At 40.7% G+C, this 108,365-nt stretch overlaps 1 protein-coding gene across 2 annotated transcripts; it reads left to right on the forward strand.

The window, feature by feature from the left end:
- The first annotated feature begins 1,839 nt into the window (after positions 1 to 1,839).
- On the forward strand, positions 1,840 to 97,858 carry LOC139284149 (ADP-ribosylation factor-like protein 15). 2 transcript variants are annotated; one of them, XM_070904334.1, is made up of 5 exons: positions 1,840 to 2,106; positions 37,746 to 37,890; positions 39,343 to 39,402; positions 50,446 to 50,654; positions 97,031 to 97,858. In XM_070904334.1, exons 1-5 carry the CDS (start codon positions 2,095 to 2,097, stop codon positions 97,181 to 97,183), a joined length of 579 nt encoding a protein of 192 aa, XP_070760435.1. In that variant the 5' UTR covers positions 1,840 to 2,094; the 3' UTR covers positions 97,184 to 97,858. The 2 variants fall into 2 exon arrangements, with proteins under 2 accessions (XP_070760435.1, XP_070760434.1); XM_070904333.1 differs by lacking the exon at positions 1,840 to 2,106 and adding an exon at positions 8,260 to 8,313.
- Positions 97,859 to 108,365: the final 10,507 nt, after the last annotated feature.

Genomic DNA, 108,365 nt, shown 5'->3' on the forward strand with positions numbered 1-108,365 from the left:
AGTGTGGTCTCTAGGGAACAGGAATTACTTCAGTATGCAGCTTGCATCACATTAGCAGACTTGTGATTTATGCTGTTCCTCTAATCAGGATCACATAATTGCTTTGCCTGGGCTCTGTGTTTGCTTCTCACTAGATAATTCTTGCTCATTTTTGTCCTGTTAATTTGGACCTATCTGGTATGATGACTTTCCACGTCCAAAGAAGGTTTTCTGTGCAGACTGTTAATGGGAGTAGTGTAAATCAGATTAGCATTGTCCGGAAGGGTGCTATAATTAATACTGTTGTACCTCTTCAATTTAAGTTAAATTTCTGTGGCGCTTTTGAGAGAAAAACAGTACAATACTTACTGTAAGTATACAGTATGCAAGGCAAAGCAGCTTAATTGATATAGCACATTTCAAACACAGGCAATTCAAAGGGCTTTACATAGGCAAAGAAAAGAATTTGAGATCAGTAACCAAATCTAGGATGACACAAGGTGCTGTTGAGCCTTGATACACATTACCACATAACAAGATTTTGTATTCATCTGACAAAAGGCACCTCCTTTACATAATCTACCTTTCTCTGGCTGTAACATCTTTGAATCTGCCTACGTGCTTGAGAAGTACCAGTCTTTGACTTTGAACTGCGTCTGTACTTACTGTGTCATCACCCTTTCATTCATTATGTATTGTGTAATGTATTATGTCAGAGGCTGTTACATTTTGTGCTGCTACAAGCTTCACCACACTGTGGAAAGCTGCAACTGCATGACTGTGTAGGCACAAAGTCAGATTCTTTAATTTGCTGTGGTTTTACTTTATCAAAATGTAAAATAGAAGCAATTGTGATTCAATACAGAGCCATCTAGTGGTGCAATACATTTTTGGTCAAGATATCCCAATGTTGGAAATGTGTACAATTCAAGGCCCACCCTTTTAATCTGGCTAAAGTAGCCTTGCTTTTATTGAATATTACTGAAAGCTTTATATTTTTCTACTGTTTTATTGCATTTTAATGTTTGTGCTTGCCTTTTAATTTTTTTTGTCTAAATATTTTATACAATTTGATGGTAAGCACTTTTAATTTCATTGTATGTGTGAAAGGTGCTTTACAAATAAAGTTTATCATTATTATGCCATGTTTATATCTTTTTTTTGCCATTGTGTATATTTTGGATTTTGTGAATTTTGGATATGTGTTTATAGTTTTTTTTTATATACTATATACTATACTATACTATACTTTTATTGATATTTTATATTTGCTCTCTTTACTACTTTGTACTACTGCTGCACAACAATTTCCCTTCTTATCATATTATACATATTTATGGTGCTCAAGTTGTATATATATATATATATAAACTGCCAGTTGCTACAGCTGTGCCATTGCAATGTCTGCAATGTTTTACGTTTTAACCCTTTAGATCTGTAGGCCTACATTGGTGTTACATCATTGATAAGCGGACGTGACAAAGTCTTCTGCTCTACTGGGCGATGTGAGAGAGATTATGTGTTATTACTATAAATCATAATCATATTGAACACATCCAACCCACAAATTATAAATATATATATATGAATAAAATGCGTGTCCGCTGTTCGGGAATACCACCTTAAAATGCAGAAAAGTTGATTTCAACAAAGACCTTTTCAGTAACGATTCTTCCTCAGAATGAAAATAGCCACCATGTGTTTGGTCATGTGACCACGTTACGTCCGCAAAGCGACGTGCGTGACGTAGCGTTGTAGGCTTCGCTAGTTTCCTCAACCAAACACTCAACTGATAATTGTGTGATAAAAACTGGAAGTCAGCCGGTGGACGAGGGGCTTTTTATCCAGAAAAAGCACACGAACCCAGCGGCCCTCGTCGTTACAAACAAACTCAGTCGTTTCTGTGCTCAATTTGGTCTCATTAGTGAAGAAGACGGCGAAAAAAATCCTGCTTTTAAACCCACCAAAGGTTGGTTTTTATTTTGCTGTGGCTGTCGAGAGGCGGGGAATACAAAGCGACGTGTGGCCAAATTCATTACATTTTGGACTCATTGAAGCAAAAACGGGATTACTACAAAGCCAGTTCGTGCTGCTGTGACTGGTCAGCGATAGTACATGGATTATCTGGTAAGTGAATGAGTCGAAATGCTGTGGTCTAGCGTACACCAGTCAACGACTTGTTCTAACGTCTGGTTTCTTGCCAGTTGGGCTCCTCATCAGATGGTGATGTCACTCAGGTGGGTGACTATCAACAATTAGGTGTAGTATTGGTTGTTGTTTTATGCTAAGGTGTCATTTCCAGCCTGTAGCTTTTTGTCTATCAGTGTTGTGTGAACAAGGTCTAACTGGTTGACCCAGACCCCGATCTGTTTACATGTGAAACACGATAACTAGTCGACGAGCTACACCCTGGTACTGGTACTATGGTATGAGGATGTTATTTTCTACAGAACTCACTGTTGCTGCTGAGGATAAAGCTCCTCTGTGTGTTGGATGTGGCTACTTGGAGTCAAGATGTCATTGGAAGTGAGACACCAAATCTTCACTGGTTTGAGATATTAGTCCCCTGCATATTTGTAATACCTGTGACTAAAAGAATTATTACGGTCCAGACCACTGTGCCAACTTTAGCCCGGGAAATTATGGTATTTGGGCCTTTGCCCACATTGTAGGGATGGGATGGGTGCTGCTGAAAAAGTGTAACAATAGAGAGGAAGCTGTAACTGAAAGCTTTCCCTGGGAATTCATAAAGCCAGTGGAAAACGAGTACACAGACATTGTGCTGTCATCTCACATGGGGGGACAGAGTGACTGTGTGAAATGCAGAGGAACTTGCCCACCCAGTGTTATCAGCTTGTTAATAACAGGCCTCCCAAGATGTGGGACCTTAAAGGAACTTTGAACTACTGCTTTGTTGAGGCATTTCTTGAGTCAAGATTACAAAGTCCCATGCGGCAACTGGCACCAGTACAGTTGTGCTATAGTTAATGCAAACTGATGAATGTCTAGCTTGGAGTAACCAATCTTGTGGGGAACAAAAGGGGAACAAAGTGGCGCATTCATAGTTTACATGAGTTGTTCAGTAATCTCAGTAACACGTTAATGGAAAGTTGTTCGTACCAAAGGTAAACACAAGAAGCATTGTTGTCATTGAGAGCACACTCGTGACATGAAATGATAGAAGCTGATTTCACCCTCAGCCTTCTTATTTTTCTCTTGGCAAAGCGCAATAAGCTACAACTGCTAACATTACCTATATATTTTGGTCAGTTTTGACCATGTTTAATCTTTGCATACACACTGAGAGGAAAAAAACAACATTTTACAGCTTACTTGCTTGAGGATTTCAGATTTTCTGTGACAAACAGTTTTCTGTGGAAAGTGCAGCTGTAACTCTGTGGACTCTTGGAGCCGAGTGCTCGGCTGTCCTCGAAGGTCAGGCACTCAATAGGAGCAGGGCCTCCTTTCCTGCTGTGAAACACTGGAGACCTGGCACAAAACCCAGGCCAAAACTGTGTCTCTCTCTTTCCTATAAATCAATAGGACCTTGTCACTAAACCTTTGATAGATTATGCTAGTTTTATGTCCTGTTTATGCTTTTAGGTAAGGTTTTAGATCAGGTTAGGCCTACAAGGGTATTTTGGATGAGCAGGAGTGGAAGCACATAATTATTGCACCTTGCTTGGTATAACTGCCGTTTATATTATGACTGTAGCAGAGATCTGGCCTATGGTGGATTCTGTTTCAACTGGGAGCTGGAGTATGTTGAAGGACTGTACTACTCCTGCACGGTCAGCACAGTGTTAAAAAAGACCGCATAAAACGGCAGCACCGACAGAGGAATTTGGTGCTAGCTGTTGCCATGATACAACCATACCAAATTACAAGGGCACCGTGTGGCCAACACTTGGACCCTAACTTGCTGCAGACTTCACCAGACAGGACACATGTTGTGAGTGACATCAAAGACACATTGTATGTGAGAAAACCAAACTACGGCCATATCGGTCATTTCTAAAACCCATACAAGATCATGCAGTATTATTCTCCTGAGGTTCTACTTTTTCTTTGTCTGTTATTGCTTAACATGCTGTTATGCTTGCATGGTCATATTTATACTGTACTACTGCTTCTCCACTGCATTATTTGTGCTCAGTAGTGGCTGTAGGCAAATTCACAGCCTGCAGGCTATTTCTCCAATCTTACACATTTGCCTTTGTTGAAGAGATGACCAGCTATTTATCTCTGCTATAAATGACCCTCGGGTGGACTGACAATCAGGTAATTTTAGTAGCTCTGCCCTAAAGGAAGGCAGATCTGTAAAAACAAATTCTGTAAAGAAAAAAGAAAAAAGCATTACGCATTTTGTCTGTTGTAGAACAACCTGTCTGGTGTTTGTGGAATTTAAATTATGCCAAAGATTCAGTGACAACAACCGCCAGGCATTGACCTCAAACCATATGGTAATGATGGGTGTGACAGATAACTAAATAGAGCCTCCTCTGCTAATAGGCTGGCCCACAACTCTACTCATCCGGCTCATGTTCAGACAGATTAAACAGGAGGGAAAACGAGCAAAAGGGTATTTTATTTTTTTATTTTAGCATGAAGTGTTTTAAGATGGGGTGTTTATCATTGTCTCTTGATTTCAATTCAACAGTTGCATGAAGTATTTTGTTTTGATTGCCTTGGATTCATTTTTGTTTCACTAAGAAGTGTTGGGGATCTGTGTTTTGATATCTGCATCATACTTAAATTAAACACTAACCCATTTGGTAATTCATCCTCTGTTATCATCACATGCAAGTGAATGAATAACATTTGGTTTAACTGTAACAAGTGACAGGGGAAATGCAGGCTAATAGCTAAAGCTTTTTCTTTTCTAGATGAGATATAACTTTATGCTAAGACTGCACCTTGTAATTGAATTTTAATTGCAGTTCCCTTTGGAAAAAGCAGACTTGCTGTGCACATGACTAGCTGGCTTACTTACATTTTTTTGTAGAGATGGAGAACACTATGTGTACTCTTTTCATATTTCTGAAAAGAAAAAAACATTTTAGACAGCAGGTATACCACAGGCATCAACTGAGAAAGTAGTTATTCAGCTGTCATTACTATAAATAGTTTTGCCAGGTCAAAAAGACTGGCCATGCACCTGTTTTCAGTTAGTTTCAAATTATTACCCAAGCTACCTGCCACCTGTTTGCTTTGTCCCTCATTTCCTTTTTGTGTAGTTGTTGTTGTTGTTTTTGTTCTCATATGGTCTCTATTGGAAAATGTTGAGAACATTAAAATTACAATATGTACTCGTCATCATTAAAAAAAAACCCAAAACAATTCAGTATAAATTGGTATGAAGCACCCAGCCAGGTTGTAAAGCCTTAATCTACAGTTTGTTAAGAAGACACATTCCCAAGATAGGAGTTTCACATTAGTGCCATCATTATGTTGGAAGCATTTTAGTACTTGATGGCACTAGCTTGCAAGAGTTCGGAGGAATTTTTGTGTTGGTCCACAGATTTCTTAGGGAAATTAACAGCATTTTGGAATAAAACATTAAAATGAGTTCATTTTAAAGATTTTTTTTGGCATTTTTGCCTTTATTTGATAGCAGACAGTACATGTACAGCGGACAGGAAATGAAGGGAAAGAGAGGGGCGAGAGATGCAACAAAGGACCAGACCTGGACCTGGGGTTATGTGGTATGGGCCTTTACCATTTGGCATCAGGATGCCCCACTGTTTATCCGGTCAGCAATAAGATCACACCTCATGAAAATAAATGCATGTTTTTTTGGCTGACCAGCTGTATTTCAGAGCAGATCTCCTGTCCAAGGGCACACAGCAGGCTGTAGCAGATTGACGTCTCACCATTGAACACAGAGGAAAGAGAGCTGATGGGAAGTTCTTGGCAGCATATGGATGCAGCTTGTTGGCCAATGGGATACAAGGCTGGTGTTACTTTTCCTCTCAGTTTTGTCCCCTATATGACTGTGTTCTACACCTCGCTGGTGCTGTCTCCGCCAAGCTCCTTTCAGAGGCAAACAAAAATTGACCTATTGCAGATAAGAGCACCAACAGTCTCACGAAATATTTCAGCAATATGTGTGCTTTTTATAATTGGTTGGATATTAGGCTAATCATTTACTTAATCCATCGGTGACAGCAGATTTACTGTTAGGATGGATGTGAGTTGATATTTACCTTAAGTTTGGTCAAGTTGGCCACAGTTCCTTAAACCTGCAGTTTTATTTAAAGTGCATGGCCTCCAGCTGTAATGTGAAATACCTTCTAGCACACAGCATTCCTGAACCCCTGTCCCTGATTTTAGCCTGCCAGCAGCATGTCAGCCAGGTTTTTGCGTCTACTGTCTAGGTCATTGCAGTGATTCCTGTGTGTCCATGGAGAGTGCTAGTGAGTCAGCAGCTTGGGCTGGAGCATGGGGTTCCATAATGCTATGATCACGATCAAGCACAGGCACTTCAAGTTCCTTTTGTATTGGCATCCACATACATTGATTGACCATTGCTCCAAAAAGGCATTAGTGAAATGTTTTCATATGTTTTATTGCATTTCATTTCCTTTACTTTCTCTCAGGCCATAGCATAGAGAGCGCTCTTTGCTTTGTCCTCACTAGAAAAACAAATATGAAGGACATGGATAGGTGGATGGATTCGTTGTCAGTAGTTAATTATTCTGCTCTTATTTTATTTGAAGAGTTGTGGGATGGGTCCATAAAATCCATAAACAAATGCAGCCTGATAATCAGAGCTTTATCAGTGAGTCAAGGCGGTCATAGGAAAGCATATCTTGCTGACCTACAATCAGACTGCCTATTATATGCTGCCTTGTTACATGAGGAGTTGTGTTACAAAACTACACTGTGTATGACATGCACTGTGTTAGGAGAGATTTGGAAAGGCTTTTTTATTTTTTGGGCGAGAGAGATGTGACAAAGGTTCTGGGCTGGATTTTAACTCAGGAAGTCTTAAGTAGGCTATGTGAGACTGGTCCTAAGCCAAGGAAACACAAAGTTGCCCCAGTGCCTTGGTTTTAAAATAAATACAAACAAGAACATATTTTGATCTGAGTGTGACGACTGGGACTGTAGGTTGTAGTTTTTGGCTTCTTTATGATCTGAACAGTTGACTTAAAAGCACTCATGATGAACTGCATCGTGGAATGAAAATCCAGTTTATAAAATCCAGTGTTTAAAACTATTGGTATTTTACTGTAATGATTTATTGATTTATGGATGTGGTATTATCAAATCATAACCTGTTTTTCACCTACCTATAGACCCAGAACAAATTCGGTTAGTGCCAATGTTTTCTCTCAGCTGTTGAGTCGGGAGTTGTAAAAAGCTAATTAGAGCTGTGTTTTACTGCAGTGAGAACAGTGACAGTGGTCCTATTGTCATTCATTATTTTCAAACTTTGAATTACAGCAATTAGGTGGAATCCAAACATAAAGGCACAGTTAAAATGCAGTTCTCTTGCATGCAGGAGTATGTTTGCATTCTTCAAAAATGTAATCAGTTTGACATCAAGGCTACCTGTCGCCGGTGTAACAAATTGTCATGTAGTCTTATTGCATTATAGTTGAGCACTCTATATTATAACTGCAGTATTTCAGCAGGTGGTGGCAGCAACTATTACTAGACAGCTGAGCTGACCAAAACAAGCCATTTGAACATGACTCACAGTTCTCCTTGAGCAGACCGACTTCCGACAAAGCGTCCCACAGCAGTTATTGAAATCCCCATGACCGCTGCAAGCTCAAGTGGTCGATCCCTTCATTCTCCTCCATGCACAGAAAGCAATGGTTTTCATACTTCATAAAGCTGTGCGTACAGTATGGGAGTAGTGTGTGGGTGGGTAATGGTGACTAATCCAATTTGTATCCCTAGTTGTCACTGAGCCCTTAATCTCTGTGGAGAGAGAGAGAGATCCTCACAAACTAATCTCAAGCTTGTGTCTGTCCACTGATCCTTGTGGCAATGGTTTTTTATCTTTCTATTAATGAATCCAGGAAGTAAACACAAGACAGCCTTCAATCCCGCTCATCTACACCCTTACAAAACCCCTCTGTAAAGCTCAGATTTAAAAACAAGTGGCTTGTGGATATGGGCTGCTGACAGTGGGACGGAGAAAGGCTGGACTCGTGTTGTTGACCTGACACTGTTGTGCTCAGCTACTCCTGATCCTCCTCGATCCATTCACGTACTCCAGAGGCTTGGCTTGTTTGTTGCCGGGGGTTACGCTTGTTGCTGAGCACAATGTCGGAGCACATGCAGCTCTCCCTTGCCTTGTGCAGGATTGGGCTTTACACGGTAAGAAAACGGATACACGCTCACATCTGTTTGTTGCGGAGCGGCAGGGATGTGCTGTGTTGTGTGTGTGTGTGCTGGATTGAATACTGTTAGTTTCGCTGTGGTTTAATCTTGTGTTTTGAAGCAGATACTGACCAAGTAACAGTGGCTGCTGCTTCACTGTTGCTTGGTCACTGAAGGGAGAGTACGCTCCGTTTCATTTGAGTGGGTGTTCACATAATATTAAGGTGGAACAGGTGGACGTCAGTACTGTGAGATGTAAATGAAACCTACAGAGAACAGGCTGTCTTTGAGTAAAGGCAGTTTCTGTGAGAATAGAAACAAAGATAGATTATTATGGTCCCTTTTTTCCTGCAGCTCCTAGCAACTGGCTTGGTCAATGGTTGTAATTCAGGCAGTCTTAAATAGAGTGCAGTTATGAATGGATCCATTAGTATTATGCAAGTTATTTTTGTTTTGCTATTGCGGTGACAGCTGCGAGTTGTTAAAAATTAACGTTCGGTAACACTGCAGTATTTATCTGCAATAATTACCTTAAACAAATAAACACTCAGATCAGTGTGCACATAAAGTACTGTAATCATTTTGTTTTAGAAGAAATTTCACTTGAAGTCACATTGTTACCTTTTTATGATTTTTTGTTACATGTAGTTGTATAAATAGTTGTATTTTAACCACGGCTGGTGACTCATGTTTTATATTGTCAGGTCCCCTGTTATTCCCTGACCAGCTGGTGAAGCTTTCTCAATGAACAATAACAGAGAGGCTTATTTTGAAATAGGAGTGTTTAACCGTAACAACTACAGTACATGACGAGCACAGCCAATAGGAGTACTGTTGATGATTTATATGGAATATGTTAAAAAAGCACAAGATAGTTTAAGTCATTGTAGAAAGACATTTCTCAAGATATTGAATATTTTGAAGGCTGAGAATAATAACAACTATTGCTGGTAAAAAATAATTATAATCTCCAGTGGCAGTTTACTGTGAACCTGATGTACTAATAGGGCACATAATTAATTACCCATAACGTCCACTGGACATGGTTGCTTTGCTTTCCAGCTGTGGACTGTCTCACTCGAGGCTCAAATGAGGTTTTCTTCTGCGCCCAGCTATCATTACCTGCCAGCTCATCAGTCAGTAGGCTTCATCATTTCTAAACTTTTATTGTAGTTCAAGTTGACCAGGTCTAAGTAAGGCAAACAAGCAAGAACAAAACAATGGGGCACAGCATTGAGTGCCATATCATGCTGTGGTGTGTAGCAGAATAAAGATAACCCCCAAAGATGTCCCCCATAAAATAACAACATAAAATCTTGATGAAATTAAAAATGATCATCTTTAAACTCATTTGGAACTTTGAAATCAGAGCATTCTATGAATGTGAAAAGAAGCTCAAATCCCCCTCTGACATTTTTGGTTAGTTTTCAGTCTCTCACTAAGATATACTGTGGGATTACTGAGTGCTTAAAATGGGGATCAATGTAAGTATAAGGCTACAATGGAGAAGTTCAAAGGAGTGATTGTTTTTATTGGCTTGCGGGCATTGAGATTCAACCCCCTGCTGAGTCAACACAGTATATTGCACAGTGGTGTGCAAAAATCAAACCCCAACATGTGTGATGCTGTGGGAGATGAATGATGTGATCCATTCCCAGTGCTGTTGCATGTCTGCAATACAAATGTTTTGAGTTTTTTTGGGATAAAAAACAAACGTCAGAGTCCAAAACCTTCAGCACGTAGTATCAGACATAATCGATCTTGACTGTGGTGGTGTTGCTGAAAGAGCGATGCCACTGGGAAAATCAAGAAAAGCTTTTCTTGTTTCTTTACACTGGCCTAATAATTTACTTACTACATCAGTCATTTCACACCAGATTTGTATGCGTTGCCATTTAGGCTTAACGTCTTTAGCTCTGAACCGGCTCTGTATGAAGAACAAACCATTCTTGTTATGACTGGATATAATCTCTCTGTTTTTGGACGCAGGCTCTCCCATGTTCCCGCTGATTGTTCTCTGTAAAGTCACCCACTCACACTGTGCACACTAGAAATAGCAGAAATGACAGCACATTTCACTTTTGCCAATATTATACATTATGTTTACATCAGTCAGTTTAATCACAATGTTAGTAAGGCCCATCAAACTGTAGCAGAGGACTGGGCAGCATTGTCGGTACCAACTTGCTCCATAGTATTGTCAATGCTTGTCCCATCCAGTACCAATACTTTTAGCCTAAACGTTTCTATACCCAAAAAGGCGTGTACAACCTGTAGATGTAAACTTAAGTTTGTATTGTTACTTGGTTTTGCCAGAACTCTTTATCTGTCATTTGGTAGGACCTCAAAATGCTGCCAAATTGCAGCAGTAGCATTCTTTGTGGCAACCAACTTGTTTTTACTTGCCTAAAGAGGAGCAGTCATGTGATGGTAATTTTATGCTGTTGTCATTTTTCCAATATTCCAGTGTACCTGCGTACAGCGTCCCCTGTGCTACTGTTGGTCGTTGTTGACCCAGCTGGGTTTCCCACAGGGTTTTATAGTGGATGTTCCCCCATCTCACCTGAAATAAAGAGCTCTCCCTCTAAAGTCAGAAGAGATTACATTTATATGAAGTATAATATTAGGCTTATTTAACTTTAAGGAAAACGAGGAGTGACCCTACATCACACAGTAAAGGCCACGTATCTGAGTGAAGCAATTGTTTAAATCTAACCATACTGATAATTAAATATTGAGATGCGTCAGGATCTCTCTAATTTGGCAGGTGATTGATCATCATTGATCAGATCATATATTTGCTTCACAGTAATTAATCAGAGAAGCACGTCATAAAGTTGGGGAAAAAAATTATGCTGTAGCGATTAACTCAGTTATCGTCTCCTTTTCAGTAACACACATCTAAGTCATGTCCACTGCACACACTGTCCATCACAGTGAATGAAACAACATAAATACGGTGACTGCTCTCTCTAGTCCCACATTCATTAATGAAACAAGGTCGTCCATCCCACTGAAGCTCGTATCACAAAGTGGATGAAACAATGCAATGTACTGTGGGGATTTTAATAGCGCATGATTGGACCTGATCAGGTACAATGCACCCCCTTAGTGTTGCGTCAAAGCTATCAATGTGTGAAATCTGACGCTGAACTATAAATCACTCGCGTCAAGTATAAATGCAGCTAAACGGCCCAATCAGCCCCCAACCCTGCCCAGAGTTGGTGCTGGCACTGTAGGTTTCATCTGTATGGCACATTTAAGTTTAAACGAATGTTCCCTTGCAGATCTCCTTTATGTATTCATTTCTAACACAAAATGCTGCATAAATCAGACCATGTCATTTGTTCATTGCAAGACTGCGGTTAGATTTTGGTTAAGTTCTTGGTAACAGCAGGTGCCATGGGACATTAGTATAAGTGACCATGTAGCGTGGGTACCATAGCTACTGCTCTTTGGACTCTGTCTTTGCAGGATGCCCTTACCCATTAAGGGTCTAAGTGATCGTATTGGGCACTTCGTGGTCACCTCATTATGTTATTAATGGGGTGGAAAATGGCTGCTCCACTGATTTGCTGGCTCCGACCCCCAGGCCCAGGCCACATCACTCAGACCAAGAGTCTCAAGGCTGGTTCATGCTTAATTTGGAAAGAAACCTGACGGAGTGTGCGTGGTGAAAATGACTTGGCTGAAGTTAAAATGCACATTGGAGCCCTACACAAAGTTGCGCACTACCTAAAGCCTGAATGCAACTCATGTTATGGACAAGGTTATGGGTTTCTAGGTTATAAAAATGGAAAAATTAAGAACGGTGTATCTTTTTAAAGTTTTGTGTATTGTGCAGCTGCCACCACCGTGGTAACAGCTGCATCCTGTTTACTTTATGAAGAGTATTGTACCTAATATATTGCATAGTATTTTTGTTTCAGTTTTATATGGTGATGTAGTAAAATGTTTTAATGCATGCAATTAAATTAACAAAATAGTCAAGTAATTGTATCAGGAAAAAAAGGTTGAGTTTAAACATCATTACAAGAAAACACATGCTGTACATCATACTGCTAAGCACTTATAAATAGAGTATGCTGTGCACCTATCTTTCTTTTAGAAATAGCGCAGATTACCAGCGTCTCTGTATCATTTTACTTGATCCATTTATCAGTCTCTTGCTGAAGGCTGTATTTGACACCTGAGTAGGCAGAGCGTTGTGAGGATGTTTTGTTCCTTCGTGTCTCCTGGGTTTCTGTGCTGTGTCACTGCATAAGGCTTACCCTTTTCCTGTTACAGCAGGCCTGATAAATGTTTGTCTCCACTCATCAGCTGTGAGCAGCCACCTCCTCTTGTTAACTTTTCAAATTGGTTGAGCGTTGTGATTGTAGTCATTCCCAGTCTCTTCTTTGTTTTTTCCTTTTCTAAGTTGGCCTTTAGGGTTAAGTCGAGACCGCTGTGGTGTATAGAAATCCTTTACTGTTTTCAGGCAGGCAGTCAGTCATCATTCATGGTTCTGATCAATATTGTTTTTATGGAGCTGCAGCATAGTAGCTGATGGCATTGCTTGTATTTGGTTCCCTCCGGTATAAAACGGATATCTGTGTGATTCATGCAGAAACAACAGGGTTGAATTGTTAATAAATGTTTCCGTTAGATAGCCCAGCTAACAGCTGTTACAGTTATCTTATCTTCAGCACGTTCGCTATCGCACTAATCTGTTTGACGTGGAGCCTGACTTAGGATTTTCATCTCTGTTCAGAGTTAAAACAGTTCAGCACAGCTTGCAATTTAATAACAGGATAGCTCTTGTACCACTGCTGTTATGCCTGCTTGGTTTAGAATAGATAACTGCTAGACATTGCCAAATGGCTTCAAAGTTCAAAAAGACCCCTTGGTGAGTGTACAGAGTGGGAAAACACAAATGATTGACCATGGTGCTCTTTGAGCTGTGATGGTAAATTTCTGGTGTGAACAATTTAATTTGTATTGCAAAATGCATGCAAAATTCCAAAACAAAGGCACACTTCACTTTCTATTTAAATGTTTGTATAAAAACAGTTGCCAGTTTAGTGCACTGCGGTGTGCTACCTCATTTCAAATAGGTGTGTAGCACCTAGGCTAGTTATGTAATAACGGTTTTGAATTGTAGTAACTTGTCGAAATGTAATGTATAGAATGCATTATACATTTATATATTGACAGGTGTTGTCACATTTTCAACCTATTTACATAGAAGGACATTATTGTTATAGTTTGATAAGTTACTCCACTGTCTGACAGCCATATATTGATTAGGGAGATAACACCTCACCTGGAAGGAACTCTGTTGATCCCAAGACATCCAAAGCGTCAATGACCTAGACACTATGTTGAGTGATTAACCTGAGCTGTGCCCACTCTGTAAAGAGAAGAAAGTGAAAAGACAAATGTATCATTTGTGGGAACAATAAGAGCATCACAAAAAATGATCAAAATCTTGCTTTATATATAATAATCTGCTGTGGTGCACTGCTTTCTGAGTACATTTGTAGTTTTTTAGTTGGTTACACAAATTTATCTTTAAATTGTAGCGGTTCTAAATACACAACTTGTTTTTTTAAATGTTGAGGAAAAAGTTGTGAAAAAGAAACCTTCAGATCACATTTAAGAAGAAATCCCAGTAGCAGTTTTTAGAGGAAATCCCAACACTTACCTTTGAAACTGTGTTATTATTGTTAGACAAAAAAGTAATTCTCTTTCCAGGAAGAGGTATTTTTATCTCTCTTATCTTGAGATACCTCAGGCATCGGGTGAAATCCACTCATCTTGTTAAGACTCTGTCTTTGATCATCAGATAACATGTACCTAGAACTCTAAATGTTCCATGTGATTATTTTGTTAGAATTGTGTTAACTGTATAGGTTGGTCACCAAGTACAATGTACAGTACAGCAACAGTTCTCCTAAAAGTATTTCCATGGAATAGGTTTTTTTCTATTTCTATTTCTTTGAAATAGTTAGTGAATCACAAAGCTTCTTTCAGCTTAGATAGACCTTCAGAATTCAATGCAGTAATGTGTTTGGATGATTTTTAAGCCGTTGGGACTCATAAACCTTAAAGAGTTATTGTTTTTGCGATGCCTATTATGCCATATAACAGTTTCTGCACAGTAAATAAACCCCTCCTCTCACAGCGTGTGAGCAGCATACATTTCCAACCTGCTTCCGTCTTTTTGAAAGGCAGGATGGGAGCAGCCATTGCCCCATCCCGGGCCACGAATATCCCACACTTCAAAATAGCCACAGGACCTGGTGGAATTATGATTGAGAGATCACCAAGGGTCACCCACCCACTATCGAGTACTGTTTCCTAAAACCCGGCAGCCAGTCCATACCGCTTTGTTTTGTTGCGTCAAGGACATTTTGGGAAGGAATTTACTTCTGGTTGTTTGGGAAACAACAAAGAATAACTTCCTGTTGGAGATGTATTGGCTGACAGAGCAGGGCAACGCCACGTTTGGCCTTTGTGTACCATGTATACCAGGAGCAGATTATTTTCAGGACCACATCATTTCTAGTAGCACGTGTTATGTAGTAGTCATGCCCATCAAGTTGTAGTATATTTTGTGGACTTAATGAATGATTGTTTTCCGAGGTGTAGTTCTGTTCAGTGAAGCTGCAGCCACCTCTTAGCAATCAGAATATGGGTTGGATTCTCTATAGGACACAACCAAAGCAGTGAGGCAGTAAGTAGCACAGCGGGTTCAGGGGAGTGAAAACTTAATACTATCAACCACAGGAAATGACACACAACACAGTTTGTGACTTTAGGGGGTGGTTCTTTTGGTTAGGGTGGCAAGATTATGGCAAAATCGGATTTGAAATTGGATTTTTTTTGCTGCCTCCAAGCTCTATGGTTGCCAAAATCGAATCTTGCTAAAACTCTGTCCAATACATGAACTACTTACAAATCCTATTTACTTTCTGATGTGTTTGTAACTCAACAGAGTCCTGGAGCTAGGAGCATGGCAATGTGGCTACCACAACACTGTGGTGATTTGAGAAGACAGTACCCTTTGGGATCAACAGAATATCTTGAATACCTAGAAATAATTGTTGTTTTTATGCCAGTGAGACAATTTGTTTTGATCTATTAAATTAGACAGAAAGATGGGGAAATGGTATTACCTTTGTGTCACTGCTCCAGAGAAGCAGATAAGCTGTAGCTTAAAGACCCCATTTTACAAAATTTAAAAATTCTCTGCTTCGAATAATAATAAAAAAAGTTAAATTACTTGATTAAAGGTTCTAAAAATACATCCACTATTCCACCCCCATTGAAAAATCTCAGTCTATAAATATGCAAATATTTTTCATTTCAAAAGTTTAACTGCTGGATACAAGACATTCAGACATCACTGAAAAGTTCATTCTCAGTGTATGTGCACTGGAGGTTTCCACATCACAGTTGTGGAAGTTACATATTGGACCATGATTGGCCTCCAAACTAGTTGTGATTTAGGATTTAGGGTTAGGTGGTTGTTTCTGTTTTCATATTGTGCAATGGTGATCTCAAGTGGTTACTTGAGATCGCAAATAGGCGATCTGATCAACAGGGGGTGGTGGGAGTAGGAGGGGAGGGGAGGGGAGGAGTTACGTCACAGCATGGCAGTGAAACACCAGCTTGGACAACTTACGGTGTTCAGACCAAACGCAGAGCTTTCTACTGTCCAACACTGCATAAACATTCTTCTGCACAATGGAGGTCAAACATCCAAGAGAATAAGCCAAACACATGTTTGAATGTTTGAGTGGAGGGAGGCTTTACATTTTGTTGCAACAAATGGGTTCAATTACAAACCAATACACCTTTATGACACATAATCATTTTTCTGTTTATACTTTACATAAATCTGATCTGCTGGCCTATATTTTAGGCCTCCCTTACAATGCCCTTGAATATGAAAACTCTCCCTGTAGGCTTTTGTTGTGAGACGCCTTAAAGCGTCTTTCTGTTATACAATAGTCTTTGTCCCCATGACATGACAAGGAGACCCATCACTGAGCTCAGGGCCCAAAGCACATATTGTAATATGCTTATCCACAAGACATTGTAATACATGAGTGGGCTGCAAATTCCTTCAGTAATCCAAGCCAAAGGGCCTCTTTCTTTTTACTATAAGTCTTTTTGGCTACCAGTCATTGTTAGTCCCCAAACCAAGTGAATTCAAATGTTTCTAGATGCAGACCGTGACTACATCTATAAAAGCAACAGGAATTAGAAAACTGTAGCAGGAACTGAAAGGAAGGAAAAGAATTGGGAGCTCAGACAAGGAGGTCACAACATTTGCTTTTCACTCTTCATATTTTAATGGCGAGTTGCTAAATATGTTACTAAACATAAACTAAATTATGTTGAGAGAAGAATCTGAGTGATGGCTCTAACCTTCACAACAATCATTGCACAACCTTCACATTATGTCTGGCATTTCTTAATTGCCTCTTTATTTTTTTCTTTTTGTAAATATCCTTATCACTTTAGAAGTCAACAGCAATTTCATATGAATGCATTCTGATTGTGAGACAGTATGTTGGTGATTGTTCTATTTACAAATCTGTGAGCTGAACTTTGTCAGTGGCAGTTTTTTGTTTGCAACAAATCACATTTCAAGTATTTTCTCTTATCCCTCTGAAAACAGCATGACCTGTTTTCCATCGCTTGGGTTCAGTTTCCAGTGACAATTAGTGCAGGATGAGTAGCCAAATTGTTAGCTGTAATTATTAGCATTTTACATGATATCAAGAGCAGTTGAGGGAAAATGTATGTAATTTAGATAACTTAATTTGCCATGTTTCCATTAACATTTTGTGAGCCTGGATTTAAAAGGTTCTGCCTGATGTTTTTTTCAAATCAAAGCTCAGTTATGTAACTCGTAATGATCTTAAAATATGACTTTATGTTTGTGTGGCATTGTTTTCTTGAGTAACTCTTTTGGGTTACAAAAGATAGTGAGTTTTCCAGCTGGTATGCTAAAACTTTTATGCTTTGTGTCTCAAAATCTGTACTCCATCATCAAAAAAAGCCAGTGTTTAGACACATTTTAATTAGTGCATAATGAAATACCAGTCACCATGGATGCATAAGACCAAGGTATGAGTCTATCACTTCAGTCTTTATCTTTCATTCATTGTGCCTATTCTTTCAGTTCTGTCTTACATATTCTGCCCATGATGCCTGTATGTAATGTTTGTCCTGAAAAAATAGTCTAGAAACAGAAAAATAAGAGGAAAAGGGATGTTAGTTCATAGTAGTTTTGTAACACTGGTTTCACACTGATTTGTAATCAGGCCAACCTTCAGTCCATTGAGTGTCCAATCAGATTAAACTCATGTCAACCACATGATTAAATTGTTCCATTTAGAAGGAAATTCAGCTCTTTCTTATAAATCAGTCAGGGGATGAAATATGTCATGTACAGTAAATGTTATTTCTGATTACTTTCTATTTTTGGAATATCTATAAACCTCTGTACATGTTCACCCACTTGAGTTAAGATGCCTTTGGGAGATGCTTCATGTATTCTATCATTTGGGCGTTAAGGGTGTACTAGTCTGTTGGTCTATGTGCAAAATCTTACCTGGCTACTGGAATGAAACCACAAATCCTTAAACAACAAAACCAAAACCAAATTGGTTAAAAAACAATGATCTCTATGGGCGTCTCTCGGAGTGGGAAACCCCAAAACACAATGAATACATGGAGTGCACATGTGATGCAGGTAGTTCAGGAAACTAGGACAGTTTTCAGAACACTTGAGGAGTTGCAGCAAGATGAAGCTCTTTGTTTGAAAAATGATATCTGCAAATGTTAACTTAGTTTGCTCAATAGCAGTCATTCCAATAGAGACTTCAGGTATAGACACAGAGCCAGTAACAGTTATCCACCTAATGTTTGACTGTCACCACCACAGTCAATGTACTCTCTGAGGGACTCCTAATTATGACAATGAAGCTGGTGCAGATCATGCTCCAGTTACTATTTCTGACAGCTCTATTTTGCAGATGCATATAATAGGCATCCCTCCTCAGTCACTGCTATATCACAAGAACAAAATCAGGTTGTATGAACTTTTAAAACTATGCTTTTTGTAGAAATGCAATTGTGAACCCCACAATTGTTGAGCAGGAGCTTCTGTGTTTGTTAAGTGTATGGCCTGTGAGATGAAAATATTACACAACACTTTGTGACCACACAAATGTTGTGCCCACTGTTCCTGCCCCCAGATGTAATCCTCTTTGATATGAGTGATGATAGAGAGACCCAATCCCATAAAAAGGGGTTTCCTCTTCCAATTTCTTCAATGAGTGCAGATATTTTTGGCCTCATGCGGAGGAAGTGTGACAAAAAGTGACGTGGGCAGCTGTGTTGTTTTATGTCTGTATGGACATGCCGAGATGCATACACCCACATTTAATCAACTGTAAGCTTCCTTCTTAATGTATATGTAATTCAAGGTTAAAAATACACCCTGCACTGATTGTTTTAAGTCTGCTCGGACAACCTGCTGGCTCAATCTTACATGGATGTTTATGGTCCTGGTGACTAGGGCTGATGCAGAAATTTGTCTGTAGCATTGAGTTTCAGAAACTGTCAACAACCGAAAGTTGGCTTTGAATGCCAAATCAGATTCATAGCGTTGTTTATGTGTGTTTTAATCAGACATTTACCCATTTAAATCTTATTTTTGTCAATTTTTAGGCAAAGGTCTTGTAGGGAAGCTTATGCTCATGTCAACATTTTTCAAAAGGTTTTGCTTCTTTTCTTCTTTTTGTTAATTGATAAAAAGTGATTTGTAGAAATACAAGTTTATATTCCTCAAAGCAAGGTATTAAAAAATATTGTTTTAACATTGTTACTGAAACTCATGTTTCATATCAGCACTAGTATAGAAAAATGTCAAATGATACCCAGCAATACCAGTGACATGTTGTTGCTGATGTAGGGTCAGTTCTCAGAGCACACAGGAATCTAAACTTCCCAAACTGGTTCCATCCAAGATCAGTACTGATTTGCTAAAATACTCTAGATATGCTTCGCACAGGTTTATGTAAGTGAGAAAGGAATTGTGCCTGGACATGCTTGGTATGGCTGAGTGAGCTGCTGATTGGAAGAAAGGGTAATGGCGCCCTCTGTTGTTACTGAACAGACACTGATGTGGTTGATAAAGACGACCAAGGGAAGTGCTGAACTTATTGATGTCATGTACGTCATGTATCAAGACTTAAACTTCAGCTCCAATTGCCAGTCCCTTTTAAACTCTGCACGTGTTAATGGTGTTTGGTTTATGCAGGGAAATACAGGGCACATGCAAATATTGGCAGCACCACAAGAAACAGGACTTAACCTTTGTAGTTACAAAAGTAGTTACACAGACAAGTCATATTTAATGCCTTTTATTTTTCAGTGTTAAGACATCTGACAGTCATCATGTTAACGTGTTAGTTTTCAAAGGATCACAAGGCAATTAAGGGGGAAAATGGTCTGTATCCGAATCACTGCAGTTATTTCATACTGCAAAGTGGTTCACAAAGTTAACACAGCGTTTTACAGTGTGATATTGAAACCAGGCATGAAACAAACTAACAGAGACTAATGGCAACAACAACATTAAAACATCAGAAAAGCTACTTAAAAACAAGTCTATAAAGTCTTTCTTGGAGTGATTAAAAGGGATGTTATGCTGCCTTCCACAGAGGAAGAGTGGTTGCAAGTCACCTCACTGGAATTCAATTTGTTCACTTGTTTAGATGCACATTGAAAGAGACTGTTGCTAAACACTGAATTGTACACTTTCAGAAAGGTACCACAAAACTTTATCAATTGTGAAGTAGAGCTTAAAAAGAGCTTAGAGCTAGTAAAACATTCAAGTTGATTAAGTCCTCAACTAATACACTCAGAGGCATAAGCTGATGTAAGAAGCACAAAACATGCACGTCAAACAGTCAAAAATTAAAATGACTGGCCTGATGAGTCATTTTTCACCTTTTTGCTTGGATCATGTTTGGAGAAAGCCAAAAGATGTCTTTATTCCATAACATCTGTAATTGTATTGGCAGCCATCTATTGAGTTGGCAACATTTGAGTCCATGATTGCTCCGTGTAATGGGACAAGAAATATGAGACAACTTTGAGGACTCTGCGCACTCATCTGTGCAAATACTTCTTCTCTCATGATATTCCTGTTTTCCAAAATGATAATTCCCCTTTAAATGTGACTAGACAAATTGAAGAGTGTTTTTATGGGACAAGGTTTGTCTCCCTTGTCTTCCAAAATTACTGGATCTACTGTTGACAAATGTCTTATGGGATGTAGTTTAGCACAGAGTGTACATTTGGTTTCCAAATCCCCCTCATCTGTCAAAGAGCTTGAGATTTTCTTTCTTGAAGAATAGTCTAATATCCCAACAGATGCAGTTTGGCACATGAATGACCACATTCCAACACAGATTGAAGCGTGGACTTAATTTTTTGGAAGATGTGTTGAAGTTTGTGCTACTGTTAATATTAAGTCAGTTGTTAACACTAGGGCTGCAACTAAGCATCGATTTAATCAGTGATTGATCTATCAATTATTTTTTGATTAATTGTTTAGTCAAAATATAATCACAAATGCCCATTACAATTTTTGAGAGCTAAAGAGATGCCTCCAAACTGCTTATGTTTTTTGGATCAACAGTTGAAAAACCCAAAGGTATGCAGTTTCTAATGATAGGAAAACTGAGAAAAACAGGAAATGCTTACCTTTGACAAGCTGGGAATGGCAAATGTGATACTACTTGATAAATGACAAATCATTTTCTGTCAATCAACCAATCTATTAATCAAATAATACGTTTCACCTCTAGTTTCCACTAGCTCTTGCTCTAGAGATGAAAACATTAGCAACAAAGGGCAACAGACTTGACAGTAGCATTCTTTCCTGATGAGCTCTAAGGCAATTTGAACGTACTTCTATTGCCTGTAATTTGCTGCAACCTGAAGGCATTTTAATCTGAAACCATTGCTTTTGAAGCTGAAAGCTTCTACAGTCTTGTACAAAAACAAGAACTGATACAGATAATGGAACTTGGTTTCATTTCTCTTGTGGATCAAGATTCAGTCCATAAAATTCACTCATTTGTCCTCTGGGTGGAGCCATATAGTCGCTGATCAGCTCAGCTGCAAATTTACTAGAGAGTTTTTTATAATAATTTCACCTGAAACCAAGAAGTTCATCTGTGTGTAGTCTGTCATACATGACATTAATACACCTCATTCTACCTTTTTAACTCACAGCACGCACAACCAGGAATTAAGCTTTGTGAGTACTGACTTATTAGATGGAAATAGGCTGTTGCAAGGCTTAATATGTACCATGCAAAGCAAATCATATGCTATTGTATTCAAGGGGTCAACTGAGGTTACTTACCCAGTAAGGGAAATTCCTTTAGTCTTTTGATAAATATTTTACATCACACGCTTAACTGTGGTTTGTTTTAAGAAGTATTAACAAGCATGGTCATAAGAGGATGTATGGAAAACCTCTGGGTAGTGAAGGGCAAACTGAAAGTGGTGAATTTTTTGTGGTATTTGAGGCAATATGTAATAGCATGCAAAAGCCACATCAAAGAAGTGCCCAATTTAAAGGGTTTTGTCTGATGAAAGATCACTGTCTTTTGTTCCAGCTTTATTGTGTTCAATCGTTTTCACTCTTTTAAAACTGAAGTGAAAAGGGCCATAAACTTATGAAATTTTTCAAAACCCTCTGCGTCATTGATGAGTAAGCACTGTAAGTATTTCTCCATCAACTCTATTAAAACCATTAACCTGCGGATATTTTACTGCGCCCTTTATTTTCCTTTTCTTTATACCTGTCATAAAATCCACTTCCTTTGCCAGATTAACTTTACATGGGGATTTCAGAAAGCAGCGTAATTCAAGAGAGAGATGACCAGACCTTGATAATAACCTTTTTATGTTTCCAAATAACATCACAAAGGCTCAACACCAGTTAAAGATTATTTAGGATCTGCAGTATAAAATCAAAAAATCAATTCAAATCAACAGTTTTCAAAATTAGAAACATCTTGAATCTCCCCCATCTTTTCATAGCAGGTCAACATCAGGTGCTTTCTCTCAGGTTAGTGTCTGTAGATCTCTGTAGCACTTTCTGACATGCAGATATTTTCCCAGTCCCCTATCATACACATTCATCCACACTTAGGTAGGCTGGATGCTCTCTCTCTGGGGAGGCAGGCCTCAGGAAGGGCTTAGGCTACCTCTGAATCAGGTTGCACTGTGAAATGTCATAGGTAGGCCTGTGATGGATCATGGCACAGTTGGCCTCTGTTTGTTCTTTCCTGTCTTTGACTAAGTAAACGTTTCCCTCTGTGCTCAGTCGTTTTATGAAAGCTCATTTGCGCAATACTGCCATACACACATCTATCCATCAGCCTTGGCTCTTACTCTCTGTATGTGTGTGTGTGCGTGCATGCATGTGCCTTTCTCCCATTTGTCTGGCGTCCATCTTTTCTTCCGGTAAAGTAGGATTTTATTAGTAATGTGTTGTCATTGTCTCATGTTTTTTCTGGATCACAGCAGTCTGTTGCACAGTCTCACATGGTGTTAATCTGCTCTGTCTTTTATGTAATCATTTATTTTGTCATTTACCAGGGGCAATTCTACAATGATTGTTTGCACAATTATGTTATAATGGGCAACAGTCCCGTTCATCCGACTGAGTCAACTGTGGTAGACCTTTCATATTGTTTATTTGCCACTCTGTCTACTGTTGGTTTATAGAGTTAGAATTTAGGTCAGTGTAGTCAGAAGATCAGCAAAGTAACCTACTCTGCAATGTGGTTTCACGACACTGATTATTTCAGTGAGACATTGAGAATGTTTGGCCATCCAGTAGGTGTCAGGATAATGCAGAGCAAACATGCATTGAAGATGGACTAAAGAGGTGATCACATACAGTAGTTCCTGAACGATATTGGTTTTAGCCATTCATCCTCCTAGCCGTTTCCCAAGCTTTTGATACCTTTACAGTTTACACTCCTAGTATATCTGAGTCTACAGCACAAATACAATCAGCTGTTGTGTGAGGTATTTAAAAAGTTAAAGGGTTATATTAGTATCATATATTGACTTGTATGCTTGTCCCTGTGAAGAAGGATACATTTTTTTGTCCCCTTTGAAGTAGCAAAAACATGTGGAGTCCATTGGCTTTAGTCAAACGCTCCCTGTGTGGGATTTAGTCGTGCAGTTTGTATAGTGGTAGCCTACACACACATGTTTCTCTAGTTCAGCCTGTAGCCTCTTCTATCCTCACCATCTTTCACACACATGGACACTGCAGTCAGAAAGTATTAGGACAGTGACACATGTTTTATGGTGTTGGCTCTGCATTCCAGCACATTGGATTTTATATGAAACATTGAGTATGAGGTTAAAGTGCTGACTTCCAGCTTTTAATTTGAGGGTGTTTATCATAATCATAGCCCTTTCATGGCAAGAAACCATACATAAAGTAAAAACCAATAGTCATATTTAATGCTTGATTACAGATCCGTTGTAGACACTTCCCTGGTGATGATGATGTGATGTTGTCTGATGTTAAAGAGTGTCCTGATGTATTATCCTAAATTTGGCAGAATATGTATGAAAAGGGCTACAAGTTTTACACTACTCACCCCGTTACACACCCTTAAAAAGTCAGCACCGCAGCCTCGTAGTCGCTGTTTCATTTTAAATCCAATGTGCTGGAGTACTCAGCCAAAACGACGACAAACATGTCACCGTCCTAATACTTTCTGACTGCACTGCATATGTGCGCGCGCACACACACACACACGCACACACACACACACACACACACACACACAGGTCAGTTGAGTGCAGTTGACCAGCTAACTGTCTCCTGGTCAAAGCTCAGTCCTCACCCTGCTAGTTGCATATGGATATGCACCATATAACACCTGTATATTAGACAAGCACATGTTTAGCATTTATTTTGGAATTGGCTTTGTAATCAGGTCACCGGATGATCTAAATGAAAACCAGCGACGCAGTCATCATCACTCAATTTGGCATTAGAGCATCTGCCATACCATGAATCAGGAATAGACTGCTGGGTTACGGGGTCGCTGCAAGATGTTCTTGCCTTTATCAAAAGAACATATGACACCTGTATCACATGGTGAGGGAATAGAGTCCTGCTCCCAGAGCTTAACTTGGGTGGGTTTGGACCAGTGGAGACCACAATCTGGTTCTGATTTACTATTACATAAGCGCTTTGAGACTGTTGTTTTTGAGACGTTTGCTTTGTAAGGAAAAAAGCTAAGGAAAATAAAATAACAAACAAGAGAGTGGTTCCAAAAGCAAATGTGGTGTGTAAACTGTTCCTGGGGTGGTGTTTGATTGGTTTTCACTCACAACATAGGCCATTTTATCTAGCCACCCCCTCAAACCCCCAACAACCCCATCTCTCCACAATTAGTGGGAGGTGAACGGGTTTAGATGGAGGGTTGAGGGGGAGCTGGTTAAAATTGGCGCCCATACCAGTCCCCCTACAATGGAGAGGACCCCCTCAAATGGTGGATAAACAATGTACCTGAACTAAATAGCAGGCAGTGATAGAGGCATTTGCCAGGGAGATGGACACAAACTAGCGACGATGGGGTGAGAAGAGGTAGGTGAAAGTGGATTTGAGGTTTTTGAGGCTGGCCCTACAAAGAATCCGCCAGTCATAACTGAGGGGCCCAAAGCGTGTGATTATTAATTACTGATGGCTTCCCAGCCTTTGAAAATCAGGGGGCCGCAGACATCAGATGTGTGGAAGAGGCAGAGGAGCGAAAGGCCTGTCATTACCATCACAGAAACAATGTTCGAATTTGGCTGTCATGCATTTTTGCCTAATTGACTGTTTTGATGCAGGTTTTTTTCTTCTTCTCCATTTTGTTTTTGAGGGGGCACTGATACCCCCCACTCCCCAGTCTTGATGAGGAGAACTTGGTGGGCTTTTAGTTTTCACCCAGCAAGAACCTTCCGGAGGTTCTTTGATGACAAGAAAAGCCACTGGAGACCTCAGGGGCCTCATTGGCCTCCATTTATGTATCGGCACTATAACACTCCATTTCTGATTCCTGACAAGAAATGAGTGAGGAGGAAAAGTAACGTATGAAAGGCATACAGTGTGTGTAAGTGAATGTATGTGCTATATGGACTGTGTGTATGTCTGCAGGGTGGTCATTTTTTGTGTTTGTGAGGCTGCAATGAAAGGGGGAGGCCAGGGACCCACAAACCACATGAGGGGTCTCCTAATTTGCATAATTAACTGTTGACACTAACTGTGCTTAATGAAGGCCTATTGAAGTCATTGACCCTTTTACACAGCCAGCCCCTGGGAATGAGACAGAGGCTCCTCCAGCAAAGGTTAAAACAATGTGTCTGGTTAACTTCCGACAAACGCGCCGAAACGCCCCAAAGTCTCAAAGATTCATGCTCAATAGAAGAGGTTATGGCACAGAATGACCTGCGATTTCCCAGACCTGAAATACCACCAGATGTTTTGGCTTTGGTGTCTCATCCCTCATAATTGATTTTTGTTCTACAGAATTTGCCCAATCACTCAATTTACTGTGTAATATGCAAGCAGAACAGAATAGAGTTGTGTAACAATATGTGTCATTTTTGATCAGTACTCTCTTCCAAACAATCTTGAACATATTGTTTTCAGTAATATGGTCATGGTGAGAAAAGATTCTTGGCAATAGTGATTTCTATTAGTATGTAATCTGTCTTTTGAAAAAGTGTTCCTACATACAGTAAGAGGGAAGGTTTCAGTTGCCTTAATTGTCTCCTTGTTTTCTTTGTGTAGATCTTGTTTCATTTTTAAAACTAAACGCATCCAGCAGGAGATAGCACAGTATTTAATCTATTATGTTTTAAAGCAAACCAGTAAAAGCAATGCCAATGACATATTCCAGACTATTGTTAATATTTGCCAGAAGAGCATTTATGAAGTACTTATGGGTCAAGTATCCTCCTCCATGGTATAATTGTAGGTCTATAGCAGTATGGAACTAAAAAACATAGACTCTGGGATTATGCTTGAATTTATATGATATAGATAGTGTTGTTTGTGGGGAGCATGTTGTATTTGGGTTGCATGTGTAAGTTTATTATTAGAGAAGGGTGGCACCAGCCACTTTTTGGCCATTAAAATGCCAGAAATGAAGTGAAAGCCAACAGTGTGTAAACTAGAGGTGTGTGGTTAGAGAGGGCTGTGGCCTGTGCTTCTGTTGTGGAAAACACACTTAAACACTGTCAGACCACTTAGTATATGGCTGCGACCCCTTTATAGAGCCTTGTAAATAGGCTCATTCAATGCTTAGTATTTCTGTTAAAAAAGTAGTAAAATCTGAACTACATTTACACTATAGTACATGAATTTCAAGGATGATTCAGTGATGTGTAGTTATACAGGTAATCATCACTGTAAGACAACAATATAATGGACATTTCTCTATAATGCTCAACTCAGTAGACAAGGGTTAAATTGATCTGTTTGTTTTCATTTAACCACAAATATTCAGTAATACAAGGTCCCACACGTGAGGCATACTTTTTCACTGTAATGTCTCAGACCTCACACACCTGTTCACACCAAAGCATACCTTGGACACAGACTTTCTGAAGTGATCTTACATAGTATGGTGTGAATGTGTTTGTGTTCCTGACTACATTCATGAACTAGTCAATGTTTTGGGAGGGTAGCTCAACAGACCTCCCAAACACAATCCAATTCAAATGAATTGTGCTGGCTGAAGTGTAAAGCTGTAAAAGCCATATGCAAAAGTGTGTTTTTGCTGTTTAGTATCTGTCACAGTTTCCCATAGACAAAAGGAAATCTGCTCACAAGTGGTCACTCTGATGCATTTGAGACGCATTCTAGTGCCAGGTGTGAAATGGAATCTGTCTCAACTGGACACAGACACAATCCATCTGGACACAAGACACTGAAGAGGTCTTCCTGACCTGGGAGGACATACTGTAGCAGTTGCACACATGTAGAGATTCACCTAACTGTATAACTATAGGTCTCTGAAGCACCTGTGAAATATTATGGAAAGGATATGCACAATAAAAGAAGAATAGCACACATTTTGTAAGAATTACTTGAAGGAAGATTTTAAGACACCGCATACTTTAGTTGTAATAAGGAGACAAAAGTCATCTGTTACAGGAAGTTGTCAAACGTCAATGCACAGTAATTGTCATGTCTCTAGAATGTCCAGCTGTCTTTGATGTGTTATGACTAATTTCTTCTTATGCTGCTGAAACCACTTGGTGCTCCCTTAATGTCTAACAATACTCAAGGGTCATGACCCTTCTCTTCCTGAAAATGTCCCTCTGTTCTCCTCTTGACGTCACTGTTTGTAGTTCCTATTAATGGCTTTTCCATTTTGTTGGTCTTAAAAGCCTCTAGAGGCCTATCTACCATCACTGTTCAGCTTTAGCAGAACAGAGGGATTTTCTCTCCATGTCTATAGTTTGTCTTCGGTCACCAAAAAAAAGCTTTTCTCTTCTCCTCCCTCTTAATCTGCACACTTTGACGTGTTCAACAAGGTCATTGGGGATGTTATGAATGATCATTGTGGCCCGGCCTTGTTTGTATGATGTGATATGAGGAATAGTTAACTCTGTTAAAGAATCAAAGATTCAAAGTTTTTCCATATCCTGTGAGAATCTATTTGCATTGAAAAGGCTTTTCCAGTTTGCCCCCCACCCCACTCATCAACCTAATTCTCGGCTACTGCACAATGTATAAAAACAGATGTATTGTTCAGTTGGTCCCCATCAGGTTTTTTTTTGTCTCAGAGGGGCCTAGAAATAGTTGATGGGGAGGGTTCTTTCACATTTAATGACAATGTCCTTAAGCTTGAAACTTTCCCACACTTGTTTCAGGGAGAATGGGGGCCCTAAGATTTGTTTTTATCAAAAATTGTGTTAGTCGTCGATAGATGCTGTATGAAAATGTGCCATAACTGATGTAAGTGGGACAAGTGCCCTCCCTATCCACCCACCCTTTTTATGTCTATGAGATGGGGCGCCCCCCACCCCCCTTGGTTCTTGCACACTGGTTTCAGGGCCTTCAAAAGGGGGCCCCTCAAGCTTTGATCCTCAACATGGGTGCGGAAAAACATCTTTTTGCCCTACACTGTGCCCAGGAAACCAAAGTTTTTGCCGCCGCCGTATGCTAATGTAGCCAAGCTAATCACCCTTCCCAGATACAAGATTTATATACCATAATGGCGCCCAGTGGTACCCCCTTAACCCCTCAGTTCTGTGGCCCCCTTATCTACCCTCCGGATGTCCCATGGAGCAAAGGTGTCTTCTGTCTGTGAGTGCAGCTGCCTTGCCACCACCTCAGTCTCTTGCTTTCTTTTACAAAAAGAGGGTAACATGAAAACAGTCCTATGGGTGGGCCCCTTAATGCTGTCCCTCTCATTCTCTCCCTAATGTACTTTTCCAGTAAATGTCATGAAACACACAGGAGCTCCAAGGTAGGCTCCAGACAGATAAATGTGTCGGGGGAGGGGGGATGGGCTGTGTCCCCTCAGTCCCCTCAGCCCCCTCAGTATGTCTGGTGGATTACATTTCTCCTATTAATATTTTACCCATCAAACCCATTTCATGTTCTACGCATCATATGAGTGAGCTCCCTCAGTTTGAAAACACAACCTTGTTTATCCTTAACATAAGTTAAATTTTAAATTTCAATGGTGTTGGGGGACACAGAGCTTATGAACTTCGGTGATGAGGGGACATGTGTACATTTGTGAGAAACAAAGTGTAAGTAGAAAGCTATAGGAAAACACTGTTCAACCCTATTCTGTGCTGTGGCCCACTCCTGGCCCCTCTGAATAGGACAAATGTGGAGCCCGTGCAGTGCTGGCTGAACCCGCTAGAGCTCTTGGATCTGTCCCAGGTTCTCCTCAGGTGAACTCTAGTCCTGCTTGTTGAGAAGGAGGACATGTTCTTTCCAATAAAAGGGCAGTAACTTAAAAGAAAATCTATTTTTGTTCAACTAAAAATGGTGGTGTATGTGCTAACTGTTTTTGAAACTTTATTTGGAGATAATGAATGTGAAAAATTGAATTAAAATGTAGCTCGGGTATATATATATATATATATATATATATACATATATATTTATACACACTCAAAGCTGTGCGCCTGCATTTTTAATACAAGATTCAGAGAGAGAGTTATGGGTGCTTTAAAATCTTCAGAAGAGCAGATTTCGTTGTTGATAAACTCTAATAAAGATTTTCATTGTCCAGGAATGTTGACCATAGCACTTAAATATATTATGGGTAACCTGTTCTAGGATTTGCCTGGTGCAATACAGGAATATACTGTCATTGCATTACAAAATTAAATTCAAGTTATTGTTCAGGCATATAAAGGTCAAAGCCTTTGCAATGGCTTTAGGAATGGTGCACTTTGTATACTTTCTTTCTGTATGTGTGTGCTCATGTGAACCATAGCAGCGGGCACTTACTGCCACATCCAGATGGTGCTGGAAACAAACAGGGCTACGCTGTAGGACCCCTCAATAGAACCGTCTAGACTGGTCCCTGACCAGACAGATACAGCCTCCCATCAAATTAGCGTTTGTCAGATTTATGGTAATGGTCCGCAACAGTCTTCCTGTCAGTGACATCAAGATTTACAGCACTGACACCCATCCCCACCCCCCTGACACACAAATACACACATACACATATACACCATCCTCATCCTGAGCACTCCCTTTATCCCACTCCTACAAATTCACCCTCCCTTGCTCCATCCCTGTCCATCCTTCATTTCTTAGCCCCTGCTCATTGCTACTGAACACTGAGCCCGCCACAGGCCGTGTCTATGCAACTGGGAGGAGAACATGTGGAAGTGGTTGTGTGTGTTTGGCAGGGAGGTTAGTAAGAAGGCTGAGGCCATGAAGTCCCCCAGTCTCCTTCTCTAAAAGCAAAAAAAGACCCACTCGGGGTGGCAAAACCACCCAAGCCCCCTCTGCCTCCCTAACAATGGGTTGTGTCAGGGTTTCCTGTTAATCCTCTGTGATGAAGCTGAGTGTTTTTGGGCTGACGGGTTGGGGAGGAGGGTGAGGTGGTGGTGCATAGAAGCTTGGGGGGGTGGGGGCGTGTTAGGTTGGTGTAGTTTGGCGCTGACACAGAGATACTGAGTGGACGAGAGTTTAGAGGGTGAGGAGCAGAGGAGAAGAAGAGATACATTATTAGTGGTGGTGGTGTAGTGCGAGTGGAGGACAGGCGGAGAGCCCCATGTATATGGATTAGCGTCGCCTCCCCTTTCATGTCGGCGTTTTTGGGTGGTAACCTGATCCCTCGGCCCTAGAACTAGTGAGCCCAGTGGGAAAGGCTCCCTGACAGATATCCCGTCCATTCTCAGCCCAAATGTTTTTCCAAGGCTGCTCCTCTGCCTTTGATCTGGCCTCCTCCTCAACCACGCAGGGTCACAAGCTACCATGTCAGGCCAGATAGGAGAAGGCCAACACTGGAGGTGCTTACTGAAAAGGGGAAGAGTAGGGGGGGGTCACTCCAGTCTGTTGTTCAAAAATCGTGACCCATAGTCTAGACCTGTCTTGGTTGTCTCTTTAAAAAGTGGACTTAACGCTCCAGACGGTCAGTTGGTCACATCACCTCATTCAGTCGGATGCACCTCTGTTCCTAAGTTGCAGGCAGTACTCGTTTGTTTTTGGAACACTGTGTTCACTGTGATGAAACTGATTCTCGTGGGAATGTTTTGGTGTTTTAGGCAGTCTAGGTGTCCTCTCTCCTTATCGGAAATGCAATATGTTACTGTTTTGAGTTATTTGGTTTATTTTATTTGGTTCTTTTATTTATTTATTTATTTATTTCTTACTAGAAGATTAGAAGATGCTAATTCAGTTATAGTAACTGAATTTACGCAATCCATTGCTTCTCCCTTTGCAGTGCAATAGATGCAGTGTGTTCCAGCAGAAAGCTGGGGGGCGCTCTAACTTCACTCTATGATTTTCTGTGTGTGTGTGTGTGTGTGTGTGTGTGTTCCAGCTTGTCTCCTTGTCCAGACACCTTAGCGTCAGGGCAATAGTGTTCGAGCTCTGAAACGAGGGCCAGACAGACAGAAGTGGGATGAATGAATTGGGTAGCGGGGGTGATAGGAGAGAGGGAGAGAGGGAGAGAGAGAGAGAGAGAGAGAGAGAGCGAGAGAGCGAGAGAGCGGATGTTGCTTCAGAATAAGGGGATGATGTGCCTGCAAAACAGTGACAAGCAAATCAGCTTTAAAACAGGGCCTCCTCGTACACACACACAGACACGCAGGCATAATGTCGACTTCAGTAAGACACGGTCTACTTCACTATACGGGATGTTGAGCTGGTGCAGACAGGGTCATTTTATTATTGCTGTATGTCTGTCATTTTAGTCCAGTAGGTCTCTGTGATATTGTATTATTACATATTCAACATTCACTGCATCAAAAACATTCCACACAACTGGATGTGCGTTGTTGAGGCATGGAATGGGAGTGACGCGTATCCCCCAAATGTCCCAGTGTACTCTTTCAATGTGTGTGTGTGTGCGTGTGTAGGTGTCTGTGTTTGTACAGGGATCTATTTCTGATGCGGGGGTAATGAATGGCACCTGTTTAGTGTCCTTAGTTGGCCATCATTTTTGAAGTGCAGTAAATCTTGTATTTCATCACCCGCGGCTACAGTTGAAAACGTGTCACAGTGCTCACTGCCAAATCCGCATTTTGTTTGCTTGATCTTGCAATTAGGGTTTTAAAAAACTCATGCCTGTAGTGACAAGCATCGTGCCTCCAGTTATCATCTTGCCTGCACCCTCAGGGAGGAAAATGTGGCAGCGGTGGTGGTTAGAGGGCTGGTGGAGGAGGTGCTATCAAAACATCAGGAAGACTTGAGCAACTAAACGTCTTATATGTGTTATGTAGCAGAATAAAGGATGGTGGGTGGTGAGGTGTGGCGGGGACCCGGGCCTGAAGCTGTCTGTGGTTGGCACGGTTACAACTAAGCATGGGAAGAGTCCAGTGAGCAGGCTTGTGTGTCTAGCATGTCTCTCTCACCCCTTAACGAGAATGGCATGCAGTGCGCCCCACACACCCCCTTCCCTCACTGTACTGAACCACACTGTGTCCCACCGTGCACCCCCCATCCAGCTTCAAAGCGGCAAATAACAACAACAACTGAAGGGGGGAGAAGATGAATGAGGATGAATGAATGTGCCCCTTCCATCCCCCCTTTGCCCGCACACCCCTTCCCCCTCTTCTGCTCCCCTCTACCCTTCCTTCCATCCCTGACAGACTGCCTTCCTGCATGCCCTTTTCCGCTCCCGCCCTCCGCTTACCCCTGGTTTTGCAGGCCTGTGTTATGACTGTGGCCGGTGTGTATTACACACATATCTGTTAGCGCTGCTCCTCCGTCGGGACGCCCATATAAAGGACTGTCATTTCCAAAGGTCAGGAGTGAGCCCTGCGCACAAGTGTTGTCCCGACACTTGGTCTGGAAAAATAAAAACTGCCTGCTTGCCCGTCCGTGTCTGTCTATCTACGATGGGCTATGACTCTCAGGGGCAAGTGTCTCGGATGTCCTTTCCCTTTTGTCTTCCTCCTCTCTTCTTTCCTTTGCGAGGCTCACCGTTGTTGGGAAATCAAGATACCCAACTTGTGTAAATTGGCAGCCAAAGAGGAAGTCATGGTTTGCTTTTTGGTGTGCCTAGCCATTGGAAATGCCTGGAGGTAAATGTGATACTGCAGTTTTTAACAGCCGTTATAACACTCATTAGCACCATCGCTGGGCAGAGTGCAAACAGTTCAAGCATATCAGTTGATGTGTAACCTACCTTTTAAGAGGAAGTGTGCCACGCCACAGGCGTCTTGAGCAAGGACACGACCCATTGCATTAGTTTTTATTGTAAGTGCACGTGGTTTGTGTGTCAGAGGCTTATGCTAAACAAAGTGTACTGATAAATGAGGCTGGCTGTGGGTAGCCAGCACATTTACATCTTGGCAACAGATTTCCTTTAGCTATAGTTTCCAGATTAACAACCCCTTTTTGTTTGTATGTGGGCAAGATGCAAACCCAGTTCAGGTGACTTAGTCATAAGGCACTTACTCCCTATAAACCAGAGTACTATACATTTATTTTTTCATGCAGTTTTGTAGGAATGTTTGGTGAACTCTCTATCATTAATGATCACTGATAAACCATGCTCTCAATATTTCAATTACTTTTTCCATCAAAGTACCTTTGCAGGTCAACATTTTTCCCATAATTTTTGACCTACCACACACACTGTATATTCCGTCTGCTTGCTCCAGCACTCAAAACTATTTCATATTGTTTTTTATGGCTACACCGTTGGATGGAAAATTCATATGTCTTGTTCATCATTGTTGATACAATTCACTATGATCCAGCCTCACATATTTGGTATTTTTGAAAACGAATTTGTAATAACTCACCTGCTTTATGGTCCATGTAGTTAAATGTTAGTCCCTTCTAACTGTATTTCTGCTAAATTCATCTATTAAAGCAGTTGGTTTCGATAAGTGTATAATAAGATTGGATAATGTTAGCCAAACATCTGGATAGACACACTACTTTGTAATGATCCTAATGATCCCAAAATACTGCTAACCTTTTCTGGGCAAGACATTGGATTAATTATGTGGTTATCCTGAGTATTCCAGCAACAGCATTAGTTGATGCTGCACACATGTTTAGATGTTTTAGCACTTTGCAGAGAAACAGTACTTGTTCTATTACTATTAGCATGTATCTGTTCCTAAGCAGAAAATAAAAACGCACGTACAAGCAGCATATCATTCTTACAGATTTGGCAGTGAATATCAAAATACCCAGCCAGAGTATTTGTAGGCCATATGCTTCATGTATCCTTTGATGACCCCAATGTTGAGTAGTTATTTCACAACTGAAGCAAGGAGAAAACCACTCCATAGAAACTGTAAGCTTGTTGGGGTACCTCAACTTGGAACATGCTGTCATGCCACTGCCCATTTTCCTGTCCTGTTGTGTCTCAGCGGTAGCCAGAGAGTACGAGAGTGAAACACGAACTAGTCTGCTGTGGTGGTAGCGGCTTCCCTCTAACCCACATTTATTACCTCTAAAAATACAAAGTGGTTTTCTAAAAAGAGCCTGGCTCCTGTTGTGTCCAACTACGTCAGGTGAATTTGCAACACGATGGGTTATGACTCATTGACAGTTTTCCTCTACATTTTTCAACTCCAACTGAACACATCAGTATGTAATGGTTGAACCCTGTGCCTTGATATTTTTCCATTTATGTACTATCCAAATAACCATGGATACGTCATGTGTTAACTGTTTGCAAATCAACAGATGGTCACCTGAGGTCAGCAGGCTCCGTGGTGGTGTTAGTTAGGCATGTGTTGTGACTAGTACTGGTAATTATTTTCCTTTAATGCCTTTTTAACTCTGAATGTGGGCTCTCCCATCATTTACTCGAGGGTAAATACTATTAAGTTCTGCGTCTGTAGTGTTATGGAGCTGCCCTGACCTATCCTTACACAACGACTGGTAGACCAGCAGCAGTGTCTTCAGCTTCTGTTCTTGTGTGCTTGAGCTCTGGTCCGCTGCCAGGAGCTCCCAGTTATGTCACCCATTAAATGTCTTGACATCTTTTTCAAATTGGAGGCCAGGGGGTAGTTTTTTTCAGTCTTTCTGTCATACATCTTTTAAGGACACATTCATCTGACAAAATGCAGCCTGGCTATGTCTTCAGTGATATTTATATTCGGCAGTGTTTCGCATTTACATAAAGCCTAGCTAATCAGCTTTCACAACAACAGTGAGGTAATGTCTCGGCGGGTCTTTCAGGGAAGTACAATTAAAACATGTCCAATCCTATAAGAGGCAGCCAATCAATAAAGTCTAGGAATGGCAGACTTTTTATGGAGAGTGTTTTGGCAAGGAGTTGCAAGGTTTTTCTTAAAGATTTTAAAGCACAGGTGGCCTCATAGTAGTTAAATAGTAGCCCTAATAAACAAGGAAGTAAAGCTGACAGGCCTCCGTAGGCACATGTTTTTCTGTGTGACAGTGCATGTGAGAATATTTTTATAGCTCAATCACTTCCACCTTGTGTGAACGTACTGTAAATCACTCAAACAACATTTAGGGAACTGTTGACTGTGTATGATGAATTCAATTTCCAGTTTTAATCTCAGCTGTTTGTCTGGATGCCTTGAAGATTTATGGAGGTAGTCATCATAGGGCAGTCTCATTTGAGCTCTCGGGCTCAGTGACACAGCACACTGACTCTCAGATCCCTGAATGTGTGGTTGACAGGGGAGGGGCACGTCTCGAGGTAAGCAAAGGCCTTTGGACATATTTATTTTTCTCCCGTGAGCCTTTTGACCAAGCTCTCCTCGTCAATCTTGTGCTGTCAAAGAGGGCCAGAGGTGGGAGCTCCCGTCTCTCTCTCTCTCACAGGGGCCACTGTGTACTTAGGGATCCCAGGGTCAGGCCCTGGATGCTCCTTTGATAACTGTTGTGAAATCTGCACTGTACGTGGAGGTGGTGGGAGTTGTCTTGTCTGTCTGCTCCCACATAGCCAGTGAGACAGCAACTTTCTCTGTTGCCGCCTTTGTCATCTACACTTTTAATCATTTTATAAGGGGGTTAATAAATAACAATGATTCAACTCATAGCAACTTCATAGCTACTCTAATTCCATCTCTCCTCATCTCAACCCTTTGCTTCCTCTGAAAGATTAAGCTCAGGGCATTGACAGCTGACGGGCAGATTTCAGCTTCTACAGAAATCTTTACATGCAGCTTCAGGGAAGGTAGGTGGGGGGTTTGTGGCAACGGCAGAAGAGAGCAAGAAAGAGAATAGAATGACCTCATCAAACCAAGTTTTTACATGTGTTCCCCCATCTGACGCGCGTGTGTTTCTGATCTTACCGTTTTTCTGGAAGAGGAGAATGTTTCCTGTTTGAGCAGACCAGCGGGTTCACCAAGGAGTCGGGGGGTCGGGTTGCTCAGTCGACGTCTGGTTCTGTTGAAGCAGATTCCCCACATCTCCATCAAACGGCAGCTCTGTTTTGGCACGGCTCTGAAAACTGACCCTGGTGGTCACTGATGTCTGGGGGTATGTGGAAGAATTGAGGCTGCAACACACTTTGCTGCTCTCTTGTTCCCCTCCAGTTTGAAAGAAGCAGTGGTATCTCATAGCAATCGCTGCCACTCTGAAGAAAAGTCATTTTGCAAGACAAGAAGTGAGCTGCAGTTGAATTCAAAATTTCAATAGGAATTCTTTTTGTCTTTCACTAAACCTGAATCTTGAACATTTGCCAGAGATTACTTGAACGTTGACAGAATATTTGTTTATCCTCTCGTTTGTTTATATCTGCTTCTCCACTAAGGTATACATTTTTAATGGCATGCCCAAGCACACCTGGAGAATGTGCGCACAGATGTGCAGCAGTTCATGTACACTTGTGCGTGTGTTTTCCTTCCTGTCAGAGTCTTTGATTGAACAGAGTTGCAGTCTGTTGAACAGGTCGTCCCCTGACAAGAGCAGTAAGCAATCTTGTGTTGATGTTCTTCGACCTGAAATGTGATATAGTAGATGGGAGAGAGAGTGTATGTGTGTCTGCCCTGCCTTGTCCAGACTGGTTCCTGTCTTGCTAATAAAAGAGATCTCTTTTTAGTTTTGGATACTGATCTCTCCACACAAGTTTAAAGATCTCATTCACGGTTCACACCGCATTTGCCCCTTAATGTCTCACAGCAGGCCCTCAGTCCCAGGCCGTGATTCATGGAGTGACAGGTCTGCCTCTGGCCGCCATAAGGGCCCAGTCAGACAGGGTCCACACACACAGACACTGCAGACAAAAACATGTTGCGCCAATGCTTACATGCATGCATCTTACACTCCTATTCCTTTTGACGTCTTTTTTTCTTTGTATTCATGATTTCATTTAATCATAAAACTGGAACATCTTGTGTTTTTTTGTCTTTGTCATTGCGCATTCCTTTTTTTTTTTTAATACTTTCTGGTGGAACATGGTTAAACATTTTGCTCCTCTTACATCAGCTGACAATCTGGAAGTTTTTCATGGACCAGACCCAGTTTTTGACATGTAGTAGTGTTTCCTGCTTCATCATATGAAGACAGCTGTAAAGCCCATGAGAGTCTCTTTGCAGAGTTAGAGAGGCACTCAGAGTTTGTTCCAAGAATATTCACTTGTTGTGTTTCCAAATGCACAATCTTAATCACTGCTCTGTCCCCGTTGCATTTGGTCTGATTTCCAATGCATTCGTTGTTTTATTTGTTTCATTTGTTTTAGTGTTTCCGGGCACTGTGCTGTAAAGGACCCCCGCCTCCAAGACCAGAGTACGATGTGGTGTGCATTGGCCTGACAGGTGCTGGAAAGACCAGCCTGCTCTCACGCCTCTGTAGTGAGGGCAGCGACGGCATTGTACCTACAACAGGTATGTGCATATAACATATGGATCAGTAGGAAAGATTGCCTTTTTTCAGAGTAAAGATGTGCGTACTTCAATAAAAGCACGTACCCTCCACACGTATACCCATCTCCCTTCCCTCACATGTGTTCTTGCAAGCTTTCCAAGCTTCTGAAATGCCTTCAGGTTTCAAGAACATATTGTCCTCTGGATTAGAATCACAGATAGATAATACTATCCAGGTATTGCAGCTCTCCAATAGGGGGAAGCATGTCTTCAGTATGTCTTCCAAAGTCCCAGTACTCATGCCAGAAACACTCTGCTGTATCTCACCAGCCAATACACAGCTTCTTTCTTCTAGTCAAGTGGGAGGCTGGTGTTAAGTATGTCCAGAAGAGAAGGCTTTAGGGTTAGTACATCATTCTCTTGATAGTCAACGCTCTGCTTTCCATATACGCAATGCAATCCCTCAAGGACACTGACATTCCTCTTTCCTCTCCTGGCTTTGTCAGCAGTCAGCTTTGAGCTGTTGCAGAAGTCCCATTTTAGATTTAGTCATTGTGCACTTTCACCAGTAGAAGCTAAATATAAAGTAATTCCCAAATGCCTGTAACCGTTAGTGTGTATGTCTCTGTGACAGGGGGTGGTTCAAGGGAGTGAACACCTGTCTATGACTGCCGCTGAGTAGGCCTTGATAGATACAATATGTCGATTACTTACCTTTAGAAGAGAATTATTTTAGTGTACTTCTCTGAAATGAGATTTAGCTGTCGGCACTGTCTGCGTCTGCCAAGCTCTACAGAGGAAAGATCATGAAGAACAATGAGGAGGAAGTCTCCTGTGGTTCCCCCCACTTCTTACTTCATGATTTTGCACTGTTGTAATGTACTTAAAAACCACATTTAGCAGTTAATTCAGATGTTTGGAGAATCGTAATCAGTTGTCTATCCCATCTCTCCTCCTGTTTGTGAATGTTTCCAGGAAAGGAATTCCCACCCAGACAATTTAGCATAATTTGAGCAACATTAAATCTTTTCCTTCAGTGGTTTTCTTTACCATTTCCCACCGTATGCAACCGCAGAAACAAACCTCATAATACATGGTAGCACTTTAGACATTAGTTCTATGCTCCACAAACTCCAACATAGAACAAAACAATTCCCTGTTTAGCTTTTCTTGTTTTTCTGTTTTGCTAACCCGGACCACACAAAGTGTTATTTTCCTTTGTTTTTACAACACAAATATCTTGTCAGTCCTCTTTTTGTTCACCAGCTGGTGGTTTGGAAAAGGTACATCAAATATCCTGGGGTAACCCTAGCCATTTACTCACTATTGAAAGGCAATCCAGCCAACATTCCTAAAAGCTGACTCTCATCACTTCTAACATGTGCCATCCACACACACACACACACACACACACACAAGCTCACGATTTCTTTATGTCATTACAATAATGGATTTTCATTTTTCTCCTCCCAGGGTTCAGCATCAAAGCAGTGCCATTTCCAAATGCCATCTTGAATGTAAAAGAACTTGGAGGTAAGAAACGCATGCCCAGCCTTTTGTCTGTAAAGCTTTCAGAATATAATTTGTCAATTTCCTCTTTTGTCACATAAAACCCACAGTTTGAATCTGAGTGAATCTGTGTTCGGTGAAATAGAGTGGCCCCACAGTGACCTTTTTCTTGTGAGCCAACCCAGACGTTAGCAGGATCATTGGCTGCAGCCCGACACTAACTTCAGTGGGTATCTGAATGTGGATTGGAAAACTGCATTAAAAAACCCAATGCAGCAAAACAACAACCACCATTTTAAATTTACAATGGAAGATTTGTTTGAAAGCAATTGCAAGTAGAGAATATAGTTTCTTTCCAGCTTAACATATTAGGATATGAAAAAGAAGTTTTAGTGTTTTATGTAATTTTGCATTATGAAATCAAATCCATATTAAAGCAACTACAAGGAACTTTCCCTTTGTAGCTTTTTATTTTGTCAATTATTTCCTTTTTACTCTTTGCTGATCCTGCCCCAGTATCAGCCATAACCACAAAATATAACTTGGAAAAATAAAATTATCTAAAGAAAAATATCCTGCTTCCTTTTAACTGGCTAACATACTCACTGTGAAAGTTTGCCTGGGAAAATGTAAACATAGACATAGATTCTTCTGCGTGCTGTAAATCATTTTGTCTGATTTAGCTGGGAATCGGACCCGATGACAGGCATTAAAAATTACTATATAGAAATAAACATTCTCTCGCTGATGGTCTCCTTTGCTTATGTAGGTCATATAGAGGCATCAGTATTAAATTGAGACCAGTTAAAAACTCCTTGTAGGTCCATTAAGTTTAATCATTTATCTTATTACACAAATGTGCAGAACTTTCCTGTTAAAACATGTTTTTATGTTTTTCCTTTTGTACAATACAACTTGCTCTGTTCATCTTATCTCTCAACATTGTAATTGTTTACACGGATAACTGTGTACGCCAAGGATGCAAAAGCATGTTTGTTTTTACCTCCAGTAGCATCACACCTTTCGCTCACAGACCAACATTTGTGTTCAGACGTCAGACCTGTTAGTGTTTTTTGAAGTGGCTGTACAATCTGCACCATGTTATTCCTGGAAATGTACAGCACTCAAGGAAGTCACAGATGAGGGTTCTTGAGGTGGAGATGCGTAAACAGAACAAATGTAATGGGAAGCTTCCAGTCCTTAAAGGGAGCCTTAAGAGAGGAATAAATCAGTGTTATCCCTTCTACAAGCAACTTAGTGGCACAAGAAAATGACAGGTGCAGTGCATGTTTTGAAGGCTCACCCAACCTATCCTCCTGAAAAGATGAAAAACATATACACACAGACACTAACACACACACACACACACACACACACACACACACACACACAAAGAGGCACTGGGAGACCACCAACGAGGGTGCTACCAAATTTGGACAGAGCACATTAGGGGGTTTTCAAAAGAGGTTTTTCTGGATTGGTTCAACGCTTGTCTGGTGGGACATTATTGTGGTTGGAAAAACACTGGTCCCACGGATGACACGTTTGATTTAGATAAGTTAGTATAGGCTGCCACCACAGCAAAAGATGATGAAATCTGTTCTCTTTTTCTCTTTGCCCCCCTGCGTGGACTGTTACTCCCCTGCTCCTTTTCTTGTAAATACGCAGAGCAAAAGAATTTTAGTGATTTATGGTGCCATCCGTTAAGGATGGGTTGGAGAGGGTAAAAACAAGCATATGATGTTTTGATGCCTCTACTGACTACTTTTTATTTGGAGCGCAGTGTCGGATTTAGGTTTCTGTGTATGAAACCCTTTTTGTTTTGCTGAATGAAGGCGTTCTCCTCTAGTTCCAAATGTATATGACGTAAATGTGGAGTCGGGAGAGTTGGCGGTCTTGCATAATGCTCCACTGGTCCGTTTTCATAATGAGCCTTTCAGATTGTTTTCTGATTAAAGCAGCCCCTTTCCGCACAGTTTGTAACTTACTCAACACTTCCCATTTCTGTCAGTATTCTTCTTTTCCTCGTCATTCCCTATGGCTTTAAAACAAGCAAACATGCCTAGTTAAGTTTTGTTATTTTGCACTACATCAATGATGCAGAAAAATCATACAAGATGTGACGCACAGACATCAGTATCCCTGACCCCAAAAAACCTGTTTTACACAATACCTTTGTGGCTTGTTCTCTTCACTCAGCCTTGACTAAGGCAAGGGCAGAAGCGCTTGTTGAGAAGCGTGAAGAAGTGAAGCACTTCCCATGTATTTCCTTCCTCTCCCACCGGAAAGCTCATTGAATGTCAATGAGGTATTCTCCCTTTACAGTAAGAAATGTAAAGCAAGTCTTCCTTATGCAGGTGAACTTAAGTGCTGGAGATTGGAAAGAACATTTAAGGCACAAACGCCTATACAATAAATATTTTTCAGTATTTGATCCTTTTAGTAGAGCAAGTAGAGCAGTTAAAACGCATGAAATCCTTCCTCATAAAAGCCTAATACTTCACACTTTTTTTATTTGCAGTTATTCTATCCTTGCTGTTTGCTTGGCAGGGTAAGCTTGATTATTGCTCAACCCATTTCATCTGGGAGACAAAAGTGGTTTAAGTTGAACAGGAAGAGGGCACATGGGAAACAAGCGTGTTAAGGTCAACACCTTTGGCAGGCAGAGAAATCTTGCATAAAGCAAATAGCAGAGAGTGACCCAAACATGGCACTTGGAGTTGTCTTAAAATGTTGTAGACCCAAGTGTAGTTGACTCACAACTGTAACTTGTATTGTTGCTAAGCCTGGTAATGCATTTTTAACTCTCCCTGCCTTGAGAGCACTGGGCCAGATTGTCATAAGCGCAAGCTGTCCTTTAACCCAGAGGCACAAAGCAGCTTATGTGATGTATGGTGCCTGTAATGATTCAGACCGGGCTATACGTTTGTCTCACTCATGTATTTGTCATTGACCGTCCCTGCTGCCTTTTTTTCATTTGTTTGTCTGGTTTCTGTTTTTGTTTTCTTCCTCTACCCACTGCCTCCCATTCCTTCTTCTCTTTATCGTTGCTTCCGCATTGTGCTATTATTTGTGCTATCTTTGTCTCTCTTTATGCCTCTCTTTCAATCTTCACTCCTGTCAAGCTCTCCTCTCCTTGTTGATTTGAACACATTGTCTGGCCTTGATAAAGCACACACAGTCATTGCCTCATAGTCATTATCAGGCAGGAGTTGTCTGTCTTGTCATCCAGTGTATTTACATGCGTGTAAATAAACCTAGTTATTGTCAGCTTTTTGCAGTGCCCTGATTTTTTTTTTAAAGATACAATGTAAGCAAAAACCCAGTTCCCTTAATTGGAGTGAAGGATTAAGAAAAAAACCCAGTTAATACAACTTTCCTGGAGAAACTTCATTTCTTGGTCATATAACTAACAGGTATCTTAATTGGGTTTCTACATGTGTGCATGTGCATCACTACAACAGGGAAAGTATTGCTGTGACAGCAGTGTGGCAGGATGAAAGGACAAAATAATTAAATCCAAAGTCTAACTGAAGCTTAAACTGAAATAAATAAGTCTAAATAACACAGCTGAACAGCAGACTATTTGTAAAAATCAGACACATGTGCACGCTGAAAGACAAACTGTGTGGTCTCTCACTGCAGAGCTCATCCTCTCTCAGAGCCGTCAGTTCAAATGCTCCGAAAAAAACATTCCTCAGGCTGCGGTGTCACATATCATTAATGCCCTTAAAATATTTCAACCTTGGTTTCGATATATGATAGAGGGTAGGAGAGAAATGTAAGTAGACAGTGTTGAAGAAGGTGGAAAATCGTCTTATTCTCTAGCATAGCCACTTATCAAAACATGAGACCGGCACAGCAAGGCAATATATCACTTACTTATTTAGAAGTAATCTGAAAATTTGTCTGGGAATCAAATGGATACCCAAAAGGAATTGTGCATTTTCATTCTAAGATTGCCAGCATGAAGAGATGGATACGCTATTTATTTAATCAGTGGGCAGCAACCCTGCAGCAAAACTGGGCATCAACGCTGTAAAACTAAAGCTCTTTGTACTGATCTGAATAAAGTGTAATAAAGTCTTTTCAGTCAGTTGACATTGAGAATTTTGCATCTGGCGATCTATAGTCTGGCAGGCATTCGCTACCCAGCTGGTGCCAGGTATGGGGATTAGGTGGGAAGGGCACCTCCGGGGACACAGGGAGGAATCTATTAAGTGTGTGTATGAGTGTGTGAATGTGTGTGTATATGTCTGGACAGTGACATGACGTCAAGTCTAGACGGGCCATTTCACAGTGTGCATTCATGCCACGCAATGACAGCTGATGAAGAAGTGGTCCTAATAATCACCACTCGTTGCTGTTGAGGCTTTCGATTAGTAGAGTGGTAGATATTTGCACATGCAATGTTCTTGTTTAAACAGTGTTGGTCAATACTAATATAGGCTTTACAATACTTTTCTATATTCCAGTATACAAATTATAGTAAAAGGTTTGCTTCAATATGCCAAATGAAATGTATATGTGCTTTTATTTGTAGATGAACATGTGTGTGTGTGCGTATGAGACTACTGATGAACATATACATGTGATAAATGTGATAGATGTGTTTAAATTTCAACTTGTCTCTGCAAGTCTCGGTACATACATCTTATGATCCATTATTAGTCCACCATGCACACATAGAGATAATGTAAGAGGGAAGACAAGCAATATGCAAGAACACTACAAAACATTTACCAGTTCTATGACCACCAACAGGCAAAGGAAGTATGTGAGCACATCTCCAAACAAAACCACTAAACTGTAGTCATCGCAGACCCAATGTGGTTCTTATTACTATCAAATAGGACCACAGTGTGTGTGTTACTTTGCCCAGCAGAGAAGCTATTCCTTTGCACAGGAAAATATTTGACCAAACGTTAAATAATTTGCAAATTGTCATTTGGGTTTAAAGCAGATGCTGGCAGTCTCGGACTGTTTTGATTTTGGAGTTCTGAGGACAGATGTGGAACTGATCTCTATTTGAGGCCGCATTCAAGGATATCGCCCTATTTGATGTTGGTTTTTTTGTTGATACTGGGTGAACGGTGCATCACAGATACTATATGGGACACGCCATTAATATCTTGAAAGTGCATTAACCAAACCAGCGTTTGAGGTTCAAATGTTTAAAATGTTCAAGAACACCAAGTATTCTATTTTAATAATGCAATTTCAAAGTACTAGGTCAAGTGTGCAATGAAAATGTGGACATATCCATGTGCACTTGATCTTATTATATAGGGACAGCAGCCTATATGTGGGGTGGGTAAAGTGTAATATAAATAGAAAGGGTGTGCTGATTAATCATTACACTTTCAACCAGTCACATTACTTGTCTATAACTATAAACAGCTGTGTCAGTCACAGTGGCACATGATGGAAATGGCTCACCCAATGGAAAGGAGTCCAGAGTGGCAAAGAGCAAATATCCACCCAAAGTGTTCATATACAGCAACACAACTTATTTATCTCAAATATTAAGAGGTGGCACATTTCTGTAAACCAGATTTGTCAGTTATGTGAATAAAAGAGAGGGATTGGTGTGCGTTTAAAGCCAGGCCTCACACAGGAACTGTTTACTTAAAAACAGACACTGCAGGTTGGTGGTGTATCAACAGCTGAAGTGTTTTCCACCTCACTCCAGCTCCAGCCCCAGCTCATTCCTCAATGAAGTAAGCAAACTTTATTACTAGAGGCCTCCTTCACTAGTCCCAGCGCTCCCTCCCATCACTGTATTGTAGATGTTTTGTTCAGAGAAAAAACACTGTCTGTTTTTCGTTAGGGAGACTTCAAAGAGGGTTGCTTTCAGTGTTTCAACTTTCAAGAGTGAAAAAAGACCTGATTAGCAACATGTTTGCGTTTTGTTCAAGATAAAAGCTGACAAAAAAAACGATAGGAGGCACAAATGTAGGAGAAAGTGTTGTCAAAGCTGGCTGTGAATCTGAAACCATACCTGCATCCATATCCAACAACAAACAGAACAAGCCTCAACAGTAGCCTAATTTAGACCAAATGGAAATATAGGGTAGTAGGTTTCAACTATGTTGACTCATTTTTGAAACATAGACCATCGCAAGCTGTTTGAATTTGCGGATGAATTCAGACACACCAGCCAGTAAACACAACTGAAAGAGAGTCTGAATTCAATCAGAAGACTATCTGCTTTTCATTTTTGCTGTGTAATTGCTTGCTTATGTTTTACTGGCATTTGCCATTAAGTTTGGTTTATTAACTCACGGTCACACTTTGGTAAAGAAAAAAAGTAACCTGATCAGTGAAACATCATTGCCACTTGTGTTTGTGTAACCAGTAGATGTCTGCTTTTCCCATTCTCTCCTCTTCCTGCGCTATTGGCATCATGACTAATTTAGACCATCGTAAATAAGAATTTACTCTTAATGACTTGCCTGGTCAAATGAAGGTTTAATAATGACTTCTCTGTATTTTCACAACATGTTTTGAGCTTCACTTTCTGTACCTGAACCCTAACCCCTCAATCCCTAAACAAAATTGAACTTCGCCTAAAATAGAGCTTTACACCACTGTTGGACTAGCCTCTGTTCCACTAGCCTCTGTCATAGCGCAAAGAGTGTCATTCTTTAGTCTTTGTGAGATGAAACATGATACTGCAGTTTTTGATCATATTGTGAGGTAAATAACTTACAGTATGTACTACTGTGCTTGCTTCTAAATTTGAACATTTCCTCATTTTCATTATCCATGAATTATTGTTCAAGAAAACAACCAGATTTCTTGATTAACTGACTAATTGTTTTAAAATGTCACCACAAGTTAAAAGCTGTTGATCGATTAATCGAGCTAATCGTTTTAACCTAGAATTCAAAAGCACAAAGCTACATGTATATGAACATTTTCGGTTGGTAATTTGCTTTTCTGACAACACAACAGAAAAGAATCGAAAGAAATGTTTTCTGGATAGGGAAGGTTGGCTGCATCAGTAATGGTGGTAAAGAGTGGTAGCCCTGGTTAGTGTTTCACATAACCGTGGCCTGTGGCAGTTGGCTATGCATACTCAATGAATCATCAAATGTCTTGGAAGCATAGCACATCTACATACAATACAATCATTAAGATTCATGTCTCCCAGACCTCGAAACATGCAGAAATGTTAAACATTCATATATTGTATGCAGTACATTGAATAAGTAATTACACTCCTTGTTACAGTGTGTCTTCATCTGCTACAGAGAGTTGAAAAAGTTTTGCTTGGTTGAGTGAGTGAGAGAGGGAGTGATGTGCTGGGTGTTTTTCTCAGATCAGATTTCTATCCATTTGATCCCAGAGAGGGTTACTCTCTGACGTCACACACTTGTTTTTTTCCGCTGTATAATATTGTCAGTAATATTTGGATAAATGGGTACATGTAGAGTCACGTCAACATATTTCCAGGAGAGCTGTATTGAAGTTTAATGGGATAACCGGTTAACAACCTTGTACAAACACTGGTGGTAAACATTACATTTAAAGACTTAAGAGAAAATACCCTATAGCTGACGCACCATTTTGCATCAATATTTAACACCTCAAACAGGGATTAAATCCATGTTGGAAAAGCAAAAGACACCAATTTCCTTTGCCAAGGGTAGCCTCAGTAGACAATTATGTAATTTAGCCACAAGATATATTTTATGATATTTTGTCATGACTGGAACATGATTGTTGCTCTCTTGCCATTAATAACATGATAGCTTGCTTTGTCGCTCTCTGCACCTACACATTAAACCAGCAGCTAAATGTATCAAGTCCAGGCAAGTGAAAAGGATGTTGAAACCTATTCTGGGAAATGCAAGTCGTAACTTCAGTTAGAAGTAGACACGAAAAGTGTAGGGAACATGGATACAGTAAAAATATTTAATTGAGAATCTTATAAGTGTCCAGTTGTGGATTTTTCCTTCAGGAGCATCCGACCAAACACACCAGAAGATTGGAGTAAGTGTTGGACTGTGTGATATTTTTAATGAGTTGATTATAAGGAATTCATTCATATTTCTCTTATCATTTGTTCACATCATTTCCCAAACGTAGTTCAATTTATTTAGCTAGAGCCATTCATTATTTCATTCATACAGTCAAAACCCATGCAGTGAATGGATGAAGCAATAAGTCTTCCAACTGATGAGTCAGTACGTGACAGGGTCAGTAAGAGACATGACTTTTACTGACATGCTATTTTTACCTCTCCTGCTGCGCTGTTGACTTTTGGCTAATTACGCCTGAGTAAAATCTAAAAGTATAAAACGTGTTTTTTATAATTACAAGCTATACATACAGGACATAAACAAGAGTGTTAAAGGGCAGAAACGTAGAGAGGAAGGGAGTAAAACGAGTAGTGCAGCCAGCATCCCTCAAGAATAGTGACGTCATATTTGGAAATCCTCCTGTCAGACCAATAGGTGGCAGAAGTTGCCAACAAGATCCAATGAGATGTGACGGACATTCCACCATTTCCAGGCAAAGATGAGAGAAACTTCCTAGTCAATCTCTCAAGTGCCACTTTGTCTGATAGCTTTCCACTCCAGTGAGAAGTGTGAGTGGAAAGAGTGGGGGAGGAAAGAAGGAAGGGAGGGAGGAGAGCATGAGGGAAAGGAGGCAAATGTCACTGAGAGCACTTCGTGATGTTTAAACATTTGCCATCCTCACAGTTCGTCACTTCTTGGCAATTACCTTACTATGAGCAACAATAACAAAACAACAGTTCACGAGATTGCAAAGGAAGTAACCTCACCAGACGGAGGAGGATAATTTTAACCAGATAAAGTACAGCCTTGTAAAAGCAAATGCATATACTTGCGTATGCAATGTGATAGGTCCTTTGTAGTTGTGTGTAAGCAGTGCTGACAAGTTTGGTGAGCGTGTAGAACAAACATTTAGAACGATTTAATGGAAAACATGTTGTGAAAAGGACATTATTCAACAGATTTAATGAAATGAAATTCCAATATTGTGGTGTATTTGTTTTACGAAAGGCACTTGTTGGTGTACATGGCTGGTTCTTAAGTTAACTGTAAAAAGTCCCACCTCCATACTGCCTTAATTGAACATCTTGGTAAGGAAAATATCTAACTCTTCTTGAATGAGGAAATCGAAATAAAACCTTTTTTTCCCCCTGAGATATTTTTTAAGGAAAAACCAGGATACTATCTCTGTATTGACACTCCACCTTAAATCTATCTTATGAGTTGCAAAAACTCACCACCTGTTGGCTCAAAATGTGTAGTTTCCTCATTAAAGGAGATGAGCAGCTGTGGTCAACTTGTGTTCAGTCAGTTACAATGAATTCCAATAGTCACAAAGAAGGAGCAAGATGTCCCAATGCTAAAGGAGCATGAGTAACATGGAGGATGTGACTAGCATATCATGGTTTGTGGTGTTGAGTGAGTTTGTCAGCATCAATGAAGAAAGGGCGACAGCAAAAGCTGTCATCGGGCAGTCATTCCTTAGCTTTTTTTGTATTTATTATTTCATGAACTGAATAGTAATATAATGAGAATTTACCATAAATGCTAAGCATGAACTGCCTATTCTCACCGCTAGGTGAAAGAATAAAGGTTGTAGAAGGGCTTGTAAAAGGATGAGCATTTTCAGATCAAGAGTACTGTAGGTGTCCAGTTTGCAGACAGGACATTAAGCCATAGTTTGTGTTGAAGCTCTGGTACAGACTGATTATTTTATTCTGAATTTTGGATTGAAAAATGTTTTTCAGTGTGAGAGGATTGTTTTTGACAGGGGCATGGTTGCTGAATATTGTGTTATGTTAGGAAAAGTCCCAGGCAGTTAACTGGCTCCACTAAGCTCTACTAATCACATGGCAATGTTTTGCTTCAGGTGAGAAATTGGTATGGTTATGGTCAAGGCAGTGGTTGGGGTTGGGTTAGTGTGTACCAAATCCACGAAGCAGATGGGATTTGGACAGACTCTGAGCGAGTGCCCTTAAATTGAAAAAAGTGCACAGGAATTTGTCATGGGAATAAAGAAAATTATGTTTGTTAACATTTCTCTTTAAAAACGTATTTCCTCTTCAGAAGCATTGCCATCACTGGGAAAAAGGACATGGGGTAGTGGAAGCAGGGGGAGGTGGTGGCAAAAGGGATACGTCTGACTCATTTTGTGAGCATGTAGATCTCTTCCTCAAATTACTTACACTAACAAATAAAGTTCCTGTGAACTAAACCATTGCGAGCGGACGTTCTTGTTCCAAATTAGCACACAAAAAAGGAACCATATGTTGTTCACTGTGAACTCAACGTCAGTATAGCCCTGGAAATAAGCATTTGGCATGAAAAGAGGTGTTTTGAACTTCATACCACAAAGCTTAGTGATTTAATTTTTTTAAATAAAAACTAGTGTAACAAATACTGTGGATGTTTGACTTTTGAAATTGCGTGTATCATGATTATTTTTCCTACAAATGATTGAACACCATTCAAAACATTACAGCAGTAATTGCTTGGAAATTTTTATTTATTTATTTATTTATTTTTTACATCTTTTACCTGGAAAATGTCTTGGTGTACTTGGTTACTGAAAATCTACTGTCCGATTCAAGATGCTGTGGTACATGAATTTCCATACATATATTAGACCAAGGTACTATAGAAGAAAAATGCTTCTGCCAAAACGAAATTATACTTTATTGTTGATCCAGGTTTTTCATGTAGTGTCTTGATGTGCTTTGTTCAGTGTATGTCTGATAATGTGCCAGAATGGATTTCTATTTCCATACTTTCTAATGTATAATACTTTTATTCTGAACTGAGATTAATTGCAAACAATATAAATTTTTAATTTAATAGAAAACATTGTTTTTGTGATGGAAAGAGTCTGTTTATAAAACTGACAATTATGAGATTAATATTTTTGATGATGCACAGCATTTTCCTACAGGTGCTGTTGGCACTTCTGTCATTAGGAGGTTTTCACATGACAACAATAGCATCAGTTATGACGATGATTACTCCCAGAAGTTGACGCATTAAATGATATCACATCTGTCTCCAGGAGCCGACAACATCAAGAAATATTGGAGTCGTTACTACCAGGGGTCACAAGGTGTAGTCTTCGTATTGGACAGTGCCTCATCAGATGAGGACCTTGAGGCAGCACGTAATGAGCTCCACTCGGCCCTGCAGCACCCGCAGCTCTGCACACTGCCTTTCCTCATCCTTGCCAACCACCAGGACAAGCCCGCTGCAAGGACGCCCAACCAGGTAACCATACCTGTTTACAGTGCTGTTGTTAATTTACTCCATCCCATGCACCTCTAACTTCAGTTAACTTCAATTTGCCTTTCACAAAAAACATTACATGTCTGTCTTATTCAGAAAAAGAAGTTTTGCATTTTTTAATTCTTTACTGTTGAGTATGTGTCTGAATGTGTACAATAAGTACATATAAGGATGGCTCTTTTCATTTGCACCCTGAAACAAGCAGTTGTACACTATGGGCCTGTTATGATTGTTAGAGAACTGAAGTGGGTGGCTTCAGAGCTGAGCTCTAATTAAAGTATGCATCATAATGAGTTTTTTTTATTTTGTCAGTCTCATAATTTAATAACAGACTAAATTCACTACTTTATAGTGGTGGTGGTGGTGTGCATGCCCCTGAGAACCTGAGCTGTGTTGTTGGAGACAGCACCCCAGGTACAGTCTCCCAAGGCAAATTGGTCCCCAGTGAGGGGCCAAACTAAGAGTGATCAAAAGATCTCTATAAATTGATGTTTTGGGAAAAGAGAAACCTCATCCGGTAAAGGGAAACCAAGGCCTCCTCTTGCAGCCAGGCCTTGAATGGGAGCTTGCAGGAAAGTCCCTTGTGGCTGGTCTGTATCAATTGGGCCTGGTAGAGCTCAGCTGCAACAAATAACATGGGGCTAATGACATGTGGTCAACCCCTCAAAGGTTAGGCGTAGAAGTCTAGTGCCTTGCCATCGTGTGCTGACCCATGGCTATGAAAAGTGGCTCTTGTGAGATGTGAAATATCACCTCTCTGTTGTGGGAGGAGTCGGAGCTAGTACAGTACATGAAGCTGTACAAACTAAATATCATTGGATTCACCTGTTTGCAACGTACTGACTTTGGTACTCAATCCTGGACTGGATTCTCCTTTTACAGAGTTGCCCTGGGTGAGAGGCGCTATATGGGTATGGCGATACAAGCTGCCAACATGTCACTGAGGGAAAGACTGACTGTTGCTCGTGCCCACAGGACAGCACTTTGGGGGTATCCAGCCTTTTTGGTGTCTCTGGGTGGGTCCAAGAGAGGGAGCCGCCTGGGAAATCCATAGTTTTGCATAGGGACTCACGTGGGTAATAACGGAGAAGCCATGACGCTGATTGGGTGGAATGGCCTGCCAAGTGGCATTTTGTTTTTAGTCTGATGTGTCACAGGCTGCCTGTAATGAACTCCATGTTTGACCATAATGTAGTAAGTGCTGTTGACCGATCAACCCAGGTAATGACTTGAATCAAGTGGCCACTAAACTCAAATGTACAGTGAGTGAGAATTGGGAATGTCTAAGTCTCCATTTTTCGTCTCTGGACCTCTCATTGGAGGTTGGAAACATGATATTCAATGTGTGCTATGGTCAAAGCCTCCATTGCTGAAGTGGCCAGAAAGAAGGAAGCCTGATGAAGTTGTCAAGCTGTTGTCAGGCTTGGGTTGCCCAAAGGAATTATGAATCAGCAGGTAAGAATGCAATGTAGATGGTCTGTAGCTTCTGTTGTTACGGAAGCAAACACTTGAGTGTGTAAGGAGTTTGGGGAGTTAATGATGATGGACTTATGGTTGGCCTCAACAAGGTTCTGCCAAACCGTCCAATGATCCAGGAAGTAAGGGCTTCTCAGCTCTCATTGCTGACCTCGACTGAGGATATGACTGGATGGTGTGGGAGGAACACTTAAAGAAACGTCTGAGCTCGACATTCCCTCTGTGGAGGTAAGGCATTCTGGAGACAAAGATGTCACCTGCAACCATGATCTGGATCTCTCCGTGACTAAAAAGTGTTGATTTGTTCATTGTCATCAGTTTTTGCTGTAGTACTTGACATGCTTTGCTTATAGTACTTTAAATTGCAAATTATCTTTAAGAATGGTCTGTCCTTAAAATGCCCTAGCTCCAACAGTTTTGTCAGTCTTTTGCAATTGAATACGGAGAAGTACAGTATTATCAACAAACAATAATACCAGCAGTATAAACATGAATAGTCAACATTAATATCTGACATAACAATTGGACATCATCAGTTGCAGAATTTTCCGATCTTAGCTCACTTTTTGTAACACATTTCATCTGTTTCACAAGGTTAGAGAACATGCGGGGCATGTGCTTCCAAGATGCTTGCTTTTTATGCCTTCCGGCAAATGGTCCATGAAACAGCTTTTGGGCTCTGGAACACAGATTCCTTCAATTTTTTGTTTGCCTGTATGCTTTCCCCTCTTACTGGAGTTAAATGTTCTATTGTTATTTGCGGTTTGTTAGGTAAGTGTTTGGCATTAAATCTTCAAAACTGAAAATTGATTTATGAATAGCATAGCTCTAATTTCAGTAAGTCAGTTCATGTCATTTGACAATTAGCCTGTGTGACTAGATTATTTTAGATAACATAGTACCTCAATTAGAAAGCTTGTTACAGATCACAAATTATTTTGATTCCATATACTGTAATTTCTTCAGGTAATTTCAGAGGGCACCGAGTTCAATTCTCACTCCGTTCTCAGCCATATTTTTACTTAAGTTATCTTTAGGGCTGCAGACTCCAAATTATTCTGGGCAGGTTTTGCTCTTCCAATCCTCTCTCTTTATTGACTGAGTAGGAAGCAATGCACTTCTGACTGCCCAATTCAGTACAACCCCTTGAGTATTTTTGTTGTTTGTCATTTTTCCCTTTTGTCTTGAATAGCAGTTTGCCACTCCACCAACAGACAGGCTGTAATAGTTAGAAGATAGTAGAAATGTCATATAGTAGTCATGGAGTAGTAGTCATGTCAGCACCTCCCCTCAGGACAGAATTAATCACTGCATGTGGAGGCAGGGATACAATACAGCACAACTTGGGTAGTCTGTCCCATCTCTCTCTCTCTCTCTCTCTCTCTCTCTCTCTCTCTCTCTCTCTCTCTCTCTCTCTCTCTCTCTCTCTCTCTCTCTCTCTCTCTCTCTCTCTCTCTCTCTCTTTCTTCTTCTTCCTCTTTGCTAGCCGTGCTCTACCACTCTACTTCCCTCACTGAAGGAGCCTCTTGAAGTAGGAAGTAGGATGTTATAGATGTCATGTTTCAAAAACCTGGAACCTCACTTTCCTCCACACACACAAACTTATACACACTCATGCATCATCTGTAGAGGCCTATTTAATGTTTCTGAAAGATAACAAAGATGGATGCCTGGAGAGGGGACCATCTGCATTTCCTAACCTAGACCACCAGTGTTGCTGCTTCTCAGTGGTGTGAAATCTGCAGTGGGAAATGATGGAGACAAATGTTCTCTACCAGATTCTGCTGTGACCCAAACTGAATGCATTTTAGGAAAAACTATGACTCCACCTGAATCAATTTAACTTGGTTAACTAATTAGTTTGGACTGGTTGGACTGGTTGCACTTGAGGACAAGCCACAATAGTCACGAAACCCACTAATCTTATTGATATTTTAAATGGCAACTGCTTGCTATAAGCCCGACAACACTGGTCTCTTTGTTGGCCCTCATAACATAGCCAATTAATCCAGTCTGTGAGCTGCCCACACTTGCCCACCGGTCTTAGCGTGATGTGTCCTCTGCCATATTTGACCCATCATTGCAACAGCCTCTGGAAGTATTGAGTTTTCTGAACTGTTTGTAAACACTGATGACACGTGAGACTGGCTTATTGGGACGGAGGGATGAAATGAATGTTGCCTAAAGGCCTTTTTTGCACCATGTTGGGAGGGCCATTTCAGTTCATAATGAATGACTTACATAAAGTGAGTTGTGAGGAAGCTTGTTATTACTGATGCAGTTGTTTTAAAACTGTGTCTACTTCTATCAGCTAAACATAATTGGGCATATGGACATTTATGCATTGTCCAGGTAGCACTTACATCAAAAGAAATCCATACATGCAGATTGTAGTAATTTCTTATTTTCATTTGTTAATATCAATTTCTTCTACAAAAAAAAGGGTAACATTCATACATCCTATTTAGTTTGTTTATGACAAGCTGGTGATTTCTTAATTCTTAACATAAGGCTTTGAAATCTTCAATCTATCAGTGGTGACAGACATGTTTGATTCATTTTATTTAATTCCAACGATGGACAGTAGTCTCTAGGGTGCTGCACTCGTAACACTGAACTCAGTTGTGGGTACAAAGAGATACTCTTATTTGGCATGGTTTTCTAAGTGTGTGCATACTCTTTGTAATATGTTTGTGTGTTTGAAATTACATCGTCATTATGAGTGTTACCATGCCTGTGTGTGCATATTATCATCTGACTCATGGCTGTGTCACTGAAGGAGCTTAGTGTTCAGTGACTCATGAGTAATCTTTGCTAAAATGAGACAAAATTTTAGACCAACTAGAAATCATTGACTCCACCTCTTCTCTTACTCCATATTTCTTTGCCTTTATACTGTATGTCAAGCTCATGTACTAAGTAATAACCCTTGCTTGTTCTCATTAATGGCAGTCTAGCGTCAGGTAATATCATGTGTCACTTGTTAAAAATATAATAGAAAAAAAGGGTGGAAATGGTAAGCCCACTCAACCACTGGAGAGTGCAAGAGGGTAAACCCCCTATATGTTAACCAAACATTTGCTCAACATCCGCAGGGGTCTCTTCCTGGAGTTTATTTTCAGTTCTCCCCAGGTTCCCATGCAATCGCGTTTAGTTCACTTTAGAGGAGCTTTCACGTCCGTTTTGGGGCTTTGCGTCTTGGAAACATATTTAGGAATAAAGTAAGCTATATGTCCTGTGATAAAACATTATTTATACAGCATGCAAATGAAAAACAGATTATAGACCCTCTAAGATCAAACAGCTTACTTCTTAACAGGAACTTATTCATGGCTCTGTTTAGCCATCCTATGGGTAGCCTTGTGTGTTTCCACGGAGTATTTGTGATGATGGTATATATATATATATATATATATATATATATATATATACACACACACACACACACACACACACACACACACATTTCTGTGCCACTGGTCCTGTGGATATTTCAAAGAGAAAATTTAAATTTCTAAGCTTTTTGTTACTACACTATGCACGACTCTCCTGCAGAATCCCTCTATCTGCTGTTAGAAGCCATCACATACCATCATATACCTCAGTACTAAAATTAATATTTGTTTCCTAATTGTAAATTAAGATTAGTTTGTAATTGTAATTATTAAAAAAATTGAGAGGGTCTTGCTAGTTGTGCCAACTGGTATGGTACGCTGTTCCTTAGGCCCCTAACTTGTGTATGGTTTGTCTGTGTTCACATTACTTATTGATAAAGGTTGTCAAAATGCTCTACTGTAGAGCCGAGTTGCTTAATATTAAATGAAAGTTACACTAAAAGTACCAAGGTACATGTCAGAAACAGGTGGCAAACCACTCTTAGTACTGGCCTTGCTGGTCCAGTGTAAGTGCAGTGTACCTCCTCAGCTGAAGATAAAAGCACAATTAAAGATATGGCACATCCCATTTCCAAGATTTTATCATCCTCAGCAGCAGGGTTGTTGGAAACATTGCAGCAAGGCCTCAGAGTGAACCCTAGAAAGTGTAAGGTTATGTACAGTATGTCCAGCTGCACTTCTGAAATCACATATAGTATCACTCATTTATTTAGGTTATCTGGAATATGTGTGCTTGCACTGTGAATTACATCTTATTGACATCATTGTATAGCTGCTTTAATAGATTTTCCTGAAGGCTTTGCGTATATTATGAGATATATCTGAGAGATACAGTATTTTATGTTGTTGTTGTGTTCTCATTATAGGCATATATACAGCACAGTTACTACATTAAAATGTTTAAAATGTACAATGAAGCACAAGTGACGTTTCCCAGAAACATGTTCTTATGTCTAAGGAAAGTAGGTTAACATGGTTAATGTCATGTATTGCACTAAACAGTCATTTTCAGCTTGTCCTAGCTCCCACATCAAGTGGCTATATCAGTCATACAGCCTTGTCTGTTTTCCGCAGGACCCAAATAATCCCTCATGCGCATGTATGCTTTAAAGGTTTCGTAGAAGACACCACATATATGCGGTATGTTATGCATCTTTTCATTATTTATTAGAATTTTTTATAGCTTTTTCCCTAAGTAAACGAGTCCTACTGGAGTTCAGTGCACATTGCTTTGAGATATTTTGGGCTTTTTGCTTTTTACACTGTTCATTACGTCATCACCAGGTAAGGAGAGTAACAATGTACATATACTGTACATGTAGGAGAAGGTGATTGTTTTTTATGTTTCTTGACCATAACAAGTTTGAACTGTAATATACTGTAAATTGAAGTGGACACAATCCTCTCTTTATATTTTCGGCCTTTATGTTCTGCAGATATGAAGGCCAAGTCATGTTTAAATGACTAACTACATTAGAGAAATGCAAGTATTGAAAATGATCACAGATTTTTATTCCTGAGTGAAGCTTGTAATAATGTAACACTTTGAAAATGACCTTTTCAACAAGAGTCATAACCTTTGATCCACCATAACAATTTGCTCCGGAAAACTCTGTATGGTTACATCCTTAGTAATCCCTTTGAAATGTTTAAACGATTTAAGCATGTCTAAATGTTTATTAGACAGGTCACTCTAAATTAAAACAAGAAGTCATGCGTATGGTTTTGTATATACCATATGTGATGCATGGATATAATGCTGCAGGTCTTGCCACAGCGTTCCTTTCACACGGGACTATGGTTTCACAGGGACCCTATGACATTTGGAACTGTATTTAACCTCTTTATTTTCCAGAGGCATATGTGGACAAAATTTTAATCAAGTGTCCTATGATTAGACTTGGTGTGCCCTTAATTGTGACCACTTCAAGTTAACATATGTTTAGTATTTTTAGGGGCTGATATATTGAACTTATAATCGCAACTCAGAAGAATCCCTAGCAACAAAGATTGAATTCCTTCAAACAAAAATAAAATGGCACCCACAAAGAAAAATTAACTTTTTACATGCAAACCTCTTAGCATCTTGCAAACACAAACATAATGGTATTTGAGTGCACACTGAATCAGTATTGTTTGGGGGTTATCTTTATCTGACATAATGCAGTGGAATTTAAAATAACGTTAAAATTAAATCAAAATAAGGTTTTCATAAAAAAATAACAGTGATGTAAAAATATGTGATACATAGCTCTCTGATTGAGGTTTACAACTGTAATTGAAATAGAAAATCACCCGAATGGACTATACATGTGCCATTAAAAAAAGCTAAATTAAAAATTATGTTACACAGCCCATATGGAATTTAAAAGGATGCTGCATGTAAATATGAAAGCGCATGTTCCCTTGGACAATCATTACATGGTGTATAATGTTACAACCATGGATGGACGTCTGTAGAAAAAGCATCTGAAGGTCTTTACGTGATCTAGATTGCAGAATTAGATTAGGCCCACAGATGAATGATTATGTGCTGTTTTATTTAGAGTTTTATTGGAACATGTATTGGGTTTTGCAAACATCCCGCTGCAGACCCCTGACTCCTGCAACAGGTTTCCATCTGAACTCCTCAAACCTCTAAAGACAGCAGCTGCATTGCAGGTTCTTGCTTCTTGTGAATGTTTGACAAGCACCACCCATGAAACGAGCCCAAATTTAGTTCGTCTGAATTCTATTGGCAGCTCTTCTGGCGATGACACTATACACAAATGACGTCTCCGTGTTGGCCTTCTTCTCACAGCAACCACTCTGTTGACAGAACAAGGTGGCTTATTTCCTTAACACACATACACATACTTGCATTTGCTAGTGCAGTTTTCTGGGGCACTCCTTGTTTACAGTGTCACGTTAGTGACTTAGGGTGTTTCTGGCACTGCTATAGCGAGGGGTGAGAGAAGGTGGCGTGGGGTAATACAGCTCAGTAGGCCTGTTAAGGCCTCACTGGGGCCCTCTGTGCTGGTGCAAGTGTTTTTCAGAAGCAGGGTGGGTCTGGAGGAGGTAGATGTGGGACAAAATTCCTTGTTGACATCAATCTCCTGCCGTTGGGGGGCCCAAGGAAGCTGGGGAGGAGTGGAGGGGAGGTCACCCTGTTGATATAACACCTCAACAAAGCAGGTCTGTTTGGATGGATGGGCCTAATGGACTGCGTCCACGAGGGGCTCTTGTTTTAGAAAACGCTGTCAGTGTTAGTGGGCAGAGGTAGAGGTCTTTTTGGTTCTATTAGCACTTGTGTTATCTGAGGAAGAGATGGAAGACAGAATAAAACTGATGATATACTGCATGAGGTGTGCAAAAACAATGGAGCCCAGAAGTGAGTCACAGACTGAGGGAGAAGGAAAAGGTGGAGAACGGGGTAGAACTGTGGAAACAGAAGAGAATACAGAAAAGACAGAGATACAGAAAAAATATTGTAAACAGAGGAAAGAGGGGGAGGCTGAAATATCTAACCTTGAGAACCATGACAACGGCTCCCCTCCAAAATTGAAGACAGAAGCATTGAAGCATTTTGGTCAAAGTCCCCAAATGACTGAACGGGAAATGCCCCCCCCCCCATTTCTCTTCTCTCTCTTTCACACTCTGTAAGTCCCTCACTTATTCACATACACACATACACACCCACACCCACACACTCAAGTCAGTCCAGTCCTGAACAGTCCCTTTATGCTTTAGTCCATTGTGAGGAAAACAGTGCCTGGTATGAATTGGAGCACATCTGTTTTCAGTGTACCAGAGCTAAATCTGATGTTGCTTATGCATTGTGACAAAGTTACACCGCACAGACAAGCAGCCACTCAAATGCGTCATACACTTGCGGGACATTTTATGTGCCACACCAGTGACAACAATATAGTGAATTACAGAAGGTTGGTGTTAATTATTAAATTGTGTTTGAACATTGTTCCAGCTCTTGTTGTTTCAATTTCTGGAAAATCAAGACAACTGTACCAACAGGCAGAACAGAGACTGTGACAGATTGTCACCTCCTCACCAACCAGCATGCTAACAATCATTAATCATCAATTTGCCATGTTTTGACAGAAACAGACAGGCAGACACACACGGGCACATTGTCGCAGACATTGTTTCATATGTGCCATGTTTTCTGCCTTCAGCTGATCCTAGAAGGAATAATTTTCCTCTCAAAAGAAGTATTTTCTCTTGGCTGCTGTTAACACAATCACAAGCCAAGCCGAGGACATCTCCTCATTAGCTGTCAAGACCCTCTACAGTAGGTCAAGGGAAAAGCCTCTTAGTGGTTAAAGAGGTTACTGTAAACCACTGTGCTTGCCCACAAACTTTCAATTTCAATTTGTTTATAACAGTACCTGCACTTGGTTCCTGGATTACTTTGTTTCAGTTATAGCTTTAAATAATCATGTAAGTACAGTTGGTGAATGACTAGATGAGTTTGGATTATGCTAAATGAGCATAGAGTGAAAATACCACTTTTAAGTACTGCTGTCACCAGGTGTTGTGTCCTTTTACATTCACTTAAACGCATATGCATCTATATTCTACGTTGTAACACTTACATACTGTGTATGTATGAGTGTGTCAGAGACACACTTACACACACTGAGAGGGGGTGATAGACAGTGAAAGAAAGCATTACACATATCCTGAAATGCCATCTGATGAGTGGTGAGGTGAGACTTTGCATCTGCACTGCATAGATGAAGTCACTGTTGGCCAGTCGCCTTGGATTTAACCCTTCATTTACATGTTCCCATTCGGGTTTTTTTATTGGATGGTGTTTTCTAATTTATAGTCATTCTGCATTGTGGTGCACATCCTTTATTTTCCTCTCTAAAAAGTTTTAAAGTCCACACTATAAAGTTGTGTTGTGACTTTATTGCTTTTGTAGCTCCTTAATGTTGGAGTTGGAGTAGAAGATAGGGCATTTTAATTTCTTGATTAATTCCCACAACTACAGTGTCAGAATGCTATCAGTTCCATTTATAAAGCAGAGGAGACAGGATGTTTCAAATCCCTGGCTTCTCTCACTGTATGCCCACCTCCCTTTACTTTTTTAGCATTCATTCATCTGCCCTACCACTTGGCACATGGCTCCTTTCACAACATTGTGGTGAAATGCTGGCTGTAAAATGTAACAGTTGCTTGAACTTTCTGTCAGAAATGTATAGCCCTAGTGACAAATGGTACAACTCTGTACCCTGAGTATACATAGTTTTATGTAATAGATGCACCAACTGGATAATTCCTTTATGGTCTGTCAAATCGTGTCATTTGTTCTTTGATCTCTTTCCATGTCCTCCTTTCTCTTTCCTCACCTTTAAACTCCCAGTAAAAGTTTGCTAGCTTTTACCTCTAAAAATGTTGAACCTACTCCAGCATGTGAAAACCCATAACTCATTGGAAGGCGTGTTTTCTGGAGGGAACAACCTCACCAACCCCTCAGCTCAGTGGGTTTCTCCGCAGCCTGTTCTGTTCTCCTGTGGTCCACAGGAATGTGCCTCACACAATGATGGAAAACCCACAACCAACAAATAGTTTTTTCCATGTTAAGAGGTCTCATTTGACCAATGCCTGTGTGCCCACTTGCACAGCAGGAGAGATGAAATAGATCACTGTATGACAGGTGTGATTGCATGTTTTTGCCAAGTCTTATAATAAATGGGGTTGTACTTTAACATGTCTCATTATTTATTTAGCTGTTTTTGTTTTACATCTCTAGTAAATTCAAAATGCAGTAATGGACATAGGTTGTGATAACACATCATAAAATACAAGAATTGCATTTTGCAGACAGTTTTTTATTATATAATTATATACTCTCACCAATGTCATTGGGAATTTCATGAACACAGGCTGACCAGAGTAAACTTGTATTTACTGTCACATTTCTGAGACCCAATTAATGGAAATGTTCTGATCTGTAATTGGTGGAACTGTCAGTGACAGCTATAGGTGAGGCCACCGCCAGAGATTACGAGGGTGGTTGGGTCATGGTGTAGGGAAGTAGTTAGCCAGCCTTTTTGTCTCCATTATCAGGCTTCCTGAAATAAAGTGGGTGGAGTGGGGGCATGGGGACTAGGCCTGGCTCTCTGTTTGATCATTGATCTCCATGACCCCATTTGAAGGGTCTTAATCTCTCAGTTGAGTTTTTTTGAGGAGGGGTGACAGGGGTGGATGTTGACTGGGAGCTAGCAAGAGAGTGTGGATGCTGTGGGGAAAGTGATGGGGGTGTTTTTCCACTCGAGTGGAGATGCAGGGGTGTAATGAGCCTGGAAGGTGTGTGTCGATACACACGTGTGCACATGCACAAGTGTATGCAAATCTGAGATTTGAACTTAGTACAAGCTGCTTTTATTTTTCTGACTGCTTAACCACAGATACTCGCACCTCATTAAATTTCACCATCAAAGTTTACATAGGCCTAGCTCACCCACGCTCGAGGAGGTGCAGACAAGGTTTTGTTGTCTAGCACAAACATGCCTTTTCTGAACAGAGATTTTGTTGTGCAGTTCCTGGTATAGACTGATCTACATTGCATTATTTAGACAAATACCCCCCTCCCCCCTTCTCTGTTCTTCCTTTCAAAGCACTTTAAGTAGTAGTAGTATCATACCTACTAAAGTAAAAAGGCAAAAAACATGTTCCAGTGAAGTCATTGATATCTAGCTGGCATAAAGGTGATTTTCTATCCTAACCCCACTGACTGAACATGAAGCCTTCCTCTGAGGATGTTCTTCCATCATGCAAATGTCTAACTAAATCCCCAAAGAAGATTTAAGACTAACTTTCCTTCAGCCTTTGTGCCTCAAGACTCCAAGGCAGTACTCTCCATGACAATAAGAGGATAACTCTGTCTCTCTGTCTTCAGGGCTCAAACTGAATGTTGTGACAAGACAACCAGACTGCACCCTTTCACATACATCTACACCACAGTTGAGCCGCTCCATACACTTAACCGTTGGCATTGTTCATATCCGCATGATGGTACTAATTGACAGACGTCTGTGGAATATTGCCATTATGATTTTTTGTCCATAATAGTTGTGTATTTACGCAAGAATTATCCATCAAATGTATTCTTTTATAAATGTTAACAATGATCTCTCTTCTTGTCATCAATCTAAAGCCTCTCAAAGCACAGTTTAATAGCTCTAATAGATCCATATGGATTAATACTAGGTATTTTTTCAAAATAGTTTTGTAGAGTTGTATTTAATTGGTCAATGAGTACTCAGAAACAATACGTTGACTTTTTGGCAAGAAAGCTTTTTTAAAAAAATTTTTTGTGAGAGGATAGCCCCATATACATTGTCATTAGATGAGCCAGATGAGGTTTAAAACACTTTCCTTTACACTTATTCACATATACTGTATATGCGTCTCTAGATCACAAATCCTTTGTAGTCCATCTTTGGTTTCCTGGGCAACATGCAAATCGGGGTCGTCTTTCCTCCTTTGTTTTAGCTGAGCAATTAGCACAGTGCATTTTGAACACACTGTTTCCTCTACCAGACATTGGATGAGGTCACTGTTAGTGACTTGTTTCCCAAGCCGTCTCCTTAGTTTAAAATCACTTCAGCAGATTAACATCCAAAACACCCAAGGGTTGGAGCAACTGACTGATTCAGGTGGTCCATTTGATTTGATTACAGGGAATAACTCACACAAAGTTGTTTTGAAACAAGTTTTGTGCGTAATGACTTCTGAGAAAAGATGGAATTTGCAGCCTCCTTTCTTTGATTTTTGTTTTGCTGACATAAATCACAGTTTTGCAATACAGTTTATTGAGGTCACTATGTTTTCCTTTCTTTGTAACTGCTCCTTCCCAGTGCAATTAACAACTGATGATAAGGTGTTTTGGTGCACTTTTGAGGCTTTCATGTGGATTGCAAACATCTACCTGTTTTGTGAGGGGAAGACACACAGGACAGGAAGAGCGAAGAGAAGAAGACATGTTTTCATTTGAGCGTCTTTGGTATTCAGGCCAGATAATTAAGTCGCTCTTTTAACTTGTCTCTTCTTCAAGACCTCCAGATGCGCCCGAGTGTTGTCAGACAAGGTGTGTCGCTCTAACACGCCCATCCATCAGCAGCTGTGCGGATGTGCTCATTTATGCATGCATGCGCACACCCGTGGAAATCAAACTTGTGTTTTACATCAACAAACCTTTCTGCCATAATCTCCCTTCCTCGTTGTGTCACACTCACACACACACACACACACACACACACACACACACACACACACACACACACCATGGTGTTATGTGGTCAATTCACTGTTCACCATCAGGAATGCAGCAGCACTCTGACTACACCACATGTAGATACACACATACACAGATGCTGTGGTCTCCCTCTCCTGTACTGTCCTCAGCTGGAAAAGTTTAAAAAACTAACTTACACAAGATCCCTGGGAAGGAAACCATAAAGAATGGATTTGATGTGAAGAGGAAAACCACAGTGCTGGGTGAATTGTGATAATGACAGACGGGACACTTCCTGGCTTCTTGTTTTGAGGGGGAGATACTGATCTCAAGCAGTGTTACCTAAGATACTCAGTGTAGCTAGGCACAGGGATTACGCTGACAAGGCTGTGGAAAAGCGAGAGGGCCAAGGAAACACAAAGCTGCAAATGAGAACGTCAGTGCCCCAGACCTCCCCTTCTGCTTATCTCTCTGCCCATCGTCTGGGGCTCGTTTATCAGCACACCAATTGTATCCAGGCCACGGGTTTTGCCTGTGTTTTTATACGTAACTCTATTTCATAGGTGTGCTAGAACACAGTCTTATCAAACTGTTGCATCAGTGATGTGGAACTGATGGACAGCTCCAGGCCTTTTTCATATATTCGAAGCATATTAGCTCATCTTAAGGCGAGCAGTAAGGTGACTTTTATTGTCTCTACCTGGCAAACATGGTTGGTAGTGGCTTGATTGTTTATCTCTCTTAACCTCTATCAAAATATTCTTTCTGGTGGATCATTATTTTCAGCCTTCACGTATATGATTGTTGTCCACTGTAGCATTTTTATAGGTATATGTAAGTGGTGTGGAAGTCTATTCGATAACCACAAAGTGACTTTGACTGTTTAGATATTCTTGGTGGTCTGTCTCTATATGTGTTGGCCTCCTCCAGTATACTGCTGTTTGTGTATTGTTTTCCAAGCTGATACTGTACACACATATAGTAGACACACTCACATTGATATAATGATGCTCTGCACTGTGTCCAAAGCCTCCGTGTTTTAGCATCTGCATTCCTTCATGGCACAACCACCTCCAGATGTTATCCTCCTATACTGTACCCATGTACAATTCTTGTTTTTTTCTGAAAAGGCGGGGAACTATTGCTTGGGTTGGATTTCCCCCCATAAAGCCACTTTATTTGCCAATGTTTTTCATCTCTTCAAAAGACTTTGACATGGGAGCCCCTCAACAGAGCATTCTGGATAACACATTAGGGGAACCAGGCCTCACAAACAAACTCTCCCCCTGTCCTAAAAGGACAAATGACAGCTTGGGATATATGACTGTGTAGTTTTATAAAAAGCTAGAAAAAAACAGGTCCAACTTAACAGGTCTATCACAAGACCGACATGTCAGAGTTTTCTGTTATCATACTTTGTGGAAAGAATATACTCTTGCATTATGCATAATTCACCACATTGTGACTGTGGTGACTGAACTGTTCATATCAGACCACCTGCTTGTGCCACAGTTTCACACCACGTTCGTATCTTAGCTTTGAATTGCCCTGTGTGATGAACTAATAGTAATGTCAGGAAAGGCGCAATTATTCTACTGCTGCATGGTGGACTTCAGCCATTATATATTCAAGAGTTACATCTTTGTTTTCCTTTCAATCCTGCAACCAACGTACCCCCTGTGGGCTTGTCAGGTACCATCAGTGCAAAGCTGGTGCCATGTGACACCCCCGGCGGCTTGCCAAAAGCTAATTGTGCTAATTGGCGAGCGCCAATCCTGTAACAAGGCTTTGAGGGGCGACCCACCGACACAGATGAAAGCGCTCAGATTTGTCTTGTGTCAAGGACTTGCGGGTAATCGGCGCATCCGCTGACCTGCAGGTTAGGAGGGCAGGACCACAGCGCTGTGTCCAGTCTGTGTGTGGAGAGGGAAGAGGACAGGGGACATGAACTGGAGGGTCCATCCACTGGGTCTTCCCAGACTTAAGTATCTGGAGATTAAAAATAACATTATTAAAGTTTTTGTCCAAACTAATAATTTCTCCCTAAATCCCTATACATAAATCTTTGTAGGTAAAATACAGAAAGATTATAATTGATGAAGGTTCCACATTCATTTTTGTGGACATTATTTCTCCATTTGTTAGTTATTCTTGGCTGATTTTTTTGGTAACATTTATTCAGAAATGTACTGCGCACAAAAATCTATAAATCCACTTCCTTAAAATCAAAACATGGCATTCCCTTAGTTGTGTGCATCTGAAGGCAGTCTTATGTTTTGGTCTGTGGAAAACAGTGGAGTATACGTAATCCAGTCTCAGGATTGATAGATGAGCCCAGAAACCAGACAGAAACTCTCCCAAGGGCTTTAACAGTCACCAGGTCATTTTACTTTTGCAGCTTTAGTTGTCTGATAGCCTTAGCTTGGGGTGGAAGGTGGGGGGTGTTTGGTGTTGGCTGTCTACTATGGAGAATCGGTTTAAAAAACCGATGAACATATGCCTCTGTTTGTTCCTTCAGCTGTTTGTTTGTTGTCTCAAGCTCATTCTAACATCCCAATTCCAAAAATCCTTTAGTCAATTTTCACCTGAATCTGAATCAGAATCAGAATGATTCATGCTGTCTGGGAACCTGTTAGGGGATTTCATATAGCACTCAGAGAGCCTTGTGCAGGATTGTCTGCCCTCAAGCATAGGACAAGTCTGACCAAAGACATGCCGTGAATGTGTACAGAAAAATAAATTGTGTACAGTACTGTCCATACTGGTCAATGTCCAATCATCCTATAATAGTACAGTATATCTACCAAACTGTATCAAAACCAAGCCACATCCTCTGATCATATTTAAACATAAGTTGACCATCTGAAATTTAAGGGTCAGCGGTTTCATGACTCAAAGTGTAGCTTGTGGTGCCGCTTGACATCAGGTGAGCTGGGACTTTTTTGACCCATGTTAGGCAACCTGACTGGCACTTTATCTCACTGAGCCAGCATGCCAACACACACACACACATGCACGCACACACCACTTAGCTTTCTGTTTTTCATCAATTCTCTTCAACCCCACAGATATTCAAGGATGGATTACTCTTGACGTTCCTTCCATTGAACAATTTAGCAGTCTGCTCTTGAAAGTGCATTTAGTTTATCTCGTCTATTCATTTAACAACATCTGCAATGTAGGTGGTATTTTGTGCTCTGGTACTGTGAGTAACAGTAATATACTGGCACTTAGCCAGAGGGTTTCAATCTTAAATAACAATGCTGTGGCTCACTGTACTTTACTGTATTTGATTGAAAACATGTTACATTTCATCACAGATTAAAGAAACCTCAACTGTCACTGATCTGAAGTTTTAGAAGATTTAATTAAATGTTGAATCTCAGTGATTGAAATGTATTTTACTACTTCACTTTGTACTGTAATCAAGCGTGAAATACAATATTACCTAATTATCGCAGATTTTTTTCTGCATACCTGGTTTGAATAATGTCTGGAACTTTATACATCCCTGTACCCCATATCCATTCATCCACATAATACAGTCATTATTGTGCTGCTTCCCACTAAAATGAAGTATTTTTGCTCAACTGGAATAGAAGGTTATATATTAAAATGTAACAAAGCAGAAGATTCAACCATCAGTCAAGAGTGTTGGGTTTTGGTTGCCATACGCTGAATAGAAAGAAAGATCAAACACAACTCCCCCTTTGACTTTGTTACACCTGTGACAGCTCATGTTGGAGGGGTTAAACTGTGTGTGCCAGAAATCAAATGAATGCACAGAATACTTGGCAAGTCATTCTTCCCCAGTGCAATGTAGCTACATGAACATGTAAACTGTCTGAGTTTTGCAGACATGGCTGCAGGGCAGAGGGAATTACACTGTCACACAGAGGATATGGAGCTGCCGTGATATCCTCTTGGCACATAGTTGAAGACCATCCAGGTGGAAATTGGTATCCTCTGCCAAGAGGGAGGTGGGGAGTGAGGTAGTTGCGTGGGAGGTGCTCATCTGCATCGGCAAGCATTGTCTTTCATGTAAACAGTATATGGCTTTACTTGTTGTAACTGTCAAAGGGTGAAGAGGTGGTTTGTGATGTTGGGTGTGGAAGCAAGCAGATGTTGTGTGCACGTGTGTCAGGTTTTGCACACCTGTACATTTTTGGGATTCATAAAGTTGTGTGCACATCTGTCACTTTTGTAATTGTGTAAACACGCGGCAAGGACTCGTGTCAGTGAGATTTAGTTTGTATCTTTGTGCTTGTCAGTGAAAAAAGGAGCTGTTTGCAAGAATCTGTCTTAAAAGCCAGTTGCTGAATGATTTCTTCTTAAACAATTTTAAATCAAAATAATCACAATTCTTTTTCCATAATAGCAGTATACTATTCACTAAAGTGACGATAAAATCAGCTTTTTGTCCAAGTTGATGGATAGGTGAACAATGGGAAATGCAGAACATTACGTTGACACCTTGTTACAGCATCTCTAACTTTAGAGTTTGAGGCCCCTCAGCAGGTAGGGTCTGCAGTGTTGCGTGATGTAACCTGAAATTGGACGCCTGCATTTGAAAAAGTCTGCTAAATACGTTTTGATGACAGTGTTCGCTGGAAAGTTTCTACTTATACAAACAAAATTCTTCATATAGGCTTAAAAGATCTGGTCTGGTAGTGTTTGCTAACTGTCTGGTACAATTCAGAGCTGCCTTTTTCAGTCCGAGTGACTGTGGTGACAGATCGCATGTTTACCTACCATAAAGGTTTTCTGCTTTTCAACCCTGTCAAAAGAAAAGCCTAATCAAATAAATAATATTTACTGAGTACTACAGGGTCTAAAACATATGCAAGATGATTAAGAAGATACCTTTTTGATAAATTATTGAAAAGCGTTGCTGAAAGATCATGAAACACCTGTTAATTTAACCATCCTGAATGTTTTAAGGAAAAGCATAAAAAGATTGAGCATATTAATAGTAAATCATTTCCTGATTTTTCTCTCAAAAATGTGCAAATAAGCACCTATCCATATTATTGCACTGTTTTGACTTCATAAATGGTCAGTCATTTGTAAAAGCAAAATGCAGAAATAATATTGAACTGCCATAGTACCGTACTAATACTAGTACTAATACAGTACCAAAAACATTCAATGAGATGGATTTGATGCAGAAACTAATGTTTGTGCCTCCTCACCAAATGTCACTGGCAGTTCTGATGAATTTCAGCCTTTTGGTCAAAAACAGCATTCTTTCGTTGTCATGCCCCAGCCAAAGCTGGTAAACAGCCATGGCCACCCTGTCTGCAGACACACACCAAGGCGCATTTAATGGCTCTGAAAAAAGTCTACCAAAAATGGAGAAGTGGCCGACGGGATTTGGAAGCCAGGTGTCTTGAGCACCAGAAGCCTGCCTGGGTATGATTATAGCCACAGCATTATCTTGAACATTCTTCAAGCGAGATAACATATCACGCTAAAGGGGTTACTGAACCGTACTGACTACTGCTTTCTACTTACTGAAGGGTGTGCCATTAACCACTTCTCACATAATTTCCAGTTGGTGAAGAGCTTGGGTAGGGTTGCGTCATGTAGGTTTTGATTACAAATAATCAGAAATGTTCCTGCATTTAGAAAGACTTTCAGTGTGGTCTACTTGCATGTGTTTTTTGTTTTCATCTGGCCAGTACACCACGGACCCCACACACCCTTGGGACTAAAATGTAATCTGTGTCTGGATATGCTATTTGTATAATCATTAATCCAACCATGCCATGTGTGTTTACGCACGTTATTTATGTGTTGTGTTGTCTGCATGCTGTCCGCATTGTGATCCTGTCTCAGTTTTCATGCAGATCATAGAACAAAGGTGAGCAAGGAGGTGGTGTTGTGAACAAGAATAGACCAGGCAGATGTGGAACATTAGACATAATTCAGTGCTGCCTTTTTTTCTTCTCATTTTTAGAGAGAGAGTTATTTGACTCTCACAGTAGGAAACAGAATGAATTATTTTTTGCCACCTTTTACTGTAGTAAGGAAAGGTAGTGATGACTGGTGGCAGACAGGGTATGTGAGCAATCCTTAGTGAACTCAGAACCGGAAGAAAGGTTGCACAGTGTAGTAGACTGTACCAACCTGAAAAATGACAGTGTTGAATTAATTTGATAATTGCTTCAAACTTCTCATTGCTAAAGCAGAAAAAGAACCAGCAAGAAGGGGAAAAAAACCTCAGCTGACCAGAGTTACTTTGGATACTTCCCCCTTTGTAGTATTTTCAGTCTCCCATGGATTTAAATTCTACAGTCACATAACATTAAAATGCAAAGAATAACACAATGACTCAGTGTTTCCCACAGGATTTTATGTGATTTTGCTCCCCCCGAAGAAAATGTTGTACATTTTAAAGTTAAATGCATCAATTTGGTGTCTTGTAAACAATGTTGTGCTCTAGTAAACAATTTAATCATAAACACATTGGTTGTATAGATATGAATGGTGATGACACATCAAAAATGTCACACCCACGAAGCATGGTAAAGGAGACGGAGTTTAACGCAGTTCCACAAATGGTCAAAACACAATCGACTCGAGCATACATTTGAGCCTTCAAAAAAAGCAGAAGTGGTTACCTGTGTTGAAGTGGTTTATTTTTTAGAAAATACAAAGGGCACATCGTCATTTCCCTGTTCAACTTTGTTGTAGAAAAATGTAAGCTTTTAGCTGTTGTAAGAGTAGCATAGCTCATTTGAAGAATAGTCAGTGTGTATGTGTGTTGCCATTGCGTGGTTGAGAGAGAGAGTTTTTATTTCAGACTTCTTTGGGCAATGTAAACGTCTGTTTCCCATACCAATAAAACCCCTTTGAATAGAATTGAGGGGGAGAGATGGTGAATGCGGTGTGAGAAGTGTAGGTGATTGGAGCAGAGGAGAGTTTAGTGGGGAAGTTATCAGGTGGCAGTGAATGTAGGCCTACAGTGGGGGTTGCGGTTTATGCATTAAGAAATGCTGCAGCTCCTCAAGACCAAGAGAAGTTCCCCGTGTCTTGTTTCCCAACTGCTGGGTGGAGTGAAGGGGGTTCACTCCATAGTGATTATCGACTTAGACCCTGGAGGCAAAAACCAAGTCTCCCCTGTGCTTCTCGACCACGGTCTAGAAGCTGAAGCAGGAACAGCTAACATAGCCAAAAATAGACCTATTTTGCCCAAAAACATCTTTTGGGGCCGAACCAAACTATAGAACTTGATAGGGGATCTCAATTGTGTTTGGACTGGTGGATAACTGCAGTGGACTGACTGGGAGTGAGAGATGCTTTGCTGAAGCAACAGTGCAAAACACAACATTAGAGATCTTTATGTTATATCCGCTACAGTCTAGGTAATTAAAGGGAAACACTGATGACTGTGTTGTTGTGATATATCTTGCAGAATGTAAGTCTCAAACAAAGATGTATTTTAATATATCTAATCTTTGTCTAATCTTAACAGTTCTTAATATGTGAAAGCTGAAGAAGCTTTTAGTTTCTGACTTAATTACTGAGTGAGATTTCTTTGAACTATTTGGACCAAAATGTTCATAATACAGAGGATCTGAGCAGCTGACAAGGGAAGGTTAAAATGTCATTTAAAGTCAGCCAAGTCAGTCCCACAGACATCTCAAGGCCTAACCGCCACTGTTTGTAGTGCGTGCTGCGTTGGACAGTTTCACTGTTGCAGCTCGACTTGCGTCTTAATCGCGCCAATTGACAGACGAGTCCCCTGGGCTGTCTGAGCCACATGAGACGCTCCTCCTCAGCTTCTTGTGATCAGCGTTACCCTCCCGAAGTGCTTTAGAGCAGAGTCAAAAGAAGACAGAATAATATTGTGGCATTATTACCCTAAGAGATAATTTAAGGTTGAATAATGTCGTAACTTCACCACATCTTTAATTCAACTGATTCTCCAAACAGAGCTTCACAGTCACTTTCATTCATATAATATCAACAAAAAAAAACCTTTGTTGGCCGCTATAGAGTTTAAATACATAGAGAAAGCAACACGTCATGACGTGCCTCATATACAGGACAACATCTTTTGTATTTAAGTTATGACTTCCATCAAGTTTGACCTTTTTTTTTTCCTCCACAAACTTTCCCCTCTGGGAACAGTTCGATGCTGTTTGTTGGAGCTGATGTGGGTGGTGTGAGCCATGCAACCCTGCCACCCTGCTCCAGTGTCCTCGTCTGTCCCTGTCTGGCCTGCCCACCCCTCCACCTCCCTCCCGCGGTGTCCTTTCTGAGGGCCAGCTCCTCTGAACCCAAACAACAGTTCCATTTGTTTTGCCAGGGCTGGGAATGCACTCAGCCATCTTTAGCTGTGTTTCTGCCAGCTCCACTGGATGCCAAACCTGTGGACCTTACTCATATGCCAGCTCTTCCCTTTCTTTTGCTCTCTTTCACTCTGTCTACCCGAGTTTGTGACAGTGCCAATGTCCAAGTCAGTGGTGAAGGGTCCTGAGAAGGGACCATCTGTATGGCTATGTGATAGTGAACCTATCGCACTGTGTACACCACAATCAAAGTAGATGTTACTGAACGACCACTCATTCCACTGCAGTGAATGAAGTGCTGTTCAGACTGACCAACAGAAATAAGCTGTCTATTAGTGATACAATAATATTATTTGTATTTTGTAGTCATTAGACCTGCATGGTTGATGCATGATCATATTCAGTCATAAGTTCATATTATCAAGTAATTTAAAAATGTTCAGATATGTGATCCATTTAGCCACATATATCATATATATGCCGATACTAATACTAATCCACAAAACAGACACTGCCCATCGACTGTGCTTATGTTAAAACATGATTATACTTTGAATTTGTTAAGTTGATTTTTCACAATAACATTTTACATTTGTCCTGGTAATAATGAGGTTAGGTGTATTACATTATTTATGTATAAATCATTTTCTAGTTTTACCATTTTGTGGTTCAGTAAAACACTAAATTTTCCTTGTGGTGTGTATGCCAAGAATACGTCCACTATTGGAAAGTAAAGAGAAAGAGCATGTACACTTTTTTTTCGCCTTGGCTTTAGTATTTTTATATATTCAAAATGCATGCACACATTTTCATTTTACATTATTCTACAAGTTATAATTGCCAAAATACATTATTATTTTTTCTATTTTTACAGCTGTGGTATTTCTTACTCAAATGAGCTGAGAAACAAGTAATGAATATATTGTTTCAGCTATTTGCATTTGAGCGGCCACTGCTCATTGGAGACAAATAGGCCATGGACTAGACTTGAATGCCTCATTGCCCAACACTCCTCCATCACTGTTGTGTGCGAGATGGATGAGTGAGTGTATGTAAACATTGCATAGTGTCCCAGCAATGCTCACAGTGCAGAACCAATGTGGAAATCTTCAGATTGCTCTTGAAGGACTTAAGGAAACACAAGTCACTGATAGCAATCAGTCAGTCTCAGAGATCCGGTTGTAACCATCACTTCAAACAGTCCCTGATGACAAATCGTTCCACTCAGAGGAACAGTATGCAGAAGTTATGGAACAAGAACAAATGAACAGATTGTACTCACTGAAACTTTTGTGAAGCACAAGTACCAGTATATTTAAATGACCAGGACATCAGATAAAACTAAGTTTGATCCCAGGTTAAAAAGGTAACTGAAACACCGTAGTACTTAAATCTTTTTCTAGATTTTCTCTTCATCAGTTTTCGACTTCAAATTCAGGCATCCTAGTGGCATCTCTGTCAACATGACAAACAGGACAACAGAGAAAGTGGGTGATAAGGTGTGGCCAGGGAGGGCTTTCTCGGCTGAGCGGAGAGAATGAAGAAAGGGGAGTAATCTGCTCTGTCTGGTACATTACCCATGAATGAGGCCTGAGCACGTCAGGAGACTCATAGAGGATGCACTCTGGCCTTAGGACACAATGAGAGGGCATGGCCAGTAACTTTGTAGCACTTAAATTCACCGCTCCTGCTTCCACACATCATTCACTTCAGTCATTTCTCAGCTTTTTTTTTTTCTTTTTTCTTCCGTTTTGTTTTTTGGACCCACGTCACATCCTCAACAAGTGTGTGACCCTTAGCTATTTCAATGCTGCTACCTGTGCGCTTTAACAATCAAAGACAAGTCTATGAGTTATTTATTAGATGGCATCGAAAGCTTCCTGTGACCTCCGCAACCTTTTCATTTTGCTTACCATTATGACTCGAGGCATCTTAGAAAATCTAACGTAAAAAAACAAAATAATTAAAATGAACCACACTGGGGGATGTGAGGAGCCCACATTTCTTTTTTGTCATCTCGTCTTTTTTTCTTCCCCTGATCCGAGTGTCAGATCAAGCATCACCTGCTTTCTTGTCCCTTCAGTTCTTATCTATGTTAGTGGGCAAACACCTTGTAAACAACTGGCCATTTGATGCCCCTCTCCACTTTTAGAACTAAGTGGCCCCTTAATGGGGATATGGGGATGTCCCGGCTGGCATGGGTGTGTCCAGACTTGTCGCACAGCCCCCCCCCCCCCCCCCACACACACACTCACTCACTCTCCCCTCTCCCTCAACAACAGAGGCCCTCTCTGTGAATCATGGAGATGCCTTAGAATGGCTATGCTCATCTTTCAAGTAAATCGGTCTGTGTTATCCTCTGGGCCTTATTCTTGACAACAGTTACCATGTAGGTGATCTGATTATAGCCCGTACGAGGTGTTCATGGCTTATTCTGTGGTTATGATGTCATGAACACAAGAGGATGTCCATGACCTCAGTGCAACATGTTTATGTGCTTGGTTTAATCCAGGGCACCAGCAGGGAGTGTAGGGTCTGCATTCCTCTATATGAGCATGATGATCTCATGACATGTAGGGTTATATGTTGACATTGATTCACCTCGATCTGTCCCCTAAGTGTATCATTACAGGTGATTAAAAATGGCCCAAACTACTGCACATCAGAAAAATGAGACATGTAATGATAAAAAGTAGCAGAAGTGAAATAAAGTAAGTGGTGAACAATCAGCTTTAATGACAGAGCACGAAAAGAATCCATGAACTACTTTGATATCTTTCCCTCTGCAATGAATAATGAGTGCATGTGATGCCACAATTCAGCTAAATGACTGATAATGGCAGTCCTTCATAGTCCAAAGTGGGTTTGGTTCTGCACATGAGTGTAAGTACTGTAATAAGGCAGTATTAAGGTAGCAAAGCAATACTTCATACTCTATTTGTACTGTTTATGTCTGATAATCCATTTGCATGTGCAACTAGCATTATTTAATATTTTTTGTAATCACTGATCTTTTGTTGTGATCAGATTATTGTATTCTGTATTTTAATAGTTTTTTCATGTAAACAGAAGGAAAGTGGTGAGTTACAGTAGGGGCGGATGCAGAAGAGAAAACTCAGGTAGCGTTCATTTTCTACCCAATATGGATTCGCAAGTATTTTCAGATTAACAACGTCTTAACAACGTCACAATCTCTGGGCAAAACTTGTATTTTTGCCAATAACATATTAAGTTACACATCAGGTGGTGATGCATTTTTGGCATTCAGATGAGCAGCTTTGGACTGTTTCTGTAGATATGAACCGCTTTAAGAAGATGCGCTCTGAAGTTTTAAGATATTTTGTTCTGCAGTGCAATACAACTGCAACACAGACATTCACTGCAGACAGTATTGTGTGGGACTTGGCAGACACCCCCTGAAGCGTCTTTTGAAAAAGGTTACCTTGTTTGCCCCTTGAGCTATTTTCACTCTGCCTCTCTGTCTGGACTTGCCAGTCTGTGAAAATACTCCTCACAAACCATACCTCCTCCTCTCTCCCTCCCATCTCATGTCTGTCATGACATCACCAACATCAGGTATCCAAAGCAGACAGCAGTAAACGGGCGTTTGTTTAATAAGCATTATTAACACACCTGCTTTGCAGCACATTCCTGATTACATGGTCTAATGGGACGGGCACTTCAGTAGGATTAGTCGAGCCTGGGGGCCTACACCTGAACCTCAGCCCTACTCTTATATGCAAACATCTCCTCAGTCAAACAGAAAAGACTGCGGAAAAGTCTATTGTAACACAGCTCTGACAGTGTGTTTGATCAACTTGTTACCCGTACACACCAAAGGCTGTGATCCACCCTGTTTATATAATATTTGTTTTTAAATAGAAAATTATGACTTGAAAGAATAATTCTTCCAGAAGCCTAAATTTTGTCTGTATACACTGAAAACATTGTAGTTGGAGTGTAGTGTCGTTCCATGTCTGTTTTTATGTTTTCTGAAACAACTGAAGTCCAGTTTGCTGATGGTGAAAAATCAATGGTCTTATGTTAAATAATAGAGAAACACACCGTAAGCAAAATAAGCTTGGGAACTTGAGTCCAAGTGATCTGAAGCCAAATAGCTGCATTGTTCCAAAGACCCATAGGAACTCATCTTGATTTCATGTCACGTTTGTTTGTGGTGTTATTTGCCATTTGGCTAGCTCTGCGTTGTTGTTTTAAAAGTGTCATTTTGAGGTGAACTTTTTAAATGATCACCTCCTCATCCAAAATGTGATCAAAGTATTGCTGAGCCACTGTAATGTACATCAGAGCCAAATTCCTAATGATGTGTTTGTTTTTGGTAGCACATGTTTGGTCATGCCCAATATGCAATTTGTCCTGTTGCTAAGTGCAAATATAAAAGAAAATCGTCTCGTTTCCCACACAGAACATTATTCTTTCCAGTCCCCAAGTGGGTGGTGGTAATTGTTGTCAATTTTGCCTCTTAAACTGTGGGCATAGCACGTAATTGTCTCTGTACCACCGACATGTACCAGATTTGCAAAACCACCTATTCATCCTTTTTTATCGTTGTGGATACGTGAGCACCGATTTAAAGAATCTCCCCCGGTGTGCCATGTTGCATTATACCATGAAGGAATTGTGGGCTGGTAGTATGGCTTGTTTTTGGTGTTGGTTGGCAGAGTGGAGGCAATTTTGGAAGCAGGCACATATAGCTGTTAACTTTATTATATTTAAATAAATAATATGTTCTTTTTACGTAACACCAAATTACAAAAGCAGTTTACGTTAGATCAGTGAATCTGTATCCCTGCATGCATTCTCCTTGCACATGGCGTGTTATGTCAGTCTGGAAGTCTAGTCAGTGCCCCTCAGGTTTAACCAGGGATTGCAGGGAATGATCAAAATGTCTAGTGATATGACTAAGCCCACTGAGACCTAATGGGAGCTAATGGTGAAATGTTAAAGGTCTCTGATGTGATATGACCAGAATGACCCTACGTGGGTTAGCTTGCGGGGAGTCTGCCTAATGTCTGCACCCTGCGGCATGACCAGTCCTCAGCGCCGACATCCTCTCAGAACACTCTGCTTCTGCTGATTAGATTCGGGCACTTACTGGAAGCGAATCAAATGATTTTGGGTGTTTGAGAAGCAGCTGTGTCATTGCTTCCAGATGAAAGCTGCGGTAGCTCTGCTTTCTAAGGATGTGGATGCAGAAACACAAAACAGGATACATGTCTTTTACTTGTATTCTGGGAAAAAGCCATAAAATCTTTTATTTTACATTATATGGAACGATATATGGAGCAAGATGTTAAAAGCTTTTTCCCTCCTTCCTGCTCTATTTAGATTACGCCTTTAATGGCCGTTGTGCAGAAGGGGCTTTCCGCTATACAACGCTTATGATATTGTTTCCTCTTTTCTTTGGTAATCCTAGCCTGTGGAAAGATAGTCTCTCTTTCACCTGTGGAAATAAACTGCCAGTCATTGACAATGGAGAGGATGGCATTCCAACTCTCACAATCACTGCTGAAAACTGTATACATCCGGACAATTGCATGTTTAACGGAAACATTTATGTGTAATAATCTCTTGTAATTGAGACCTTTTGAAGTAATGCATGGGTGTTGAGGCCCTTTATTGTTTACTTGACATGCACACCAAACAGTTGTGCTCACACCTCCAGTGGAGTCACTTCACCACACAGCATCAGTGGGTATTCAAGTATTATCTTTTACTTACAAGTAAAAGTAGCGTCTCTATAAAAATGCACTTTTAAATAATAATTCAGCTAATAATTTATTCTGTTGGGTCGTTTAATTTACTGCAACAATAACAATCAAGCACCTTTGCAATCAAGCTCATTACAGGTTTTTAAAATCTGCAAAGTAACTACAGGTACCAAATAAATGTAGTGGAGTAAAAAGTACAATATTTCCCTCTGAAATGTTGAGTAAAAGTATAAAGTAGTATAAAATTAAACTACTTGAGTCAAGTACAAGTAACTCAGAATTGTACTTTAGTGCTTGAGTAAAGCATCGTATTGAGCCATATGTACCTGCAGCAGTGTTTGCACCTGTTAAAAAGATGCAGGTGATACCCCTGTAGTACTTCTGTGCAGTCCAACTGGTCTGAACAGACAGACCCAAAGGGTCTTAATAAAGAAAGATGAAAGCATCGGAAAGGCAGCCAGACAATGAAAATGAACAGCTCTTTGTGCAACTAAACAAGCCACTGCCAAGTTTTGGAACAGGTCCAACTTCCACAACAATGCTCACTCAGCAAACTATACTTCATCCGCTTTGATTTGATTTGACTTTGATTTCGTAATTCATGTTCATTTGACTCTCATCCAAAATGTACTAATTTACTCCCCACGGGGAAGACTTCACTTAATCACTCGGAGGTAATTTGCCAATAACACCGGAGAAGAGCTCTTTCTCAAAGCTCTCACTGAGTAGGTTTTAGGTACTGTAAATGTTGCACAACAATATATACAGTTACCTTCAACTTATAACCTCTGCTCTCACAGGCATTTTGTTACCTTCATGAATGCCTGATTAATCTGATGAGTCATTCAATAGAAATGTTGTACATTTAATGATTTGACTGTAGCTGTGGACAGCATACGAAGAACATTTTGTTTTTACTTTCATGAATGTCACAGACACCATCCTACAGCTGTGTCATTAAAGGCTCATTTTAACTGTAGAAACACAATAATGGCACAGTCTTATTTCAATATATCACAGACAGCTTCCCTGCTTTCTTACACCTTCAGGAAGTTTGTTTAAACAGGTTTCCAAGATCCTTGGGATTGGTGATAATGATTTTGAGCTTCCCAGCACAGCCCTGACAGTCAGTGACAGTTTGTGTTTCTAACGGAAATCTCAATGAAGTGGTAGTGTAATTATCTCTTTTAGTTTAGACGTTTGTTTGACTCAGTGATTCATTAATAGTGAAGAATACAAACACCATGAACTGGAGACATTTCTCGCTTCATCATGCGGAGGTTCGCTCGCCTTTTTAGAGCATTGCCAAGGCTTTCCTCTGAGTGGATCAGTGGCGCCGTACCATTGTTCTCTAACAGAATATGCATTTTATCATGCAATTTCAGCATTAAATCTAAAAAAAATGTTGGTAAAACACTTTTTAAAATTATTGTGACCATCATACAGGAACCCTCAAGAGGCTCCAGATTGCCTCTGAATTGTTTGATGTTAAAGCAGTTGGTTCTGTATGCAAGTAGGGAATAATTACTCCCACAAAAATACAAATATTGCTCAGGTATCTGGATTATTGTAATACTCAAACCTGGTTTATGTTTTCTCTTGCCATGTGCAAGCTAATGTCTTGTCCTAATTATATAATGTTTCATTTATCTATTCAGTTGAGTTTATGTTTTAGATCTGTATTCTAGCTCCAGGTCAGGGAAACCCCACAGTTTCATCTAAATAGAAATGGACAGAGAAAAACAGAGCTGTGTATGCTGTGGGTGATGATTCATGGATCTGAATTAACGCACTGGGCTAAATCAGTTCCAACAGCTTGTGTTGGGCTTCGTTGTTATTAACCAGAAATTTTAACATCTAGTGAAAATCACTGTTGTTCCTGCTTCTCCCATGTTTTATTCAAAATGATCTCCCTCTGTGGACTCAGTGTTTGTCTCTCTCTTCCTGTCTGCGAGTGTGACAACTCACACACATGTCACATGTCCCCTTTTGCCCCTCGCTCAAAGAAAACACAGACTTGGCTCTGTGTATCTGCGGCTTGTGTGCTGGCTAAAAGAGTTTGAGCACTGTAAAAGATATTCTTTACGCACAGAGCACTGTGCTCTGTCTATACATGGATTATAACAGCAAGATCACTGACCTTTTTTTAAAGATAACATTTTTAAAAACAAATATTATGTTCTTTTGTTCTTTTAAATGGAGATCATGACTAAAAGTCTAGACAGATGATAGCTGGGTGAATGTATAGATAGATAGATTTTAGATAAATTGGTAGCTGAATAGGTGGATTTGATTGGTTGCTTGATCAGAAATGCCCTTTAACTATTTTGGTAATGGACAAAGTTAGTAAAATCAACTGTGACTTTTTGTTTGAAATATGACGCATCTCTTTTGTAGCCACACAATGTTCTTACTCACCCTCGACAGGTGGTAGACATCCAGATGGCTACTTGAATGTTACGTCCGATAGACCACGTGCTCTTAGCCATTAATTAGTTCATAAGTTCTCTCAGCATGTAGCACGTAGGGTAGGTAGTTACACTGCCAAGTATGTAATGCGTTGCTGCGTGTCCTGTCCTGCACAACTTATGGAGCGCAGCACATGCTGAATCTTGCCTGTCCTCTTTGCACCTTCAATATATAGTACATTAATGTGAGTAGGTTCCTAGTAATTGTTGGCACACGATATGGCAGTTATGATCAAAACAGATAATTTGTTAAAATTGTGGCTTTCAAGATGATTCATCGTGGGTTTCACACAATGACAGGCAGCGCATATATCATGTTTTGGAATTGAAGGAATTTCTAAACCTTGTTCAGACTTTTATTAAAATTCATTAGAACTCTTCACTTAATTTAAAACCACTAGGTTTCTGCTTTAATCTGCCAAGGGGCTTGATCGTTATCCTAAATAGGTGTAAATGGTAGCATTTCAAAAAAAATTTACTTAGAAGTTCACTTATCCATAAACAGACTATTTTTACTGCCTGGGGGCGCAGAGAAATTAAATTGAACAAAATGATGTACTAAAAGAGGGAGGGGGGGCACCCTACTAGCACAAAGAAATCCCATAGGTTTTGAATCCCTCATGTAGCTGGGAGAGTAGTTCTATTTTCAGTGTCCATTGCAGTCACTTGACATTGCAGAAAGTGCGATGATAACTTTTGATCAAACTGTGTTGGGAATAGTCCAAGCCGGAAGTGGCTAGTCAACCACTGTCCTCTGTCACATTTTGCACATGGTGAACTTGCAGGTCTTGGCACACATTGGGTGGTGGCTGTGCTCAGTGACTCATGTGGCGCCCAGTGTCTGAAACTTTCGTCAAACGTCTGGCACATGGTGTGTGTGTCATTGTGGCCTGTGACGCTGGTGGCTCTAAATTCCCCAGAGGCTGCTGATTGGTTGTGCAGAAGATGAGGCACAGGTAAGGGCCAATCAATGAACCTTGAGAAGGAAACAACACAGTGTGAGCAACTCCGTTACCAAATGTCTCTAACTAACTTGTTAAGATCCCCCTTACAATACCTTGCACTTGCGTCATTATATGAGTGGAAATGTCTAATTATTGCCAGCTCATTTAGAATAATCAACAGGATGAAAATGTACATCAGACACAAATAAGAACATAAAGTGATATTTCCTTTTTGGGGTTTTTAAAGTATATGGAAATACTACCTTTTGTTAATTGCAAATGTTGCCAGTTTGACCATTATAATTTCTTTTTGGAGGTTTAGTTTATAATGTTGTCAGAAAAATAGTCTGTTATTGACAAAAACAACAAGGAGAAGATTTTTAATATAGATTTAATTTAATCAGTTAATCGCAATGAGATCAAGAGACACCTGAGTACAGCAGAAAACATGAGAATAGAGGTACGACACACAACAAAACACATCCAGTCACACACAAGAACATACAAACAGCATCAGAAACAATGACAGACGTCTCTGAAAAAGTCAAAAATGAGTCATTTGTCATTGTAATTGCAGAGGAATGATGTCTTGATCACTTAGCAGAATTTAGTCACACTAAGTTAAAATGTGCTCTATTAGAAGTTGAGGATCATAATTTGTTTGTGCAGGTCATTTATGAGAGGGGATATTTCAAACAAAGTATGATGAAACAGAATGACATGGTATGAACAATGAGCAAATCCACATCTTAAAAAAAAAAGATTCAGTGATGTCAGTCTCTCACCAGAATTGTTGTTTTCACACAACTCTGACAGCTGCCTATGATATGACACCAACACGGCCCTTTGAAAAGGAAAGTTTTGATCCAGTCATGAGTGTGTGGTGCTATTGTGTATGATATAATGTCAGATGTCTGTTGATTGACTTGTCTTTATCACCTCAAGTCGTGATGGGTCCTAATGGGTGTGTTCTGTTCTCCCTCAGCTTGTTTTTGATTGTCGCAGGCTGATTTTTTTCCTCTTTTTTTTGGAAAGGAAGGTCTGGTGATATTAAAAGGCCTGGAGGGGGGCATGTTGGCTTGTACATAAACACTGATGCTCACGACAAAAGTGATGCTATGCTAAACGTTGCACAGCATGTCACTGTTGCGTTGGCTTGCCCTTTGTTTTTTTTTCACATACCTCATCGCCGGAATAAGCTCCGGTCAGTGCTTAATCATCATAAGGGCGGTCTGTGAGCTATAACCTCTCTTAGTCTTTTCATCTAGATGAAATCATCAGTAGTAAGCATTCAGACCCACCAGACGATCAGTAACGGTTTGCTGCAGCCCCGTCAAATGATTCAGCAGATGTCAGTATCCTTCAGTGGGTTGCTTTTGCCTTAAGAGAGTTAAGTAATGTTGCAAAAGTAGAAGTGAGCCAATATAATCTTTCTTCTTCTCTCTGCAGAATAATAATTAAGAGAACTTCCAAAAGGGCTCATTGCCAGTCTTGTAAAGATGAGATCATTGTGCAATGTCAAATCATTTTTATCAGCTAGACTGCCAAAGATTAGGACTAATGAAAACTGCAAATTGAGTGCAGTCAGCATTTCAAACAGACATTCTTTTTGAATTCTGCTAATTTCCCATTAAAATCTTTCCCCAGGATGCCAAATGAAGATGAATGTGCTCTAAAGGTCGAGCTGCTGCATAAATATTCCTTGTGCAGAGTTTAGACATGGCATCAGCAGAGAGACCGCTAGTGTTTTCATAAATTTGGGGGAATTCATCTATTTTATGACAGAAAGGCAAGCATTCATATGTTAAACAACATCATATGCAGCTGGATGGTTCTTTTACCTATTTTTGCTCTCTCTATCAAACTATACAAAGAGAGAAATTGTAAAATACCTCTCGTATGGTGACGATATAACTATAGAATATTTGTGCAATCAGTGAGATCAGATTCTCTCCCCGTGTATGCTGACTGAGCAGACAAGACTGATGGAGGTACTGGGGGGGAGGGGGGGACAGGGGATGAACAGCAGGAAAGCAGACAGGCGGAGAGGGAGGGGGGGGGGGTCAGGTGGCGTGACTTTTTACTCCGCGGCTCACTGACCTTGACAATGGAGCCACAGCCAGCGACTCGGATAGCTCTCTCCGATAGCGTCTCTCGCTCGCTCGCTCTGCCTTGCTGTCTGTTTATCTCTCTCACTGTCTCTCTTCCTCTCTTTCCCTTGTTCTCTCATCCCCTCTCTCTCTGCTTGCTCGTAGTGAGTCTAGCCTTCTGGCTGTGGCAGCCAAAATGCACCACCACCACCTCTCTGCTGCAGCTCACCCCCTCTTACCTCACGTCTGCTCTTTTTCCAGACAAGCGGGTTTAAAAAGTCAACTGCGTATTGAGCCGTCTAGACTGAAGCCGGTCAGCAACCAAACCTCCCCACCCCCAACTCCCCTCCCCAACCCCCGACTTGTGAGTTGCTGGCTACAGTGGAAAAACGGATGAGGAGCAGGTGACCTTGCTGAGCTCTGTCCCTCATTTGTTGCCAAGTGCAAAACGGCTCTATGGCCATATTATATAAACATATTGACCACAATGTAACAATGTACTGAGAGCTCAAGTTGGCCCTGGACACTGTCGACGGTGTGAAAGAGGTGTTCTTTCACTTAATATTCTAAAAAATTATTCAGCTATTATTATATCCATTAACATTACTATAACCCAGTGATGTGCATTACCATTTCTTTTTGTGTTTGACTCCTCTGCTGAATGCATAAAATTATTCCTTTCAGCACATGAAAATAAAATGTATGAGAGTGTTCTGCTGTTTACATGTAAACAAGATAAATACAAGATAAAGTCCAGTGGCTCTTTTTCTTTACAAGGTGTTAGCCTTTTAAATGAGGGCACACTCTCTCCAGATAGAAATACAAATGCCAGTGCCAGAGTGAACTTCCCACTTCCTTGCCTGTTACTCTTTTGATGTTCGGTTTTATGAGTAATTTTTAACTTCCTGTTTTGGACGCCAGTAGCCACTAACTGATTTACTTAATGAATGCTTGCCATGATTGTGGTTCATGTTATTTTACAGTGCACAAACAAATCATTTGGCTGGGAAACATACAGCCTGAATCAGCAAACAGAAATTTGGAAATTAGTTATATTAGCATTGAGAAAAACACCACATTATTCGTGCCATTATGTAATTTTCTGAACAGTTAGTAGTGACGATAATACTGTCTACTACATTGCACTAAATTAAGGATTTTATCTTACACAGAGATATTTCTGAACAATTTACATTAACTGCAGAAGATGCAGTTTAGTTTGTGAGTGTGTTTTCTGTTCCCCTCTGTCAGTTGATGAGGTGTACTGTATGGCACCCCGAAGTGTGACATTCCATCTAAAGCAGCGCGTGATAGTTTTTTAAGAGGTGTCTCCAGCCAGCCAGTGGCCCTGCCATGTGCAGTAAGATGACTCTATCCTCCCTGGTAAAACAGCATTGACAGCTTGATTTTCCAACTGAATATTAAACTGTTACAATTAAGCTGTCTTTAAATGCCAGAGTCTGCCTTTCAATCTTGTGTTACCTTTGCATTGCTCTTCATGGTGTGATTTAATCATGTAATAATCTAATTTAATGCGGAGATGTTTGAAAGCTGCTTCAGTCCAACAAATCCTGTCGAGTTTGCAGTTTGTGATAATTTCTATAACCTCAGGGTGATGCGAGTGATCCCACTGGTATCATTAGAATTTTTTTTTCTTTACTTCAAAATTGTGCACAAAAACATTGCGTAAGTAGTTATTTGAGACAACAGACCAGTCCAGAAACTGAGAATAAGAGAGCCTATATGTGATTTTACATTTGTGACAATGAGGATCTAAACCAGTATAAATCTTGGAAAGCTTTTCATTTGAAAAGTGAAGGCGATGTACCACTTTAAACTGTATGAGCCCATGTCGAAAGCAGATACAGGAAGTATGGACTCGTTCTACAATATCCTTCCAATCACCCTCTGAGAATTTTCTCAATGTGACTTAATTGTATCACGGGAAGGGCAATTAATGGTGGAGAGTATGTCATATATTCTAGAGATAACTCCTTTATGCTAAGGATTTGTAGATATTAGAAAGAATGTGATGGTGGGAGATGGTGTTTTTTGGAAATCTGATTTATAGGAGGCAAAAATGTTCTTGACACAATTCTTACATGTAATAATTGATTGCAGCCATTGTCTTTCCCATAATTTGAATGCAGAATCAGTAAGAGACAGATGGCATATAATTCCTTTGAGTACTATTTCAAAGTATGTAAATTAGGTGGTTAGGAACACTAACTACTGTGTTTAATAACTTCACCATCTTCACCGTCTTGTTGTCCAGGTGTATTCAAAGCTTTTCTTCATGTATCTAGAATAGGAAGGATGTAGCTATATCAGCAACTCAACAAGCAATCTTTTAGTTATCCTGCAGGTTAATTAGTATTAGGCAACGTCTGTCAGTTTACTAAGTAGTTGGCCCGTCCATTTCGTCAGTCCAGCCTAATATATCAAGATGAGATGTAACATTACCAGGTCTTTGTAGAAAGAAGAATCTCCTTGGCGTAATAGTCCATTGTTGCTTGTGGGGTGTCTAACATCTTGTTGCGAAGTTGGGCTGGGAAGAGATGCCCATATCTCACTTCAGCCTTGTGTAGAATGGATTTCATCCCATTAAAAGAGGCCCTACGTTTATCTAGATCCCCACTAAAGTTGGGGAAAATGTGTATTCGTTTTCCCCGGAGAGTAAGCCGCTGGCCCTTATCTCTTGCTAAGCAGTGGATCCATCCTATCTCCTGGAAGTAGTGAATTTGTGCAATGAACCCTCACAAGGTTTTGTAGCAGCTGAACAATGAGCACGGTCCAGAATCACTGGTTCTTTGAGGCCAGTAGGTCCACCCAGTAAGCCATGTAAAAGTTCCAAGATGAACTGGGTGGGATTGCCCTTCTCCGGCCCTTCCGCGTATGTTGTTGTGCCTTGAGAAGTTTTCCTGCGTGTCCAGTTTAGACTGAAGTTTACTGTTGGCATTAGCAAGCTGGGTATGAGTAGCTTCCAGTGTGTCCACGCATGCAGCTAGGGTGTTCATACCCTCTTCTACCCCATCAATCCTCCTTCCATGTTCTGCTGAGGCTGTCTTAATGAGGTTGATGATTTGATGGATCTCATCACAAAGAGAGTTGATTTCGTCCTGTATGACTACTTTGACAACTTCTCAGAATTCGCTTTTAATTATCACATTTAACATGTGCCATATTCCTACCTATTCATTGATTTACCTTTTCCTGGTTGTTTAGTGGGGCCCCTCTTGGAGTAAATGATATAATATGATAAAGCGCAGGTATAATAAAAACAATAACAAGTTGTGGATTATAACATAGGATTACATTGAATTTTGTGCAAAAATAGGTTGCCCCCAGCACCTCCCATCATTAGTATTTCTTGCCTGTGTGACATTCAGAGTTAACAAACAGGGATTGTTGAAGCTCACATAATCGGTCTCCCATCCCAGAAAGTCTGTATTCTCAGTGGTGGCTGGAGTGTGAGCAACACCTTTGCATTTTGCATGTGGAACAAAGTTCCTGGTTATCACATCTTACAGTTCGTGGAAGGAAATGAAGTAGCAGGAAGGTAGTCACTTCTAGTGATGGTGACCGGAAAGTGCTTGCAACTATCAGTCCCCAGTTATTGCATTCAAAAACAGATAGAGTCAGAGTGTGGGGCAACATATTACACTACCAAGAAGGAGAGAGTTGTGAGTCCAGATGTTTTTGCTAGTAAATATATCTGACTCTTTCATAAATGTTGAGCCACTTTTAGAGGTACTGTAGCATACGTTTCCATAGCACCTATTGACCTCTGTTTGCATGGTGTGTGAGCGATTACACAAAAAGGGACTGCAGACCCTCAGTGTCAGGAGAGATCTCACAGACGTGTACCCAGTGCTTCATCCAACCCACCTTGGGAGGCAAGGGTTGGAAAACCAGTCAAGCAACACATATTGATTACCCTCTAGAGAATGTGTGCTAGACCTTCGAAGCGCAATATGTGAAGTTACTTAGAAACTTCTCATTTCTTTGATGGTTTATCTCTCTTACATCTTTGTCTATCCCGCTAGTGCAGCCCTCCCACCCACCTTCATCTCCGCTTTCTTTCCTTTTCCCACCCATACAGCCTTTCTCATCCTGTCATCCCTGGGCTGGTGGTCCGTCCCATTGGGAGGTTAAGGGGCACCGTGGGTGAGAGGGCAGTCGGCAGGTTGTGCGGGCACCGTGCTCGCCTTTTCCCACAGCCCGCGTCAAATGCTGCTGAACCCTGACCCCATTGGGTCCTCACTCTCAAAATCGGTGTGGAACGCAATTCAGCTAGCCAGACCCTATTCAGGACCGGACTTTCCATTGGAGGAGAAAAGACTCCCCCCCCCCCCCCCCCCCATTCCAATTGTATTCAGTGCCCTCCCTTTGTCTGGTGGTCAAGCAGGGTCGGACGACCGGCCGCCACTAGCCGGGACAAGACTTCCGAAAAGCCTATTCAGCATGTGATTTGACCCCCAGTTTCCATTGCTGACTCACAGGGATCAAACCATGGGAATCGCTGGGGGTTTCTCTTCCATTGAAATTTATCCTTTGGTCAAAACTCAAAATGACTAATGATTTTTTCTAAAAGTTCCCTTGATGGCATAGCAATGTTTTACAAATGTGGGACTCCTGGAAAAGTTTCACCCAGGCTATACATGAGATAGCTTTCATCCTTGACATGACAGTTGTGGTATGAAAACGTTTGTCAATGCTGGCGCTGGGACTGCTTTTGCTTGGGCTGGGCCACAGCATTGGCTTTACACTCCTGATTTCCTGGTAGTGATTAAAACAGAGTATACAGAGGAAATTAATAATGCATAAAAATAAACACATTTCCTGAAGTACATCACATTTCACTGATACTGAGGCCAGGAAGCGCTGTAATGATGCAGAAATACAGAGACACCACTGACATGTTGATTTAACCAATTTCAGTTTCGTAGAGTGATATATACCAGGATTAATAAAAGTTAGAGACAGACGTGAAACAGATGGAAAAGGTGCTGTGGGAGCAGTGGTTTCAATTTGTCCTTTATTCTATGATTAGTTTCTTTACAGTTTTCTGATTAGTCTTTTGTCCCATTTGTCTGTTCTGTTGCCATAGACTGTAAGAAATCTATTTCTGATTAATTTACAGAACACACACAAATGCACATACACACAAAGAAACAATGTGAAGATGTGGTTGTAATAACGAATAGGAGAAGGTATGGGAGGCAGAAAAGGTAAGAAAAACCAGGAACCTTGAATTTCAAATATGATGGTCCCATGGTACATGAGAGAGTATGTGTCTCTGTGTGTCTATGTGTGTGCAGACTCCAACTTGACGCATGGTTTAAATCTTTTGCAGAAGGGGAGCACTTTGATTGTAATGCCGCGTGCTGTGTGCTAAAGCGGGGGCCTGCAGCAGCTTTAAAGTTGGTCAACTGTCAGGACTGGAGCATGAAAGGGGGGCCCCAGAGTGAAAGGGGTGGAGAGTCCCACTAGGGGGGTCCTGGAGGAGGAGGGGTGGCTTGTAACGGACCTCCTGGGCTTTGAGGGCCCTCTGTGTGGGCTGCAACAGCAAGGCGGCCCTCTTCACAAGAAGAAGAGAGGAAGGGCGGCTTTAGGGAAGGTGCTGGCGCATTGGCCCCTGCAGCAGGGAGCATGGGCAGAACGCCAGCTCACCCGTTCAAGTCCCACAGACCAGATGTTCCTTGTCAGGGAGCTCTTGGCCTTTAATAAATTGAGTTACTGTAAATCTGTAATAAGGCAAGGCAAACATCGGCACCCCACCTCCCCCACTACACACACATCCCAGATAGGCTGCCCTCACAGCCTTTCTTAGTGTCCTACGGGTCAATCCATGGTGAAGGGGCCATGTCCCAGCTACTGAACCTGCCAATTACTTTCCAAACTACACAAGAGGACGGATGTTTTTCTTCCCCTTTGCCCCCCAACCTGCACTCTAACTACAGAAAATGTCATTCATGCTTCTTGACTGTAACATCACCAGGTTTCTAACCTTCAGTCCTTGATCTCTTTCAGGGACCTGACCCAAAGAGAAATGTATTTTGAGATGTTATGGTGTAACAGAAACTCATGGCACTAGGTTTAATAATCATGTTAGGGAAAATTTGCTATCAGGTTTGCCTGTTTTATGTGCCCAATTCTGGGGGTCTAGTTGCTCTTCTGTTCCGATAAGTGATCCGATCGCCAGTAGAGCTTGGCGATATGGTTGAAATCCTTATCACAATACTTATAAGGATGTTGGCCAGTATATAGAATATATATCAAATAAAATCATCAAACTGATGTTAAAAGCATTACAGGGTGTCTACATGTGTGAAACAACTTTTTTTGTTTTGTTTTTGCTTGCTCTGAAATATTCATTTGGAAAGCAGAAATTTGTAGAATGATAACGTAATAAGATCATATCAGCACAGTATGATTCTGCTGAAAGTGGATAAACATTATTGAATTATGACCTAGCCCTAATCCCCAGTGTTAAAGTATGTTTAAATGTGTGTTCTGCAAACACACACTGCATCTGCTGTTGCCGCTACCAGACTTGAGGCATGGGTCATTTACCCAGGTAACAGCAACCAGTGTTTTTGGAAGTCATCTGATCTGCTGCAAGAAAAATAAAAATAAATGCCTCTGTGCTACTGAAAGGGTCGGGAAGAATGTTCCCTGTGCAGTCTTGCTTAGATTTACAGCGCCTCTGAGGATGGCTCTGATCTGGCAGTGGTCAGTTGGCTTTGAAGAGAAGTGTACCGCAAGTGAATCACTTTGAACCTGCACTGAGCTGAGCCTGAGGGAGACCCATGGTCCCACCTGAGTGGAGAAGGATAGTAAATCTAAAGGCAGCTCAGTTTTTGCACTGTGACATGGGGACTTTAGTCTTAATTTGTTGCCTGCCAAATCCCCTGGTCCAACAGTTCTACAACTATGGCTTGGTTCCAGGGTGGCGTCAACGCTTTTACGTGCTGGCTAGCCTCAATTGTTTCCACAGCAAATGAAAGTCCATATCTTTCTGTCTTTCTCCCACTCCCTCTCTCCATCCTCGGACTTTAGGTCTATGGTCTTTGTATTATATATGTTGTCACCATAGGTTCTTTTAAAGTTGGCTACATGGCTTTTTCTTCTGCATTTGTTTCTAAGCCCTGCTGCATGGTTCTGCATGGGTCTTCACACTCCTGTGCACACGCAAACCACCGTATGTACGTAATTGAGGTTAGTGTCGCATTTACAAAATTTGAAACATTGAAGTCTTCAACTGTGCACAGCTCCTTATTGATGATTGGCTTGTTGGTCTTTGGTACATCTGAGACCAGATAGCCAATGTGTTTTTAAAGACAAGAAGAGTGAGGAGGCAAGTAGAACATGACACCTGTACAATGGCAACATGCTACTATTGTGAGACATCACATGCAGCTTTTCCTGCCTTTTTTGACTTCAAGAACAACCTTTCTGTGCATTTGCAGTAGATTTGCCCACAGCACCTCCTACAGTGTTGGAGAACAATGACCGCTCCCTCAAGGAAGAGAGTGACAGTATGTACGTGAATTGTTGCGGGGCAGGGTTTGGCATAGTCCCCACTTTTTGCTGTGCCACCTGCTAGCTATCCCAACAAAATTCAGAGGGGGGTCCTGAAGTCCTCACTTAATGTAATCTGGAAACAAAGGTGGTAGTGTCATGTGCCTCACCTACAGCTAATGCTTTCACTTAACAGGTGATCAGGTTATTATCTACCTTGGGTGAGGCTCGGGGACAGTAATCCCCTCAGATGGAAAACCTTGGGTCCATTGCCCAAGGTGTTACAACCTTGCATAAATAGGCTTTAGGTTTTACTTGCTGGCCAGTGGGCTGTTTCATTTGACACCTCCCCACACTTTGTGGTGCAATGTTTGTTTTTTCACAGGCTTCCCAAGTGTTCCCCTCTTGGGGACCTCCAGGCTTTCTCTTGTCTTTAAGGCTCTTTAGGTAAGCCGGAAAAGCAAACAAAGGCATATCTATTATATGGTAAGTGGATCTCACATTACCCACCCATTTCAATGCAGTCGCCACTGTGGGCCACTTTCCAAGTGACTGATATTTTCACAGGGGCCAACATGTCAAGGAATGGTGTAATTGATTGTCTTGGATATTTGAGTATGCCACTTTCCCTAGTTCAGAGACCCCCTAATGTTTCCTTCTCCAGTTATGTAGCTTACTCGTGTGGTGAGGTTTTGACACATGACAGTGAAGCAGGATAGACATGTGGTCATAGTACATATTAGGACAAGGGCATTGAAGGCCACATCTTCCATTGAGTGACTGAGGCACAGTTATTTTAAAGGTAATGCCTAAATATATGTGAAGATGTGTTTGGTTGCTTTCTGCTGCCTTTCCCATAGGTCACTTTATGCACATATGCTCTTGAGTAGCCTTTGAACAAAGGATGTTGTTTTTGTTGAAAAAGGATCCCTGCTGAAGTTTATCCAAACGAAAACCTCAAGGCTGAAATCACTGGTTCTCCAATGAGTTTATTGAGTAAAGCTCTCCTTGCTCCACAGAGGAGTTTTGATAGTTGCCTGCAGGAAAGCAGTGTTTGAAGGATAACTTATCTGTTTGAGTCTTTTTATCAGCTTCTCTTGTTTTGGCTTTTCTAAACATGGCTGAAAGGCAAAATCTTCTCAAGTGAACGTTTCCTGTTCTTCCCTTTTATGATCTTATTACTTAAACAGGAAGAGATTATTAGTATTATTTGATATTATTGAATTTAGTTTCGATACTTTTCTCAGACTTTTGGAACCTGAGGCAACTGCAAGAGCCAGACTTGACAAAAAAACCTACCCTAGATGAGAAATTGAGAGTTGACAGCGCAGGCCATTTAACTTTCTTTTACGATACTGATCTGCTGTAGGACTGTATCCAACAAACTGCGTCTGTTCCATCTGGCTTTGCTGTTAACCTCTTTCAAGAATGCTAGAACTGACTTTAGATTTCCCAAATACGTGTACATAGCGCAAGACCATTGAACCACAACAAGTCTTTTTATCAGAAAGATCTTCCTGAACATAGCATGTTGTGTCTTGGACCTCTGCCATTGCACCCCTGAGAAAGGCACTTAACGTGAATTACTCTGCACAACTTCAACTGCCAAAATGACTATAGGAAACATACAGGGTACAGATAAAGTAATGAGAATGCTCCATGGAAAATGACTTAAATTCTGAAGTTAATAAATCACCATGTCAAACACATCAAAGGTGGGTCATATTAGGCTGCATGCCAGTTACCGGTATTGGTCAGCTGCCTTTGTAATGTAAATGCTGTTGTTCCCACAAATGCAGTTTTTGTCTTTTTGGCATAAGTTGTCATAAAGTCTGTGTCTCTCAACAATTTAAATAAATGTTCTTTTTGTTGTTTTTTTTAACCGATACAAGTACAGTCATTACAATTGTCATCTTTGGAGATGTTTTTTTATTTTTCATGATGTTGGTGGTTTGACAATAAACAGGTTGAACCTTAAACTTAACTATAAATCAATTCCTACACTGTGTACATCTGATAACTGGACTGCTGGGCAGAGAAGCACAGAGTCCATCTGGATTGAACCGTTTACAGGTGTGAATGCGAGCATGAGTGATTTTGTTTGTTTCCCTGTGTGAGACTTGAAACCTGGTGCACAGTGCATGCTGGGAAAGGTTGAAGAGGGAATTAATTTTTAACTCGAGCATAGATTGTTATTTTATTTTTTGTTTTTCAATACAGCCTATAATAAAAGAAGAAAGGCATTTGAGCACATTGCCACATGCTTTCTAGTCTGAATCCTCAGTTTTTACTTTTAAACTGAACACTGCTGCAGAACAGAGGATATAAATTTGTGAAGGATATAAATTTGTCAGGGGGTTTTCTCACATATATTCTCAGCAGCCAACATTATGCACCTCCATGACTAGAACTTGGCCTCAGGCGTCTTTCTCTTCTCTCTCGTCCAGTTGGTCTTTTTTTCCTTGCCTGTCTGCCTCCCTGGTGTGTTTAGTTGGTCAGGAGGTCAGTACAGGACTCTGCTGGCAGTAGACAGCCGCCAAAGCTCTTTTTATTCTACTAGGATATCCTCTTGATTTGACACGATGCCAACAGTGACCATCGCATGTAGTAATCTGGCACAGGTCAGGGAGGAGCTGGGTGCACGTGCCATGCATGCCCATCCACTGTCTTATGGAGCATGAAGTAGGCTTGCCAGGTTTGGAGCTTAAGCTTAGCAGAGCAGCCACTCCTTGCAGACACTGGGTCGGAAATTGTCAAACCTAATGATTTATCATTAATGAAGTGACATTTCCTCCAGACTCAATTTCCAAAAAGTAATTGCTGAATTGTCTCTTTTAATCAACATATAAAATTTTAAATAAAAGCTGGAACAAAAACTATTCTTTCCAGAGGAAGCTTACATTTGGCCAAGTTTATTTTGGTTTCTGTCCTACAAATAGCCCAGACACTGATTTCCAATAGCGATTTAAAGATACCTAGAAACTTCTTTATATACACTTTCCCACTCTGGCCAACTTGCCCCTCACCTCATTCAATCATTAAATCTGTTGCATACTTTAACACTCATTTAAATCCTCCATCATCAGTCAGTTTATCATGAAACTTTACTTACATGTTTCAGAATGTAAGTCATTGTTAAAACAACTGCAAGCCATTATTTATGAATAAATGCTTTCTACTAAACGTGTCAGATGTTGGTGTAGGCGCACAGTTTTTCTTCTTTTTCTTTAATTACTATAATTTGACTGTCACACAAAGATAAATTAGCCACCTAATGCAGAGTCGTGGCTTTTGTGTTCTTATCAGTAGTTCAATCCATCCACCCAAAGGTGGTGCAATAGGAAATGGATGCATCAGCCTCCATATTGCCTACATCACAAAGTTTAGCATCCAGAATTAACTGAGAAGGCATTTGTCTTGCAATCAAAATTTCTCGCCACTGACGCCCTGGAGTTCACACAGTAAACCTACACTCTCTAAAAGCTAAAGCTACACGCTCCACTCTGCTCAACTCGTGAGGCTCAGAAGTCACTGGAACTATTCAGGCCTGTTGCCAAAGAGTTTTATGGCTCTCCCTACAACAGTACACCCCGGTGGCTAACATGGCTGGATTCCAGCAGCAGAAATACAGTTGACACAGACACAGGTGATTAAAGATTTTTTGACACCCTTATGCATGTTTAAGCCGCTTTCTCCTATGCACAAGGCGAGGCCCCGGCTCTGTATGACCTAGAAGAAGCTAGACTGGATGACCCAGTGGTCATCCTAGGAGCCATCTGGCAACCCACGTCTTGTGTGGCTTACCCTTCCCACTACCTCACGCAATTCCTTAAGCAAGCATAAGTGTGCTTAGGAGGACTTAATCTCAGAGAAACTGGTTTGGGCCACACTGTTGACTGCCAATGTGGATGCACCCGGCTGTTCATGGGTCATGGGGTTCCTTCAGTCATGTAACACTGAGACAGGGTATTTGGCGAAGTGTCCTGTCCGCCTGTTGTGTGATTAAAATCTCTGGATTGGATGTGCCCTGTCAATGAAATGTGGCCCTTTTATGAAGGTGTTCATACCAACTGGGTATTAAGTAAATGGGGGATTCTTTGGGATTTTAGACTACTCGTGTTATCATGACTGCACAACTGTAAAGCTGCACTGAAAACTTGATAAGTCATCTGGTATCGATGGTAAGATCAGTTGTCTGATCTTCCCCCTGATCAGTTGTCTGATCTTACCAACGATAGACGGCACTTGCCGCACTGTGAGATGCTCCTGGGTGTGTTCTGTTGGCCTGTGAGGCAAGTAGGGGAAGTGAGAGAAGCTTGAGCCTGTCTGCACTTGCACAGAGGTCACTGCTGGCCTTTTGACTGTCTGCCAGTGCAGGGGCCAGAGTCTTCCAGAAGAGGGCCTTGGCTACAGGCAGACAAGTGAGCCAGCCAGCCAGACAGGCAGCCAGCCGCATCGTCTACAGTCTAGGTCTGGGGCTAGAGCCTGGACTAGGGCAGCTCAAGTTACCCAGACAGATTTGTTAACACTGTTTGGGTCCGCTCGGCTTTCTAGCCAGGCCTCTGAGCCAAACGCGGCTGAGGTGACTTAATCTGTCATTAAACTCACATTACACCCGGACAGAGACTCGGCTCAGGGGCAGAGACAGCGCTCACTCTCCCACTCACTGGCATGGCTGGCTGGATTTGAGCAGACACAAAGAATACCCCTCCTCCTCCTCCTCCTCCTCCCCATCCTCTTCATGCCACACACCATGGCACAGCTAGACAGCCCAGCACGGTCTAGACAAAAGCAATTTCACTTGAAGTTGAAAAGTAATTTGACTGTGTGACGGGCACCTGTGTGGCTTCGGTGGTGTTTGCAGGGTGCACAAGTGTATTTGTCTACTTGTACCTGACAAGACCGCTTCAGAATAGCGAGGTTATCTGCTATTTTGATTTTAAAGATTTGTTCAGTCATCAATCTTAATATTTGCAGAAATATGGAGAAATACTATCTTGATGCTAAACAGATCTGTTTTCACAGCATTGGTATTTCTGCAGTGATTGATCATTGTCCCCCCTTCCAGCCTGTGTCCTTTAACAAACACTCAATGTGAAAACCAGATTACAATAATTAGCACAAGAAATGAATGAATAGTCAAGCTCTTGGTATTTTAACAAGACAAGATTACTGAGAAAATAGCTCTTTAGATTTTAATATTTTCCCTTTTTAAAGGAGTTAAGAGTACTTAATGTGTACTTACTGTGATTGACAACTGATCATTATTCCAGCGTTTGTACATGTTGTTACTTGATCAGTGTGAAAGACAGTTTCCTTTAAAACTCAAACTGAGCACGAAAGTGACTAAATAAGTATACATGGTGGGAAATTGTAGTTCTGTGGCATCAGTGACATTATTAGCATTTTGATGTTTTTCTCAGAGCTGCTGACAGTACACATTTGTCTTTGTACATTCCTCACTGGCTATCAGACAAACAGGAGGAGATGGCTGAACTTTCTTCACATCGGGCAAATGAAATTGCTTCCATTACTCTCTGCTTGAAATTGTCAGAAACCCTAACAACCTGCAGTAGCTTCAGTGGAGGTCTAAGACATTGTTTCCCTCTGTTGAGATTTGTTTTTACGTAACAGCTGGTTCTGGTTCTCCCTCCAATCTCACCGCACCCCCACTGTCATGAGCTGCTAAAAGCCAACATATAAACTTTATAATCAACTGTTACAAAGAGCAAACCAACAAGTCACAGATTCCTCAGATAAGAATTTAGTTTTATTATATTTTACTTTATTTTATTTATTTATTTCTTAACTTTGGTTGCATTCTGGACTAAAACTTTGGACAGTTTTGCGGCTTTGCCTTCATGTATTTGTGAGTGATTATGTTTAGAAAACATATTGTGCATGGAAAACTAATCGAAGTGTGGACAGGAATGATACACGGGGCTCTTGCTTTTTTTCTTCTGAATGTTCTTGGCCCCAGAGGACAAAGAGTGTGGCCTCTGGAAACTGTAATGCAACAATAAAACCGGGGCTTGATAATCTGGCTGAGTCAAGAACTGACCATACACTGGTTTAAAAACACCCTAAAGCTTTCGCATTGAGGGCAATATGATTACTACTTTACTACTAGATTACTAATTAGTTATTACTGAATGTTTTGACTGACCACATTCTCTGTTTTTGCCGGCAGATCAAGAAGTACTTTGAGCTGGAGCCGCTGGCCAGAGGGAAGCGCTGGATCCTGGAGGGCAGCAGCACCGACAACATGGAGGCAGTGAAGGAGATCTTCGGTCAGTTCATTACCCTGTTGGAGGACAAAGACACAGAGCCTGCAAGGATATGATGCTAACGCTGCTAATGCTAAGAGACATTAGCGGCTGACGACAAAGAAACCCCACATCCTGCGGGTGCCCATGTACACACACTCATGCACAGACACAAACGTACACGCAAGAAAAAGAAAATACAGCAGATGTTGGCCTCTCTCTTTGAGAAGTGTATTGTATGTTATCCTCCCTTCACTGCGCTCTCATTTTTCAAATTGGAAGAGTGTGCACAAGCAACAGTCAGCCACAACAACCTGACAGAGGAGAGCTGCCATTAAACCCACCCAGTGTAACGCAGTTTGTCAAGAAACATCATTGAACTTTGCCAGAAATGGAAATCTCGTTTACTACTGTCTGTGCCATTGTGTTTAAAGCAGTGGCATGTGGGACATATGGCATTCCTTCAGTCATCATTGGACACTAACGCACACACTCACTCCTACACAAAACACACACTCACACTGACACACACACAAAGTGGAGCCCAGGTTGTCTGTAGATATGTTTAACATCTTCAGTAATTGCTTTACAGGATGTTTGGGTGGGCACTGTTGATGTTCTTTCCACTGAGAAGTACTGTATGGCTGTCATGTGTGCTTCTACTTTTGACTCGGTGACAACGAATGTCGTTGTGTGATTGGAGTGCATAGTCCAAAGCCTTGTGTTATGTACGGTAGTTACATATCGGTGTGTCACACCGTGTCTGAATATCTAATCTGAATAGTGTAGTCTGAGTATCTCATGGAGTATTATGTACATGCAGACAAGCATATTGCTGTGTACCCTCCTGTGCAGCCATGCACAAGTACTACTAATCATGTGACTAAGTGCTACGTGACTTTATGGAGACGAGAGTCCATTTGGAGAAAATGGGAACAAATCTGAATGCTTTTATAAATGTGCAACTTAGGATATATTTTATAGCTCTGTATGTTAACCTCGTAGAGCTACATTCAGATTTTTTATATATCATACCACACTTGTGAATTCTTTCAAATCAAAGACCAAACAAGAAAAAAAATAACCGCGATGATTGACCGGCACAAGGTAGAGAAATGTGATGGATTTAGTTTCATTTCAGTGTTAAGCAAATGTCATGTTTGTTTTTGTTTTTCTACATTTTTACTGTATTTTGTTTTCCTTTGGAAATTGACATAATCCCTCTCAGCTCTGGCGAGTGACTCCAGTCTCCCATCAGGGTGGAATACAAACTCTATCAATCAGCCACAGCAACAGCTGCATCTGACAAGTCCCTGTCCGACACCCTAATGCCTTCCAACTGTCTGTGAAGACCCCTCCCTGTCTGCTGTTTATCACGGACCCCCGCCCCACCTCATCCCAACCAGTCCCAACCAAACACTGCCCCTCCGCTCCAGCTCCGCTCCCTGCCCTCGTTACTGCTCGTGGGTTTTTTTTTTATCCCAGATGCCAGCTTTCAGCCCGGCTGCCCTCGTGTGGACTCCACACCTCCAAAATGAGTCGTATTGATTGTGCCACAGGTGTGTGCTTGTCCCCAATACCTGCTTCAGTAATGCATAATGTTCACACCTCCTCCATGCGTGCTTTGCATTTTATGTTGTTGTTGTTCCGTTGAATATGTTGTCAGGTTTTTAGAAATTTAATCACTTTTTGTACCTGACTTGAGATCTGCCAGGTAGTTTTTTTACAATCTGGATGGATCGGTGCATTCAGTCGCTTGAATGCAAAGTACATCTGTCAACTGGGGATTATACTAATGTTGGACTCTGAATATCATCTGCTCACACGTAGGTTTTAAAAAATTCACTGCAGCCTGTTTCTTTTTTTTTTTTGTATTTTTGTTTGTTTTTTCAATCATGCGTTTTGTCTAAAATGGCAATTAAAGTTTTAAAAAACTGAATATTGTTTTAGTTGTTATTTACATTTTGATTACTTTGCTTGTTAAGATATTTGATATCTTACATTTTTTTAACGTGTAACCTTATAATGGGAGTATGGATGACCGTTTCTGGGTTTGTTAAGCAGTATAAATATTTTCTGTATTCTGCTTTCACAGAACAATAACTGTGTGGCTCATGTTTGTAGCGTTTTATCTGTTTGTGAAAGTAAAAATTCAGTTAGACAAGGTATGAATTTGGAGACTGTTCTAAGTAAATATTCTCACAATGTAACATTTGTACTTCATGTGTCAGTATGAAATGTGTGATGAGCTGAATGTTTGCATGGGTTTCTGGAAACATTTTCTTCACAATGTCTCTGATTTGTGATTTAAGGTGACCTGAAGAAATCTGAGACACCGGAAGATAATCGAGGAAAACGTAGATGAGCCAGTGGAGGTCGAGCCAAAGTTGAAAAAAAAAAAAGCACTCAAAGTCAAAGTGTAGCAGCTGAAGAAAGTTCTGAGTGGAAAGTTAACCGAGTGAGACAGGAGTTCCTGATAAATATACTCTACTCTGTGCTACCTCTGCCTCCCCTTTTCTTCTCCTTTTGCCCTTCTTCCATCTCTTTCAAATTAACCGTGTGGCTTTAATACAATGTGTGTCATGCAGGTTGCCCTGGCGACTCTTTGATCCTGTTTTCCAGTCTCTGCCTCTGGGGCAGACGTGCTTCTCTTCAGTCTGCTGCACACCAGCTCTGGAAGCTGCTGCAGCCCTGAGACAAACCATGGGCTGCTGCGCTCGTCTCGCTCCCCCCTTTTCTTCCTGTCGCTCTCACTTTCTCTCTGTTTTTTGAGTCCTCTCTATCTCTCTCTCCTTACCGTTCTTTTTTTTTTTTTTTTTTTCTCTTTCTCAGGTTCTCTCCATCTCTCTGTCTCTCTCTTACTCGCTCTGCTTCCCTTTGGTCACGCTAAAGCAGCCCTCCCTCAGCATGGGCATCCAGGATGCCCAGGGGAAGGGAAGAGGCCAGGACCTCAGCAAAGCAGCCTCCACGGGATAAAAAAGAGAGAGTGGACCTTTTCCACTCCTCCTCACTGTCGCCTTCTGTCTGTACAGTTGAATTTATTCCCCTGAAAAAGCTGCAGCCAGTCCTTTCCACCCACATTGAACCTTTACCTGCTCTACCTGTTTAATTGCTGGTTTCTGGCTGTCATGTTCAGGGAGTTTTTTTCTCTCGTCCTCGTTGGCAGTAGACCCTCTGTGGAGCTTACAGATAAGAAGCTGCACTGTTTTATTGTTGTTGTCGTACGGTAATACAGTCGAATCAGTCTGTGCTCACAGTTGCATTACCAAGCAACAATAACGGAGATGTTTACTGTGATGGATACAGTATCTCAAGAAACCTTCAAGTCTCTGCAAGTAGATTTTTTTCTAATTCACTAAAATGAATGGCAATTAATTTGCTGCCTGGAAGGGAGGAAAAACACCTTGAGATATCTAGCAAACTATGGCAAGCCTAATTGTTGGCAGTAATAAATAGTGAAGCTGTGATTTGTAACAAAAGGGCGAAACATGCAGAAATGCCAGAGCGGCCCCTTTTAAGATTCTGCATGTAAAGAATGACGGAGGAGAAGCCACACAAAAGCAGACTGAACTTACAGTATGCAGGACAGTTCAAACCTGCCAACAACAAACAATTCCCCAACGTGCAAAGCTGCAGCCTCCAACATAGTTTATTAATCGTTTTCTTTTTTGGTTTTAATTTTCTGACATAGAGAGTGCTGCATTCACACCATTACAAGTCTCCTTTGCTTCCACAACTTGGTTACAGTGTGTACAGTACACACACATTACAGTCAGTGAGAACACAGGAAATGTCTTGGATTGGATTTAAACATGGGCTGTTTTCATTTTAACACTCGTGAATTTACATTGTAGGATGGACACCAACCACAGAATGAATGAAGCCATGTGGAGTTTTTAAAAAATATTATCCTCATTCTTTTGCCAAATTTTATCAGCACAACCTCAGCATGACTCCTTAAACAGTAAAGTAGTAGCTGCCCAAGTGTGTTTTCACTGATGTACTGCACCCCCCCCACCCAATAATCACAAACAGGCAAAAGTGCTGCTATAAAGTATGCATTATGTATTATCTGTATTTTGCAAATCCACATATGCCTGCCAAAAACAATAGATGTTACACAAAAGTAGAATATCAACAAAAACAAGAAATGTATTTGCAGTATCAAATGAAATGTTATATGACAGAGGATACATTCCTAAAGTGAACAGTGCATCCAAACAGCTGCAGTTTTAGCCACAAATGAGTGAATGTACAAATATTGAATCTTTTAGCATTTTTTAATCTGACAAAAGGTGGAATCTTACCTCATGGCAGAATACAGTGAAAATATATTGTATAAAGCAAAATTCTTGTAATTTTACTGACAGATTTTCAAACTGTATTGGTCCTTTTGGTTGGGAAGCATGTAAAAACAATTCATTGGATTTCTCATCTTTTGGCATGTACGGCATAGTATGTAATTCTAAGGACAAAAGTGTGTCACATACACTATAACGACCTACCAGAGGTATAAACAAAAGCGATCACACGCACAACAAAACAAAGCCTGTGAGCTTTGTGAAATGCAAATGCACGACCCGACAGGGAACCCAACTTTCGTTTACAAGACAAACAAAGACAGGCATGTTTTCTTAAACTCTGCAAAGAATGCCCTTTTCTCTCTGTCTTCTCCCATCCAGTGAGTGTGTGGCAGCATTTCTGCTGATAAGACCCAGCCAGGAGGTGGAACAGATGTTGCCTTGACATCCATCTGGGCCTCGTACCCCTGCTCTGCCTCCCACAGTCGATGCTCCACGCAGGACACCCCACATTCCCGGCCCCTCACAGCGAGGGGCTGCTCCCACAAAGAAAGACTCCCTCCTCGGGATCCTTGAGCAGTGACACGGCACAGAATCCTGCTTTCATTCATGTTACTCTGTGTGTGTGTGTGTGTGTGTGTGTGTGTGTGTGTGTGTGTGTGTGTGTGACAGAGAGAGAGAGAGAGAGTCAGTTATCAGACAGGACCTCTGGGTTCATTTGAGGTGTTTCCTCTTTGTTTCAACACTCCTGACTTCGTGACTCTGTCTCACAACACACACACACATATCCCTTTGAAAAACAAACACAAATGACGGAAATGCATCAATATGATGTAAGCCAGTGAGGAAACGTTCCCTGGACCAAATAATCATTTCCAGATATCTGATATGATGGTTCCAGAGAGTCACAAAACGTCTCTCTGACTGGTGTCACTCCACATGTTTTAATCTGGATGCTGTTAATCCCTCTGCACTAAGATCTATTACTGGTGATAATTATAATTCTCATCATTGTGAGCTGAAAGCTGAGGTTGGGTGGCCCTCTCTCGCTCTGTACGGCGCTGGGTTTTGTTTATTTATAAGGCCCTTTTTGGTTCTTTACCCCCTTACTTTGATGCTGTCTTTTAATGTGTGCCCTTATCCAACACGCTCAAATGATTGGATGACGTTGCTGCTTTTTCTCATCGTGCACCTGCAACCTGGAATAACATGCAAAACAATCTAAAGCTTACCTCATATTTATCCTCAGGGCAATTTTAATTTTCAATTTCATCTTTCACTTCCTGCTGATTTGCTTCAAAATTTAATTGCTTTATTTATGCATTAAGTTTTATAATTTTACTATTTTGGCTTTTTACTATTTTTACTTTTAATTGCCAGTTTCTTGGTGCCTAGTTTCCTTTTTTTATTTTTTACTCAGCCATATTGTAAAGGAGGTCTCTACCTCAATGTATTTCTTCGTTAAAATAAAGGTTGAATTAATGTATTTAAATTGACCAGCTTTGGTCTGGTAGTTTTATTCGTCCTGGAGGTGTGAGAGCCAAGTCGTCCAGTTGTCAACCTCATGTGTAAGTTTTTTTATAATTTGATGTGATGATCAATAGTGTCATTTTTTAGTAGCCAAACCATATTGGTGTGAAACAGTAATGATAATAATCTCAGGTTGTCTTTACTCTATGGAGCACCACATGTTTCCAAAATGACAAGTGTGCATTATTTAAAATATTTTAAGCTAAAGGCTATTAGACAATAATACACATTTACAAAGCAAATAATTCCAGTAAAATATCTGTGAAATGTATTGAAGCCTTGCCTGATATGATGATGATTTCTCTTCTCACTAAAGCAAATAAAACTACTTCACTTTTTGTTCAAGTTTCAGTAACTTATAGGTGTTTCTTTTACCAGTTCTGTGTTTTCAGATGTGCAGCAGCAGATTCCTCGGAGCTGACGTCCCTGATGCTGAACGTGAAGGCGGAGGAATCCCTCCTGTCGCGCATGTGATCCTGCAGGTTTGTGATGGAGCTGTAATGAACGGCTCAAACCTGATAGAATCTTAACGATTTCCTCCCCTGCCAAGCAGTGAGCGAGCACACTCTGCAGCAACATGCCACAATCATTATTACCACTAATTAATATTCGACTTGATCCACTTGATTTTTCCTTCATGGTGCTTTATGAGTCACTTCTTTTGAACTTGAGTTTAACCCTTAACTAAACTTTGGTTCACCTAAGATTAAACTTTGGATTTTACTTGTCCCTGCATACTTTCTCAGTTTCATTATACCTGATATAAAGATCCTGATACACGAGCACGTTTGAGTAGATTAAAGCAGTCTGAGTATATTTAAGTAATTGAATCAGTCAAAAGTGGAAATTGAGGATATTGGGCACCAAACCAGACAGCTGCCACAGTAATTTCTTTCCAATCAATCCCATTAGTCTAGTAGGACTGGTGGCTCAGACTTTCTCATTATCACTCAACATTTTTCTTAATGTAAGAATGTACAAACCCTCATAAATGCGTATATTTCTGGAACAGATTTGGCCTGCTGAAACTTGTGAGCTCTGCCCTCCCGAACTTCATTCACTGCCTCAGATTTATGAACCAGGATCTTCACGGATTCATGTCTGGAAAAACTCAACTGATCCACAGCAGGTAAATCTTAGCGAATGTGAAGTTTCACAGATGACAATGAACGGAGTTGTGGAGTCTGTCTTTTTATGGACCGTAGAACTTCTGGATCTTTTTCTGGGTCTACATTAGAGCAATGAAAACTTTTTAAACTATTTATTGGTCACCACATGCAGGTGCTTAAAAAATATCACTCAACAAATGCTTTCTAAACTGATTTAAACAGTGGTGGGAGAAGTTTTCAAATATTTTACTTAAGTAAAAGCATAACCTCAAGGTAAATTACTCCACTACAAGTGAAAGTCCTGCATTCAAATTAAGTTGAAGTACAGAAGTCTTAGCTGCGGAGTGTCATAAGTAAAAGTACTCATTTGGCAGCAGAAGGAGCCCTGTTAGTATTAGATTATTGGATTAGTATTATGGATGCATTACTGTGTGTGCAGCATTTTATGTTCTAGCTGCTTTAAGGAAAGCTAATTTGAGCTACTTAACATACTGTTATGTAGTTGAGTCAATAACAATGTGTCATTCTATGAGGTGATCATACATTTTGTATGTAAAACCTTGACTAGTAACTATAGCTCTCAAAAAAATATAGTGGACTAGTACTATTGCTAGTACTAGTAGACAATATTTGCCTCTATTGTAGTGGTATAACTGGCAAACAATGGAAATACTCAAGCAAAGTACAAGTACCTCAATATTGTACCTAAGTAAAGTTCACTACTGCCTTTAAAAACCTTAAAAATGTTTAACTATTTGTGAGTTTGAGATGAGATGAATATGATCCTCGTAAATATCCTGCATATGTTTGGATATTAAAGGAGTTTAACTTTTGTTCTCGAAAAACTGAGGGAACCATGCTGTGCAATTCTACTCTCGGCCTTTGTGGCCACCTAAACGCCCCTTGTTTTTTCTGCGTGTTTGAATGCCTCGTCTGTTGGGTGACTTCCGTGGGATCCCAACAGGCTTGTCACTCAGATTGTTTGTCCTGGGGACGAGATCTGTGTGAGTCCTGTTTCTCTTCCTCTCTCCTCGGCCTGAGTGCTGATGGAGACCCGCATCCCAGGTGGCCCACACATCAAAACAAGAGGGATCGCAGCTCTTGGTTTTCAGACAAACATCACTCACTTTCTTTGTTGTCTGAGGGACAGGGGGCACGGCAGTTTATCTCCAGAGGATCTCCCCCGCTATCGCCTTCCACCGGCCCACCGCCCCATCCCACAGGAGCCGCTAAAAGCAAATGTCAGTCAAGGAGAAGGCGTTGCATTCCTTCAAGAGGTCAATTAGTGGTGGCCACTGACGGATCTCTTGCATGTTTAAGACTATTTGAAAATCTTCCATATCCAAATCATCCAATCCAGTTACAGATTTATTTCCTTGGCTCAAAACAAAACCATAATTTTTCTTCTCTATTTTAAATCCCTCCTCATGATGACACCTCTGTCACGTTGCAGTCCATGTTTCGGCGATAACCGCCCTGCCCTCCCTACATGCCTACCACACACAGCCCACTTTAGTCTACTGTGAGTTATTTGAAGCTGAGCCTGATTCACGATGTGCCGCATATGAAACCTTTTGCTCTCTCAGGCCGTGTGATGGGGGGAGGGCCCAGTAGCAGCTCGCAGTGCCGCAGCTCCTGACCCATCTGTGCAGGTGATTCCTGCTCCGGCTCTTCCCCTCCAGGCCTATAAGGAGCACCGTGTCTAGGGGACTTTTATGAGCGTGATCTTAACATGCCCGTCTCGAGTGGTCTAGACTCAAGCGCTCCCGTTTACTAGAGTCCTCGTCCCACTGATGGCTATCAGACTTTCCCGCTATTTACTAGTGATTCTCTCTTGTCATAACTCTTTGAAGACGGGCCGACGTGACGCTTTGACCATCCTTTTTGTGGACTTTGTAGAATTTACTGTCACGGCTCTGAAAAACAGGGAATAACAAAGGGGAGGGCTCTGACATGCACTGCCTCTCTCTGCAGGAGAGTCGGATGAACACGTGCAGAGTGCAGCTGTGGTTTGGCTGCACTCTGACAAGGTGGTGAGGCTGCCATGTAGTGCAGATGCCAGCTTTAAATTAACATCAACATGAAGTGCAAGCATCAGGAAGGACAGATCTGGTTGAAAAGTTGTTGAGTGGAATGTTTTCTATGAGACACGCTGAAATTAAATTGGAGCTTTGCCCCAAGTGACTTTCCTTTTATACGAACACAACACAAGTGACATTTACTTTACTTTAATCATAGTTTTTATGAGCCTTGGCCTCTAATAAGTCCTATAATGAGCCGACACAGTGAATGTTTCGTAAGAAGCCACAGGTGATTAATCAGTCGCTAATATGTAGTAAATATTTAATTGTTGCCTATAAATTTGGCCTTTTATACATTATGGTCTGTTTGGTGTGCTGCGTGGCACCGGGCCAAACACTGTAGGTGGATTAGCTCATTGAATCCAAACAGTTTACGGGGAAAGCAGCTCCAGTGATGACACTATGTGGGCAGCTTGCAGCTCTCAAAATACAAACGTTCCGTGTGAAAGAGAAAAAAAAGGAGAAAAAGTGAGTCTTTCACAGGAACAATCTAGTAAACATGGTCTCTGCGCAGAGAGAGAACACCTGTGTTTTACCAAAGTTTTGGCACGGAGCAGTCTGATCACTGCCGGAGCCATATTTGGTCGAGTGCAAATTTAATGCTGCCCTTACAGCGATGACGAAACGCACCCTGAGTCAGGCAGGAAACTGCAAAGTCAGTCACAAATAAGATCTGAGTGAACAACAGAAACAGGAGAAGGTGAACAGCGTGGTGCCGTGATGATTCAGATCTGCTGGAATAGCAGGCTGCAGACTCAAACACGGGTTAGATAGTGGGAATAAGCTTAGAGCTGAAGCCAGAAATAGTGTTTAAGGTGTTGAGGATTAGGGTTAAATGTCAGAGAGGTCAAGTAAGAGACCAGTTTAGATTGGCTTAGAGAGGTCAACTGGCAGCTAGAGCCTTTCTATACTTTTACAGTAACCAATGGTGAACAGTGTGTTTCCCATATAACGTTGACAAACCTGACACTGGCCTCCTTTTTTTAACGAGGTAACTCCTAAAACCTCAATGTTGCTTTTTGTAAAAGTTTGAGGAAATTTAGAGACAATTCATGAATCTGAAACATCTTATTTTGATCCACAGCGATAAACCCCAGGCTTAAAAGCAAAAGTAGAGTAATAAACAGTCTCCACATGGCATCAGTTCTTCAATGTTTTTCGGTCAATTTGGGAATTATGAAATGTCTCCAGTCCAGTGTTTTGGGATCATATGGCAGTGCTTCCTCTCTGTTTACTGCTGTTCTGAGAACTGAGCCTAAACATCCTCTAATGGGATTAGCCAATAGGAGAAACCTAGAAGAAGAAAATATGTCCAGTCTCTCAATAAAATAATATTTATAATGAATACTTTTTTGACCTATTTAAAATCCTAACTTTGACTGTGAGATGAGCTGATACTCCATAGGTACATTTTAACCTCATTCAAGATGTAATTTCAATACTTTTATATTTTAATCTAATTAGAAATATAACTATGATTTTTAGAAATACTTAGTTTAGCTCTGATGCTGACAGAACCCGATTTTGGATTCCACTGGTATAACAGAAGCATTGTACAAGCATGTTAAAGGTTAGACTTAATGAACTGATTGCATAGTTGTATCAGTCAGGTCTACATCAGATGAAGAGTGCAGTCAACAGCCTCACAGTTCCAGCTGTTGTGAATGGATTAATTTTTCACTGCAGTTTGGTTTTAGAGTCACGAGAAAAAAAACAGACAGCAGTATGTCTGTAGCTTAAACCCTTAACATAAACTTTCCTTTAATATCCCCTTTTCCTATACAGTCCTTGAAAATGTGGCTTCATGTCTTCAATATTTCTCTAGCATTGAATATTCATGTGTAAATATATACAAAACAAATCAAAGTAAATAAAAAAGTATTTATGGTAGGTTTTATTAAGAGTTTAACGGCCACAAACTCATCTAATCTGCGTCATCAGGACTGTGTGAGACATTCGTGACATCACCTTTTTCCATCGTACTCCCGCCCACTTCAGTCCAATGAAAAGAGCACAGAGAAAAATAGAAATACGGAAATCTCTCCTGTGAAATAACCAAAAAACTGTTCGCCAGAACATTTGTGTGTTCATGTAGAACCACATCACTCAGAGTAAGAAGCTGATTAAGAAAACACGTTCAGGGACTTTAATTTCCCCTTTAAGTTAAGGTTGGAAAAATCATCTTATTCCACACTGTCTAACACTATCACACATATATTCTGTATTCAGCTCTTCATT

The sequence above is a fragment of the Enoplosus armatus genome, chromosome 4, assembly GCF_043641665.1.
Source record: "Enoplosus armatus isolate fEnoArm2 chromosome 4, fEnoArm2.hap1, whole genome shotgun sequence".
NCBI classification, from domain to species: Eukaryota; Metazoa; Chordata; class Actinopteri; order Centrarchiformes; family Enoplosidae; genus Enoplosus; species Enoplosus armatus.

Bases quoted from the DNA above. Each gene is read 5' to 3' on its own strand.
- LOC139284149 (XM_070904333.1), top strand. From the start codon at position 8,260: ATGTCGGAGCACATGCAGCTCTCCCTTGCCTTGTGCAGGATTGGGCTT. The intron at 8,314-37,745 runs GTAAGAAAACGG...CATTTGTTTTAG, and splicing joins GCAGGATTGGGCTTTACACG to TGTTTCCGGGCACTGTGCTG. The intron at 37,891-39,342 runs GTATGTGCATAT...TTCTCCTCCCAG, and splicing joins CGGCATTGTACCTACAACAG to GGTTCAGCATCAAAGCAGTG.